The following is a 144,179-nucleotide window of genomic DNA, read 5'->3' on the forward strand; positions in this document are numbered from 1 at the left end:
TCTTGCTTCTTTCATTCTCTTTGTCTTTGGACAGTTTGACTGTGGGTTGGTTGCCTAGATATAAATCTCTTTAGATGTATCCTACTTAAAGTTCATTCAGTTTTTCCTTGGTTTTGCCTGCCATGTAGAACCCTGTCCTGACTCTCCCTCACTCACTAATACTGCCTAGAGGCAGATTTCCCTCTTATGACTTTAGCAATGCTTTGCTTCTGAGAAATGCATTCTTTGGCAATTTTACTGTTGTATGATCATAGATTGTATTCCAAACCTAGATGGTGTAGCCTACCACACACTTGGGATATATGGTATAGCCTACTATTTCTAGGCTAGAGATCTATATAGCCTGTTACTGTATTGAATACTATATTAGTCCATTTTCATGCTGCTGATAAAGACATGCCTGAGACTGGGTAATTTAGAAAGGAAACAGGTTTAATTGACTCACAATTCCACGTGGCTGGGGAGGCCTCACAATCATGGCAGAAGGCAAGGAGGAGCAAAGTAATGTCTTTCATGGATGGTGGAAGGCAAAGAGAGAGTTTGTGTAGAGAAACTCTCCCTTATAAAACCATCAGATCTCATAAGACTTATTCACTATCATGAGAACAGCACGGGAAAGACCTGCCCCCATGATTGAATTAACTCCCACCCCGTCCCTCCCACAGCATGTGGGAATTCAAGATGAGAATTGGGTGGGGACACAGCCAAACCATATCAAATACTGTAGGCAATTTCAACACATATTTAAGTATCTAAATATAGAAAAGATACAGTAAAAATGTGGTATAAAAGATTAAAAAATGATAAAGCTATATAGAGCAATTACCATGAATGGAGCCTGCAGGATGGAAGTTGCCTGGGTGAGTCAATGAGTGAGTGATGAAGGGCTAGGACATTACTGTGCACTACTGTAGACTTTATAAACATTGTGCACTTAGGCTACACTAATTTATAGAAAAACCTTTCTTCAATAATAAATTAATCTTAGCTTATTGTAATGTTTTACTTTATAATTTTTTAAAATTTCTATTGCTTTTTTTTGAAAGAAAGAAGTAAAACTGTTTTTATTTTATTTGTATTATACTTTAAGTTCTGGGATACATGTGCAGAACATTCAGGTTTGTTACATAGGTATACATCTGCCATGGTAGATTGCTGCACCCATCAACCTGTCATCTGCATTAGGTATTTCTCCTAATGCTGTCCCTCCCCTCACCCCCCATCCCCTGACAGGCCTCAGTGTGTGATGTTCCCCTCACTGTGCCCATATGTTCTCATTGGTCAACTCCCACTTAGGATGAGAACATGTGGTGTTTGGTTTTCTGTTCTTGTGTTAGTTTGCTGAGAATGATGGTTTCCAGCTTCATCCATGTCCCTGCAAAGGACATGAACTCATTCTTTTTTATGGCTGCATAGTATTCCATGGTGTATATGTACCACATTTTCTTTATCCAGTCTAACATTGTTGGGCATTTGAGATGGTTCCAAGTCTTTGCTATTGTGAATAGTGCTGCAGTAAACATACGTGTGCATGTGTCTTTATAGTAGAATGATTTATAATCCTTTGGGTATATACCCAGTAATGGGATTGCTGGGTCAAACAGTATTTACAGTTCTAGATCCTTGAGAAATCACTACACTGTCTTCCACAATGGTTGAACTAATTTATATTTTCACCAACAGTGAAAAAGCGTTCCTATTTCTCCACATCTTTTCCAGCATCTGTTGTTTCTTGACTTTTTAATGATCACCATTCTAACTGGTGTGAGATGGTATCTCATTGTGGTTTTGATTTGCATTTGTCTAATGACCAACTATGATGAGCTTTTTTTCATATGTTTGTTGGCTGCATAAATGTCTTCTTTTGAAAAGTGTCTGTTTATATCCCTCACCCACTTTTTGATGAGGTTGTTTGCTTTTTTCTTGTAAATTTATTTAAGTTCCTTGTAGATTCTGTATATTAGCCCTTTGTCAGATGGATGGATTGCAAAAATGTTCTCCCATTCTGTAGGTTGGCTGTTCACTCTGATGACAGTTTCTTTCACTGTGCAGAAGCTCTTTAGTTTAATTAGATTCATTTGTCCGTTTTGAATTTTGTTGCAATTGCTTTTGGTGTTTTAGTCATGAAGTCTTTGCCCATGCCTATGTCCTGAATGGTATTGGCTGGGTTTTCTTCTAGGGTTTTTTATGGTTTTAGGTCTTATGTTTAAGTCTTTAATCCATCTTGAGTTAATTTTTGTATAATGTAGAAGGAAGGTGTCCAGTTTCAGTTTTCTGGATACGGCTAGCCAGTTTTCCCAACACCATTTATTAACTAGGGAATCCTTTCCCCATTGCTTGTTTTTGTCAGGTTTGTCAAAGGTTGGATGGTTGAAGATGTGTGGTATTATTTCTGAGGCCTCTGTTCTGTTCCATTGGCCTATATGTCTGTTTTGGTACTAGTACCATGCTGTTTTGGTTACGGTAGCCTTGTAGTATAGTTTGAAGTCAAGTAGCATGATGCCTCCAGCTTTGTTCTTTTTGCTTAGGAATGTCTTGGCCATATGGGCTCTTTTTTGGTTCCAAATGAAATTTAAAGTAGTTTTATCTAATTCAGTGAAGAAAGCCAATGGTAACTTGATGGGAATAGCATTGAATCTATAAATTACTTTGGGCAGTATGGTCATTTTCACGATACTGATTATTCCTATCCAAGAGCATGTAATGTTTTTCCATTTGTTTGTGTCCTCTCTTATTTCCTTGAGCAGTGGTTTGTAGTTCTTGAAGAGGTCCTTCACATCCCTTGTAAGTTGTATTCCTGGGTGTTTTATTCTCTTTGTAGCAATTGTGAATGGGAGTTTGCTCATGATTTGTCTCTCTGTTTTCCTATTATTGGTGTATAGGAATCCTTGTGATTTTTGTACATTGATTTTGTATCCGAGACTTTGCTGAATTTGCTTATCAGCTTAAGGAGTTTTTGGGCTGAGACAATGGGGTTTTCTAAATATACAATCATGACATCTGCAAACAGAGACAATTTGACTTCTTCTCTCCCTATCTGAATATCTTTATTTCTTTCTCTTGCCTGATTGCCCTGGCCAGAACTTCCAATTCTGTGTTGAATAGGAGTGGTGAGAGAGGGCATCCTTGTTTTGTGCCAGTTTTCAAAGGGAATGCTTCCAGATTTTGCCCATTCAATATGATATTGGCTATGGGTTTGTCATAAATAGCTCTTATTGTTTTGAGATACGTTCCATCGATACCTAGTTTATTGAGTGTTTTTAGCATGAAGGGGTATTGAATTTTATTGGAGGTTTTTTCTGCATCTATTGAGATAATCATGTGGTTTTTGTCATTGGTTCTGTTTATGTGATGGATTACATTTATTGATTTGCATATGTTGAACCAGCCTTGCATCCCAGGAATGAAGCCAACTTGATTGTGGTGAATAAGCTTTTTAATGTGCTGCTGGATTTGGTATGCCAGTATTTTATTGAGGATTTTCACATCGACGTTCATCAGGGATATTAGCCTGAAATTTTCTTGTTTTGTTGTGTCTCTGACAGGTTTTGGTGTTAGGATGATGCTGGCCTCATAAAATGAGTTAGGGAGGAGTCCCTCATTTTGGATTGTTTGTAATAGTTTCAGACGGAATGGTACCAGCTCCTCTTTGTACCTCTGGTAGAATTCGGCTGTGAATCCATCTGGTCCTAGGCGTTTTTTGGTTGGTAAGATGTTAATTACTGTGTCAATTTCAGAACTTGTTATTGGTCTGTTCAGGGATTTGACTTCTTCCTGGTTTAGTCTTGGGAGGGTTTATGGGTTGAGGAATTTATCCATTGCTTCTAGAATTTCTAGTTTATTTGCATAGAGGTGTTTATAGTATTTTCTGATGGTAGTTTGTATTTCTGTGGGATCAGAGGTGATCTCCCCTTTATCATTTTTTATTGTATCTATTTGATTCTTCTCTCTTTTCTTCTTTATTAATCTGGCTAGTGGTCTATCTATTTTGTTAATCGTTTCAAAAAACCAGCTCCTGGATTCATTGATTTTTTTTGAAGGATTTTTCGTGTCTCTGTCTCCTTCAGTTCTGCTCTAATCTTAGTTATTTCTCATCTTCTGCTAGCTTTTGAATGTGTTTGTTCTTGCTTCTCTAGTTTTAATTGTGATGTTAGGGTGTTGATTTTAGATCTTTCCCGCTTTCTTCTGTGGGCATTTAGTGCTATTAATTCCCCTCTAAACACTGCTTTAGCTTTGTCCCAGAGATTCTGGCACATTGTGTCTTGCTTCTTATTGGTTTCAAAGAACTTATTTATTTCCATCTTAATATTGTAATTGACCCAGTAGTCATTCAGGAACAGGTTGTTCAGTTTCCATGTAGTTATATGGTTTTGAGTGAGTTTCTTAATCCCGAGTTCTAATTTGATTGCACTGTGGTTTGAGAGACTGTTTATTATGATTTCTGTTCTTTCTCATTGGCTGAAGAATGTTTTACTTCCAATTATGTGGTTGATTTTATGTGGTGCCGAGAAGAATGTATATTTTGTTTATTTGGAGTGGAGAGTTTTGTAGATGTCTATTAGGTCCACTTGGTCCAGAGCTGAATTGAAATCCTGAATATCCGTGTTAATTTTCTGTCTCATTGATCTGTCTAATATTGATAGTGGGGTGTTAAAGTCTCCCACTATTATTGTGTGGGAGTCTAAGTCTCTTTATAGGTCTCTAAGAACTTGCTTTATGAATCTGGGTGCTCCTGTATTAGGTGCATATATATTTAACATAGTTAGCTCATTTTGTTGTATTGATCCCTTTACCATTATGCAATGCCCTTCTTTGTCTTTTTTGATCTTTGTTGGTTTAAAGTCTGTTTTATCAGAGACTAGAATTGCAACCCCTGCTTTTTTTTTGCTTTCTGTTTGCTTGGTAAATCTTCCTCCATCCCTTTATTTTGAGCCTATGTGTGTCTTTGCATGTGAGATGGGTCTCCTGAATACAGCACACCAGTGGGTCTTGACTCTATCCAATTTGCCAGTCTGTGCCTTTTAATTGGGGCATTTAGCCCATTTACATTTAAGGTTAATATTGTTATATGTGAATTTGAATTTGATCCTGTCATTATGATGCTAGCTGGTTATTTTGCCCATTAGTTAATGCAGTTTCTTCATAGTGTTGATGGTCTTTACATTTTGGTTTGCTTTTGCAGTGGCTGGTACCGGTTTTTCCTTTCCACATTTAGTGCTTCCTTTAGGAGCTCTTGTAAGGCAGGCCTGATGGTGACAAAATCCCTCAGCATTTGTTTGTCTGGAAAAGATTTTATTTCTCCTTCACTTATGAAGCTTAGTTTGGCTGGATATGAAATTCTGGGTTGATAATTCTTTTCTTTAAGAATGTTGAATATTGGCCCCCACTCTATTCTGGCTTGTAGGGTTTCTTCAGAGAGATCTATTGTTAGTCTGATGGGCTTCCCTTTGTGGGTAACCCGACCTTTCTCTCTGGCTGCCTTTAACATTTTTTCCTTCATTTCAGCCTTGGTGAATCTGATGATTATGTGTCTTGGGGTTGCTCTTCTCAAGGAGTATCTTTGTGGTGTTCTCTGTATTTCCTGAATTTGAATGTTGGCCTGTCTTGCTATGTTAGGAAAATTCTCCTTGATAATAACCTGAAGAGTGTTTTCCAACTTGGTTCCATTCTCCCTGTCACTTTCAGGTACACCAATCAAATGTAGGTTTGGTCTTTTCACATAGTCCCATATTTCTTGGAGTCTTTGCTTGTTCCTTTTCTTTGTTTTTTCTCTAATCTTGCGTTCACACTTTAATTCATTAATTTGATCTTCAATCTCTGATATCCTTTCTTCCACTTGATTGATTCAGGTATTGATACTTGTGTATGCTTCATGAAGTTCTTGTGCTGTTTTTCAGCTCCATCGGGTCATTTATGTTCTTCTCTAAACTGGCTATTCTAGTTAGCAATTCCTCTAACCTTTTATGAAGGTTCTTACTTTCCTTGCATTGGGTTAGAACATGCTCTTTTAGCTCGGAGGGATTTGTTATTACCCACCTTCTGAAGCCTACTTCTGTCAATTGGTCAAACTCCTTCTCCATCCAATTTTGTTCCCTTGCTGGTGAGGAGTTGTGATCCTTTGGAGGAGAAGAGGCATTCTGCTTTTTGGAATTTTCAGCCTTTTTGCACTGGTTTTTCCTTATCTTCGTGGATTTATCTATCTTTGGTCTTTGCTGTTGGTGACTTTTGGATGGAGGTTTTGTGTGGTCATCCTTTTTGTTGATGTTGATGCTATTGCTTTCTGTTTGTTGGTTTTCCTTCTAACAGTCAGGCCCCTCTTCTTCAGGTCTGCTGGAGTTTGCTGGGGCTCCACTCTAGACCCTGTTTGCCTGGGTATCACCAGTGGAGCCTGCAGAACAGCAAAGATTGCTGCCTGCTCCTTCCTCTGGAAGATTTGTCCCAGAGGGGCACTCACCAGATGCCAGCCAGAGCTCTCCTGTATGAGGTGTCCATTGACCCCTGCTGGGAGGTGTCTCCCTGTCAGGAGGCATGGGGGTCAGGGACCCACGACAGGAGTCAGTCTGCCCCTTAGCAGAGCTCAAGCACTGTGCTGGGAGATCCGCTACTCTCTTCCTAATTTCTATTGGTTTTGGGGCAATGGGTGGTGTTTGGTTGCATGAGTAAGTTCTTTACTGTTGATTTGTGAGATTTTGGTACACCCATCACACAAGCAGTATACACTGAACTCAGTTTATAGGCTTTTACCCATCACCCTCCCCCACCCTTCCCCCAAATCCGTAAAGTTCATTATATGATTCTTATGCATTTGCATCCTCATAGCTTAGCTCCCACTTACGAGTGAGAATGTATGATGTTTGGTTTTCCATTCCTGAGTTACTTCACTTAGAATAATGGTCTCCAATTCCATCCAGGTTGCTGTGAATGCCATTGTTTCATTCTTTTATGGCTGAATAGTATTCCATGGTATATATATACATATATATATATATGTATATATATACCACAATTTCTTTATCCACTCATTGACTCATGGGCATTTGGGCTATTTATTTATTTTTTTTACTTTTTGACTCTTTTGTAATAACACTTAGCTTAAAACAAAAACACATGGTACAGCTGTGCAAAATATTTCTTTTTATCCTTGTTCTACATATTTTTCTATTAAAAATTTATTTACTTAAATTTTTTTTTTTTTGTTAAAGACTGGGACACAAACACACACGTTGGCCAAGGTCTACTCAGAGTCAGGGTCACCAGTATCACTGTTTTCTACCTCCACATCTTGTCCCACTGGGTCTTCAGCAGCAATAACATGCATGGAGCTGCCTTCTCTAAAATAAAGATTAAAATATAATATAGTAAATATGTAGACCAGTATTATCAAGTATTATGTACTGTACATAATTGTATGTGCTATGCTTTTACACAACTGGCAGTGCAGTAGTTTATTTATACCAGCATCACCACGGTCACATGGGTAAGGTGTTGCACCACGACACTATAATGACTACAGTGTTTTTCAGCTTCGTTATAATCTTATGAGAACGTGTAATGTGGTCAATTTTTGATGGAAACCTCTAAGGGTAAAGAGGCAGAATACAACTGTGTTTCAGGTATGCTTCTTGATAAAGTATCATTTGATATAGAATGGTTTATGACTCATACACCTGATATAAAAATTATAATTTTTATCAGTATAAAATTACCCTATTATTCTTATTCTGTGACTTTTCTCCTTTAAGACTGACATTTCCACTCTGACTCTCTTTTTCTTAGCCTTTTCTTGGGAATATCTCAGCTTTCCTTTAATTTCCAGTGTACCCAAGCTATTTTGCTTTGTGTGTGTGTCTTTGGTGGAGAGAATATAATGGGATTTTATTTTTATTACAACATGAATATTATGCCTTTCATTAGGAAATTCAATCCACTTTCAAGTGTTGAATTTATTTGTGTGTTTGCCACTGTAAGAGTGGTTGTCTCATTGGAGACACTCAACAAATAAATATTAAATGAATGAACAATTTCTGATACTTTGATTTCCCTACTTTCTCTCTCTTCTATTAGTATAAATACATTTTAAATTTGCTCTTGTCTTATGGAGACATCTTGTTTATAATTTTACTAGTAGTTAATTGCAGGTTTTAAAAATATATTTTATTTATGTGTATGTTCCTGAGGTTTATAAGTGCCTAGTCTTTAACCACAATTCTGAAATGTTTGACTGATTTTCAAGCCCACAACAGCCTATGAAGAATAACTAGAGGTCTTTATATCAGAGGCAGAAGGTAAGAATCTGCTGAATACAGCAGCAAAAGCCAGGATAGGTCATCTGTAAGGGTCTTATCTTTTAGCAATACAACTGGAGTTTATAAAACTAGCTTATCAAGAATAATCCATACAGGTTGGGCATGGTGGCTCACACCTGTAATCCCAGCACTTTGGGAGTCTGAAGTGGGTGAATCATTTGAGCCCAGGAGTTCAAGACCAGCCCAGTCAACATGGTGAAACCCCATCTCCACTAAAAATACAAAAATTAGCCAGGTGTGGTGGTGTGTGCCTGTAGTCCCAGCTACTTGGGAGGCTAAGGGAAGAGGATGACCTAAGCCTGGGAGGCGGAGGCTGCATCGAGCTGAGATTGTGCCACTGCACTCCAGCCTGGGCAACAGAGCCAGTCCCTGCCTCAAAAAAACAAAACAAACAAAACAAAAACAAAAAGAATAATCCATATAGTATGTTAGCAATGAAGGAATAATTGCATTGAGAATTTGCTTCCAAAATAAAATTTGAATGAAATATTTGGGAAGTTAAATGTGTCAGATACAATGATCTCAGTCATTCATTATATAGAGTCCCTAATGTCTTTTTATACTATTTAAGTTACCTGTTTAGGTATCATTATTAGCTCCATGTGGACAGAAACTTGTTTTATACTAAGACATAAGTGACCTGATTCAGGCTGTATTATAATACATATTTCTAAACTACATCTTTTGCACCTACAAAAAATAGGGAGAATGTGAATACCTAGCAGAGTACTAATGTGGATTTTGATCAAAATTAAATGAAATAATCCATGTAAAAGCATTTGGCACAGGGCTTGGCATTCATCACCTCCACCACTTACTAGGTATGTAACCTCAAGACAGTTTCTTAACCTCTCAATGCCTCAGATTTATCATCCCTAGTATATGAATTATCATAGTACTTACCTCAGAGATTTAATATAAAGACCTTAGAGCAAAGCATGGTATAACTTAAGTTCCCAGTAAATGTGAGCTACTATTAGTATTTCAATGCAGGAAGGACCACATTTATACTCTGGCAGAAACCATCAGAAAAGAGTGTTCTTTTTGGACACAAATCAAGAAAACAATAGTTATAATGTGGCCCAAAGCAGGGAGATGGGATAGGGGCAGAAGACTGGTGTCCAGTCTGGGCCTACTCCTTGCCTGCGGAAACTTGGGTAGTCTTCAGTTTCTCATTTTGTATCACAGGGAAAAACACCTAACGCAGATTTGATATGCAAAACATAAGAGTTACTGTGTATGAAAATGTTCTATAATGCGTTATATCAATGCTATTTAGTAGGAACTATTTTTGATCATTTTGATCATTTGACTGTTTTTATCATATTAGCACCTCCCATCCCATTAGCTTTCCTAACCCCATCAGCATTCAGAAATGGATTCTGTATCTTTATCAGCATAACCTTGATTTCCTTACTTTGCTATTCCTTGGATATATGTCATTAACCAGTCTGGGTACAATTAGTGCAAGGAGTAGAAATGAGACTATATTCTGTGAATTTCTAACTCTCCATTTTGGCAGAACAACTCTGGACCAGCCACTATAGCTGTCAGGGTGATTTATGATTGTTCTTCACCAAGCTGACAGCCGGTGGAGAAAAAACTTCATGCAAGAAAAATTCCTTATATTTATTCTACCTAGTTTAATACCTGATGAACCACGTTATAAGAACAATTCTTAAAATAGCCTTGAGGAGAGCACCTCCACATTGCCCAGACATACAATTTATTATAGAAATACTGGTGGAGAATGGAGGGGAGATGGTGGTCATGCTGTGAACTTGACTGGCTTACGGACAAGACATTGGTTGGAAACCTGGCAATAAAAAAAGCAGCCCAATGTACTTTAAATGCTAACTGGCACTCTTCTAGTTGCTCTCAATTTTTTTCTTACAGTAAGCCTTCCTCTTAGGTAATACTATTATCACATCAACATGATTGTAAATAAGAATGGAGAATCAATCCAAGAAAGACACAGCATGACTCCCTCCAAAGCCACTTAATTTGGAGATAGAAATGAAGAGGTGTACAGTTCATCCTCAGTAAGGTTGCCTATGCTTTGTGCCTTCCTGAAACTTTTAATCACTGGAGGCTGTCATAATCTTCCACATCCACACAGTCCATAAAGCATTTGTTACATATTGACTTATTTTGTATTGCTCTTTAAGGATATGCTATTTGTTCATCTTTTCTTCTCAACTAGATATGGTCTTTAACCTCTCCTATCTCTTCCTCTCAGCCTATAAATATACAAAAGTCTCTTCAAAGAACAAACTGACCAACCAAACAAAACCATTCCCTTCACTTCCTGTCTGCTGTATTTACTTCCTTATCTGGTTGAGCCCTCCATTTCCTGAAAGAGCAGGTTACAGTCATTGTCTCCGCTTGGCACTCTCTGTTCTCCTGGCTTTGAGGGCACCACTCTCTCTTGCTTCTATTCTACGCTGTCTCCTTTTGTTTTCGACATTTCTGACAATACCTTTTCAGCTTCCTTCTTTGGCTTTTCTCTCATCTCTCTTCCTTTTCCTAGGGCTCACCTATTAACATTCCCTGAGATTCTTAATTTACTCCAATATCTTAAATATGCTAACAGGTCTCGAATGCATATTTATATTTTATTTTTTGAGACAGAATCTTGCTCTGTCACCTAGGCTGAAATGCCGTGGCATGATCATGGCTCACTGCAGCCTTGGTCTCCCAGGCTCAAGCAATCTTCCCGCCTCAGGCTCCCAAGTAGCTGGGAGTACAGGCAGGCACCACCATACCTGGCTGATGTTTTTGAATTTTCAGTAGATACAGGGTCTCACTATGTTTCCCAGGCTGGTCTCGAATTCCTAAGCTCAAGCAGTACTCCCACCTCAGCCTCCTAAAGTGCTGAGAGCAACCGCACCCAACTCAAATACATATTTCTAATGAGACGTGTTACTAAAGCTCAGAATTATGTCTCCAACTGCCTACTGAACACTTCAAATACAACATATCAACAACAGAACTTACTTTCCCCCCAAACACTCTTTTTTATTCAGCTTCTTGATTGGGAGACCTCTGGAAATTATACTTAATTCTTTCTTTTCTTTCATTTGCTTCTGTGGCCCAGTTGATTCTACTTCTATTTCTTGAACACACTGAATTATTTCCATTCCACTTTCCATGTCCTCATTATTGTTCTCATTGCCTTTCCCTTGAATTACCAGAACTCTCCTCATAATGTCTGTAGCCTTCATATTCGCCCACCTTCAATGTAATCCTCACCTAGCCCATTTGTCATTAAGGTGGACTCTGAAAGCAAAATGACACAACAGTTAACAAAGGGGAAAATCCCTTAATTATGTCATTTTGCAGTTAAAAATCCTCAAATGGCACTCCATTGATTTCAAAGCAAAGTGTCAATTATTTGGGCAAAGTCAGGCACTTTTTTGCCTTGACTCTTGTTTGCCCTTCCAGTGGAATCTGCATGATTCCTCCAATGCATTCTTTGATCCACATTTATGCCCTTTATTGTCACCAAACTTTACATGCACATGTAATTTCCTCTTCCTAGAGTGGCTTCCCCTTATTGTTTGGCCTGGAAATCTCCAGGCATATTCTCCCTCAAAACTGCATTTAAGCATTATTCCTTCTAGGAAGACCTCCCAAACCCAGTGTAGTATGAGACAAAACCACAGTACGTGAAATCTTAGGAAACCCTAACTAGATGCCAAAATGATCAGTTTAGCCTAAATTTATTTGCAAACATTAGCTACTAGTAGATAATGAAATAAATCAAGTTATTCTTTATCTATGAAGATATCATTTTTTGAATAAGTCCCCCAAATATGGAGTTAGATGACTCATCAGAGCAGGGTGTGAGTGTTCAGGAAAGCCTGTGCATACTTAGGTCATCTATATGAGTTAGGAATGCAGATGCGTAATAAATTGGTTGGGATTTATTAATACATGCACCTGCATTTCTGCTTAAGAACCTATTGTTTGATCTAACGATGACCTATAGAACAAGCCCGAAACAAACCAAAGATATTTTCAAGGCTCAAGTATATCAGGCATATGGGAAGCATGTAAATGTTCAAAGAGGATGTCCAGTAATGAGGAATCCAACATTTATCCCAATAGCAACATGTTAAATGCTCCCACTCCCTTCTGACCATTGCTGCCCAAGTGTTTCCTTCTGAGGTAATTCCTTGAAAGTGTGTGTACATGACCAGTCTCCATGGCTAACACATGCGCATGCATGGAACCTAGAAGCATTAAGGAACAACTCTGAGGTCATTAGAAGCTAAAAATACTGAACCTTCACACTTGCCCTTGAGCAAGTATTCTTTAGCAGAAAAGCCAAAGGGATTATAATAAAATGAACAAACAACAAGCCCACTCATAAAGCATGTTATGCTTTATGGATAGCGCCCCCCCCATAAAAAAAAACGAAAACAACAAAAAAGCCCAGGATGATTGCCTTTTACTATTGGAAGGGAGGGGGAATTTTGCAAAAAGCTGCTATTTGTATAAACCTGTGGACCCACCACCCTCAATAATATACAATATAGAAAGAACTATTTGTTTCAAGATGGTCTTGTTTTTTATTTGTTTAATAATAGCTTTATTGAGGTAAAATTCCTATACTATAAAATTTACCATTTAAAGTATATAATTAAATGATTTTTAGATATTTACTATGTTGTGCAAGTATTACCACTATGTAATTTTTAAAAATCTTTAGCACCCCCCAAAAGAAACCCTGTTATGCAAATAATCATACAGAGTTATTTGCAAATATGCACATGCTGAATATTTGCATCTCCCCAAATTTCATATTTTGAAGCCCTAATCCACAATGTGATATTATTTGAAGCTAGCACTTTTAGGAGGTAATAAGATTAAATCAGGTCATAAGAGTGGAGTCCTAATCCCATAAGACTGGAAGCCCTATAAGAAGAGAAAGAGAGTCAGATCTTTCTCTCTCTTTCCATGCACACGCACCACTGAGGAAAGGCTATGTGAGCATGCAATGAGAAGGCGGCCATCTGCAAGCTAGGAAGAGAGCCCTCACCAGGAATCAAATCAGTTGGCAACTTGATTTTGGACTTCCTAGCCTTCAGCACTGTGAGAAATAAATTTTCGTTTTTTAAGTCATTCAGTTTTTGGTATTTTGTTACAGCAGCTTGAATTACCAATATAAACCCATACCCATTAGCAATCACTCCCCATGCTCCCCTTCCTCAGTTCCTAAAAGCCACCACTCTACCTTCTATGGATTTGCCCATCTGGGCACTTCGTATAAATGGAATCATCTAATATGTGGCCTTTTGTGACAGGCTTCTTTCACTTAGCATATTTCCAAGTTCCATTCATGATGTAGCATTTATTGGTACTTCACTACTTTTTATTGCTAAATAATATTACATTGTAAGGGTACAACACATTTTGTTTATACATTCATCAATTCATGAACATTTGGGTTGTTTTCACTCTGGGACTATTATGAATAATGCCGCCGTGAACATTCATGTGCAGGTTTTTGTGTGAACATATGTCATCGGTTCTATTGTTTATGTACCTAGAACTGGAATTGCTACGCCATGTAACTCTATGTTTTAACATTTCCAGGTACTGCAAGCTTACTTTCCAACGTGGCTGCATCGTTTCACATTCCCACCAGCAGTATGAGGTTTCCAATTTCTCTGCATCCTCATCAACACTTGTTATTATCTGTCTTTTTGATTTTAGACGTTCTAGAAGGTGTGGAGTGGTATCTCATTGTGGTATTGATTTGCATTTCCTTAATGACTAATGCTTTTGAACATTTTTTCATGTGCTTATTGGCCATTTGTATATCTTCTCTGGAGAAATGTTTATTCAAATCCTTTGTCCATTTTTTAATTGGATTGTCTTTTTATTGTTGCATGGTATGAGTTCTCTATATATTCTGGACACAAGTCTCTTATTAGTTATACCATTTGCAAATATTTTCTCCCATTCTGTGCGTTGTCTTTTAACCTAACGTGTCCATTGAAACACAAAAGTTTTTAATTTTCACAAAGTTCAATTTATCTACTTTTTTCTTTTGTCACTTATTTGTATCATATCTGAGAAACCATTACCTAATCCAAGGTCAGGAAGGATTACTCCTATGTTCTCTTTTAAGAGTTTTATTGTTTTTACTCCTATATTTAAGTTGAATATCCATTTTGGGTTAGTTAATTTTTGTATATAGTATGATATAGGATCGAGAGGATCTTGTTAATCACTTTTTCCTGATATACATCAGCTTCAAATGTGAAGCTATAAATCTGTAGGTTTCCTGAAAGCCCTCATTATATAAAGCAACTTCTGTGACAAATTTGACTTGATTAATCAATTAATTAGAGACACAGTCTTGCTCTGTCCCCCAGACTGGAATGCAGTGGTGCCATCTTGGATCACAGCAACCTTCAACTCTCAGGTTCAAGCAATGCCAGTGCCTCAGCTTCCCAAGTAGCTAGGATTACAGGTGTGCGCCAGCATGCCTGGCTAATTTTTGTATTTTTAGTAGAGGCAGGTTTTTGCCATGTTAGCCAGACTGGTCTCTAACTCCTGGCCTCAAGTCTTCCCCTGCCTTGGCCAACCAAAGTGCTGGGATTACTGGTGTGAACCACTGTGCCTAGTCATGATAATTTATTGAGTGGAGTTCTGTTCAAGATGATGGAGGGCTAAGAGCAGCAAAAGCCAGGCTCGGTGGCTCATGCCTGTAATCCTAGCACTTTGGGAGGCCTAGATGGGTAGGTAGATCACCTGAGGTCAGGAGTTCGAGACCAGCCTAGCCAACATGGCGAAACCCTGTCTCTACTAAAAACACAAAAATTAGCCGGGCATAGTGGTGGATGCTAATAATCCCAGCTACTCTGGAGGCTGAGACAGGAGAATTGCTTGAACCTGGGGGCGGAGGCTGCAGTGAGCTGAGATTGCACCACTTCGCTTCAGCCTGAGTGACAGAGTGAAATTCCATCTTAAAAGAAAAAAAAAAAAGGAAAGAAAGCAGCAAAGAGAATTTTTTGGCAAGATTATGAGCCAATTTTGAGAGCTTTTATTACATTTCAAATGTAATTTTAAATTCTCAAAGTTGGACAGATAGCAGGGAAAGAATGGTCACAGACTTTTCCCTAATATTTTAAGTTGCTTCAAACCAGTTATTAAATCTTATATGTATTTTTTAAAGACTTATTCCGCAGGGGTTTGACTAATTTACACAGACTTCTTCCAAAACTGTATCTAAACCACATTGTTGATATCTAAGAAACTCTATGAGCTTCTTCAAAAGCCCTCTTAAAAATACAACAAAATCATGTTAGCAACTCCGGATTCCAAGTTGAAATCCTCCCGCTTTAGTATAAGAACCATCAGTTTTGAATGAGTCTGGATACGAAAACCTATTTTCCCATTTTGAGGAGAAAATCCCTTTTTAGAGACTCTTTCTTGAATGGATATTTGTTATAACATATTTGGGCTTAGGGCTAAAACCTTTGGTTTGTAAGCTGAGGTTTTCATTTGCACTTACCATCAACAGCGTATAAGTTGAAAAGAATCTCAGGTCGGGTTGCTATCCTGAGCTACTGCAAAGAAGAAACCACTGAGAATAAGAGCATTTCAGTTATTGTACATCACATTTGCTATTTGCTGCCATTATTCTTCTATTACAGGAGGATAATCAACTGATATGATATTGTAGATCTCAGTGCCTAGTGCGTTGCAGGTCCTCAATATATGTTGATTCTTCTTTTCTTTACATATTTTTGAGGTACAGAAAGAAGTTCTTAAAATGGTTTTTAACTGTAATCATTTTGGAAAATTAGCTATGAAGATGGAAATTTGTGAACAAAGGAGAACTTGCAAATGCCATTTTACTGAGCATGTTACTGAATGGTTATATAAGGAGTAAATATTCTCTCAGCATTAATAAGTAAATATGAACCAATAAGAACACAGGTGAGGACTCTTTTCCTAACCAGAATAGATGGCTAAGGTTTATAGGGCAATAAATTAGACTATTTGTATCCAAAGCAATATTGTTGTCACCACCAATTGTAATAAGCATTTTTATAATTTATGCCTTTAATGTGTTTATTATGAAAAAGCTTCTAAGTATATTGCACAAGTGGTAATCTGCTCCAGAACTGGAAATTTGGGAGACTTGGTTTTTGGACTCAGCCTATTCACTATTATTTGGTTGATAGGTTTATTATTATTATTATTATTTTTTAAAGGCCTGAGACAGTAGAGACTTTCTAATAAAATATGCTGCAGTGATGAAAATTATGCCATGTCTTTTGTCTTAATATCTGTAAGAACACTGAAAATTGGCCTGACAATGAATTATAGGATAATTTGTAAAAATGCATAGTGGTTTTACTATAAATATAGTTTACTTCAAAACCACAGAGATTGCTCACAATCATTGCTCTATGTAACTAGGCAGAGCAATTTTGCAGCAAATAGATGACTAGAGTCATGAAAAATATTTTTTGGACTTGTTAAGTGAGAGCAAAGAACAAGCAGGGGGGATTTAAGTGAGTTAAGAAATGGTTTTCCAGTTCTTACGTTAATTTATTCAGGATATGAAAGTGAAAAAGCATTCAAAACCTTTGCATCTAAATCTTAATCTGGTGAAATTTCTTCTTTCAATTACAGTTCAAAGGCAGTTATTAACTACTCATTGTGTGAGGGACACAGGAAAAAGAGTATACAATCTTTAATGGGAAGAAGCTTCCATTTTACTTTGGAGGCAAAAATATTTAGAAACACTTTAAGTACAAGTCTCCTAAGGATAAAAATGAATACAATATTTCCTAACATGAAGTTGTCAGGAAACAACTGATTCCAAGTATTACCTACCCGTCCCAGGTGTCATGTGAGGTCACACTTCCTTTGATGCCCAGATCACATAAGACTGAACTTCCACTATACCTCACCAAAGGATGCACAGGACTCCTCCTCCACATGTTTCTAAGGATCCCCGGGGAGTGCTTTCGGGATTCTGTTTTTTGCTGGATTTTGCTGTTTTTAAATTAATTCATTTGTTTATTTTGATCGGGTGCATTTCCCTTTAGCACAATCCACTGGAACAGCATAATATATGACATCAATACGTAACCCTAAATCTAGGTTATTCAGGATTCCAAAACACTGCAGAAGGACTTTAGCAGAACAGCAAGGGTTGCTTCCAGGCATCCCAGCAAGGACAGTGCCTCCACCATAATATAAATTGGTAAATATATGCTTCCATGTCACAACTACAGCCTTCCAGTAACTATCAGACAGGGAGTGTTTAGAAAAGAACAAATATACATCTCCCAAGAAAAAAACTAATATTTAGAAAACATCTTTCCAGAAAGGAATGATCCATAGAGATGTAATTCTACCCACCAAAGCAAACAAAACAAAACAAAAACAAAAAACCTATCTTTTACACAATATGTGTAAAGAGTAAGACCTTTCAGTTTTACTTTTGATGGACAAAAATGCCTATCAAATGATTTCCCACAAACCAAATAGCAGTTACCCCAAAGGTTAATTCAGATCTCTCCTTCTGGAGAAACTGAAACGAGCCTTAAAATGTGAATCTTCCTTTTTGATCTTGCAGTAATCAAGGTTTAAAAAGTAGTAGGGTTCAGATTCATCCAGAATATGCCATTCCCCAAGAAAACAAAGGGGTAGACACTCTAGAGGAAGATGGAAAGGACTGTATCAGATGAGCAGGGTTAATCCCTTCCCAAGCCATTAACAATCTCTGTTGGTCTGTGAATATCGCTCCACCGACCCCCAATTTCCCCACCTGTACTTTAATAATAATAAATCTTATTTTACAGGGTTTTATAAAAATTAAATGAGAAGAATGCATGTGAAAAATGCCTAACATGGTGTTTGGCACTGTATCAGTCTGTTTTCACGCTGTTGATAAAGGCATACCCAAGACTGAGCAATTTACAAAAGAAGAAAGTTTAACTGGACTCACAGTTCCACGTGGCTGGGGAGGCCTCACAATCATGGCAGAAGGCGATGGAGGAGCAAGTCACATCTCAAGTGGATGGCAGCAGGCAGAGAGAGCTCATGCAGAGAAACTCCTGTTTTCAAAAACCATCAGATCTTGTGAGACCCATTTACTATCAGAAGAACAGCACAGGAAAGACCAGCCCCCATGATTCAATCATCTCCCACCGGGTCCCTCCCACAAAACCTGGGAATTATGGGCGCTACAAGATGAGATTTGGGTGGGGACATAGAGCCAAACCATATCAGGCACATAGCTGATACACTCCTTCTTTAAGAGGGTAGAATATGGTATATGTTGCATTATTCAGTACTAAAAGAGCTCAGAATGACATTGTTTAACCCGTGGTATTTGCCACCTCAAATCCAAGGAGCCATATTCCAGAGTTACAAGAGAAAGAGAAAACATTTCAAGTTGATGCATGCGTTTCTAGGTAGAATCACATGATGACTTCCTTCCCGTTATTATAGCCCTGGCTCCCTGTTAGTCAGGGAAGATGAACCTAGAGGAAGTAGAAGGAAGAAGAGTGACATGCAGGAAGCTTCCCTAGAAACATTCTCATTAGCCTTCCTTGGGTCTGTGCCTCGATACACCAGCCCATCATCATCATGATCATCAACACCATTATCATCATCATTGTGCTCTGTAGCAGCCACAGACCTGGCAGTTCTCAATGGCCATTTACAGAATGCCCACATGTGCTGGGCTCTGTGAGAGACTATACAGACACCGGACAATCAAGTGAAGAGTCATTCTGCTTGCAAATGGACAGTGAAGAGAGTGCTTCCCATCCCTTCATATTTGCCTTTGATGACTAAGAATGAGGCACATTGTTGCCTGTGGAGTTAGGAAAACAACTTTCCAATGACCCACTTTCCCATATCTCTTAGTTATTGCAGCTCATACAATCTCAGGGCTGGAAAAGATCCTAGAAATGATCAGACTCACTTTGCAAAAGGACATGAAAGTCCAGAGAAGCTGTGACTCACCTGAAGTCAGGGAACTCATCAATGAGAACAGGAACAGGAGCCTGGGTTACCTACTTTCAAGCTCAGCAGACTTTCCAGCATACCACCATGCCTCTCTTCTTGAATAATTTCCCAAAGTTCTAAGAAACATGAGTAGAATATACCTGATACTAAAACAATATGAGTATTTCTGGTAGAAGTAGTAAATTGCCTGTTTCTATATTAGAACAATGATTTTATAAAGATTATTATTCCTAAGAAGACAAAGAGAATATTTCTGAAATGTTGACAGTTGGTATACTTTTCTGGAATTCCAATTTGCTTTCCTGGTTAAATTTTGGAGTCTCAAATTTTATTATTAAATTATCATATCTTTAACTATTAAATGGTATCTAATTTCATGATTGAAGACAGTAAAGGTGCTAGGTATAAAAAGACAGCATAATCTTTCTAACAGTGCCGTGGAAGGGCCCTTTTGAAGCCAAAGTCTTCAAATGTAATTCAGCCAGAATATACTATGGTATTATGTGTGCCTTTTCTTGATTTTTTTTCCCATTAAAGAATGTTGAATTTGAATGTTTTGTTTTAGACACTCCCAATTTTGGTGTGGGAGCATAGGACTTGAACAGACTGGCTCTAATTCTTTATAAGAAAAAGTAATGTATAACCTAGTAGAGAGCATAGGCTTTAGAGTCCAAAGATTTGAGTTCAAATTCCAAATTATTCAGTCTCTCTAAACTTTAGTGTGCCGTATGATAAATGGTGATGAGAATTCTTTCTGTGGATACTATCTGGGATTAGTACATGTAAAGTGTCTGGGACACATGGGCTGTCATTAAATGGCAGCGAATTTTAAAGCTGCTAAAGGAACATTTTATGTAGACCAAATGCTTCTGATATATTGTCTCACTTCACCTCACAGTTCCACTGCAAGGAAACTCAGGCTGAGAGAATTTGGGCCATTGGCCCAGAGCATCCCTCGGGAGCAGGTCATAAAGTGGCAGGGACTAAATTAAGATGGGCCTGACTCTCAAATCTTGGGTATTTGTACTATTTTTGGAAACACTGAAATGGCTAAGGGGATGGGAAGAGGAGGTATGGTAGTGAATGTCTGTAGGCCTTTAGCTTTGCAAAGACACAATCCCCTACCTCCCCCATTCTTTTGTAATTCCAAGATAGAATACTTTGGAAATCTTTGTTCATCCAATGTGCATCCGCTTTTCCATATGACTCTGTATTTCTGAGCAGACTGTAAGTAACTCATTCCAAGCTCAAACCACACACCCTGAGAACAGCACTAAGAAGAATTCAATTGATTGTTGGGGACAGGGGTAGTCTTCCTGCTAACAGCCCCTCTCCCCTACCTTCCTGCCTGCTTGCTGGCTGTTAGCATGTTTGTCTTTTGCACAAGGCATCCAAGTTGACAGGTTGGTGAGGTAATCAATAGGAGAGAGAGCAGATGATTATCACGGGCACAGAAGGCAAAGGTTATCACTACATGTTTTAACTTCTGTTAAAATTTTATGGGACCTGTAGGGGGAATGGTGAGTACAAAATAATTTGCTGGAAAATCCAGAACTAATTAATCTATTACCATATTCCATTATAATACATTTAAACAAGGCACCTACTTCCGTTTCTAAAAGTCACGCATCCAATTCTAACAAGCTGTTTTCCCCTTTGCAATGTGAAAAAATTTTCTTTCTACTATGCTGAAAATTAAATTGGCCATGTGTACAAAAAAACAGACAATAAAGGCCTATGGCACTAAAATCTCATTAAGATTTTTTTTGGTGACAGTGCACAAAATATTATAAAATAATGTGAAATCCAAGTATTCTTAAATAATCTAAAACTGAATGAGATGGAATAGACTCTTTCAGTACCAGAATTATATTTCCTTCAGAAATCCTCTGTTATGGTTAAATTTAGGACCAGGTTTGCTGCACATGGTGATCTAGGTTATATAGTATAGTTTGTGGAGCGTTCATTCAGTCATAAGAAATACAAAGCTATGTCAGCTTTCAGATAATACTAGTAACATTCAGAATATTGTCTCAAACAGTTAAATATCACTACAGAGTCTTCCAAAAAGACTTTTTTCCCTTGATTTATGCGACTCAAATGTTAAGAGCCCTAATGAGCCTTAGCCACATTTATTTGGCTACTTAAAATACTCAGCTTGGTGAATGATTTGGGAGTGTTAACAAGATAAGAAACCAGAATTTTGTTTCACATTAACATTCAAAGGTTTGCCTTAAGGTCATCAATCTGATTTATTAAATTTCTTCATGAGAAAACCCAAGGCAATTCCACCTGCCATGCAGAATTGGTCTTACTCTTAGGCAGAGTCAATTTTTGCTGTGAAATGATTTTTAAGTTAAGATGTTAGTTTTGCTAACATGGCAGGTGCTCCTCAGGCCTGTGGGCTTATGGGTTTATAGCTAAGATATCATCTTGATGAGCATCAGTTGTTTTGGGGACACGTTGAGGCTTAAGTTTGGAATGCAGAGAAGAAGAAAGGTTTCTTTGGAGACTAAAGTAGAGATCTGTTCTGCTCATCCAGAATCAATCCTTGGCCCTCTGGTAACAGCTCCGCTGTCCCCCTTTTGGGCATTTCACTCCCCCATTGCAAATACTCCTGGTGAAACTGTAAATTGAGATGTTCTGCCCTCATCAAGCCGGGAATGGGCAAATAACATTAGCCAACATATAAGCCTCTTTCTGGAATTTGAACATTAAGCCGCATGACAATAATTTTTTTAAATTATTGCTATTGATTCATCCAAGTGGTGGCATACTGAAAAGACTGTCCCTTAGTTCCTGCCACTTAGATCTCTAGAGCTATTCATCATTCCAAGGTCTATTTTCTCCATATTTTATTTTATTTTATTTTATTTTAGGGACTACCCCATACCTTATCCATCAATTAAATTTCTCTCATTTAGAAGTAGTCACAGTTATTTTCTGTCGCTAACAACAAAGAATTGTAACCAGCACAGATATTCCTAAGGAGATGTACACAGTATGGGTCATTGAGAGCCTGGGAAGAAGCTCTACCCAGACAAGGGCAAGAGGTGCACAGTGAGGTGGCTGAAGACAGCAATATACAGCCTTCAACCCTGCACAGGCTGGTCTACCTTTGATGAAGGTAAAGCCACTCTAATAACATAGACTTCTGCTTTTTCACAATGTCCAGTGCCTTCTATAAACTTATCTTTTCTCATTTTTTTTTAGAAAAGCCATAGACCATTTTTAAAGTCTACAGTGGAAATATTTCCTTTCTCAGAGACCTTGAAAGCCCAAATAAAATGAGTTTGAGTGTTCTGAATCTTCCCAACTATGAGGGTCTAGAGGCAGGAAAAAGAGAAAAGACTTCATCTTCCCCATAACCTTAATCTTCCCTATTCCTAGGTAAATTTGTATCTATGGTAAATCTCAGGAGCTCTCTTAGATGTCCTGTCACCAGGAAAGTGATCCAGCTAAAACCTTGGGATAATGTGTGTATTAGTCCTTCTCACGCTGCTATTAAAAAATACCCAAGACTGGGTAATTTATAAAGGAAAGAGGTTTAATTGATTCACAGTTCCACAGGGCTAGGGAGGCCTCAAGAAACTTACAATCATGGCAGAAGGGGAAGCAAACACATGGGGCAGCAGGAGAGAAAAGTGCTGAACAAAAGGAGGAAAAGTCCCTCATAAAACCATCTGATCTCATCAGAACTCACTATCATGAGAACAGCCACATGGGGTAACTGTCCCCATGATTCAATTACCTCCCACCAGGCCCCTCCCATGACACATGAGGATTATGGGAACTAAAATTCAAGATGAGATTTGGGTGGGGACACAGCCCAATCATATTCCACCCTGGCCCCTCCCAAATCTCATGTCGTCATATTTGAAAACACAATCATACCTTCCTAACAGTCCCTCAAAGTCTTAACTCATTCCAGCATTAACCCAAAAGTCCAAGTCCAAAGTCTCATCTAAGACAAGGCAAATTCCTTCTGCCTCTAAGCCTGTAAAATTGAAAGTAAGTTAGTTACTTCCTAGATACAATGGGGATACAGGCATTAGGTAAATACACCCATTCCAAAGGGGAGACCTTGGTCAAAACAAAGGGGCTACAGGCACCATCCAAGTCCAAAATCCAGTGGGGCAGTCATTAAACCTTAAAGTTACAGAATGATCTCTTTGACTCCATGTCTCACATCCATGGTACCCTGATGCAAGAGGTGGGGTCCCATGGCCTTGGGAAGCTCTGGTCCTTTGCCTTTGCAGAGTACAGCCCCACTCCCAGCTTCTTTTATGGGCTGGTGTTGAGTGCCTGTGGCTTTTCTAGGCTCATGGTGCAAGCTGTCAGTGGATCTACCATTCTGGAGCCTGGAGGGTGGTGGCTCTATTCTCACAGCTCCACTTGGCAGTACCCCAGTGGGAACTCTCTGTAGGGGCTCCAACCCCACATTTCTCTTCTGCACTGCCCTACCAGAGGTTCTCCATGAAGCCTCTGCCCCTGTGGCAAACTTCTGCCTGGACATCCAGGCATTTCCATACATCCTCTGAAAGCTAGGCAGAAGTTTGCAAACCTCAATTCCTGCAGGACCAACACCACATGGAAGCTGCCAAGGCTTGGGACTTGCAACCTCTGAAGCAATGGCTCAAGCTGTATGTTGGCCCATTTTAGCCATCGCTGGATCTGAAGCAGCAGGGACAAGGGGCACCATGTCCTGAGGCTGCACAGAGCAGAGGGGCCCTAGGCCCAGTACACAAAAGCATTTTTTCCTCCTAGGTCTCCAGGCCTGTGGTGGAAGGGGCTGCTATGAAGGTGTCTGACATGCCCTGGAGACATTTTCCCCATTGTCTTGGTGATTAACATTTAGCCCCTTATTACTGGCACAAACTTCTGCAGCTGGCTTGAATTTTTCTCTGGAAAATGGGCTTTTCTTTGCTATCACACGTCAGGCTGTAAATTTTCTGAACTTTTATTCTCTGCTTCCTCTTTAACACTTTGCCACTTAGAAATTTCTTCTTCCAGATACCCTAAATCATCTCCCTCAAGTTCAAAGCTCCACAGATCTCTAGGGCAGGGGCAAAATGCCACCAGTCCCTTTGTACAGCAAGAGTGACCTGTACTCCACTTCCCAACAAGTGTCTCATATTATTATTATTGTCCATTTTAGTCCAAGCTATTCAACAAGTCTCTAGGAAGTTCCAAACTTTCCCTCATCTTCCTGTCTTCTGAGCCCTCCAAGTCTCCAGGAATTCCAAACTTTCCCACATTTTTCTGTCTTCTTCTGAGCCCTCTAAACTGTTCCAACCTCTGCCTGTTACCCAGTTCCAAAGTCGCTTCCACATTTTTGTGGAATATATCTTAAGAGCAGGGCCCCACTCTCTATGGTACCAATTTACTGTATTAGCCTGTTCTCACACTGCTAATAAAGACATACCTGAGAGTGGGCAATTTACAAAGGAAAGAGATTTAATAGACTCACAGTTCCATAGGGCTGTGAAGGCATCAGGAAACTTACAATCATGGCAGAAGGGGAAGCAAACATGTCTTTTTCACATGGAGGTAGGAGAGAAAAGTGCTGAGCAAAAGTGGGGAAGGCCCCTTATAAAACCATCAGATCTTTTGAGAATGAATTCACTATCAGGAGAACAGCAGCATGGGGGTGCCCCCATGTTTCAATTACCTCCCACCAGGTTCCTCCTACGACACGTAAGGATTATGGGAACTACAATTCAAGATGAGATTTGGGTGGAGACACAACCAAACTATACCAGTGTGGCTCAGTGTTTCCCAGACATTAGACTTCACATGCCAGTAAAGCTTAAAAAAAATTAGACTGACTTGCAATTGCTATTTTTTTGTTATACCATATAAGAATATTAAACTAGAAGAAATCACCAAATACCATCACCACTGATACTTAAAGATAAATTTAAAAATAAAAAGCAAGCAGTATGTACATTTACACACACACACACACACACATACACGCACGCACACACCACACAAAATCAACTAAATGAGCTCCAGGAAAATCCTAATTTATATTGTCCTTATTTCCCTAAGCTCACTGTAGAAAAACAAGCCCTGGTTCAAGAAATGGCCAATAGTTGCGTGCCTCTGAGCAGCACCCTGGAGGCAGAAGTCTCTCACTTTGAGATTAACCAGATGATACACAAAGGTTTAGCTTTCTTCTTTTCAGACACTCCTTTTCTGGAGACTGACGACAACTACCATCACTGATCCAAGGGCTGAGAAAGATTTTGTTTATGTAAACACGTTATCATGCTGGACTGATTAGGGACTGAAGTGGCTTGGTGTTCTTAACAGAAACTTCCACACCCAAAGGCAAAACCATGAGCATATTACACAATGCCCTGGGGTCAAGGCTGGAGAGTCCCTGGGAAACTCTCTTGGCCCCCTTTTCCAGCTCCTTCTGGCCTCTGGTCTCTAGTTTCTCCTTCATACCTGACCTTCACCCCTCTGCTCAGTGTGTTTAAATAGGTGCTTGGTTTTATCCCTAGATAGAGCCCCAAGCCATGGTTCTATCTGCTGTAGATCTTTAGCCAACTCAGCAATACCCTTAACCCTATCCTAAGTTCCAGGAACCTCTGCCCATTTCTGTTATACCCAGGCCTACATTTTCAGAAGGGATTTTGGACAATCAACTTGATCCCTTCTGGCCATGACAGATTGTGAGCTCAATTTGATTGTCTTAGTCCATTTGGGTTGCTATAACAAAATACCATAGACTGAGTAATTTATAAAGAACAAAAATTTATTGCTAACAGTTCTGGAGCCTGGGAAGTCCAAGGCACTGGCAGATTCAGTATCTGGTAAGAGCTTTGCAGATGGTGACTTGTTGTTGTGGTCTCACATGGGGGAAGGGAAAGGCAGCTCCTGGAATCTCTTTTATAAGGGATTAGTGCTTTCCCCTCATAACCTAGTCACCTCCCAAAGCCTTACATCTTGATGACTTCACCTTGGTGTTTAAGATTTCAACATATGAATTTAGGGGGAACACACACATTCAGACATAGCAATGACCATACTATCACCATGCTCTATTCGTGTATTCTAGTGTAAGTCAGCAAATCCTTCATATTAGGTCTCTGAATCCTTTCCTTATGGGAGTCAGGAGGGAAAAAGACTGCTAAGCAAGTACTGGAAGCATGCATAGGTGGTCACACAGGTAGGAGAAAAGGTATACACCACTAGCTTTAAATTCAAGAGTAATGGCAGATGAACGCTAGTTGCAAACTTCTGTAGGTCAATTCAAGGAAGCATGTACAAATGGAAGAGAAGAGTCAAGAGGAGCAGAAACTAAAGACCAACCCTTTTATCATTACTTGTTCAAAATACTGGGTTGCCAGTGCCTATGTTAAAGTAGTCAGAATTAAAAAGTCCACATTATCTTAAACATGAGTTATGATTTATATTAGCCATCTTAAATTATTCTGCAGTAATAAATTATCCCCTAATCTTTGTGGCTGACAACACTAACAGTTTAGTTCTTCTCCTGTTACATCGTCATTACAGGTTGGCTGCTGCTCTGCTTTACATGTCTTCATTCCAGGACCAGACTGATACAGCAGCCCCTATCTGGTATATTATTGGTCTCATGGCAGAAGGAACATGGAAGAATCACACAGCGGCTTTTAAAGCTCATGCTGGGAATTGGCATGTGACACTTCCACTCACATTTCATTGGCCAACCACATCACATGGCCAAGCCTAATGTCAATGAGGTAGGGTCAAAGCATGTTTTGAATAATACAATAGACCCCATGAGTACTCTGTTTTATCTTTCTCATTAAATATCTCCTAACAAGTACAAGTGCCAACAGTCTGTACAAATCCTATTACTCTGAAATTATCAGTAGCACGATATCCAGACCACAGTCTTCATAACTCCTTAAGTCTCCAAATCTCTTCCAAGTATACTGCCAATCCTTCAGTACTCCTCTGTTCTTCAGGGGAGCCTGCTTACAAAATGGCAGACATGCTCACATGTCTGTCAGTGTTTAGAGTTGATAATGCAAGCACAGCATTTCACCACAGCCCTGGTGGCTGAGTTGCAAAATTATTTATGGCTTTCTCATTTATGGCATGCTGCTCAGTTTCCCATGAGTTGCTAGGAAAAATTCCTGATAGCTACTATGAGCCATTGAAACCTATGAGACTTCATTTATTATGGCATAATATACACATTACCTCACTTGTGTTAGACCATATGGAGAGCTCTCTGTTGAATTTGGCATAGTTACTGGGGTGAAACGGGAACGGATTCTGTTCCTAGTCCTCTTCAATTATGCTGTATGTTGGATCAGGCAGCCAACTTCAACAGATCATCTGGGCATAGCAATCAGTCCTCAGGACAACATCACTGGCTTCACCTATGCCAATGAAGAATAATAAATGTGACATTGAAGAGTGTCTGAGTGGCAGAGAATAGCAAGATCCCAAGAGTGGATCAATAGGGTGCCCTGCTGAAAGTGAGTTTGTGTGTGGGAGTTGAAGGAGAAGCAGGGCATCCCTTTGTCACTCATTCTGGAACAGGATTTGGAAGGAGAGGCAAGAAGCGCAAGAGAACCTGAAAAGCATAGCTAGTTCTAAGCCCAAATGAGCAACTAGCCACAACACTTTAAATGGAGAAAGGTCCACCCATGGGTAAAGCCGCAGTACACAATCTGCCATGCCAATTTTCCTCTTGCTTAAATAAAGGAACAAATGAACACTTGGTCTCTGTAGGCATTGAGGGAGGGAATGTTAATCCCCATAATGTAGATTTAAGGAGAAAAGTGGCCAATATGTGGGTATTTTCACGTATTTTTGGTAAATCTGGGGCTGGTTTATACGATCCAAAGTAGGCTTTGTTTGTTTTGTTGTACACATGATTGGAATTCCTTTGGGAGGCCTTTTCTACTTGGATGGTACGGGGAACACTAACCGTTTTAGTAATTGATCAGACATTTTACTAATTATTACAATGATTTATCTAATGTAAAAGCAACCACATAAAAACTGGTCTGGAAATTAATATGATAACCTGAGAAAACAATCGTAATAATTTTCTCCTTTTACAATTAAAATTTTAAAAATTGTTCTGCACTTTTCCTGTTTACATTGCCACTCCATCTGTCTATGTCTGTGAATCTCACTGTCTTTTGCTCTCTCTTTCTCCCTCAAACACACACATTGACCTAAAAGGCAAAGCAAAACTCTTCAATAAGTAAGAAGAGTTAGCAAGTACTCTAAGAGACTTAGTGTGTAACCACAATCCTTCCCCATCTTTCTTTTTCCGCATGGCATCTCCTATGCTTCTCATCTTTATTGAAATGGAACATTAATACTTGAAGAGTTCCCATTGCAAGATATTATCACTAATAATGAGCTGTGGGTGAAACAGACCCCTCGCTTCCAAAGACAGTTCTAACTTTGCTGATGGTTGGGTATTTGAAATAAAACCAAAAGATTGGTGCCCATCCCCCAAAAAAAGTCTAATTAGTGTTCATCTATTGGAGAGGAAGCTGAGCATGCTGCTCCACCACTGCCAAATGAAATTAAGGCCCAATTATTGATAAATGAAGAGTGGTTTGTGCTGGAGCCTGGCCTGGAGTTGCGGAAATACATCTGTCATTTGGCCTGCGCAGGAGTCATTCATGTGTGACATAGCATCCTGTGCATTTATCATGCATCTGTAGATTTTTGTTTTAATTCAGTTAGCTGTCTAACTAGATTCAGTGCTGGATGCCTCGAATGGAGTCAGGATTTGGACTGACAGATGCAATTCTAGTCTGAAATGGTGTGTGACAGGACTAGCTATCCTGCATATTAATTATTATTGAAACCATTATAGGCAGAGCTTTTGCACAAATGGTCGATTCGGTTATCTGTTTTGTGGCTTCTATAGTTAACAATTGCCCAGTGGCTCCAGGGCAGGTAGGAGACATGCTGGATCAATGAACCATTGTTGTTAAGTGCACTTACTATTACCATGAAAATTAGAATGGAGGTGCTTGAAAGGCAGGAATGAAAATGCCCCTGCCTTACCATTATGCAAATTACAAATTCTATAAATGAGATAAGTGGGGAGAGAAACACTTTTCATAAATCTTAACTAGGTAAAAGAGTTTATTAAGTCCATTGTCAAAAACAAATTGAAAACAAACATTTGTTAAATTGATTAAAAAAAAGAAAAAAAGGAAAGCAAGAAAAGAAATGTGTGCCGGGCTGTTCCCAACCTAACCCCTCTACACAATGCTTAGTTTGGTAGCATGCTGAAGTTTAATTTAAAGTTCTTGTCATTTTATCATTCAGTTGCATAAAATGTTGAAAATAACCATTATCTTCAAAAAGAAGCCAGTAATGCAATTCTTATCCAAAGTTCTGAGAAAATATTTTCTGAGGAGGACTTTAATGAGACCAGTTCCAAGGAAGGACAACTATCCTGTCTCAACCTCCGTGGTTCTCCTTTGTTTCTTACATATTTTACATATATCCTAGTTATTCCCCCAACTCTTTCTTATTTCAATCATCCAGTGAACTTTGGTGAGCCCTGCAAAAAACATTCCCATCACAGAGGATTGATTGAGGTAAATGTTGCTGAAACATACAGTGTTCCTTGCCATTTGCTTATCAACCTCATGTATATGAATTATGTGATCGCAAACTGTGAGTTCTGTTTCTGGCACAGCACAAATTACACACTTTCACTCCTTAAAGAATTTATAAAGTTGCTGAGGATTTTGATACAGCAAAATACAAAATGGTAACACAATGAAATGTACTACTTTGCATTAAAGAGAAAATTCATGGCGGAGTTAAACTAAGAATGATGAATTTGCATCTTTTAAAAAAAATCATATTTGTTAAGGGACATTTCATTTTGGTATTTCAGGTCCAAAGAAGCTTCTACTCTCTTAAATAATTAAAAATTTGCATCTTAGAATAAATGCTTTTTCATCTGATGTTTAAAAATGAGGTGCTTAAAAAGAACCCGGCTTCAATTTAAAAGTTCAATGGCTTGATTATGATATTGGGTTACAAGATTTTCGCTGTTAAAGATCATCTTGAATAAAAGAGCAAATTAGAAAGCAATGATATATCTTGGTATTAATAGATCTTAAAATATTAATAGTCACAATATTCAGGAAATATAAGTAAATTTTGACTACAGTTTGGAAGCTATTATCATTTTTGCGTGATTAGCTACTGCAACTTATAATGTTTGCTTCACTGCTTTATTTCTTTCAATAGCTTTTTTTTTTTTTAATGAGACTCCAAAAACTTAATTATGGCTTATGCAAATATCATTTGAGGGAAAAGAGGGTAATATTAAATCTTTAAAAGCATTGTTAGGTTAAATGCTAGGAAATTCGTTGTAGGTATTAAATGGCATTCAGAGGAAAAATTGAATGGAAGTGAGGGGGGCTTCTGGAGAGCTTCCTCATCCTTCCTTAAAATCACCTATGTGGATCAGTTCTTTCCAACTTTTTTTTTTTTTTTTTTTGAGACGGAGTCTCGCTCTGTCGCCTAGGCTGGAGTGCAGTGGCGCGGTATCAGCTTACTGCAAGGTCCGCCTCGAGGGTTCACGCCATTCTCCTGCCTCAGCCTCCCGAGTAGCTGGGACTATAGGTGCCAGCCACCGAGCTCGGCTGATTTTTTTTTTTTGTATTTTTAGTAGAGACGGGGTTTCACCGTGGTCTCGATCTCTTGACCTCGTGATCCGCCTGCCTCTGCCTCCCAAAGTGCTGAGATTACAGGCGTGAGCCACCGCGCCCGGTCAGTTCTTTCCAACTTTTTAATCAAAGATGAGTATTTTCCAAACCTGGAGGGAAAAAAAGAGTTAAAAGAGAGTTTTTGCCTGTGACTTATGTACAGATCAGAAGTCAAATTAAGCCCATTCTTTGCCAAAACTGCTGTAAATGAACACTTGAAGTATGTGGCTACTTAATAGGCATAATGCAAAACTTCTTTCTATTTTTTTATTGAATCATCTACTTTTTTTCTATATTGACTGGATCTCCAATAGTGTGTAAAACCTACAGAAAAATAAACAGGTGAATTAGAGTAACCATCAGGTTTAACTAAAATGCTAAAATTAAAATGTTTTTCTGGGAAGGTATGAAGTTAAAAATACGCTACATATTTTTAAAGTACCCATAGCCTACTGAGCACTGCACTTGAAGAATGCTTAATATCATGAAGTTGCCAAATGATACAAACAAAAATAATGTTTGAGAAGGATGGGAATAAAATGGCAGGAAGAAGGGGAGGACAGGGTCAGAAAAGAAGCAGACAGAAAAGGACAGATTGGATTATATGCCTCTAGAGCAGTGATTCCCAGCTGTCTGACTTTGGACCACTACTAGCCTATGAACATTCACTGGCCTGCTGCTAAAAGAAATAAAAGTTTGGAGAAGGAAAACCTTTTTCTCTACTTTCTTAAGTTCAGTACCTGGAGGCCTGTGAATTAAACTTACAAAAGACAAGTTAATAGGAGAAAAAGAACACAATTTGTATTAATATTTACACGCATGAGAGTTCACATACAAAAAGATAAAATGCAAACAAGTGATTAGACTTGGGGGCTTATACACCATTTTAACAAAGGAAAGGAGCGTGAGCATCAAGTGACATTAAGTTGTGGAGAAGTGACTAGGAAACATGGGGAGGAACTAATGGAAGATAAGATTTTAGTAAGATCTGTTTATGTAAACTCACCTTAATGTTAACTCTGGTCTTTCATGTTAAGAGCTGCTATTCTTTCTCTTGGGTAAGAGAGAACCTTCTTCAAAGGGAAATTTATGTACAGCTTTTTAGGCAGAAAAGGAGAGGACAGTAAACTCTTCCTGCATTTCTTGATTCTTAATTGGCTTCAGCTCACAATAATCCTTATGCCAAAGTGGCATATTTGAGGGTGAGATATTCTGATCTCCTTCAAAATATAATACTCTGTTTTAAAAAATGATGATAAATACTTTCAGTTAAGTTAGCTGTCTTTTAGTCTCAGAGTTTGTTTTCTACATTTTCAGCTTTTAAAAAAACTTTCTGTCATGGAAACGTGTTTGCAATCAGTGGTATTCTTTTTCTCTAATGTCTCTACTAGGCAAGGTAAAACCCTGGTGACTTTAATACATTCCTTTGATTGATTTTATTTTATTTTATTTTTTGTTTCAATAGTCCATGATTTCTCAAACAGTTGGTGCAATAGTTTAAATGTTTGTCCTCTCCCTAACACATGTTAAAATTTAATTGCCATTGTCACAGTATTAAGAGGAAGGACCTTTAAGAAGTGATTAGGCCATGGTGGTTCTTCCCTCATGAATAGATCAATGCTATTATCGTGGAAGTGGGCTTGTTATTGCAGGTTCCTTACAAAAGGATGAGTTCAGCCCCCTTTTGCCTCTTTCTCTCCCTCATTCTCTTTTTGCCCTTCTTTCATGGGATGATGCAGCAAGAAGGCCCTTGCCAGATGCCAGCAACTTGATATTGAACTTCTCATCCTCCAGAATGGTGAGCCAATAAATTCCTGTTCATTATGAATTACTCAGCCTGTGGTATTCTGTTATAACAGCACAAAATGGATGAAGACACCTGGAAACAGTGTTCTAAGGCAGTGTCTCCAGAGGAAATATTAATAATAGCCATCTTTTTTAAGTCCTTGCTATGCTTCAGACAATAATGCAGAGAGTTCCGTGTATTCTCTTTAACATTAATACTGATCCTAACAGATAGACAGTGTTGTCCTGATTTAATAAATGAAGAAAGCAACTTAACAGAAGTTAAGTTGCTTGCCCATGGTGACATAACCATAGGATGACCTTATCATCTACCATTTAAACTGTATACATTTTAAAGTGAAAGAGGGCAATATTAACAATTACACCAGGATAACAGATACAGCAAGGTCTTTCCAGGACAACGTAGAACATAGAGTCATCCTACAGAACTACTGTATAAGCCAGAATTTAAATCAGATTGCATGTAAAGCCCATAATGCTCTTCCCATGTTTTAAGCTGCCTCTGGAAGTTTCTGTATTTAAATAAAAAAATAAAGAGACCTATTTTGAAGAAACTGAATTCATAGAACTTTGTGATACCAAGATACACAAAATAAGAATTCAGTCAACAATCCAAGATGATTTGTACCACAGGACGTCTACCACCAATGGTGGTTTTATGAGTGGTGTAAGGATGAAAAGGAGATAATGTGTGTGGGACACGGGCTTGTATCAGAACTATGTGTTAATGCCTGCTCTTAAGAGAGGAATTCATTTTCCATATGCAGAAGTTAAATGAGTGTAATGGTTTTGTGAGATTCTGACTTCATCTAATGGTGCAGCCAGGACAAAGATAGGGAGAGATTCCCTGGTGGTGAGTTACAGCAGCCAGCAACACAACCCCAGAAATGGGTCTGAGACTAAAAGAGTCTAGCACTATCAAAAAGGAATAGAGAGTCTGGCAATTATTTGCCTTGAATAGGAGCCCTAATATATGCTGTAGTTAATACTGTGTTCTTAACTTTCCCTCTGTTATCTGTGAAAAATGCAGGCAAAAACTGTGTGTCCCAAATAGATCAAGATGATTGTTGGGAACAGAGCTTAATTCCACTAAATCAAAACGATGCCTCATCACTTCCATCTCCCCAGTGTTGTAGTGAATGAGTGCCATTAAACTTTGAGGTCTACTCCCAATTCTCCCACCTGCACTGTGACCTATAACTTTTTAATTTTGAGAGAAAGGCTCTTCCCTTGCCAGAAAGTGCTTTCTGTTTGTGAAAGAGTATGTAAAACAGCACCAGGTGAAGAACGACTTTTTCACCCAGTCTTGAAACCATCACAAAGAGACAAATTTTGCTGCTTTTGCTTCGTGTGTGAATTTTTTTTTTCCACACAGCTCTATTCATTGCCTAAAACAATGGGGCCAGTGTTGGCCAGCAAAGAATAGTGCTATTCATGCGCCCTGTACCCTGCACAGTGCCTACACTTGTTAGTCTTGGCTGCCCTGTGCGGCTGGCTGCTGGCAAGAAAGTCGGGTCTATGTTGTTGGATGGCGTAGCAGATCAGAGAACGAACACTGGCAGCCAGATTCCCAGATAACCTCAGCTCCTCTAGAAAACTCTTGTTGACATAAGCCTGTGCTTTGAGGGGTGTCTTGGAATTCCAAGAACTTGGGCCAGGTGTGAGGCCAGGTGGTTGTGGTCCCATTCCAGCCATTCCCATCCTCCTGCTACAACCAAAGCAATTTCATTAGGGGTCAAATGCCTGGTTTAGGAATCAGACACCTGACTTGAATTGTGGCTCCAGGGCTGACTGGCAATAGGACCATAAGCAAGTCTCTTAACTTCTCTGAATCTCTATTCCATCATCTATAGAGAGGGCATATCAATGCCACCTACCTCATGGGGTATCGTGAAATTCAATGACATAGTATTATGCTATGATTTACATGGAATAAATGTTAGCTATTATTGTCATTAATAAGAGACTGATGTCGTGATTACTGTCACTAATGAAAGATTGGTTTAGGGCATCCTCTCTCGGTAGAAAATTAACCACTGTGAAATCATGGGCAACATCATTGACGTGATGAGTGAATGGAGGGAGGGGAGAAAGAAGACAAGCCTCAGAACCAGGCTGTGCTTGTAGTGCCAAAGTAAAATGTTTTACACAGGGAAGAAAGTGTACACTGGCAGAGGCCACTCTGTTTGTCTCAAGGATTGAACAGAAGACTAATTTGCTTTCATGTGGCTTATTCCGAAGGACAGTTCCATAAATGTATGCTAGAGATGATCTCATCAGCCTCTTCTGTAGCTCTCCAACCTAGAGTGAGTGCAGCAGAAAACCTGGACCCTATCCTTAATGTGTGTGTGTGTGTGTGTGTGTGTGTGTGTGTGTGTGTGTGTGTGTTTTAAGTGAGAAAGTCTCATAGCTCCTGTTTGATTTCTGTGGGGAAGCAAACTGCCAAATTCAGGCAACCTATGGAAAACTTGCAGAGGCTCTGGTAGATTCTGGGATCGTCAAGGGCAGGATGGCTGCCTACCCTTCTCTAGAATCACCCCAATGCAGAGCCTGGCAGACTGCTGGAATTGAAATGTGTTATCAAGATTAGTGCTGCAAAGGAACTGCAATTCCAAATCAAATAAAGTCTAAGAGGGATGTAGGGCTGGAAAGAGACCATCTTTCAAGTTCTTTCCAACCCAAGATGTTGTGATTTTTGAAGCTTTCCTTGCAATAGATGTTGTTTAACTACCTTGTGTCTTCTGTGAAGTTGCCACCATGAAAGCTGGACATGTTTGGCACCCATTTCCCTTGGCACAGTTTATATACTTGTACACTTGTTATAGTATCAGCGCTCTAGATTCTGTTAATGCATGATAGGAAGCATAAAGAGTACTAATCACAAGGGCAATTTTCCAGGTTGTATGTACTATAGAGAAAAGATCATATATACTTGGTAATTATCTTTTCTCCATAGCACATATAACCTGGAAAATATATACTTGGTAATTTAAAATATATACTTGGTAATTTTAGACATTTTAACCATTACTTCTATGAACAGCAGACTTCACTTGTTATAATCACATAATTAGAAGACATTATTGCAGTTCATAAATGAAATTAATTATAATTTTAATTAAATTTTCAAAGGACAATCTAATAAAAGTAGGATTGATTAGAAAATTATCAATGAATTTACAGATTCATTTAAGACATTTATCTCTGTCACTTTTAAATTTCATTGAAATCTGTTAAAAGTGATGGTAGGTATGCCCACAGTAAGATTTCAATAGTCACCATATTGTTTCAAGAGGTAAACAATACCTAAGATGTGTCTTGGTATCTTTCACTGAGTAGTGAATTTTATCAGTCAACTCCTTTGAACATTGTCTTGAAATAAATTGACAGAAAAATATGACCTGTCCAGCGTTCATTTTGAAATCAAAGTCTTGTCTATTTGGCCAGTTACATTTTTCTTGAAGATGGATTTGGATTTCAGATCAAATGTGTGGCTGAGATAAATTTATTGATGGCCTTTTTGAGGGTCATTCATGAAAGTGATATAGAGCAATTCTAAATCCTAGCAGAAGCTGAAGAATGTGTGCAACATTTGTGTCTAAAATAAAAGCTTTGGGGCAGGAAGAAGACCTAGTACACATGCCGGATCTGTTGCTTACAAAATGTGGTTAATATTATTTACATCAGACCCACTTTAGTGGTAGCAGCAAAACCTGTGTAGTTTTCATAGTGTTTGATAATTTTCATTTCACAAATGGAAATGACATCATCAAGAAGGAGGGCCTGTAAATCATGCATGCATTCATTCATTCATTCATTTATTCCACGAATACAAAGCTAGACCCTCTATGCAGGATTTGGTTATAAAAGCTATGAAATAGAGTGATACAGTCAGCAGATCCATTCAACTCTACCCTCAAAGTAAATCCAGGATGCAACCCCTTCTTCTCACCACCTCTGCACTTGCTATTCCAGTCTACAGTGTTTTATCTGCCTAAACAATTGCATTAGCTTGTTAGTTTGCCACTCTGCTTCCACTCTTGTTACAACACAGCAACCGGAGATAGTCTTTTTTTTTTCCTTTTGAGACAGAGGCTTGCTCTGTCGTGCAGGCTGGAGTGCAGTGGCAGAGATAGTCTTTTGAAATGTAAGCAAGATCATTTAAACCTTTCAGTGGCATCAAACCTCACTCATGATAATATCCCAGAGTCTTTCCAGAGGCTGGAAAGTCCTTGTGTCATGCTGCCTGGCCCCGTCTCTGAGCCAACTGCCCACTCTGCTCTCATTCCCTCCTTCCCAAACCCAGTGCATACTTCACTGAAGGTGTCTGTGTCCTTCTCCAAAGATACAACCAAGGCTTGCTCACTTATCCCACTCAGGTTTCCAGTCAAGTCATCAGAACTGAGAGGCCTTCCTGGCCCACCTTTTCTCATTTAGGCCCTCTTCCTTACATAGTTCTCCTTCCTCTCACCACTTTGTTTTTTTCCAGAGCATTTATTATCACTTATATGTATTATTCACACTGTATATTTGTTTATTTTCTGTCTTCCCTGTCTAGAATGTAAGCTTTGGGAGAGCAATGGCTTTGTGTATTTTATGTATTGCTGTATCCTTAGGGCTCAATAAATATTTGTTAATAAATGAAGGAATCATCCTGCTCTGATCCTTTTAATTTTACCTGGAAAGAAAGATAGGCAACAAATAATTCCAATAAAGCGTGGTAAGAGTTATCATAGGAGAAGCAAAGAGTCATGGGAACAGTAAGAAGAACTAATTGGTTTTCTGGAGGAGGTACTGTTTCAGTTGAGACCTGAAGGGTGAAGTAAGCCCAGGAAGAGAGTTCCAGGAAGGAGCAACAACACCTTCCTCTTTCCCTCCCTTCCCCACCTCCTTCCCTCCCTTCCTCCCTCCTCCATCCCTCTTTTTCTCACTTCCTTCCTTTTTTTTTTGTTCCTCTTTCTTTCTCTCTATTTATTTTATTTAGTTGTAGTCATATCTTCTTGTTCTTGTCATTTTAATTCTTGAGGATGTGATGTGTGCTTCTGGGAATAATTTGGATTGGATAATTTGAACAAGTTCACCTAGGCAAGGTAGGAAAAGTATTTATAAACATATTAAATATACAGCTGAGTCCTTAATGAAATAAGGAGAGTAAGAGAATCCTCAACCCAAATTAGAAGTACTAAACAAGTGTGACATTGCTGTTATCCTGGGGTGGGGAGGAGCTGAAAATGAGTGCCCAACCCAGGATTATGCAACACAGGAAGACATAATCCATGATGAATGACAGTTATCAGATACAAAAAATAAACAAAAGGATTAGAACCCAAAGAGTTTCAAGTAATAGATTATTAGAGGGATATTATAAAATAATATGTTAAAAATGATTAAAGAAAAAAATTAACAAGTCAGAAAAGCATAAGACATATGAGTAAGAAATAGGAAGCGTTGAAAATAACAATTAAATTTCTAAAATTGAAAAATATAAACATGGAAGGGAAAAGCACAATGGATAGTTTAACCAGATATTCAACATTCAAACAGTTGAATAAAGATTTTCCTAAAGGGTAGCAGAGAGCAATTAAATATTTAAAAGTGGTTAATACACATTGAGGGGAGAAAGAGTGTTTTAATGAGAGTGCCTGAAGGGAAGAATAGAAGAGGAGGAAATATGTGAAGAGATAAGACCTAGAATTCTCCAGATTTTTTTGTTTGATGGGGTGGGGGTCAGGGGCGGGGTGGACAGTGTCTTACTCTGTTGCCCAGGCTGGAGTGCAGTGTTGCAATCTTGGCTCTCTGTAACCTGTGCCTTCCAGGCTCAAGGGATTCTCCTGCCTCATCCCCTGGAGTAGCTGCGATTACCATCACCCACCACCATGCCTGGCTATTTTTTGTATTTTTAGTAGAAACAGGGTTTCACCATGTTGGCCAAGCTGGTCTCAAACTCCTGACCTCAAGTGATCCACCCGCCTCAGCCTCCCGAAGTGCTGGGATTATGTGAGCCCCTGCACCTGGCCAAATCCTCCAGATGTGATGAAAGACATGAAACGTCAGGTTTTGGAGGCCCAAGTGAGATAAGACAACACGCAGATACATCTTATGGAAATACCAGAGACCAACATAAAATCTTAAGAGGAACAAGAAAGAAAGAAAAGACAACCTGTAACAGAACAACCACACTAACTGTAACCTTCTCAGTAAGACAGAAAAAACCAGAAGACAACAGAATAATATCTTCAAAGGGGTAGGGGAAATAACTGTAAACCTATATTTTTATACCCAACCACACTATCATTCATAAATAAGAGTGAAATAAAGAGATTTAGCAGATAAAGGCTGAGTGCTTACCACTATCAGAGCCATGTTGGGAGCACAAAATAAGGTATATCCATGTGCAATTATAATATGTCTTATGCTTTTCTGACATGTTAATTTTTTTCTTTGGTCATTTTAAACATTATTTTATAGTATCCCTCTAATAATCAATAACTTGAAGCTCTTTGGATTCTAATCCTTTATTTTTTACATCTGATAACTGTCACTCATCATGCATGATGTCTTCCTATGTTTTATAATCTTGGGTTGAGCACCATTTTCAGCTAATCCCCACCCCAGCATAACAGCAATGTCAAGAAGCAGGAATTTAAACTCCAAATGAAAGAATGGGAAGCAAGACGTAGGGATTTAAACTTCAAAGGAAACAATGGGATGCAAACTCATGAGCAAAGAAACCAGTAAATTGTGGGTTTATATAAACAATCAATGATTATATAAAACAACAATAATAATAATTCAAATGAATAATTTGATAAGATATAAAACTAAGATGACACTAAAATGTTGGACCAAATAGCATGTAAGAGGGAGGGGATGGTCAGAGTTAAAGTGCTCTAAGGTACTTGCCATATTAGAGCAGAATAAAAAGATCAGTTAAACTTAGACCTTGTTAGGTCAGGAGACATGTTAAAAAATTAGAAATAATAACTAAAATAATGGAAATAGAATGTATCTCTTCAAAACCAGCAGAGGAAAACATGATAATAAAGAAAACTTTATCACTTATCACTTCGAAATAAGTTAGAAAAGAAAAAAGGAATAATATAATATGATAAGAATGCAAAAAATAAAGTAGAAAAATATGAAATACATGTGCAATTATAGTAAATCTAAACTGAGCAGTGGCAGAAAAATATACTTAATCTGAAAAATTAGGGGATAGCTAGATTAGATAGTCAGCTAACACAGTAGATTAGAAGGCCCCTGACAAGCGTAAAATTTATAATTATATTTTTTATGTGTCTATATGAACATTTATATTAATATCTAATATTTGTTTATATATTTTATGCAAATTAAGCAGGCACTAGATGTTACCATTTCTCAGTGTGGGAAATCAATGTGTCCTAAGGATATGGGTCTGCAGAAAGATTAGCCCAGCAGTAAGTTGGCTCAGCCACCTGAAGAGGGTGCTTCAATGTAGAAATCAATGTAAAAAGAGTTTGAGATGTTGACTAGGAGTACAACTTATTAGAACTGCACATTTTAAGAAACAGAAGAATAGGGAGATGAATCGAGGTCAAAGCAGTAAAACAAATAAACAAACAGACAAATAAATTAAGAAGTGCCTATAAAAGAGAGAGGAGTTTCACCTTCAGAAGAGCTCTGGGTAGAAAAAAGCATCAACAGTACCCTATAACTCTTTTTCCAATCCAGAGACATTTTGGAAATACTTTGAAATCTGTTTCCCCAGGTTTGTTTTTCCTCTCTGTCATACCTCAAGAGGAACACAAAGAGTGATGGCCTGTCACTCTGATGCCTCTCTCTACTCAAATGGCAGAAACCAACCAGGTGAGTTGTCATAACTTAGATGAGGCTGGGATAAAAATACACCTTGGAGAGCTAGCTTACTGATGACAGACTGAGAGTTGCTCTTTTTGATTTGAGTGAATTGGAGCTTAAATTCTGTGCCAGCCCATACGAGTGTCTCAAGATGCTTGGGTTAGAAAAGAGATTATATCAGGATTATAAGGTCTTTTGCCTGTCTTCCCTCAGAATTGTCTTTGATTGATAGATAAGTGACCCTCTCCAGCATACTGATTTAAAACTGTAAGTGAAAAAAACAAAACAAAACAAACAAACAAAAAAACAGTTGAATCTTTCATTCAGTATTCACTTTGGATTTACCTTTAAAGGCAGCTCAACCATTGCACAGTTAAACATCCTAATTAATTACATCGTCTGAGAATGCAGCTATTTCATGCATCAATGTAATCTTTTTGTTTTTCATTAAAAGTCAAAAACCCTTCCTTGGTTTCAAAACATAACAATTTTAAAATCCTTAATCCTAAACCTCAAATCTTGATCTTCAATTGGAGTAACTTATACAAACTACTTTGTAGGGTGAGTCTCTCAGCCTAGCCTCTCCTAACCTGCTCAAAGAGGCCCTCCAGCAGGCAATTGGGGTATACTATAGAACCAACCAACAGAAACACAAAGCTATCTCCACCGCGGCTACAAATGATATCACAATGAGGCGTGCATCTGCTTTGCTGAGGATACCTGTGATTGTTAATAAAGTAAGTGGTAGGAGTGGGGCAGGTTTTCTCTACCTTTTATGATATCTTTCAGTAATAATGACATTGACCTCCTCACAGGTCATGTCTGTTCACGGCTGACATTTGTTGTTCTGTTCTGATTGGATGATACCCTTGTCTCGGTTTATAAAAGTTTTGAAAATCATCCTAGTCTGAGAAATATTGATGCAATACTATTGTTTTGTTTGTTTTTGATTTCTAGCAAAGCAACTATTTGAGTTTTATTTATAGCTTTATTTATTTATAGCTTCCCCTCACCCCAAGACCAAGGAGTGAGTCCATGGGATTGATTATAAAGTAGATTTGAGTGATTTAAAATCATTTCCTCCTGAAGTCATGAAACCTTTTACTTTCTTTTAATGGTGTTCAATGCATTGTTCTGATCTCATTCTTACCTTAGAATGAACAATTTCCCTGGATACTTTATATTTCCCACAAGGGTGACTTTACTCAACGTTTTGCCACATATACATAGCCATGTCTGTATCTCAGCTTTGGCTCAAGCAAAGACTTTGAAACATTAATGAAAGATATTAATAAGTGCCTATTGTATGCTGAGCACTTGCTGTTTCATGTAATTCTTACATGACATCTTTTACAAGAGAATATCACACAGTGCTCAGATTCAAACTCAAGTCGAAGGCATCCAAAAGCCCAAGCACTGTCTTCACACTTTGTAGACAGATTCTCTCCTTCTTCTTGGATGAGGCTGTCAAAGAACTGGGGAGTAGGGGGATATTCAGACCACATCTTCATGTTCAGTAGAATATCTTCACGTTTTGGAGTGTTAAGTTGGATAGCATCACTTCTAGCCATGGAACTCTTCCAGAAACTTGAGAACCTGTGAGATTCTTGAGCGACTTGGGACACTCAGAAGGGCCAGGATGAGGTTCAGGGTTGAGCCACTGAGAGCTGGCTGTTCTGAGCTTGATTTTAAGGGAAAGAAGGGGTTGAATTCAAGCTTGCCAAGACCTGGTTTCTTCTATATTCTATCTGCTTTCATCTTGTCCATCTTTATTTATGTAGTGACTAGAGTTATCCTTTTTAGAAACAAACATAATCATACTATTTTCACACTTAATGACTTCTTTTTGAACTCCTTACTCTGATCTTCAATGTTCAGCTGAACTGGCTCCTTTAGGTTTAGTCCCAGTCATTCTTCTTCCCCTCCAACCTCCAACATGCCTTCAGAACTCTGAACATATCTAGAACTTCCATGCCTTGGGGTCACTGCATGTGACATGTCTTCTGCACACCATTTTCCCCCACTCTTCTGTCTCACCATATCATCCTGGACATTTTTTTACACCATGTTTCTACAATGTATAATTGCTTGCTTATTTATTTTCCATCTCCTCCATCAACTGCAAGCTACATAGGACAGAGACCATTACTCCTTAAATCATCATGCTTACCCAGAGGCTGCACTGTGCTCGGCACATAGTGAACACTCAGTAAAAACTTGTTGATTGTGTAAGTTAATGAGCTATGCTTAAGAACACTGGTGTCCACAGTTGGACCAAGGTGCAAGGGTCAAACAGAATTGAGCTTTCCAAGTTTTCACAAACATGCCAATATTAATAAGTAAACTGATTTCCATTCTGAGTTTTATCTAATTTTTCATAAACCACTGCTCCCTGTTAATGCCTATCTATTCTGGAATTTATTGCCAGATGATATGTTATTTAATATGAAGTTGATATTTTTTTATCATAGGTATAATAAATGAATAAATATTAAAAACAATCTCATAGTGCTCCATAAAGACATGGCAACTTCTTTCTGTCCCTCCACCTGAAGAATTTTGAGAACTGCTGGCCTGTGTCACTCATCTGTTACTCCATCACTTCACATTTTACAGTAGCTTAAGTGTTCATTCTTATTTTGTTTAAATTTTGTCTCATGGCCTTGAGCACACAACTTGATTGTAAGCATCTTGAAGTGAAAAGTCACAGCTAGCTTTTTTCTGTCCTCTGAATCCCCCACAGTACCATCCCAGTATCTTGTCACGGAAGATGCTTCACGAATGGGCATTGATTGATTACTTCTCCTTTTCATAATCAGAACATTGTGGCTTGGCCGGGAAGCACAGTGGAACACGGCCCTCTGTCATTTTTTTTTTTTTTTTTGGTGAGGCAAAATTTATATGACATAAAATTAAAGATTTTAAAGATAGCAATGCAATGACTTTCAGCACATTCACAGTGTTGTGTGATTATTACCTCCTTTCCCTTCCAAAACATTTCCATTATCCCAAAAGGAAACGCCTTGCCAATTACACAGTCACTCCCCTCAATTCTTGTCAACCACTAGTCTGCTTTCTGTCTCTGTGGATTTCCGTATTCTGGATACTTCAGGTAAATGGGGTCATACAGTATGTGACCTTCTGAGTCTGACTGCCTTCACTTAGCATAATGTCTTCAAGGTTTGTCCGCATTGTAGCAGGTGCCAATACTTCATTCATTGCTATGGCTGAATAATATTTCATTGTATGAATATACCGCATTTTGTTTATCCATTCATCTTGATGAACATTGGAGTTGCAGCCAGCTTTTGTATATTTTGCACTTTCTGTCTTCATCCATTCTACTCTTTTCCATTTGTACTGGAGTTACCTCAGGGAGTAAAACCCTGCAGAAGTCTGGGAGCTATGAATGCTGTCTGCGAACAGACTTCAAATGCTTCCTGAAATTGTAGTGCTTTTTAATTATCAAAAATATAGTGCTTATAAATTTTAGTACTTATTCAGGCTGATACCTTTCTGGAAAAGCCAGCCTAAGAAATGAGTTCATTAATGACTTCCACATATACTTTACTTTCATCTGTTTCTACGCTACCCCTAAAATAGTCCTAAGAGATGAAGTGGGTGTTACTATTGCATAGGTAACAACTCCCTGGAGTAAGGCCAGGCCTAAGGACAGTTAGTTAAACTTGGCCTCATGGGGACAGGCTGCACTGTCACATAAATAGACTTATATTCTGGAAATGTTCAAACATGCATACAAATATAAAGGCTAGTTCAATAGACTCCCACACATTTGTCACCTAGTTTCAATAATCTGCATCTGCTGTTCTTATTTTACTGATGCCCTACCATCACATTTAAAAAAAATTGTATTTGTTGTTCTTATTTATTATTTATTTATTTATTTGTTGCTGGGGTATTTTAAAGCTAATTCAAGACATAATATCATTTCACTCATATGTATTTCAGTCTAAATATCATATGTATTTCAGTCTAAATATCTAGTTTTATTTTTTGAACATAATCACAAAATCATTATCAAGGCCTTCAAACCTCAACAATTCCCCAATATCATCAATTTGTGTTCATTTTTCATGATTGTCCCAATCGTATCTTTTTTAATTGTTGGTTTGTGCAGTTCAGAATCCAGACAGGATTCTAGGAATATTGCCTATGATTAACACGTTCTTATATTTCTTTTAACTCACAACTGTTTCCTCTCTTTGGTGCATTTGTTGAAGAAATTGAGAAATGGGCCTATTGTCTTGTAGAATGATTGGATTTGCCTGATTATATCTTTTTAGTGTCATTTAATATGTTTCTCTATCCCTACAAAAATCAGTAGTTAGAACTAGAGGCCTGATTAGATTAAAGTTGATTTGGTGGTGTGGGGTAGAGGGATTTCATAGGTGGTATTGCCTCATATTCTAGTCATCTCATATAAAGGCATATCAAGGATCATGTATTTATCCCATTTTCCTTAATATTAAGATTACTCCATGATTTAGTGTTGTGGTAGGTTGAAAAATGGTCCCCCAAACCAAAAGATATCCACATTTTAATCCCCAAAACCTATAAACATTAACTTATATGGAGAAAAGGAGGTTGAGTCTTTGTAGTTGTGACTAAATTAAGGGTTTTGAGATGCAGAGATTATCCTGCATCATCTGGATACCAGATCTGGGACTCAGAGGCCATCACCTGTGTCCTTTGTGAAAGGAAAATATCTTGGGCCCCTTCAAGCTGGGAACCACGCAGGGCAAATCTGCCTCCCATTCTACTCAAAGTCATCCCTCTGCCCACAGAGATAGATGCATATTCTGATTGCCTCTTTTGGAAAGACTTATAAGAAACTTAAAAGAATGCAACCATCTGTCTCTCACCTACCTGTGACCTGAAAGTCCCCAGTGGGGGGGCCTTGCTTTGAGTTGTCTCCACCTTTCTGGATGGAACTACTGTACTTCTTACATATATTGATTGATGTCTCATGTCTCCCTAAAATCTATAAAAACAAGCTGTGCCCTGACCACCTTGGGCACCTGTCGTCGGACTTCCTGAGGCTGCATCATGGGCGTGTCCTCAACCTTGGCAAAATAAACTTTCTAAATTAACTGAGACCTGTCTCAGATTTTCTGGTTTTACAACTTATAAGTGGGAGGCAGAGGGAGATTACAAAGACACATACAGAAGAGAAGACAGTGTGACCACTGAGGCAGAGATTACAGTTATGCAGCCACAAACGGAGGGAAGCCTGCAGCCAGCAGCAAATGAAAGAGTGGAGGGAACAACCAGAGGGAGTGCAGCCCTGTCAGCACCTTGATGAAGCTGAGTGAAACTGATCTTGAATGTCTGGCCTCCAGAACTGTGAGAAAATGAACTCTTGTTGTTCAAAGCCACCATGTCTGTGGTAATTTGTTATAGATGCTGTAGGAAACTAGAGTTGACCCTTGAACAATGCAGGAGTTAGGGGTGCTAACCCCCCTGCACTTGAAAATCCAAGTCTACAACTTTTAACTCTGTAAATACTTAATTACTAAGAGCCGACGGTTGAAATTATTAAGAACTCATATTAAGAACTCAAATATGTAAATAGCCCATTAACACATATTTTGTATGTTACATGTATTATATACTCTATTCTTATAGTAAAGACAATTTTATTATGAAAATGATAAGAAAGTGAAAATGTATTTACTGTTCATTAAGTGGAAATGGATCATCATGAAGGTCTTCATCCTTGTCGTCTTCATGTGGAGTAGGCGAGGAGGAGGACAGGGAAGAGGAGGAATTGGTCTTGCTGTCTCAGGGTTGGCAGAGGCAGAAGAAAATCTTAGTATAAGTGAACCTGCACAGTTCAAATCTGTGTTATTCAAGAGTCACCTTAATACAAGTATGAGCTAACTGCCTGATTCATCCATTAAAATGTCCCCATCAAGTTTTTCAATACAACAGTACTCCCCAACCCCCCCGCCCCCGCAACTTATTCTCTGGGGATATGTTCCAAGACCCACAGTGGGTGCCTGAAGCCATGGATAGTACCGAACCCTATATATACTATGTCTTTTCCTGTGAATACATACCTTTGATAAAGTTTAATTAGTAAATTAGACACAGTAAGAGATTAACAACAATAGGACAATTATAATAATATACTTGTAAGTAAAGTTATGTGAATGTGAGGGGGGCACAGTGGCTCACGCCTGTAATCCCAGCACTTTGGGATGCCAAGACGGTCAGATTGCTTGAGCCCAGGAGTTTGAGACCAGCCTGGGCAATATGGCGAAACCCTGTCTCTACAAAAAAATACAAAAGTTAGCCAGGTGTGATGGCACGCACCTGCAGTCCCAGCTACTCGGGAGATTAAGGTAGGAGGATCAACTGAGGCTGGGAAGTCAAGGCTGCAGTGAGCTATGATTGGGCCACTGCACTCCAGCCAGAGCAACAGAGTAAGACCCTGTTTCCAAAAAAAAAAAAAGTTATGTGAATGTGGTCACTCTCTCAAAATATCTTATTGTACTGTGTGCATGGATAACTGAAATTCACAAAGCAAAACTGCAGGTAAGGGGGGACTACTGTAATAATTTTAGCTGCCATTGATTACTGTTGTCTAGGTTCATTATTTCATTAGCGAGTGGAAAATAGTGATTTTCTAATTCTTTAATTTTTTCTGCATTTATTTTGCATGATTCTTCTATATAAAGAACGACTGTATTCCTCATCAACTAGCTGATTAGCCTGAGTTCTAGTCCAAGTAGGGAAAGACAAGAGGAATGCTTGAGATTTTTCCCTTAATTGATACACTTTCAGAATAATGAGTTGGTTCCCTAGCAACCTCCAAGGTGATCAATGAGAGTTTTTGTTTGTTTATTTTTGAAGTATCATTATGAACTCATCAGTTTTCATATATTTGATAAGTTTCAATTCATTATAGTCATTATCATTTTTGATGCTTAAACTGTCCTATCTGTAATCTCAGGGGAGACCCTCCAGGCTTGATCTGCTTTAGAAAAGTCGAATAATGGCCGGGCGCGGTGGCTCATGCCTGTAATCCCAGCACTTTGGGAGGCCAAGGCGGGCTGATCAAGAGGTCAGGAGATCGAGACCATCCTGGCTAACACGGTGAAACCCCGTCTGTACTAAAAAAAAAAAAAAATCCAAAAAATTAGCCGGGCATGGTGGCGGGCGCCTGTAGTCCCAGCTACTCGGGAGGCTGAGGCAAGAGAAAGGCATGAATCCGGGAGGCGGAGCTTGCAGTGAGCTGAGATCGCGCCACGGCACTCCAGCCTGGGCAACGGAGTGAGACTCCATCTCAAGAAAAAAAAAAAAGAAAAGTCAAATAACCCTGGCAACTGAGTAAAGATGGCGCACTGTGGATTTGAAGGGTAACAATCGATGATGGAATGCTGATCTTCTTCCTGGTCTCCTTTGTGTGAGTCTCATACACACTCTAAAAAAAAATCAACTATGAAGATACTTAGTAAATCTAACATCTTTCCATTTCTTAATATGGTGACTCTCAACCCTAACTTCACAGTAGAATCCTCTGGGGAACTTCTAAAAAATGCTTCTGTCGGGAATCCACCCCATGAGGTTGAGATTCACTCCTTTAGGTTAGGGCATTGATATGCTTCAAAAACTGCCCAGGTGATTCTAGTGTGTAGCCAGGACTGAAAACCACTGTCTAATGCATCTATCATACCTCTGAGATGTTTACTTTTTTAAAAAAACAAGCCCTGGTCTTTTGCCTTCTGCAGGTAAGAGCCTAACATTGATCGCACATGGAGCAAGATTAAAAGGATGCCTCATCATATGTTTTCTTGCCTCCAGATTCAACGAGGATTCTGCCATTAACCACATTACCAGAACTGAATTAAAAAGCAAAACTGGCCAAGTGTGGTGGTTCGTGCCTGTAACCCCAGCACTTTGGGAGGGTGAGGTGGGTGGATCACTTGAGGTCAGAAGTTCGAGACCAGCCTGGCCAACATGGTAAAACCCTATCTATGCTAAAAATAGAAAAATTAGCCAGACATGGGGGCATGGTAGCACATGTCTGTAATTCCAGCTACTTGGGAAGATGAGGCAGGAGAACAGGAGAATCACTTGAACCCAGGAGGCAGAGGTTGCAGTTAGCCAAGATCACTAGAGACACTGTCTCAACAACAACAAAAAAGCAAAGCTACCATCCTAACCTAACTCTAATGCCTTTGTTTGTTATCTGTAGTCCACATCCAGCCTTACCTTCCTGGCCTTGCTTCCTTCTCCAGACTTTGTTTACCACTTTATAACATTTGTCTACAGGAAAATCTCCCTCAATAGATTGTATGGGGGGTTGCGTCTTATTCACCCTTGTAGTCTTACATTCTCATCATGAAATGGAATAGAGATTTAAATACAGTTAACATTTAGTAAAGTTTTCTTTGGTGCAAGAAAATTACCAGGATAATTCTGTTTTATTTTCTACTCTTCCCCTTCATCCCTTCAGCCTGTTGAAGTCTACTGGATAAGTAAATAATTTATAAATTTCCATGCTTTTTATCTGCATATGATTTATATAAATATTCATTTTGCTTCAGTTTGTTCAGTAAAGGCCTCTGGGTAAAGAATTCCAAATTGTATAAAGACATATAAGATTTAACATGCATCTCAACTTTTAAAAGTTTCTCTTTTTGAATATATCTAGTGATGATAAAGGTAAACAGGTGTTTGAAAACATACTGTTGTGAAGTACCAACCTGGCAGAAAACCTGTAGCATTTATAACGAGAACATAATCCAATTGAATTTGTAATTAGCACTTTTGAAATGTGCTCATTATTATTGTTATTATTAGCTACAAAATGATGCAGCTTTGGCTCACACCCATTGGAATTTTAGGGTGTGATTCTAGCCAAAAAGCAGTCAGTATAGAACCCAATAAAAGAACTATGTTGCAGATTTTATAGAAGTCTTTTCATGTTAAATATCCAATGGGGGCTATCAATTAGATGTAAATTATTTACTGTGTCAAAGAAAATTTTCACTTTTGGAGATGCAGATTTTTATGAGACATAACCTAATGATTTGAGAAAAGTTAATACACCCATGCATGGAATCTACTTGGGAAGTAATCCTGGAAAAAATGAATAGTCATGGTTGAAGAGACATATCACAATGGAGTGGAGAGAATTTTAGAATTCAGAGACTTGTTTCTATTGAACTTCTAAAGGAAGCTACTCCCAGCACTTCTCAGGCCATAGAAGGGTCTGACTGACTTTATCCCTGGTAACTCCCACAAGAAAAGATTTGATTCCCAACCAGCTTGTAGTTCCCTTCATTAACAAACATTTATTGAATCACAGTGCACTGCATTCAGGGCTGCTGAAGAAATAGGAATGATTTAGTAAATTGGATATATAAAAATAGGAGGGGATCTTGGAGACAATTACAAAGCAACATGTTAAGAGAAAAAGCAATAATTGTGAGCTCAGTGCTAATTATTAAGGGAAGGACCCAGAAAAGGTAATAAGGTATGGGCCAGCTAGTGAGGAAGAGATTTATGGAGAAGGTTCATTTTGATTCAGATTCAAAATAACACTTTTACGTTATTGGTAGGATGGTTAGGAGATGCTCTTTCAATAAGAGAACTGACACAAGTAAGGCATGGACTTGTTACCATTTGAGCCTTGGGTAGGGATGTCCAACCTGTTGATTTGATTAGAAAAGAAGAACTTGCTAGGCACTGTGCTTGGCACATGGTCAATAAGTGTTTGTAGGTGCCCAATAATAGTAGATACTCAAAAAGTATTTGAAGGTGCTCAATAAATATTAGAGAGTCAATGACTTTGACTTTCCTGTCACTCATATGCCAGGAGGGTGTATAAATAACACACTAAGAAAATCTGACTTCAAGCTTCACAATGACTTAGTCCAACTCCAGACAAGATGTACCCGTTTAGTTGCAGTCCTCCATGGACCTTACTCCAGCCCATCTCTGCTCACTTATATTACCTAGTTGACTCTGTATGTCTTTGATTGTATGATTCTGGTCTGGATAGAGTAGACAGAATGTATGATCTAAGCTTACCCATATGATCATAAGCCTAGATGTTGGGAAGACAATGACAGTTTCAAAAGAAAAGAAAATAAGCAGTTATGGAGGCCGCCTTGCCTTTCAGATAACTCTTGAAACCAACCCAATAGTCCCACAGGCAGTTTTTTTCTTTTCCTATAGTAACATAGAAATGGACTCTTCCGGTCTTAAAGCTTGAAATTCACATTGGTTTTATCTGAGTTTCTTTGTAAGGAAAGGGCCCTCAGGCCTTTCAAAAAGTGTCAAAGAACAGAAACTCATCATATAACCACATCCAGCCAATGGGATGTCAGACCCCTCATTCATCATGATTGCTTCATGACCCCTCCCTAATTCCTGTTTTCCCATGCATAGTCACATTTCTTCCCTGCTGTAGAAACCTCTATTTTTAGTTGTTCAGGGAGATGGATTTGAAACTGATCTTCCATTTCCTTGGCTGCAGCACTCGATGAAAGCCTTCTTCTTTGGCAATACTCATTGTGTCAGTCATTGGCTTTCTGTGTCAGGGAACAGCAGGACCTAGATCGAACCCCTGGCATTTCAGGCACACTCTTGCCTCAGTCTCAGAGGTGGTCTCCTGCATGCCATATCGCTGCAGAGTGATTTTTGTCTCTCATCTGACCCACCATAGTTCTTTTCTTTCTTCAACAGTTATTGAACTCCTATTTACCAAGTGCATTCCTAGAAAATAAACAAGACAATGGAAGCTTCAGGGATCTCAGAGTTTTAAGAGGTGAGCCAGTGGAGGGATCATGTCTGTGAAGAGCTTGCTTGTACACAGATCTCTCCCCAGAGATTCTGATTTAATTGGCCTGATGTGGGGCAGGCTGCTTACATTTGTTCCCCATAGCAGGTAATTATAATTTGCAGCCACAGTAGAGAATCATTGTGGTTCTCAAGAGTGGTCTTCAGACCAGCAGCAACAGCATCTCCTGATAACTTGTTAGAAATGGAGATTCTCAGGCCCCACCCCAGCCCTACTGAATCAGAAGCTCTGGTGCTGCAGAGGAAATAAAAAACAGTGCTATGTATTTCAAGAGGCCTTGCAGGTGATTCTGTTGAACACTGAAGTTTCAGGATTACTGAGCTAGGGAAATTGGCTCTGTATTGAGATACTAAAGAAAACTTCCAGGTATCCTCTCTTATACCATTTTCTCCATGAAATCCTAATCTTATTCCTTACTATTTTAATGATCTCTTTAGAACATAATATATTTCCTATTTTTTTCCCTCTTATTTATTTCCATACTATACATATATTAAGGGCCTGTAGGATGCCAACTTAATTCAATCCCAACTTACCAAGTATTCATGTATGAACCCAATCGTGTCATAGGCACATTATGGGACTGTGGTTACTGAAGGCTGAGAAGGGTAGGAGAGAGGGAAGGATAGAATGAGGCTGGTTAAAAAACACACAATTACAGCTAGATAGGGAGAAAAAGCTTTAGTGTTCTATAGCACTGTAAGGTGACTATGGTTAACAATAATTTATTGTATATTTTCACATAGCTAGAAGAGAGGATTTAGAATGTTCCCAGTGCAAAACAATGATAAATATTTGAGGTGATAGAAAGGCTAATTATCCTGATTTGACTGTTACACATTGTGTGTATCAAAATACTACTCTGTAGCCCATAAATATTTGCAATTATTATATGTCAAATAAAAATATTTTTAAAAGAAAGCTCAAAAAAGTGAAAGTACAACACAGAGTTCCTGGAGCCTTTGAGGAGCTAGGAAATGGAAACCAGGGCACTGTCATAGGCAATGTGCTGGTAGGCACTGCAGGAGCTCGAGGGAAGAATGGAAACTATGGGAAATATGGGAAAAGCAATCCTGGACAGCTTCAAGGAGCAAGGCAAACTTGAGCTCAGCCTTCAAGCATGGGTAGAATTTGGACTCAAGGAAGGACACAGGGAATATTAAAAGCAAAGAAGCTCTTTATGACTACCAATGAAGACATTAACCTGACCAGAGAGGAGGATACAGAGCTGAGAGATGGATCGGCCTTCCCCGTGGAGCACTCTGAGACATGTCATAGCTCACTGACATCTCGCAATACAGGTCAAAAAGGTAGATTTTTATTTCACTTACTGTAAATGTGAGTTAGAGCAAATAGGCTCCTGATGGTTAGCTGGGCTGGCTACTTTAGCCTTGCAGGAGGCAGTGTATTACAATGGCAGTAGATGTTTGGGAGTCAGATGTGTAATTTTGGCTTCACTACCTACTGGGTGTGAGGCTTAACCTCTCTGAGTTTTAGTTTCCTCTTCTGTACAGTAGGGTTAATACATTTTCCCTAGGTCATTTCTAACTTTTATATAAGCTCACAAATGTAAAACAAAAAACTGTATGGTAGGATATTTCTAGGCAAATCAATGTATGTTATGGTCCCTCTTGCTTTTCTTTGACTTAAATGGAATCAATCATTGCACTGGATAAGAAGGGAAGCAGTACTGGTTAAGAGTGAACACTGTGAATTTGGAGGACATGTGCTGGACCTCAGCCATACCTGTAACACATTGGGTAACCTTGGACACACAACGTGACCTCACAGAACTCCAGTTCCCTCTGTCATAATCTGGAATGATGATATCAATCAAGTGAAGCAGCTATCACAGGGTCTGGAACATAGTAAGTCCTCAATAAGTTCTAGCAATTATTAAAAAAGGAAAGGCTGTCTGCTCATAAGATACAGTGCAAACAGGTGATCTCAGAAGGGGGTTTGTGCCTCTCTAGGAAGGAAGTCTTATTGTGGACATCTGGGAGCAGGTCAAGTTCTTCACCTCTGCTTCTTTTGAAGCACCCCGCCCGCATACTTCCCATTAGAAACTTTGCAATCTGTTTTTCAGAAGAGTGGTCAATTATTGACTCAATATTAGAAATGCTGCTCAGAGTACATAATGGCTGACCTGGGAATATCTCTTTAGTTAAATTAACACCTACAAAAGGCTCCAGGCTTGCCACCAAACCAATGCTTTAATTTTCTTTCTAACACCCAGGTCTGTGAAAAAGGAAAATGGTCAGAAGTCAAAAGATAAATCTCATCTCCAAAGTTTCCCCTCTTTCCACCCACCCCCAAATCCCTCCTATAGCCCCAATCCTCATTTCGATTATATCCAAAACCTTAAATGGAAGAATCCAATTAGCTGTCACATTTTACAGCTAATTTACAAATCTCTTAAAAGTTCCGAGTTTAGCTTTCACATTGTTCCGTGGACACCATAAAAATAAAGGCACTGAGAAGTCTTTGGATCCTTGCTCTGCTGAAGCACTTCCTTTCCATATTTTTTGCTTCTCATTTTACTCATTACCTTACACGAAGCTGCAGCTCTCAGGATGACTGCACACCCACTGTAAACCTCTATTATTGATCATGTACTTACATGGTTGGTGGCGTTTTATGTAAGAGGAATAAATGATATAGTTGTTTCTATCCATTAAACTATACTGTTATCAAGGGATTGAGAAACTGCCCTGAACATGGCAATTATTTTCGGAGGTTCCGTAATGTTTAAATATAATTGCCTAGTAATCTTATATTTACTGTGTGGTGGCAAAGTACAGCTAGCTTCATGTTTGCACCTTATAAAACGTAAGGACGTTTAGCGTGCTTAATTCTCCGTTGTCTTCCTTCTCCTGGCCTTTCTCTTTCCCAATGCTATATCCCCAGACATTGGACTATGAGACTTCTAGATAATTCCCAAGTACTGTAATTTTCTTTTCCATACTACCTCATCCTTGGAGATCAGTAATTTCCTACTTAGTATGATGTGGGGCTTCCTAGGCTCTGGCCGTGGGGAAAGGAGAGCTGGGGTCTCTGAGGCACAAAAGACTTTGCATGATTAGTAGAGCTCTGAGAATCAAGGAAATACGCCTGGCAAGCAAACACCCCAGCCCAGAAGAAGCTTAATTATAGTCAAGGGAAACTAGTCCTTCCTTAGTGGCAGTCGCCTCTGCCCACGTGCTTGCACATGCGTGTGCACACGCAAGCACGAGCAAACTCTCATGCATCGTCCATATGTGAATTCTTTTTGGAAGCTCATTTGCTTCTTCTCACTTCCTCCCCTTACTGGGTCCTAACACGGGCACATTTAAACCCTATCCTTTCTATCTTCAGCTCCCCAGACGAGCCTAATCTGACCTTGCTTTAATTTTTTAAGCCATTGGTGGAGAAAGCCTTGAAACTTTTCAAGACCAAATGATACAAATAAAATAACTGGGAGCTTGCTAAAATGAGGCCAGGAGCCTTTTAAACTTTTTACTGAAGTAGAATAGAGCCCAGGATTTTTAGACGTTGTCTGTTTCTCTTTGAAGTTGCCAGGAGTTTGCCAGTGAGGTTTTAAATGCGCTTCTACTACTGACTTGCAGGAAGAGATTTCTAGGCTTCTCATGCTACCTCTGATGATTGCAATATAGAATCCAAATGTTTGATTCTTTCTTTCTATAGGATTTGACTTTTCCAACCTGTGAAGGAGGAAAAAAACGGGAATAATATCTTGTTCTATTCCCATAAACAAGATACACAAGGGGAGCCCAGAAGACATGGTTTGGCTTAGGAGAAAGTCGGTTTAGGCTTCAGTGCATTTTAGAGCATCCTAAGGGTGCAGTCTTGTGCCTGCTTTTCCTCATTTGAGATTCAAGGTGTTCTGCCTGGCTGGCTTTCCAGCCCCTGGGAGGCCGTCTGCTGCTGTTGGCCCACAGTCAGAGCACACGTACCTTCATTAGCCAAATCTTTGTTCCCCTTTGTGCTTCTCTTCCTCCAACTTAGTAGAAAGCAGCTTTGGAATTTGCTTCTGTTTTTCGCATGCTGACTTACAGGAGCAAGGCAGGGTCCTGGGTAAGCAAATGGACTCTGGAGTCAGCTGCTTGGGTTCCCGACCCCAGCTCCTTTTTTTTTTTTTTTTTTTGAGACGGAGTATAACTTCACTCTGTCGCCCAGTCTGGAGTGCAGTGGTGTGATCTTGGCTCACTGGAATCTCTGCCTCCTGGGTTCAAGCAATTCACTTGCCTCGGTCTCCCAAGTAGCTGGGATTACAGGTGTGCACCACCATGCCTGGTTAATTTTTGTATTTTTAGTAGAGACAGGGTTTTGCCATGTTGGCCAGGCTGGTCTCAAACTCCTGACCTCAGGCTCCTTTCTTTACTGAACATTTTATTGTAGAAAAGCCCCTTATCTTCTCTGTGTCTTAGCTTTCCCATTTGAATGTTGAGGGTCCTGAAAACAGTGACTTCTAAGGGCTATTTCTTGTGTGAGTTGATTGAATCAATGTGTGGGAAAGGCTCAGAACACCACTTGCTCTGATTCCTGAAGGTCTTTAGACTGTCCTTGGCTCACCACGTCTAGATGGATTCTATCTCCACTTATCCATTCTTTTGATCTTGGTGACTGCCTCTCTTCATAAGCCTTATCTTCTCTGTGCTAAAACAATTGATTGATTGAATCATAATAATGACAAGCATAAAAGCAGTGACGCCTTCTCCCTTAGCAATGGGGAGGTGGAGGGGCCAAGCCAAGTGGTCACTTGCTTGCATTTTTCACATTATTAGTGATCTTACATGGATTTGGGTTGGTTTTTCAGGGTTGCCTTTCCTACATACTACTCAGTTCTCTTTTTTTTCCGTATGCAACCGTACCCCATAAGGAGCTTCTTACCATGAAGCTCCATTACAGTAGGGCAGACCTGGAAACACATGCTTTTGTTCCACACTCCCCCACTTTTATTTTTGCTTTCAGAGAGTCTGTGAACATTTTCCAGGCGAATCCACCCACCCTGGTAGAGACCCTCAAGGGACCAGGAACACAGGATCCAAGGATAGGGCAGGAAAATTCCACCTCAATCCCTCTCCCAAAGTTCCCTATTTCTCCTCCCCTATATTCTAACTGTAGGCCTGCTGAGGCCCCAGGGGTGGGATAGTGCACTTAAAGCCTTTAAACCCATCAAGATTAAGGTGTTTTTTTTTTGCTGGTCAGCTGAATTTTTCTTATTCTGTTTATTGGGTGGGGGGTGGGGGGAAAGAGGCTGTTTTCTAAAGGGATGAAGGAATAAAAGAACAAGAGTGGGTATGGGAGAGTAAGGATAATTTCACTGTTGTCTCAGAGAGTTGAGTCTCAGGGCTGGTAAATTCTCAAATTCGACACTGTATTATGACATAGATCAGCTGTTATTTTTTCAGTCTCAGAGGAAACCTTGAGGAATCTCATTCCTGCAATTGTATTAAATTATCTGCCAATATTGTCTTTTCCACTCAAAGTACTTTCATTGAAACATTTGGCATGGACTGCAGAAACAGCAAAATCTCTTTAAAAGCTATTGTTTCTCTGAATGTTTGGTTTACCTTTTGGTTCCACAATAAAATAACTTAATAAATGAAGGGTGAGTGGAATTGTTACTATAGCAATCCCCATAGTAACATCAAAATGCCACACACACTCGTGCTGCAAGCCCTGGGCTTTCTCCTAGTCCTCCCACACTTCAGGTTCAGCTTCCCAGGTTAAGCTCTGATGGCTTAAGATGTAAGGATATTATATTAAATCCATTTTATTTCCATCCCCAAGAGTTAATAGACTCACAAAATACCAAGAATTTTTATCCACTTCTATCCTTTGCAGAAAAGTCAGAAGTGAATTTTCTATGAGCTTGACAGTATGTACAAACTGCTTGCATTTGAGTTGCTCTTCCAATTTTAGGTCTGTCCTTAAAAACAATAACAACAATAAACCCAGTCAAGGCATGAATTGCTCTTTGTTGATTTCCATAGTCTTACGTAACTTACATGGGGCAGGACTAGGAGAGGAAACATCTTCAGAATGCAGCACTGTGGGAACACACATGTTTTTAATCTCCTATTTTCCAGAAGACAGCCAGAAGGGATCCCCAAGAGGTCACTTGGAAAAGCCTTTTGCCACCTGGTAGAGTTATAAATCGATACTCTGATTAAGATTGCTGTTATTAGGTTGAATGAATGACTGAGAGGCTACGGAAAAATTTAATGGGAGGCAAAAGCTGATTTTGAACATCATGTCGTATCTTTATATAATAGGTGGTCATGCATACATGTAAATATGTATATCACTGTTTGTGCATATTTAGCACAAATTTATAAACCAGATGCTGAATATCAAATAGTAGATCTGTGTATCCTGTTTCTTAGCTCGTTGTATCTTGAATATTAATACTCTTACCCTAAAGGCAGAAACTACAATTGGAAAGTGATTGTGTTAAATTCAGAACCGGTGGGGCTATAAAGTTTTGCAGCCTGGAAAACTCAGTGAGCTTATTTCCCAAGAAGAAAGCTTCACTAGATAGAGAGGAAGAAAATAAAAAATAAAGCACAAGCCATAAAGAACAGACAATTCATAAAAGAAGAAATATGATCATTAGTAAACATGTGAAAAACATCCAATGTTACTACTAAGCAAAGAAATAGAAATAAAAACAAGCATGGTAGTATGTGGAGAGGGGCTTCTACTGCTGCTCTGGAGTCAGCACTAGGCCCACAGCCAAAAACAACAGGTGCTAAGTGCTCAACGTGTAAAAGAACAGCCAGACCCCAACCCCGCATCATCATTATATAAGCAGAGGACTGGAAAGGAGGCATGAGGGACAGGATCAACCCTGGGAGTGGTCAGGCAGTGTGGAACTGTTACTCACCCGAGGTCACTCCCTTTTCTCCCAGTGGGCAAGGGAGAGGCTGCCCACTCTCCCCCAGCAGAGGAGCTTCACAGATAGTCACCCATTGAGGTTGAAGTTGCAGACTGGTATTCACTTTCCTGGCTAGAACTCTGCTTCTGGATGAATAGGCTTTCTGATCTGCTGCTGTGCCTATCTAATTAGGGATGAGAAATGCAAGAAAGTTACAAGATGGGGTGGTCGAGGAGCAGCCTGCACTTCCACCAATGGGTATCCCCAAGGTTGCACACATTTCTAGCGAGTCATGAGGACACCAGAAACTGTAGCTAGTATTCACATGCTCAAAAAGCCTGCCCAATGGGTGAGATGATTCCAGTGATGGAGACTGAGAGGAGATACAGAGATTGAGATTAAGCCTGATTTCCCAGAGCAGGGAAGTGTGTCAATGGGAGCTCTAAAAGGCCAAAAAGACTACATCAGTCCTTGGAAGAACCAGAACCTCAATGCCTGCCATGCAGAGATATCAATGTCTGCTTAGTCTAAATAAGAAAAGTAGTAACACCCCACAGGAAAAATATTGCTTTTGTGTCCATATAAGTAGAATGTACTGGCCGTATTCCCTCACACTCCCTTTCTCTGATACAATTGCTTCATGGATATACCTACGTTGAATTGAGATTGCTCAACTAACCTGTCATATAATGATGAGGTATTGTTTGCCTACTGAGCTGTCGTTAACTCTTTAAATACCTAGATTCGTGAGGATGTAGTGAAGGAAGACACACCTGCTGGTTCAAGTGTACCTTGGTTCATCTGTTCTGGAGGGAATTTTGTCAATTACATGTTTAAAAACTCTTAAAATTTGGCATGCTATTTGATGTAGTGACTCCTCTTCTATGAATATTCACTAAAAATCTAATCAGAAGCACAAATATATTTAAACAAAAAATATTCATTGCATCCTTATTTATAAGAATAAAAAGAGGAAACCTGAATTTCAAGTTGGAAATGACTACATAAGTTGTGATGTATCCAAATAGTAAAATACATGCTACCATTAAAATTGTACTTCAAAGACCATTTTTAATATTTTTGTGCAATGCTCATAGAGTGTTTAGTAAAAATCAAATAGGATAAAATCTGTCATACATAAGAAACAGAAAGGAAGAGTAAAAACATATCTAGTAGCAGAAGACATGTATATATCTGGAAATCCCAAAAAACTCAATGGAAAAAGTACCACAAGTGATAGAAGAATTTAGTAAAGTAGTAGATAGAAAAAAAAATTATCATAAACAACCTTCATATATACAAACTAAAAGTAGTTAGAGGATATACAGAAGATTTATTTAAGATAGTAGTAATGATAAACCTAGGCATAAAAAGAAACAAAAATTGTACAAAATCTATGTGAAGAAAACTAAAAACACTCCTGAAAAATGTAAATGTTGACTTGAAGAAATGGAAAGTCATACCACTTTTGTGGATAGACAACAGTCAGTTCTCCTTTAGTTAATTTATAAATGTAACATCATTCAAAAATACCATTTAGAAGAAAAAATAAGCTAGAGTAGTCAGGAATTCTTGCAAAAGAAGAGCAATGAGTTTGGGAAGGGTTGGCTATATCAGATATTTAAGTACATTATAAAGCCTTTATAATTAATACAGAAGGATATACACACACGAATAGATAGATCAATGAATAGAAATTCCAGAAATAGACCCAATTGCATATGGAAATTTAATACACAATAAAGGTGACATTTCAAATTGGTGGTGAAAAGATGGACTTTTAAATAAGTGGTGTTGGGATAAGTGAATAGCCATATGGAAAAAGATAAAATTGGATCCATTTCTCACATTGTAAGCCAGGATAAATTCCAAAAGACTCGGAGATCTAAATGTGAAATAAATGAAACTATACATGTCTGAAGAGAAGACATGGATATTTTCCTCCAATAGCTAGGATGAGGAGAACTGTCTCAACTACTTATCAAAATCCAGAGGCATTAAGGAAAAAGTAAAACTTGATGGCATTAAAAAAATACGTTTGCAAGGAGAAAATACTCTAAGCAATGTAAAGAAAAATGACGAATGGGAAAAACTGCAACTTTTATCACAAAGGTTGAACATGTCTAATATATAAAGAGCTTCTAAAAATAGAGAAGAAAAAGACTGCAACTTGGTAGATAAATGGGCTAGGGAAATGAACAGACTGTTTCTTAAAAAAGAAAAGCAAATGGCTCCTAATTATAATATGCTCAGCCTTGCTCCTAATAAGAGAAAAGCAAAATATAATATCCTGTCCATTTCTCACATACCAGATTGGCAAAAATCCAGAAGTTTGGAAAATATACTCAGTTGGCAAAGTTGTGGGAGAGCAGGCACTCTCTTACACTGCTAGTGGGAAGCAAAATGATACCACATCTGTGGAAGGGAATTTGGCAATATCTAACCAACTTACATTTACTCACTTCTAAGACTCCATCATAAGGACACACTGGCAGACGTGAAAAGAGAAATGCCACCCAGATGCATTCTATATTCACTGCAGCCCAACTGTAATAGTAAAATATCAGAAATAAACCAAATATTCACCCAGAGGGATCTGTTTAAGTAAACAACTGGTGAATCCACATGATAAAATACTATGCAGTTGTAAAGAGGATTTAAAAATCTCTACAAAACTGCATTGGAACAATCCCAAGGAAAAAGCAAGGAGGAGAAAGTGTTTATGTTATAAAACCATTTATCAAAAAAAGAGGAAATGCTAATATAGACACATATTTGAATAATTGTATTTAAGAAAATTATGAGATAATAAACTTTAAAAGGTATTTATCTATAAGGAAAGTAAGCGAACAAGGTAGAGGTGGCTGGACATGAGCTTGGCTTATCTGATTATATCTTATTTTGTTAAGGGGGACTTTTGGAAACTTAAAATATTTTTACACAATTATAGAGAAGTGTTTTTAAAAAGTGATCATTAAAAATCTGAAGCAAAAGAAATTGTTTTTGAGTTGGTAGCCTAAATATACCAAAAGGAATTATTTCAAATGATGTTAAAACTCAAGAATGTATTTTGTCATCCTTAGGGTGATACTGTTCGAGAACAAGAAGAACAGCAGAAGAATGTTAAATTGTTTTATGTAATTATGTTAGTGATGATAACATTGATACTATTTTTCTGCGACTGTATTTTGTGTGCTTACAGGATGAAGTAGGCTATTGACCAAATTATTGTTGCTGCATCTTCTCTTAAAAATATTTTCCAGGTCTGTACGATAAAAATTACTAGAAGTAATGTCAACACAATAGCAATTGGTACCCTTAACACACAGATTGTGGTTTCTAAATATCATACTGAAATAAACAGAACACGATTTCATGTCTAGGGTAGAAAATAAACAGTATGGATCTGGAATATTTTGTCATTCTGGAGAGCAATGATGCTATCAAGGATAATGGTCATGTTAAAAGGACTCAGGAGACAACTTCAAGAGATTCCTCTGGCCAAACATGGGGCAGTTTAGTATCACTAAGAATAATAGGTGCAACCCATTGAAAACACACAAAACTGTATTTACATCTATAAGTTCACAATGATATTAAACACAAAACAGAAGAAAACAAAAATTCATTGGAATCCCCCTTTGGAGGATTCTATGGAGTCAGCTCAATATGTTGAAAACTGAAAAATGAAAGGAAAGAATCAAGCATTTATCTTGCCTTCCTAAATGAAATTCATCTCAAAGTCATTAGATAGTTGATTAGAATGTTTTCTTTTAAAGAAGCATTTAAACTATATATATAAAAGAAATTATAAAATTAGAATATCACCATTTTGTAACCATTAATGGATTGGGCAATGATCATCAATGGTCACTAATATTACAAAAACAAATAAAGAGAAACAAGACATTATAGCCTCTCAATAAGAGTGCTGCACAATTCTTCCTATAAAGTGTTTTAGACAAAAATCAGAACTCACATAGGATCAAGACTCAGGGATTCTTCACTCTTTTGTGCTCCAAAGGGCTTGGGCAGGCTAGTGAGTCCAATTGAACCCCTTTTGATAATAATATTTTAAAGACATAAAATAAAACACAAAAGTTGGTAAGTGTATTAGTCCATTTCACACTGCTAAAAGGAATATTCAAAACTGGGTAATGTACAAAAGGAAGAGGTTTAATTGATTCACAGTTCCGTCTGAGTGGGGAGGCCTCAGGAAACTTACGATCATGACAGAAGGTGAGGAAGAAGCAAGTACCTTCTTCACAAGGTAGCAGGAAAGAGAGAGAGAGAGAAGGAGGAACTACCAAACACTATAAAACCATCAGATCTCATGAGAACTCACTCAGTATCATGAGAACAGGATGGGGGAATCTGCCCCCATGATCCAATCACCTCCCACCAGGTCCCACCCTCGACACCTGGGGATTATGGGGATTACAATTTGAGATGAGATTTGGGTGGGAACACAGAGCCAGACCCTGTCAGTAACTAAACTCAATTATGTTAAATACAGTTACTCAAATAATAGAAAAAAATATGTATGTGTATGTGTACACACCTATATAAATGATACACACACACACAATATGTTGGGGCTTCTTCATCAACACATTCAATAATCAGATCTAAACGCAGGTCCAATAGCTGCAATAATTTTGAAGTCATGGTAAGATGAAACAATATTTAGGTATATCTTGCAACAGTTGGAATATGATAGGAAAATATGATTTCTATTGATGGCAAAGTCACATACACTATTAAAATTACTGTTGTTTTTTGGCTAATTTTTTAATTGAAGAGCATACTAAATTTTAGTTGGAAGTTAGTAAAAATAAATATGTCATTTTTTCCCCAAGTGTGTCCCTGAATTATATTCACGAATTGTTTGGGGTCTGCAGACCACAGATAATTAGGTCTAACTGCAAATTTACTGGAAATACGGGGGATAGCAGAACATGTTAAATGATACCCTGATTATTTAATTTATCAAAATCCAAGCTGTGGGAAACTATGACAGGCAAATAATCTGGTTTCTTCAACAAATACATCGTAAGGGAAAACTACTAATGGATACAAAAGCTTAGAGATTAAAAGAGACTTAGTGAAATACAACCAGTTGTAATCTAAGAACATTATTAGGATCTTGATACAAGCAAACACACTGTAAAAGATTACAAAACAACTGATAATATTTAAACACTAACTAGATATGAATAATACAATTACAATTTTGTTAATTTTTTTTTTGAACTGGAGTCTTGCTCTCTTGCCCAGGCTGGAGTGCAGTGGTGTGATCTTGGCTCACTGCAACGTCTGCCTCCTGGGTTCAAGCAATCCTCCTGCCTCAGACTCCTGAGTAGCTGGGACTACAGGTGCACCACCACATCTGGCTAATTTTTGTATTTTTAGTAGAGACGGGGTTCTGCCATGTTGGCCAGGCTGGTCTCGAACTCCTGACCTCAGGTAATCTGCCCGCCTTGGCCTTCCAAAGTGCTTGGATTACAGGTGTGAGCCACCATGCCCGGCCTTAATTTTGTTAGTTTTTAAAAATTGTGATAGTGGTATTTTAAAAGTGTTATTACATTCTAGAGATACATACTGAAATATGTAAAGATGAAATTACATAATGTTGGAGAACAGGGATAGGGTTCTAACTTTTTTATGTTGTTCTTTTTTTGTGTGTGTTTTGCAAATTTCCCATACTGATTGAGTAGTCTTTTATGATCATAAAATGATTATATATATTAAAGCCTGTATGTATATGTGTGTGTGTATATATATGTATATGATATATATGTATATGATATATATATATATATGACCTTAGTTCATGCCTTTGAGATGTATGTGTATGTGTATGTATGTGTATATATATACACATACATACACATACACATACATCTCAAAGGCATGAACTAAGGTCATATATATATATAATTTAAACTTTTGGTAACCTCCAGACATGCAACTAAATGTAGCAGGGAGAAGTGAGGGAACTCTTGAGAGAGAACTTAACCTAGTGGAAGATGGAATCAGAAAAAAAGCCTGGCTCTTGGAGAGATAAGGTTTCCATGTGGAGACAGCATGAATGTTGTGACTCAGATTTGTATTTGTCTGTGGTCCAACTCAGTATGGATCCATGTCTGAGTCCTGTGGGATGGAAGGTGATTAAGGAGAGTGGAAGTAAGATGAGGTGTAGTTAGGTGGACTGAAAATTCCAGAGAACATGGCACCTGCCATTTTGGACCCTCACAGATGCCAGTGCTTCTACAGCATTGGAATCTGTAAGGAAACTTGAGGGAGATAGCTGCAGGCTGTGAACTCTGGAGGATGCACTGTGAAAATTGTGAGAGATGGGCAATGAGAAATCAAGAGGAAGCCCCCATGTAGTAGCCAAGAAAACTTGTCTATGAGCATATGCAAGATCTTGTCTGGGTGAGAACTTTGCAACAATGAGAGGTTTTGTAATTGAAGGTGAGTGTGATGAGAGGTCTATAGATAAGATCTCATGGCAGATGAGAGGACTTGTGTGTGCTTTAATGCTCTTATGACATATAGATTGTAACTTTCAATGCTGTAATTAATCTGCAAACTTATTGAATTACATAGAAAGTAGAAAATCCCTTTGTTTAAATCAGCTGGGTCTGCCATAACAAAATTCCACAGACTGAGTAACTTAACAGAAATTTATTTCTCATGGCTCTGGAGGTGGAGAATCCAAGTGTTGGCCAACTTGGTTTCGGGTGAGGGCTCTCTTCCTAGCTTGTAGACAGCTGCCTTCTTGCTGCGTCTTCACATTTCAGTAAGAGAGAGCTCTGATGTTCATTCCTCTTCTTACAAGGAACCAGCCCTGTGGGATTGGGGTTCTACCATTATGACCTCATTTAACTTCAGTTACCTCCTAAAGGATTATCTCCAAATACAGTTACATTAGGGGTTAGGGCTTTAACATGGGAAGAGATACAATTCAGTCCAAGTACCCTTCAAGAGCTCAGCATACAGCAAGTGAATAATAAGCGCAAATGGTAAATTTTTACTTATTCATGGCAAAGTCATATCACCCACATAACAAGGGAGTTTGCCCCAAAGAAATATGACAAGGGCCCAATGCAGTGGCTCATGCCTATGATCTCATCACTTTGGGAGGCCAAAGTAGGTGGATTGTTTGAACCCAGGAGTTCGAGACCAGCCTGGACAATATAGTGAGACCCTATCTCTACAAAAAAAAAAAATTAGCTGGGCTTGATGGTACATGCCTGTGGTCCCAGTTACTTGGGAAGCTGAGGTGTGAGGACCACTTGAGCCCAAGAGGCCAAGGTTGCAGTGAGCCATTATTGTGCTACTGTACACAAGCCTGGGTGACTGGGTGACAGAGCAAGACTATGTCTCAAAAAAAAGAAAAAAGTATGACAAGAAACAGAGGCTTAGAGAAACTCAGTTATAAGGAGGAATCCTTGAAATAGGGGATGGAGAAAAACTGCATAGAACAACATGAGTTCTAATCCCAAATAGCCTGCCTAATGCCTCCTAAAAACTCTGGAGAGAAATTTGGGTTCTGGGTGGGTTATGATACATAAAAGGGAAAAATTTCTAAATTTAAAAATATCATTAGCAGCCACAAAATCAACAACTCCATCACCTCGAAGGCATCCTTGCTAAAACAAGCTAAGATCCTTATGTAAAATACTACCAATTGCCTGTAAGTAAATAATCAGTCCTCTACATGGCAGAGGTGTGATTTCTCTGAAATAATAGACTCTCCTCTGGAAGTGGTCAGGAGCAGGATCACTGGGAATAGAGGCCCACGTCATAGAACTAGATGGGTACTTGGTGACTTTCTGCCCAGCAATGGAGCTTCTTCTGTTGGTTTCTTCTGGGGTTGAAATCACTGGCTGCTTAGAGGGCAAAGTAGAGACTGGGATAGATTGAGCTGGGGAGGGGAGTAACAAAGGTATGAGAAGCAGGACAGAGATACATGATGCTCTATATCCAGAAACACTAGCACTCATATCACAACATATTAAAGTGTTAAATGGACCTAGTTTAACAAGTATTTATGGAGTGCTTCCCTTATGCCAAGCCCTGTTCTGGGCTCCAGGGATGTAGTGATGAGCAATACAGACAAAAATTCTCATCCTTCTGGTGCTTACCTTCTAGACTACTTCTTTACTGTTTAGTTATAATTTTGCTACCAAGTCTTGGAAATATGCTAGAACTCAACCCAATTACCCATGAGGCTCACCTGAGGACTGCAATTGCTTCTTTGGTGACATAATCACAAAACTGTGACAAAATACTAAATTAGGATTAAAATGCTCCAGAACTTAAAGTTGGCCCCATAGCAAATGGCTGACTTTTTTGGCTCCAACCTTGTAAGTCAAGCATCAGTCATCATTAGCCACATTCACTTTGTAAACTTGTCAGTTTCCAGTTTATACATGTGCAAAACCAACATTCTCATAGGCATAGGTTGTGTGCATTTTGTTTGTTTGTTAACCTTGCGTACATTGGGAAGGGGTCAAGCTGATCATTTTCCAACCTGTTTACATACACTCCTGTGCTGGGATGCAACATGCCAAGTCCCATCCAGTATCAGATGCTCACAAAGCCCCCTGGGAATCCAGAGTCCTGTGTTTATAACAGGAAGCATCGACCGCAAATACACTGAAGTCACACTACAAACATCCTCAGAGCTGTCCTCAGGGTTCTTGTTAGAGCTTTTGTATAAAGGAGAATGCCTTATAATCATCTCCTTTACTTCTAGAAATAATCATGAGGCCCAAAACACTTCCTGAATGAAAGAGAACCTGCACTGAATTTTGTTCTGTGGTGAATGGTATGGTTGCAGTATATTAGGATCTGGCAGAAATTGCAGAATTTATTGCCTATTTTTGTTTTGCTGCTTAATGGGATGTTTTGCACATAATAGGTTGAGTCAAAGAATACATAAATATAGTAGATTCTTATTATTCATGATAGTTATAAAGTCCAAGTCATTGGTCTTTGCTCTTAGGGGAAATACAGGGTCATTCTCTTAGGGGAAATACAGGGTTAGATTCCTGCAAGCTACAGTTTACAACATTTTTGTCCACCAGTCAATACATAACCTTGTTTCATGTGTGTTTCTGTTTAAAGACACCTTATTTAATATATGTTGTTGATTCATTAATATTGAACACATGGCCAAAATCACTATAACTCATTCCTAAATGATGCTTATCTAACACATATTTTCTTCATTAGGTACATCCCAGCCTTCTTGCACATAGAAACACTACACAGCACTTCAGCTGTATGTTTGGGGGCCATTTTAAACAGCAAAATCATCAACAGGAAGCAGAAAATTGTAAAAATTGTGGCACTAAATAGACCATGTAAAGGACACATGTTTGCAATAAGAAAGCTGAAACAAGAAGGGGGAGTGTCACCTTATTTGATCCAGCTAGAAACGTGAGTGTGAGAATTCAGATTTTTCACTGTTCTGACCATGTTCATGAGTAATTGCAAAAGTACCTCCAGTATTGATTTTGGGATTAGAAATAAATTTTAGCGAGTAGGCAAATCCCCAAATAGGAAATCCCTGATTCATGAGGATCAGCTGCCTGTAAATGTAGGTGACTTATACCTCACAACACTTAAGGGCAAGGAATGGCACACGTGGAGTTTCTAGTCCTTATTAAATTAAATTTGCTCTGACCACCCACGTATCTGACTAGCGAAACTAGTTTCATTAACCCTTTAAAAAGATATTGATTTTCTGTGTGTGCTGGGAGAAAAATTGAGGGACATTTCCTTCCTTAGAGTCACCATTATTTCTGTTGTCCCTTTAGTCAGGTGCTGGTATTCCAGCAAACACTCAGGCGGCTGCTCCAGGAGGCTGCAGAGGGGTCCTTTTCAGCCGTCAACAAAACTGGCTATGGTCATGCCCATTGGGAAACTCATTGCTGCCTTCAAGGTCAGTGCTGTGCATGTGTCCAGTGTCTCCCTCCCAGCACTCCATAGCAGTTCCTCACTGGAGCGTGGCCCACAATGTGGCCCATTGCTGGAAAGTCTATGGCTTCTCTGTGCTGGAGGAATTCTAAGGAATCTCTGTCTTTCTGGTGGATCCAGTTGTTCCTACGTCTTCACCCCCACATCGCCAAAGTTCTGCCTCTCCTTACCCAAATTAATGACACTCAAGGTCCGAAGGAGAGTGGGATGAGGAGGATAAAGTCATGAAAGGAAGTTTCCATTTCCCCTACAGACATGGGAGTAAGGACAACTTGAACATTTAGAGATACAGTGCTAACTTCTTCTACCCAGAATGGGAGTAGGGAAAGAAAATGCTTATGCCAATTACTTTTTTTCTTGATAACATCCTGGTGTAATTAATGAATGTTAGAAATTGCTTATTTTTAACTTGGTAAATTGTTTCCATGTTTGAGCTCTTAGGTGGAAGTTAAAGTCATCACAGTTCTTTCATGAAAGGAGAAAACTTCTACATAGAAGATGAGAAGCTTCTTTGGGGCAGAGACTATAGTTAGTATTTCTTTAGCACTGTTCATAATGTTAGGATAGGAATAAGCAGAGGTGGTGTGCAATAGATGCATTTATCAACACCCAAATACTCTCTAAAGTATCTTCTCATTTATGTGATGCATCCCAGAAAAATGACATGACCATAACATTTTTGAGAATTGTATCATATAAGATGGGGAATTGGCTATTCAGATGAAGAATGAATGATTTAATCAGTAATCTTTCATTATTTCTATCTTTTATTAGTTTAAATTTCATTATATGTCCTCTACTTTTAATATAAACTATTAAAATGATGAACAAGTCAGGGAATATTTTTAGATCTGAGAGAAAACTAGTAACAATTACTCTGATCATTGAATTATTCACATGGTCTAATTTTATGTTTTTGGAACACGTCGCTCAAACTATGATCTTCAGTTTTGTCTTCTGAGAGATGAGAATAATAATACCTACTTCAAAGGGCAGTTGTGATGATAGATCAGCTATTATACATGAAATTTCATGATAAATTACAAAATAGTATCTAAATATAAAGAGTTGCTGTGAATGTTATTCTTCCCTCCTTTAATTCTTTCTTTCAGTTTTATTTTATACTAGACAAATTTCCTGCATGGTTTGTCTCCTCTGTCATTGTCTACAGGACTCAGAAGCTGTAGGAATATTCAGGCACAGACACCAGGCCCAGCTTCATCTCTAACTTGTGGCAAAGGACAGTACATCCTGGGATGGGACCCTATGCTCCCCTATGCCATTTAGACAGAGCCTGGGGAGAGTGACTTCCCAGGGTATCCATGTTGGCATCTCTATGTAAGTCATTCTCCGAGGCCCATATAAAGTCAACGTCATCCTGGAAGCTTTGGGTTTTATTTCTTTAATGTGCTTTGTGTATACATTAATACTTAAAATTGAAATCTGGACAAAAGAAACTGTGTCTCTCGTAATGTGGTGATTCACATATAATAGGTTCTTGGTACTTACTGAATGACGAATGATTGAATCAATTGGCAGATGGATGGATGGATGGACGGATGGATAGATATGTTGTCATCATTCTGTTCATCCAGCTGTCTCAGCATGGCTAAAATTTACCTGCATGTCAGGAGCCTGATATTTCCCTTTTCTTCACTATCCAAATGAAATGGCTCAAGCCTCTACCCATGTCCTCCACACTCTTCCTGAAACCTTTGAGGATTCCCAAGGGAAGGCTGTTGTTCTCCAGGGTCAGTCATTGGGCAGCCTGCCCTAAATTATGTGTCTCAGCTCCCATAACGAACATCCTCTTTCTACACTACTTTGACCCAGACTTAAGCACTGCTCCACTCTCTCCCAACACCCAACACATCTCTGGGCAGATCTTAACTAAAGCTTTAAAGATAGAAATGAATGGTTTCAGCACAGCTCAGAATAGGAAACATTGACAACTGAATATTAATCACCACTACTCTTAAAAGCCCCTCAGCTATCCACTCCACCTGGATGTCTGCATGGCTGTCTTTTCTTTCTAGGCTTCTTGCCAGCCTCTTGCCAAGTTGCTCAGCCCTCTCCAACCACCAGTGAGGCATCAGTGACCAGTTCCCAAATTCCAGTTAATTTTTTATGTAGTGCAGCTTAGCTCTCTCTCTCTCTCTCTTTTTTCATCCTATCTTTTAAGATAGCAGGGGCATCGTTTACAAAAAAAAAAAAAAAAAAGCACATCAGAATATTTTCGTAAACAAAAAGCTATCTCCTCTGAGATCAATATTTTCACTTCTCTGCCAGGCAAAAGTAATGGAAAGTCAGTGTTTTGTTTGAAATAGTAAATATTTCCTGAATTTGTCATTTTTAAAGTTTTTTTCACTTGAGATTTCCAGAATCATGGAAGTTAAATTTATCTCCTCAGTAGCCTTCTCTCTGGTAATCGAATACCCTCAGGACTATTCATTCCGTCTACTTCCAGAAGCCATCACCAAAAATTAACTTCTCACCTTCTCGGAATGCCACATTTTAATGAACATTAACAATGGCATAACGTTTGTTCCGTCTTAAACATATTCAGTAACTTATTAATGCATACCAGACACTTGAGTGCAGACTTTTTTTCACATCATAAACGCTGATTATAAGAAAAGCTTGAATTATCACCAAACTTTGAGCTTACCAGTTAGTCTCCATCTGTTATTGTTATTTAGGCTTTAGGACAAGAAGTTCAGCAATGTATATGTTGGGTCTACCAAGTCTTCAATCTTAAACTGCTTATTTTTTCCTCATTTTCTGCTTTCTATATGATCCAGCTCCTCCATTGTCTTTCATATGAAGTTTTGTCTTGTAGCTAATCCCACAGCCCTTTTTCCTTGAAATTGAATGCCCTATCTGCCTATATGCAGTTACTACCATTCTACTCCAGATTTTACAATGCCTCTGCTATGTGATATCCTGGCTCCACAAACAAATTATACAATTTTTATTGGTGGGAGGCAAGTCTCACATTTATTTATGAATCCATCCTGGTGCCTACCCCTGTGCTAAGCACCATAGAAAATACTCAGCAAACACTGTTTAACATCTAAATAAAATAAAGAATTGCTAAAAGTCTTTTTACCATGTAAGAGTTCAATATAGAAGCTTAAAGCAGGAAGAAACTTAGACCTCCCTCTTATGCCAAGTAGAGAATTTGATTAACTTGGTCATTAGTCAATGAATATTGAGCTCTATTGGCAAACAGCTGTCTGTTAAGCACTATGGGAGACACATATGGTAGATAAAGCAAGTTCTTGCTCTCATGAAAGTTAGGATTTCTATTAAACATTTTCCTTTTGCTTCATTGAAAAGACATTTAATTTGTCATACATTTATAAGATATGGGTCAGGAAACACCAACACATTTAAACTCAGGTAACTATATGGTAAACAAAGGTGGAAAAAAGAGGTAGCTTCCACTGAAACATCTAATAATTACTAGTTCTTTCAAGGCTAAAAACAGTTTGTCTCCATGAAGTCACTTTAATCTAGTCCAATTGTTAGACAAAAACATTTTACAATGTAGACATTTTTGGAAGGCAATTGACCATGTATAGAAAAATCTGTATTTTTCAAGCAAGATAGTGGAGTGTTAAATTTTCTGTTGAGGTCAGCTCTCCAGCAGTGTATTTGATGATTTCATTGACATCCTGCTGCAGTTTCTTTTTTTTTTTTTTTTTGAGACGGAGTCTCGCTCTGTCACCCAGGCTGGAGTGCAGTGGCGCGATCTCAGCTCACTGCAAGCTCCGCCTCCCGGGTTCACGCCATTCTCCTGCCTCAGCCTCCCGCGTAGCTGGGACTACAGGCGCCCACCACCACGCCCGGCTAATTTTTTTTTTTTTTTTGTATTTTTTAGTAGAGACGGGGTTTCACTGTGTTAGCCAGGATGGTCTCGATCTCCTGACCTCGTGATCCGCCCGCCTCGGCCTCCCAAAGTGCTGGGATTACAGGCGTGAGCCACTGCGCCCGGCCTGCAGTTTCTTTTAAAGACTGGTAATTTGAAGTTTTTGGTTTCTCTTTTTAAATTTTCATCACTTCTGTTAGAGACAAAAATATGGGTTCCCCTTACAAGTGATTGTTTAAAAATGTGAAAGTCAAACAAACCATTAGTGTCCTACCAGATTGTCAATACTAATGGTTATGAGAATTGGAATGGTGACCCCAGGACAAGCAGTCTTTTTGGAAACATTTGCAGTGATGGCCTGGAAAATGTGAGGTTAAGAGAATATGAGAGGTAATCTTCTATGGCAGGAGAGCCTGCTTGGAATCTTCCTAAAAAAATAAGCAAAATCAAAGGCCAATCCTATAAAATTTCCAAAACCCTTCACTGGAGTGGAATATTGCAATCATAAAGAAAGTCCCAATAGAGAAAAAAAAAAACATAAAGCATGAAATCTTATCCAACTTTTTGACAGCTAATCACAGCCATGTTAAATGTTACTGGGACTATGAGCTTGAATGGTGTCATTAATGTTTTGGCCTATGAAATGTTGGCAGATAATTTATGTATTTCATGTGTAATGAAGCAAACCATCATACCACCCTACCTAAGGATGTTCTTCTATGAAATCACCTAAGAATTAGATGCAGACGACGCCAAGGCTTTCTGGATACTGGCAGAATCAAGTTTTTTTCTGTGCAATGTCTGTCCTCCCAGTCTTGCCCCACGGTAAACACTTCAGCCTCACTTAGGTATAAGCCAGTCAGGGTTAATCCAACTATCCCAAAGAGGGCACAGTAAAAAAATGCCTCATTTGCCAACTTCTGCCCTCATTTGGTTTATTTTGAGCACTTCATTAAAAATAAAATGTATTATCACCTCTTCATTTATCTTCCCTATCCAGAAGGTTTGGCTGAAAGATTGATCTGATTCCAGATACTAAGGAAGTATCACTTTGCAGCCAATCACTCTGGGTTTTCTGGTATCCTAACCCAATGCTTTTAATAGAGATGTGTTTTCCAATGCAGGCTCTCCAAATGCTATTTCCTACCAGTGTGCAGAGAGAGGCAATGCTGACAATATTTCTACTCATCTTTTAAGTTACTGGAAGGTGATTTTATAGCATATGGCTGTTAAGTTTAACAAAAGTAGGGGGAGGAGGAGAAAGGCCTGGCCATGAACATTCAGGAAGCTGGACCAGCGCCACCTGAAGGAGCCAGGAGGCCAGGAGGCCGGATGTGCACAGATCCCTGGGAGGAAAAAGAAGCCAGAACAGCTTAAATGGTCAAAGAATCAAATGTAAAGTGAGCTGCAAGGGTCAGATCTGGATGGAAGCCCAAATTCTGAGTCTCCGCATCCGTCCGGGGATAAACTTGGCTCCCAATCAGGGCTGACAATTAGGCCGTACAGTTAATATTTTTACAGCTGTTTTATTAATAACACATACAGTGCATCCAGCCAGGATTTGTTGGAGACACCTCAGGAAAACGAATGATGTAAATAACAGATGGATGTAGAATATCCCTACAAACAGGCATAAAGATATTCCCTTCTTGTTCAAAAAGAATTTAAATAGACAGATTGTAGATAAACAGGCAGACAGAAAGGGGGAGAGAGAGGATTTATGATATTTGAGGTGGTGGTTGCATGCGTTCACATGGCGAAAGACATGGATGTAAACATATACACTCTCTATATGGGAGGAGATGCTCAAAGCTTTGGCTTCTGGAAAAAAAAAAGTTTCATAGTGCAAGGGCTGAGCACCACAGCCTGGGGGCCCATAGAAGCAGGTATGCTGATGTGGCTCCTCAAATAGCTCCTCTGATACGTGGTTCAAGTCCAGAGACAACTTGCATGGCTTGTCCAGGCATGCCTGAGCCCAGCCTTGACCCCCAGGCTGTCCTGGGGCATCCTTTCCTCTTTCTCCTTGTCAATCTGCCATTTGAAGACCCAGTGCACTCTTTTCAATTTTGCATCAGAACTAGGAGCAGTGATATTTCAATCTGAAAAGAGAAATTAAAAATTCAGGATCTTCATGTCTTTTGTTTTCACTCCTACTATTTTTTTTTTTTTTTTGTACTGCTTTTTCATGTGCCTGCTGCACTGTGCTCCTACCATACTTTGCAACCAGATGGCTCAGGAACAAAGAACAAAGGCCACTAAAAAGTGGGCGGGGAGAAAAGGAGAAAGAAGCAGAGGACTGAAAGTCAAGGCGAAATCAGAGATGGGAGCAAAGCTCAATTGCTTTAATCACTGATACATTTTGGTTGAATTATGAACCTAGAACAGACACTCTTCCCAGTGATCCTGTATGTGTTCTGTGTGTGTATTGTGGTGTGTGTGCCTGTACCACACGCAGCCACATCTCCAGTCTTTTATTTCACTGGTAGGCATTAAAGCCAGAATGTATTCTTTGATGTATCTCTGTGTTCCCTGACATGTGTCAAAAGTGGCATGAGATGTCTTTTTCCAGAGAGAGAATGGTTGAGCTCAGATCTGGGCACTGAGAATGAGCCCATCTGCCTGGGAAGAAAGTGTGGTTGATTCAGAAGGGCTCAGGAGTTGTATGACCTGCCATTTCACAGTGGGTGACCTCGGTCAAGTCACATCCCTTCTCTCCTTAGTTTCCTCCTCCAGAAATATCTACCCCAAGGGATGCTGGGATTGTTAAATAGAATAACATGTTATAAACTGGGAAGCACTGTATGAAAAGATTGTGATTATTCTGGAGTATTGCAACTTCTTGCAAAATTTTACAAGTGGCTAAGAGTTGTCTTCGATGCTTTTCTGTGACCCTCCCCACTGTGTTTCACGCTTTACTTAGACCCCCAACCAAGCCTGTCTCTCCAGATCATGCTGTACACTGTGAATCTTACCCATGGCTCCCAATTGAACTTACTGTTTGTGTATCATTGGAATTTTATTCAATTATAGAATGACCTAATTGTCATTTAGGCGATTAATTATTTTGCTCGTGAACCATAGAAAGGTTTAATTTTTAATCAGGAATTTCTGCAGACCCAAAGCCTTCAAGCAAAAGGAATGACTATCTAATGGTGAAATTTCACATAGATCAATGGGCCTCAATAACTTTAGAAAGAAAATATTTGTTTTACTTCTAGTCAAGAATACACACAGAAGCCTATTCTGACTCCTGGTAAAGTTAAGCCAGCATCTATGCATTAAAGGGGGTATGACCTAAGAAAGAAGAAAGACTTCATGTGGGGTTCATGAGCGCTTCTGCTGAAACCTTACTTGTACCTTTACATCCTCCAATTGAGCTGAAATTTTCTTCTCACTGCAGTGTGCATAGCTACACTCTTCTTTTCAGCCTCAGACAGTATGGGGATACTTGTGAAAATGACACTGCTTGATATTTTCATTTTAAATGGAGCCACGTGTACGGATTATGCCTTCTCTGATACTCGTGAGGACTCTGGAAGACACTGAGGGAAATTTGATTTACAGATGAGTAAAATGAAATGCAAAGAGATAAAGTGACCCCCTTATCTCCCCGGGCTAGGCAGTCTTTTGAAATGCACAATGCACCTTCCCCTAGTCAAGAGGAAGAGAAATGATTGGTCATCCTCCTTCACATGGAAATTCAGGCAAAAGACCTGCGCCCATCTGTACCAGAGGCCCAGTTACTGACTGATGCTCAGAATCTCACATGTTTGGCAGCAAATCATAAGAAAAATTAAAGACTTGGGAGTCAGCCTGTAAGTTTCAAATCTTGGCTCTCCTGCTAACTCTATGTTCTGAACCTCTCCAAGATTGCTTAATTTCCTCAGTCTTTGTAAAACAGCATCATGATTACCTAACACATAGGGTTGTTGGGAGTGTTCAATGAGATGATGCATGGAAAGCAATTGACACGGTGCCTGGAAACGTAGTAAGTGCTAAAAAATGTTACATGAGAGTATTATCATTACGGCTCAGTGAGCAGGTCCCTTCTATCTTTGGGAATCATAGAATATTAGAGCTGGACAGAAACTTAAGAGGGGTGTTTTTTAAACCTCTTGACCAAAATCTTTATTAAGAAAAACACTTTATTGTATAACCTAGTACAGAAAAATATATTACTTGCCAGTAAAATGGAAAGTTAATGTTTTTCAGAAATTGTTAAAAACTGGGGCTTGTTTGTGATTGCTTCTGGCATTTACCTCTTTATATTTTTTTCATTTTTAAAAGTTAATAAGCATGTTATAGAGGAACAAAACAATTTCAATACACACACGTATTGAAACAGAAATTTCCTAAAACAAGGCCTATTTTCGCTACTTGTAATACACTCTGATATTCTCTCTTTGGTTGGATTCTGTTTTGTTTTCTTCTAAAATATTGGTATGGCCCACTAAATTGTCTTTAAAACCTCTTAATGAGTCACTGCTAATGGTTTGACAAAGCATTTCTTTTCATAGATAAAGGGCTAAGGCTCAGTGTGGTTTGTCCAATATCTCTTATATGATTAGGCGCAGAAGTTGGTCTTGGACCAAGGTCTCTGGGCTTCCAATCTTGAGAGACCTAGAGTCACTAAAGGGCACCAAGATGCAAGGACTTGTTTTGATGCTTTTGTATCCTGAAAGTCTGGAGCAAGAGCTTCTCCGTGAATTCACTGCCACTCAGAACATCCCAACAGCTGTGTGCCGGTCACTCTGACACACTTGAAAATTTCCCGAACCTTAAGAAAGATCTGTTTTCCTCACTGCATTGGCAACACAGTTGGAAAGTTACTTGAATGTTTTTCAAAAATTGTTTATAGATTTGAAAACTGTTTTGGATTTGTGATTGCTTCTGTTGTTTGCCTCTTTGTATCATCTCGTTTTTGAAAATTTAATAAACACTTTGCAGAGGAGCAAAATAATTGGTCACACACTTGTGGGTTCCCAGATTTGTTTTACATGTGTATGCAATACAGAGTAACTCAAAACATGTTCAAACCCAATGCGTCAAATCATTTCTGATGCTGTGGTCAAGACCAAAGCAGAATGTGAGTGAGCACCCATGGCCCTAGACCACATCACTCACTGGGCCTCTGACCGCAGTGCTTAGGGGACAGATCCTAGCCCCAGTGACGCATGTGGCACCATTACAGCCCACGGCTGAAAGCTGCTGTGAAAGGCTCCTTCTGAAAGCTGGAGCACAGTCTGGGGTGCCTTAGTGTTGGAGGATTTGCCCAATCTGTGACATCGAAGGAAGCAGCAGCCACTCTAGGAAGCTCCGCAAGGTGGGAACATCTCCACTCGACTCCATTCACTCAGCTTAGCCTCATCCACAAGGGGCTGCTAAGCAGGGGTTGTCTGTTTGTAAAGCAGGTGGAGGTTGATGGATCACCTTTGCTTCTTTGTCTGGCATCTCCAGGAGCTTCTTCCTGTATCTTGCAAACCCCATGAGCCCCATTGTTCATAGGAAGAGGGTTGAAAGCCCTGTGGGTTTACCGTTCCTTCCAAGTCCTTTGTAGAGCATTCTCTGTAGAGATCATTGATCTGCTCTTGTTATCTTGGATTACTCAGGTCTTGAATGCTGACATTTGTAAGATGATTTCAGAACAACCTTCTACTTCCATCCCACCTCACTTTCCTTGCAACAATTTGTACCTAATAAGACCTAGTTAACTTGAAGGCATTTTCATTGCTTTTGCTTTCCCATGAAGAAGAAATCAGTTGAGAAGGTTTTGTGAAAATTCTAACAGACCTTTAAGTGGTGACAATCTGGTTCTCAGAGAAGCCAAGAGATATGTAAGCAGCCTGAATGTAGGATCAATGTAGGCAAAGCATTTGAGTCATTCAAGCTCCAAATCTGGATTTACCTGAAATCTGTAACAAAAATGGATCAGATATTCATTTTCTAAATTATTCATTCATCTATACATTTATGTCAGATATTTTACTTAACAACACAGTTTAAGTTTTCACTGTACTTCACACTAGACTCAGATTCAGGTTTACACTGATAAAGTGGATTAGCCTGAGATATTTCCAGTTCACATGGGGATATCTGTATGGCTTTGCCACAGAGCAAATGTTCAGAAATCCAAGTCCTGTTGCTCACGGTGTCTATCAGTTGTCCATGGGGAATCATGGCAGCAGATATTTTCTTCATCTTATACTAGGCTGGAAGATTTTGTACACACGGCTAGCTAAAAGCTTGATGTGCAACATCTCCGAAACAGTGTCAAATGAAGAAAAAAAGTTTATCAGTTTGGTACAAATAAACTTTTAAACCAATTTGGCTACATTGGTTTGGTTAATGGTTTGATTATCTTAGTCCGTGGCTATAGTTATGCACATATAGGCACTGTGTGAATGGTTTGGCCACACATGCTCCTTACATGTAACTGCCAACTCCTTCACCCCTCACTCGTTGTGCAGTGATTTAGTTACTGTCTCTCATTCCAAACCTGGCCTTCTATGATCTGTTCTGTGATACTGCAACCAGGACTCTGAAAACTATTTTTCCTTTATTTCCAGTTAGGTTCTGTCAATAGAAGATACTAAAGAAAGAAAGCCAGGAGAAGAAAAGAGACTTCTTTCTTCAAGGTCTAAGCTGTTCTAATAGCATTATTCTGGGAATGGCATCTTCCACTCCTCCTAGTACAAAGAACCTGCTTCCTCATACCCCGTCAAGGAACTGCAGCATCCAGGTACTTTCTCTGCCTCAAAGGTCTGCATCCCATTCTCCATTTGGCCCCTCCTTTGAACTACCAGATCTCCGGCTGGATTGCCTTTTTGTTCTGGAATTTTCTAAATTTCTTTATTAAATTTCCCAGTTGAAACTCCCAATGTGGTTTTTATTTTTCTCATGGACCCTGAATGTACAGTACTTATATCAGGAGTAGTCCCAGAAGACAGGTCCTCCAAATGGAGTTATGGGATTGGTTTAAATCCCTGGGCTTGAGTGCAATGCTGCACCCTGCTAATGGAAATGAAATAGTAGCATTTTATGGCATGCAGTGGCATCTTGACTAATTGTGACTAATTGTGATAAAGTGCCAATTGAACCAGTGTCTTAGGGGACCAAATAGCTGCTGAACTTGGCCTTCAAGGTAGTAGTAAAGGCAGTGATGATGATTTCAAGAACTATGAGGTATGAGGGCTGCTTTGAATGAACTGGGGGACTTATTGGAGGACAATGACAAGTTCAAGGCTTTAAACTCTCTGCTCAAATTATAGTAAGAGAACTAGAAAGCTTTTGCTATGGCGATTCCTAAAGATTCTCTTCCTATAACCATAGAGCTGACCTAATTGAGAATCAAACTCAGATTCTTATGTGAATTACAAAGTCACTCAGACTCATCAACCTTCTTATGTGAAATTTAGGGTATTGACTGGGGAGAAGTGGGACCTTGACTCTTTGGATGTGGCATCTGGATCAATTGAGTCAAAGCTGAGAATCTTGAATCCCCAAATGGCTATGAGCCTCCCTTCCCAGTAGAAGCAGCTCATTCCCCTCAGTTCGAGAAGACTAGTTTCCCTTTGCTTGAAGACCCTGTAATAACCTCACCTGGGGCAGCTGCCTTGCAAGAGAATGCCTATTCTCCTTAAAACTTACCCCAACTACCACTTAGTATCTCTAACACCTATAACCAGGATCGTTTCTTAGCAAGTGCCGGGGGTACAAAATCTGATCTGGGAAGAGCTAGCTTCCACTAAACAAAAACAAGTAAAATTTTGTTAATTTATAATGATAGAAGCCTAGCATGTGTGTGGGAATGACTTCTAAGGGTTAGATGATGGAATGTAACATTGGATTGAATTGAATTTCTTGATATGAATGCACTTAACAGAGAGTCCGGATTTGCAAATGTTCAGTCGTCTTTCGGTGCCGTTTATACTGTCTTACTTCACTTCCCTCTTACTCTCACTTCCCTCTTACTTGATATAGATTCACCACCAGCACTACTCTATGTTTCTTCTTGAGAAAGAGAAGGAGAGGTCTCTTTAAGTCAGCTCTATGGTTATAGGAAGAGAATCTTTAGGAGCCACCATAGCAAAAGCTTTCTAGTTCTCTTACTATAATTTGAGCAGAGAGTTTAAAGCCCTGAACTTGTCATTGTCTTCCAATAAATCCCCCAGTTCATTCAAAGCAGCCCTCATACCTCATAGTTCTTGAAATCATCATCACTGCCATCACTACTACCATGAAGGCCAAGTTCAGCAGCTATTTGGTCCCCTAAGGCACTGGTTCATGTGCATCCTCAATTTCTCCAACTACCACCTCCATCTTGTCTTGTTCCTCAACTCACCACAGACTCTTCTACTTGACCATGTTTTTACCCATTTCTCTTTCTCTTCCTCTTCCTTGCTTTCCCTCTCCTTCTCTTTCTCAAGAAGAAAAATACTTAGAGTAGTGATGGTGGTGAATCTATATCAAGAGAAAGGGGATTTATACACTTTAAAGGGAAATTAAACAAAATAAAAGCCCACATCATCAAATTCCAAGTGCATTCATGTACCCTAAACTCCCCCTTCAGATTTCCCACCACAATTTCCATTTACTTCCTTATTCTCATCTAATTTGGATCTTAGGGACAGCTAGGATCTTTCACAAATAAGATAACTGAGGACTAGAAATGTTCAGTCATCTTCGTGGTGTCATTTATACTATCTTCTATGGTACTTTTCTTCTTTAGCATTACAAATATATAATATTTTATTTCCATGAAGGTTTGATTTTTATTTATATGTTTGTTTTTTGTTAATAACCTGGAATAGATGTATTGTTTTGGTAGCACAATTTTGGGATAAAATAAATTCAAAGTGGCAAATCAACAATTTCAAAGGGAATTTTAAAATGGAACCTATTTTTAAGCTGAATATTGCCTGTATAATCCTTCAGATAAGAAATGAGGAAGGAAACCAGTAATTAGACTAAATAGTTAAGATCATAGACTTTGGGATCTGACTGCCTGGGTTCAGATCTCAGCTCTGCCACTTACTAGCTGTGAGACTTTAAGCAAATTATAAGAAACCTCTCTAAGTCTGGGATTCTTCATTTGTAAAATAGGATCAAGCACATAGTGTTGTTGCAAGAATTAAATGAGCTAATAGGTGTAAAAAGTAGAACAGTACTTGGCACATAGTAAGCTATATATGTGTGAGCTTTGTTCTTAATAGCCTGCTGAGGCCTTTTTTAATCCTGATTTTATAGATAGGACACTTAAAGGTATCAACTAACATGCTCCAACAGCATGGCTGGTAAATGAAAGAGCTGAGATTTGAAACCCCTCCATTGGCTTCTAAAGCCCATGCCCTATCTCTTACACCATGTGGGTTTGCTTTTAATAGTCAAACATACAGGAATGCATGCACCACATCATAGAACCCACAGACTAAATAACTTCCAATGTATGAGAGTTTCATTCACAAAAGTAGCTTTTTTTTTTTTAATTTGGAAGGCATTTTTCTAATCACTAATGGTGTAAATAAGATTAAATAGTTTTGGACAAAAAAAGATTGAGCTATTGACTGTATATAAGAAAAGAAGAAGAAAAGTGACAAAGTCGGCCTTTCTTCTAGGATGATCCTCCCAAATAAGCCACAAAACTTCCTGATGTAATCTCATCCTTTTTCACTTTTAGTCTCAGAAGTGGTCCCTTGCTGATGTTCTAATCTCTGCCATTTCATCTCATGTTTTGGGGAAAGAGGAAAAAACTCCATTCTTCCATCTAATTTATAACTTATACAAAAAAGAAAGCTTTAAATGTTATGAATTTTTAATTTTTTTTCATTTAGTTCATTCTCTTGCTGAGAAAAGTGACTGCCAAAGAACTGTGCCTAGTATGAGCAATAAACATCAACACTATCTGCTGCATTAATAATTTAAGCATAAATAATCAAACAAAATAATCTGGCAGGTCCCACAGGTGAATCATACAGAGTTTAAAAAATGTTGGTATGTTTAAACCAGGCAACTTTTAAACGAAAATTTACTCCAGTGTGGACAGAGGTGTGTTAGAGGGGCCACTGATAACATCCATTGATCTTATGGTTTTTACCAGAATACATTCATACCTAACACCTCAATAGATGACATGTTATCCATGGAATCGAGTTCAAAGCCCTCTGTAACGTGGCTATATCCCATCTACTCTGAGCTGATGTTCAGCAGGTACTTTTGATCGGTTGGGCATTCATTCTGACTGGTCAGTAGCCATACCTTATTTTTTTTATTAATTGTTTTAAATACCATTATATTTGTTTTCTGTTGCTGCAGTAAGACATTGTCAAAAGCTTAGTGGCTCCAAGCAACACACAGTGAGTATCTTACAGTTCTATAGGTATGAAGTCGAACACAGATCTCCTTGGACTAAAATCATGGTTTGGGCAGAGAGGTGTTCCATACAGAGGCTACAGGGAAGGAAGAATCCATTTCCTGCCCTGTTTCTATTTTAGAAGCTGCTCACATTTCTCATTTTGTGGTGCCATTCCACCATCCTCAAAGCCAGAGCTGCGAAGCAAAGCTTCAAAGCATGTCGCTGCAAGCTTCTCTTTTGCCTCCTCTTCTACTTATAGAACCCTTGTGACACATTGGGCCCAACAGCATAAACTAGGATAATCCCTCTATTTTAAGGTCATTTGGTTAGCAATCTTAATTCCATCTGCAACCTTAATTCCTCTTTGTCTTGTATCCTAACATACTCATAGATCCTGGAGATTAGGACACACACTCCTTTACGGGCCATTATTCTGTCTACTACAGCTATTCATGCAATTCTCCCTGCATGCTTTCTACCGATCTCCCAAACATGTCCTTTTCTGACATCAAGCTGAGCTCCTTTTTGATCCTCAAGGTGAATGTTTTTTTCCATCTCTATGCCTTTCCTAATTCACTTCTTCTTTCCAAGTCCTTTTCCTTTTCTTCAAAGCCTGTCCACACGTTTAGGTCCAGCTCAAGTTTCACCTCCTACATAGAGCTTTTCCCATTGCAGAGTGCTCATCTTGTTTTTGTTTCTGTTTTTCCCTTCTTTTCTTATGTTCCATTAGAATTCCATTACACTAACCCACATGAAATTGCTAATAGTTTTTTTAACTTATGAAAAGAGAAATTGCATATGATTTAACCTAATACTTAATTGTCCACTACTTATCATTTAGTTGTTCCTGAATTAATTTATTTCTATCCATATTTGTTTTTTCTATTTGAATTGCAATCTCTTTTAAACCAGAACTATGTCTCATGCTTTTTTGAATTACCTTCTACCTTCCAATTCTCACTTGCTCAGAAGATAGTTAGTTGTTCATTCAGTGTTGATGTAGCTGAGCAATGTTTTATCTGCTATGGTTACTTTGTTGAAAGCCACAGAATAACAATCTGGCCCAATTTAAGGGAAAGGATTAACTTGTTCGAAAGATAGTGAACTTAAAACTTCCACAATTAAAGTAATAGTCAAGCAACAGAACATAGAGAGCTAAAATCGCTTCTGAGATATGTATAATATTGACTATGAGTGAGTTAGTATCAGTAGATTTGGTCCTGTGACAAAATTCTAGAATAGAGATTATCCTGGCTTAGGGCATGTCATGTCCCTACTTTGTGAATGGAAGACGTAGCTAGCAGGACACTGTGATTGACAAGTCCATTAGGAGGACCACATAAAACGTAGGGATAGTAATTTCTCAAAAGACAGCTAGAATGCTCATACCAAAGAAAAGATGTAGAAATACTGGGTAGACAAAATGATAAATGCACATGAATGAAATCTAAAATGAAATTTCTATGCTAAGTGGTATTGTCAATACAAATCCAATAAAGGCAATAGAAAAAAGGGTAAAACAAAACATGAGTAAGGATAGCTTTTAATTTGCTATAGGCTACATCAAAACACTGAATTGTTAAAAAATCATCCTTGGCCGGGCGCGGTGGCTCACGCCTGTAATCCCAGCACTTTGGGAGGCCGAGGCGGGCGGATCACGAGGTCAGGAGATCGAGACCATCCTGGCTAACATGGTGAAACCCCGTCTCTACTAAAAATACAAAAAATTAGCCAGGCGTGGTGGCGGGCGCCTGTAGTCCCAGCTACTTGGGAGGCTGAGGCAGGAGAATGGCGTGAACCCAGGAGGCGGAGCTTGTAGTGAGCTGAGATTGCGCCACTGCACTCCAGCCTGGGCGACAGAGCTAGACTCCGTCTCAAAAAAAAAAAATCATCCTTATGTAGTAGCAACACCAACAGCTAATATTTATGGAGCATATATTATAACTCAGGCACTGTGCTAAAATGGTGCATGCATTTTCTCATTGAATCCTTGTTGTAACAAGTCCCTGGGTTGAGTTCTGTTCTGTTACTCTTCTCATTTAATGATAATGGAAGTGAAGAATAGAGAAATTATGCAAGTTACCCACCTTTTATATCTACTAACTGCAAAGGAGAAGCAGTAATGAGGTGAGGCAGAAGAGGTACAAAGGGAGAGATACACCTATATTATTTGGACATCAGTGACACTTGAGACAACCAGGGTTAAGGGAGAGGTTTCAATTGATGATGCATGTAACTAGGCACTGTGTCAGCCTGTGCTGGAGGCCAGAAAGGAGCAGAGGAAAGAATGTCTACTGTCCGGTTGAGAAGACTGACACTTGGACAAATAATTCCAATTCAATGTAAGAAGCCCTACACTAGAATTCCCTGTAATGGTTCAGAAAGAACTCAGAGCGACCCATGACTCAGGGGACAATAGAAAGGAGAAGACTGGGAGAGTTTCTCCGAGAGGAGGTAGATCTTGAAGAATACACGTAAAAAGGTCATGTTCAAGAAAGCAATCCTCAGGAAATGCATCAAGATGAATGACAATCCAGAATATTTAGGGAGCTACCAGCAGTGAAGGATGATTTAAGTTATGCAAGTCATGATGAGAATTTGGGAATGAGAGTGATGGGAGACGAGACTGAAAACATAGGGTAGAGCCAGTTTTTAAAGAGCTTTGAGTGCCATACAAGACATCTGCTTTTTAAACCACAAGCAATGGAGAAGCCCTGGACGTGTTTAAAGCCTGTGTGTTAATGATAAGATCAGATTTGCTTGGGAGAGGAGAGGCAGTTGAAAGCTGAATTGGAGTTGGGGAGGACTTGTGGGTTTCTGATTTCGGTAACTGGGCAAATAAAGTGCCATTGAATTCAGGACAGGATTCTTGAAGGAGGAAAAAATTTGAGGGAAAATAAAATGGGTTTGCTTTGGGAACTTCCTCATGGCAGTGTTCAGCAAACATGTGAAAATGTAAGACAGAACCCAGCAGGCATCAACATTTGTAGAACAGGAGCTCATAATAATTAGAAGATTAGAGAGAGAATAGTGGATGAGATAAGCCAAAGAGAGTACGTAAAATAAGAAGAGGGATAAGAACAGGAATTCTGGAGGCACCAACATTTAAAGGGAGGAGGAGGAGGAAGATAAACCAGGCAAGAAGACTCAGAAAGAATCAAAGCGTTAGGAGAAATACAAAGGAACAGTTGTAATAAATCAGGAGAGAAGAAAGTATCAAGAATGCAAGTTGTGACACAGCCTTCATGTAAGAGGAGAACTCAATATTTCCCTTAGGATTTGGCTATTGAAAGGTTATTCATGATCTCACTGGTTAAACTGGGTATGGCATGGTGCAGCCAAAGTCAGATTGCAGAGAGTTGAGTGTAAAAGGCAGTGGAAACCTAGGGGCATGAGGGTGTTTTAATGTGAATAAAGAAGAGACATAGGTGGTATTGGGTTGATGAGGAGTCAGATTTTTAGTGTGCAAGAGGGAAAGAAAGAAGTGGAGAAAAGAGGTTGGAATATGAATGAAGGGAGAAGTTGCTGTCCCAGTGGGAAGGTACAGATAAAGGCCCAGGTGGAATTCTGTAAGAGGTGTCATAGCTCTTTCCTTGAGTCAGAAAATTCATTTAGCTTCCCCATCATCCTTTCTTGTTCTCTCTTTTTCTTAACTTCTGTAGCCTTTTAAAATTCAATCCTAATATGGGGATTGGAACTGAAATTGGTATACAAAGCACCTGGCACTGTACTGGTTATATAATAGAAGCTTAAAAAATGTTATATCCCTCTCTCCTTTATTTTCCCCTCTTTGGGTTGGACAGTTCCCCTTTCCATTCTCCCTTTGGTCATGAAGGGGATGAATCTTCCCAGAACTCAGCTGCTGAGACTGACATATCAAATAGCTGTGGCACACTGATTGAAAGAAAGACTTAAGAAATCTTTGGCTACAGCTCCTAAATTTCACCTGTGACAATGAACTCCTATGGAAAACATCTTCATCATGGGGTACACAGAGTTAGCCTGACCACCAGATATTTTCCTTCTCTCTTCTGCAGTCCCATTTTTTCAGGTCAGAAGTGAACAGACAGTGGGTGAGACATGAAGCTCTAGCCAGAAAGGGCTAATGTAAGTACAGGCCAACCTCTGATGAAATAAACGAGGACTGTAATTCTGAGTTGGTCTGTTCCATTTGCCTTTCTCCAATCCCAGGTGATGGCCACAGTGGCAGAACATAGGAAGCCAAGAAGAAACCAGAGAGTGGAGACACATGGCAGCAATGGCAAGTCATCAGACCCAGGATTTCCCAAAGAACACTGGTCCAGGAAGATGCTCTGTGAAAAAGTGTTCCCTGGTCAGAGAAATTTGTGAAACACTTTGCATAATACTTAAAAGAATGTATGGCACATCAAAGGTAATATGCAATAAAAGAATTCATTTTTTTAAAACCAAGCATGTGCACAACTTATTTAACTATGGATTCAATTTTTAGATTCATATTTTTCGACCCACATTTGTGGAGCCACATCCACAGAACAGATTTGACCATGCTTATGGTTATCATTAAAAAATTTTTTTAAATTCAGATTGATTTTGGAATTGGTTTCCCATCATAGTTCAAGTAGATATTGTCCCAAACAATCTGAAATCAAGAAATTAGCAAATGGGCTTGTTGTTTGTGGATTTGAATGGATTGAATTCCTACAGCATTGAAGAAAGATATATTTTAAAGCCTATTTTTGGAAAAATACTCTTAGTTGGGTATTTCATTTGATTTGGTACACAGTAGTCATAAATTGCCATCTTTTTCTGCTGTACTTTATCCTAAATATATTCCATGGTATGTTTTCATAATTAACATGCAAATAGATGTATAGTTTATAATTAATTTCAACTGGGCACAGTGAAAATCTTGAAAACCTCAGCATGGAGGCATCTTTGTTGGTAGAAATTCAGTGAAATCCCCAAACATCTTTGGTTTTGCAATCCATAATTTGCAGATTATTAATACAATAAATCCTTGTTGTCTGTGAGAGTTGGCATCGTACCCATGAACTCCTGTGTAGAAAGCCTACAAGCTAAAAATCCAAATGGAAAGAAAAAACCACGTGGTTTCTGTGTATGCTCATTACCTGCTTCTGAAACCATAATATCTCGGCCTTTTATAGATCTTATAACAGTCTCCGCAGGAAGCAGCTGCAGTCATTAGCCATAGGACAGACTAAACACACAATCTGCATGGAAGGAGGCCTGGATCAGCTTGGTCTTTCAGATCTCTAATCTCAGGCACAGGAAAGCGCCATCAACAGCACCCTTTGTATATATACATAAAGGTAACATATTTTATCATTTAAAGGGATTTGAGAAATTGAAGAGGCCCAACTCTTTTTCTGCCTTCTTTGGTTTGAGGCTTAGATTGCTTAAGGGGCTTGCCCAAGATCACATATCTAGTAAGAGACAGAGCAAGGATTCAAAGCCAGTTCTGGCTTCTGTGTCTCCATTCTTTCCATTCTCCTCCAGTGGCTCTTTTGGGAAGCTGAGGGAGGAACAGCAGCAGAATTGGGTGGCATCTGCCCATGCCCATCATGCACTGAGCATCTTCAGGTCTGGCCATGGACCCCTTAATTCCTAATCCAGAATTCCTCCCATCACTCTTTGCTGAGAAAAGCACTAAAATGGAGATATTTGTTCCAAAATCCCAAATTTTAATTCCATAGAGCAAAGTGTCTTCATTTTTAAATCATCCAACTCATCATAAATTCAGCTGGATTCATAGTTAAAGAATTGACAACACCAAACATTTTGTAACAGAAGTTACTGCTGCTTAAGGAGTTAGGGTTCACCTTTTCCAGAGCTCTTCAGTGCCAACCCAGCACCAATATCCCAGCGTCGCTGGAGGGAATGATGGCGCCCTGCATTTCAGAGAAGATTTAAAACCGAGATCCTAACTGCTCATCATCATTAAAAATCTCCAGGCAGTTTTCATAAGAGCAAGGGGGTGGTTGCCTGAGGTTTTGGCTGACAGTCAACCCAACTAATTACATTCTGTCTACTGTGTCCTCCCGCAGTTTCAATTGGATATGTTATTTTTTTTTATTTCCTGTCCTAATCTGAATGTAGGGTTGCTATGTGTTCTTAAGCAGATGCTGCTGTTCTTGCTGGTAGAAGAGGCTTTTCAGATTTGTTTTTTTCCTCACAGAAAGTTTTTGAGACTTTAAATAAAATAATTCTTCTAAATGTTCCTAAGATCCTGGCACCAAATACATTCTAAATGCAATGTGTGCAGGTAAGAATCTATTTATATTGTTATTTTCCCTCATCAAGTATTGACATGAGCAGACATGCTTAACCCTGAGGTGATAATGTCCTACTTATGGACAGTCAGGTCACAGCAGTGCCCCTTAGCATTCTCATCTCCTCTTCTTACTGATTACATGTTCTCCTGTTGCTCCTATTACTGGTGGATTTCATGAACAACTCACACATTCTGTGGCATAGTTGCAACGAGAAAGTCTGAAGTTAGTATTCTATCTATCTATCTATCTATCTATCTATCTATCTATCTATCTATCTATCTGTCTGTCTGTCTATCTATCTATCATCTATCTATATCTATATCTCTATCTATCTATGGTGCTGGAAGTCTAATAAAGAAGAAGGAGAAAAATTGTTAATATATTTTCTGGTCAAATTCCTCTGTGAATTTCATCAGATGTGGCCATCAATAGCGCAAGATAGAGTTCTTTGGTGGAAAGTCAGGAATCTAGAGGCATGAATTTTATTTCTGCCCTCCCACCCACCTTGACTTCACCTCTGTGACCTTCAACATGGGCTCCCACCTTCCTGAGACACACAGTGAGGAGAAAAAAGAGGATCTCTAAAACTCTTGGAACCTGTAATTTTATATACCTTCGCCCATGTTTGAGAGAGAGACGATATGAGCTTGCACATAAAACATTCAAAACAAAGTTTAATGATGGGCTTTCTTTTTGCTAAAATAATTATCAAAAGTTGTCAGATTTTTTTAGTTGATCAGATTAGAAAACAGTGATAATGTTTTGAAAGGCTTGTGCTATATACCAGGCATGGATCTGGGCCTTTTATTTCTGTTAACACATCTGATCCTCTCTATAACCCTTGTTTGTATTCTCATTAGTCTCACATTAAAGATGAAGGAACAGAGACATAAAAACGGTGATTACCCCAACGTAAGAAGTGAGAGAGCCAGGATTCACAACCCAGCAGTCCAATTCAAGAGTCCACACTCTTCACAGTTCTGCAGCACTGCCTCTGTTGGGGACAGGCACTTTATAAATTTCACCTTGCTTCACACATTCATTCATTGTCACAGAAGTAAAAAATGTGGTTCCTTCCCACCTTCATCCTCAAACAAAGATTTAAAAGAGAGAAAAATAGAATGTCTTCTGAAAGTTAAATTCTAAATCTACACTTCAAGAAACAAAGCAAAGATATTCAGAGTAATTAAAAAAAAATAGGAGATGTCCAAATTTGCTCTTTTCAGTCCAGCATGGACCTGATATTTTTAATCACTCTCCCACTTTTCAGCAGGACATTGGTCAAGACTTGAGTCTCCTTTGCCTTAGGGTTCACTCACATTCTCTCTGCTTCCTGGGTGGGATGCCAGGAGAGAATTAACTATCTAAAGGCTAACTTATCTTAAGAAAAAAAAAATGCATCATTCAGAAGAGGTTTTGTTGACTTTCAGAAACATTGAAGGTGTGTCCTTGAGTCAAATGTCACCAGAATCCAAGCCAAAGGGGAGGATCGTTAAGGGGCAGAATTCCACTTGGTTGTTATGGGTGGCGTGTGTGTCCCCGTCAAGGGAATGCATGTCTTGGGCTTTTTGGCTGGAAAGCAGTCAATCTTTAGACCATATATCTATTTCCCTTCACACTTTCTTCAAGTCTATTAAATTCCCTTCTGATGACTACCTAGCCTGTTACAGCAATGCCGATGGGGGATAAGATGCTGCCCTGCCGACTGCTCCGCTTCTCCTTGCAAACAAGTTATAGGCATAGCCTCGGGAGCTGCAGACACATGAGTCTGTCTCTGACACCACTCCCCATGAGTGTGATTGCAAAGCTCAAATCCTGAGCCCCAATACTGAGGGCCACACCTGACCCCATAGTAGGTCCATTATGCAAATGCCCCCTCTCAAAAGTTTCTTTGGTTTCTCTTGATGCTACACCTCTGTCTGTTGGAAATTCACACATTTGCCTTTAAACCCACTCATCAATGTTATGAAATTTTCTAGGACTCCAGTAGAAAGTTACCACAGGTGTGTTTCTCAATCACAGCTTTACACCCTCAGTACAATGAGCTGCAGTTTTCAGTAGGGAAGAGCATAGCCATGCACATTTATTCCCATGGGTGCATCTTGGTGTTCAGATTCACGTGCGTGCCCCTATTTGCAAGATAAAAACAAGTATAAAATATGAAATTGCAGCAAAATTCAGAGTGCGGAATTTCTATTTATCAGAATGTGATAAATGTCAGGATAATAAGCCTCTCGAGGGAACAAACAGTTTCCTTGAGCACTGCTGCGAGGGCTATTATGAACAGACACTGCCAGGCCATGTGTGAGGCACAGAGCAAAATCCCCCCCGCCTCTCCTTAGGCTGAGCATCACTAGTGATTTAAAATTCAGAACATCATGACACCAGTGACAAAGGGATCGCTAGAAAGAAGTCCTCAGTGCATTTGAGATGTTTCCAGTTCATTGTAAAGAAGAAAATGAATAGATGGCAATTAAAACCAAACTTTATATATCCCAGCTATTGTGTGAAGTATGTACGGAATTGTGATCAGAGAAAAGACAAAAATAACCCCAGCTTGAATTATGTTATGTATTTTAAGAAAAGGATGTGTTTTGAAGTAATTGACATTTCACAGCTTAGCAGGAATAATTAGTCTTGATGTCACCTTTATTTAAATCAATTTTAGTACAAATCAGAAATTAAAATATTAACCAACTAGCTTGACTGTCTGTTTTGAGTTAAGCAATAAGTATTTAAGTGAAGTCTGAGGATCGAGCACTGTGCCGGTGGGTGAGTGGGTGGTGTATGAAGGTGGTCCCTGCCTGCGAATTCTTAGAGTCTAGTAAAATAGATAAAGTTTACACACAAGAAAGTGCTAGAATAAGCAACTTTCATATCCAATATCAGGTTACATCAGTGATTCTCAGTCAGGGGCCATCATGCCTTCAAGGGGACATTTGGCAAAATCTGGAGACATTTTTGGGTGTTTCAGCTGAGGGTGTGCTGTTGGCATCTAGTGGGTAGAGGCCAGGCTTGCTGCTAAACATCCTACAATGCACACGACAGAATTATCCACATCCACTTAACTGGCATCAAATGGCAGTTGGGCTGGGGCCACATGCACGTACCCTACACTAATCCAGCATTGATTTGTACTAGAGAAACAGAGCAAAACATATGTCAGCTGTGGTTCGTTGGTAAAGTCCCCAAAGAGTTGGGGCTTGAAGCTGGGAAGACCAAAACTGTCCATGCTTGCGGGGCCAGAAAGTCCGCTTGTTTGACCACCAGAATTCCCAGCTGCTGCCGGACTCATGGCACTCTGCCTTCGGCTGAGCCTCCTCCTCCTGTTTTGTACTGCTGGGTACATATCAAGGCTTTATTAACATTTAATTAAGCATTTATTATGTGCCAGGCCTGTGTAACCACTTTACAGGTTTTAAATCATTTAGTACTTCTAACAATTTTTAAAGCAGATTCTATTACTATCCCCATTTTAAAGATGAGACAACTGTGGCCCAGGAGACTAAGCAGGTTTTTCTTGTATCATACAACTGGTAGATGCAGAGGTGTCTAAATGCAGGTAGTTTAACCTCAACAACTATGCTATACCGCTTCTCTGTCATATGACTTTTTACCTCTACTAGCAGTAGTGATCCAATTTCTTTCAGATACCTTTCATAATAAAGTGTGCACCCACAGAAACTCATACTCAGAAGTATGCAGACAAGCAGCACATGCACCCGGAAAATCCTGAGAGTAGATGTGTGCACCCTCCTGTCTTCTGGCTCCAGGAATCTCCCTTGTAATCTCAAGGAAAACTGTTGGCTGGAGGGAAGGCTCTTCTCTCTTCATACCTGAGCTAAATTCTTGATAGGAAGAACTGGACTATTATATTTGAAATCATAGAGCTTGAAATATAGTTGATAGAGCAAATTTCAGATTGTTAAAATAAATTACATACTACTCTACAGTGGAGTTATTTTTAAGCAGTTATATGTGGAATGTGTCCACATCACATTGTTCATTAAAAACCAAAACCATTGTACACCAGTGCACATAATATAATCTTGTTTTTATTATGGTAAAATTATGCTATTATATGTATAAAAATAAGTCAAGAAGAATCCATGCCAATCTGTCAACAGCAATGGTAGAATTGCAACCTTAGGAGGTCAATTAAAAGAAATTAAAGAACATAAAAAGCAAAAAACTTCTTTCCCGAGTCCCAGAGGAAAGTTGACTGAGATACCATAATCTAAGGGTAGAGATCATTTCCTTGGAGAGCATGCTCAAAGCCAGTCCAGGGCAGAACTGGGGAGTGCAGAAAAATGTGTCTCCATGGAGCTCAGCTTTCACTTCACTGCCTGTTTCGTTACTGACAATACTTCCTCCACCCAGCACCAAACCCTTCCCATCACACTGCAGCAATAAGAAAGAGGGTATAGCAATTCCATCCTCTCTTACGTCTATCTCAAAGAAACTAGTATCATTATTTTTTACCTTGTGGTATATTTGAATTAATGAAGGTTCCTTTTCCAAGAATGTTTTCAGGTTTAAACTCTATCTCTCATTGTAGCATGAAGGAATTGCAAAGATAGCAAGTAGATAAAAGAGGTACTTCACAGGAGCATCCAGCCTCCTATAGGTAACGATTTTCCTATATTATCCTTTTTATTCAATTAAAATCACACACATTTATTTTCTTTATATAGCTAACACCAAACAGTATTCAGGATACCAAAGGGAATATAGAGATATGAAATTCTAGGTTCTGCCATTAAGCAGTTTTTTGTTTGTTTGTTTGTTTTTGAGATGGAGTCTCACTCTGTCACCCAGGCTGGAATGCAGTGGTGCAATCTCAGCTCACTGCAACCTCTACCTCCCAGGTTCCAGTGAATCTCCTGCCTCAGACTCCCAAGTAGCTGGGATTACAGGCACATGTCACAACGCCCTGCTAATTTTTGTATTTTTAGTAGAGATGGGGTTTCACCATGTTGGCCAGGCTGGTCTCGAACTCCTGACCTCAGGTGATCTGCCTGCCTTGACCTCCCAAAGTGCTGGGATTACAAGCATGAGCCACTGTGCCTGGCCTCATTAAGCAGTTTTTAAAAGTTAGTTGGAGAATAAGCAGATGCGTAAATGAGCTACTCTAGGTGCTATAGTCAAGGGGAGGAGGAGAAGGAGAGAGGTCAGAGGAAGGAGGGTTTATACCTCCTTCAGAGAGTCAATGTTGGCTTCATGATGAAAGAGGTATTGGAGGTGGACTTTGATGGAGGGTAGAATTTTAACAGGTGGGGAGTAGCAGGTGAGGCCAACTTAAACAGTGGCAGCAAGCAGGAAGCCTCTGAAGCAGGACATCATGGGGCATATTCTAGAAAAACCCAGAGAGCAGGACGGCTGTGGCACATGGTATTGTACAAGAAGAGTAGGAGATCAGTTTGAGAAGGGTCAGTAGCATGGTTGTTTACCAGGGTGTCTGAGAAATGCCTGCCTAAAACTGAGTACACATATATAATATTTGCTTCAAGCAACAGAGGAGGGAATATTGCCTGAATAACCTGCCTCTATAACAGACATTTATTTTAAGCCATAACTAACTGATAGGAAGGAAGGAAGGAAGGAAGGAAGGAAGGAAAATATGAGGAAGGAAACAAAGAAGGAAGGAGGAGGGGAGGAGGGAAGGGGGAGAGAAAGGAAGTAATGGAAACTGTAGATACTGAAATGAAGAAGGAATTAAAAACTAGAGTATTTGAGGGGAGTAACTGGTGGAGGTATTGAATTTAGTAACCTTAAAGTTTGAAACCCTCAAGAAATTAACATAAAATTCAGACACAGCCTGGTAAAACTGCTTGGGCACCAAGAAGAAGTAAATTCAAAAACTCTCCAAAAGGACACACCATCTAACCAGGTACAGAAAAATCCCTGCTGAAGAAGAGCTTACAACTCAAAATTGTAAAAATGAGCAAACAATCCTATATGAGGGTGAGTAAAAAGACACAGGAAACAGTAGGATTAGAACCCCAAGAACATCAGATAACAAGTATTTGATAGACAGTATAAAATAAGTATGTTTAAATGATTAAAGACCAAAAAAGAAAGGAAAAGAAAACTATACAAAAAAGATACTATGGAAGAAAAAAGAAAATGTTGATAAAGAACCAAATGGAAGTTCTAGAATTAAAAAATTTTAATCCTTGACATTAAAAATCAAATAAATTAAACAACGGGATTAGATACTGCTAAAGAGAAAATTAATGAACTAGAAGGTAGAACAGAATCTATTTTCTGGACTACCACAACAGAGAGATAAAGAAGTGGAAAATATGATAGAGAGGTTATGAGACTTGGAGGAAAGCATACATCTATGATGGGTCCTAGAAGGGGACAATAGGGTTATTGGAAGAATAGTAATATTTGAAGAAATAATGGCTGTGAATTCTCTTGTGTAAATGGGAAAGACAAATCATCAAATTCAAATGCACATAGATGATATGTCCTAGATGCCTCTCTTCCGACTCTAGCATGAACCAGAATGAAAGATGAGGGTTTATTCTGCAAGTTTGACCACAGTATAAGAAAATGATTCAAATAGGAAGTGATGGTATCTGCAGATGAACTGGCCTCTGCCCTTGAGGATTTCCACTTTGTCAGCTTTGATCCAGCCTCTTCCCTTCTCCACTCCCTGTGCTTGAGCTTTGGTGTTTTGTTTGTTTGTTTGTTTTTCCACCATACCTGGCTTTTGGAGATACGTGGATTCAAGCCTTCTTTTCATTATGATTAAATACTCATGTCTTTAATTTCAACTGAGACTATATAAGAATTGACAAATGGAAAAAAAATTTTAAACACACCAATACTCCCCATATTACCAAATCACACAATGCCAAAACAATTTTTTTAATTCAAATTTAGGTGAAGGACAGTTTCAATGGACTTGTCTGGCGCAGCTTTTGAGTACTCCATCTTCAAATTATTTTATTCTTTCCTCCACTTCTAAAGCATGTTCTAAATATCCATGTATGACAAATTGTGGAAACAATCCTGGTTTGAAGGTCACAAAAGTTCAGGGCTTAGCTCTGTCACTGTTCTGACCTTGGGAAATCTCCTGACCTAATAACAAGTGTGTTATGGTTTAATTATGCCACCCAAAAAGCATGTGTTGAAACTTAATCCCCAATGCAACCAGTGTTGAAAGGTTGGACCTTTAAGAGGTGACTAGGTCATGAGGGGTCTTCCCTCATGAATGGATCAATGCTGTTATCGATAGAGTGTTTTTGTGATAAAAGGGTGAGTTTGACCCCCTTTCCTTTTCTTGCTCTCTTGCTCTCTCACACTCACTTGCCCTTTTATTTTCCTCCATGAGATGATGCAGCATGAAAGCCCTTGCCAGATGCTGGTGCCATGCTCTTGAACTTCCCAGACTCCAGATCTGTGAGCCAAATAAACATCCATTAATTATAAATTACCCAGGCCATGGTATTCTGCTACAGATGCACTAAGCAGACTAAAATGAATGGCAACCTGCTCTGAATGCATGCTGTGAATCAGGCACCATGCCAGATGCCTCATATGCATGTTCTCACTTAATCCTTACAAGAGCACCATGAGGTAGGTTCTCTTAGTAACTCCATTTATAGCTGAAGCCATTGAGGTCACCTGCCTATAGCCAAGTGATTAGAAAAAGGAGAGGCCCTCTGACTGCAGAGCCCAGGTCCTTTAACTGCAAACTCTTTTGGAAATCTCAACCACTTTGACCTCCAGCCTCATTGGCCACTGGTCTTTTGTTTTCTCCTATCTCAAATGAGGCCACCATTACATTAACATTCTATAATGAGTTTGTGTGTGTGTGCCTGTGAGTGTGTGTGAAATTTAAGTTCCAGTGAAGACAATAAGGAATTTGCATCTGCTTCTAGGGAAAATAAACAAAGATACTATTCTACCATACTTGGAGATAATGGCTGATCATTTATACATAAACATGGTTTTCAAAATTAAAAAATAAAAGCTGTTATTGTGCAGATTTTATTATTTCTACAAATTACCAAAATATTAGTATCTATTAAAAAAGTCAGTCAGCTTAGTAAATAAGCCTTACCAATCCAATCAGTTTGAAATTCTACATTAGAAAATTAAGATGTTAGCCCACAAAGAGCTGCCAACTCAGGGATATTGGGCCTCCCTGCAAAGAAAGAATGTTAAAAACATGTACATAGCAGTTTGCAATCTGAATCTTCTACATAGCAAGGTTTTTAAATCACTTGCCAACTCCCCCCAAAACACCCCATAGCCTTCTCATTTACTTCTTTTTGTTTACTTCTTTCTCTTTCTTATTCTTGATGCCTGCCTAAACCCTACTTGTTTGATTTTTGGGATGTAAGATATAGTTCTTATTCTCCTTCTCCTAAGTCTCTCCCTCAGTTGACCAACCCAGTCTGTGGGATATGTAACCTTCCTCTTCCAAAGTCTTTGGAGTCTATGCAGTGGTTTCCTTTCACTGAGCACTCATTCTTCACTGCCTGTTTTGTTAATTGAGAGTCATATGAATGTAGGAATCAACTCTTTGTATTTGCCACTGTTTTAAACTTATTTTCTTGCATATAGCATCAATCATCTATGAATATGAGTGATATCTACATGTGCATAAATATAGGGCAAATATAGTTGCATGCTTCATATAATTATGTGTACATTTTCTTAGTATTTGTTTGGGTTCAAGAAACAGAAATCTACTCTACTTAATTTAAGACCAGAGGGATTTGTTATAACGATACAGGTTTATCACATAGAACCTCAGTGCAGGAAGTACAGCCAGTCCTCTGAAGACTGAACTGGGGCTGGGAAAATCATCAGGAGCTAACCAGCTACGTTCTCAGTCTCTTTTTTCTCTCTGGGGCCACATGATCTACCATCTGCTCCATTCTCTTGCTTTTCTCAGCAGACAGTCTCTCTCTGCACCAAGTTTTCATGGGCCAGGGAGCACCATGACCTCTAGTCTCTTGTCTCATAGTTCATATTCTTAAGAGAAAGAATCTGAATGGCCCAGGTCATGGGTCAGGTTTGCAGCCCTGGTCCCCCATCAGCTGTGGCCAAAGAGGAGTAAAATCTCATGACAAGACAAGGCAGGAGAGGCCCAGACCTTCAGCAGTGGCAAGGAGTTGGTAGGGGTGCTGTTCGAAAGACAGGAATATGTATACATATTGCTTTCTTTTAAAAACAATGTTGATCATATACAGTGTGTGTGTGTGTGTGTGTGTGTGTGTGTGTAAAATGAACAAGTGAGCTAGTTAATACTTAAAAATTTTGCCTGTAAGTTTTATGCTAAAGAAAAATGAGAAACGAGTTTTTTTTTCTAATGGGAAAATAAAAGAGATTAAGTTGTTAGAGGCTTGTAAGGACAGAGAGATGAAAATAGGATATAAAATTCAATAGAAAAGCACTCTTTTTGAAAATGTTATTTAAGAAAGAAAATTCTGACATCTACATGCAGGGTAGGAAGGCTCTGGAAACAACAGTGGGCAGGCAGCCCATTTGGAGTTTAAATTTTATAATCTTCTGTTCATAATATAGAACCAGACCACAAAGGTTTAAAGAGTGTGGGCTAAGTGTCCCTCACTCAGCAGACAGCAACTCGTTGTAGATATTTAAAGATTAAAAGCAGAGGCAGTTAGTCAACTGTGTAATATTTACTGATTTGAGCAGCTCTACCATACAGACATCTTACACATAAATTTAACTCTTATTATTGTGTTGCCCTTTTCCAAGAAAGGGTAAAGTGGATTTGTAGGAGCACTTAACACATGTAAATTCCCCACTCTTTAAACCAAAGCGCCTTGTATTAAAGAGCTACATAAATTTTACAAGTATTCTGTCCTTTTGAGATCATAGATCTATTCTTTCCTGTACCACAATTAAAGCGATGCCTCTTTGTAAGCCAGTTCCACGAAACTTGTTGGAAGATATCTCACAAAATACACCGCTTTTGCTAAGTGCATAATTGCACCGAGGATATAAGGATGTGCAGAGGTTCCAGGCTGAGGCATTCTCAAGGCTCTGTCAGCAAAGAGCTCACTGTTTCATTGGCCACTGCAGCCTTCTTTGAACTTTATTTACTCATTTAATGTGCTCCTCCACTTTTCTTAAGACTAGCTTTAAAAAATGATTTAAAGCATGACTTCCTTCACACAGCTAATAGTCCATGAAACAGCTTAGTACTTATAAAAGAATGCTCAAATTGATAGCAAAAGAATCTGAAATGCTATATTTTTCCACTGATAAGATACAACCTAGCCAGAGATCATGTGATTTTTATCTATCTCATCAACAGTATGTTTTCCCAAACTTTGTTCCAAAGGAAGCAAAAGTTGTATTTTAAATTGAAAGTGGTCAGTGCGAAATGATTTGATGGATCAGCTGGAATGATTAAAAATGTATTTTGTGAAAGAGATTAATAACAATTATTTTGACCAAATTCTTGGAAAATCATATAGTGACTGCATACATTTCTACCAGAAAAATAGCAAGTAAGAGATTTAACAGTTTTATCTAATCAGGCTTAGATAGTATTTATGAGAAAAGTTGGTTTCGGTTTGGCAAAGTCAGGTTTGAAATTCAACTGTTTCTAGACTCAGTGATTTCAACTTGTGCTATGTGATATCTCCCAAGAGACTAGATATAAAATCATGAGCTTTGAAATATGTTTCCTAAATAATATTCCATAACAGAATTTTTGTTGAGTACACAGTGTTTCATCATATGGTTCTTTGTCTTAATTTATTATTATTATTTATTTAGCTCATCCCTGATTGTTAGACATTTTTATATTTGCTAATCTTTCCCTTATTATAAATAATTCTGTAGTGGACATCCTTGTAGATAAGTGATGTCCTTTAAACTTGTGCCTCTGGCTCCACTCTCCCTTGGCTCCAGTCAATCTATTCCACGCCCCTGACTTATTAATCATGAAGATCATTCTTCTGGAAACAACATTTTGTTGAAAACAGGATGGTCAGATATTCTGGCTGTGCCCAGAGCCTCCACAATGTAGTTTTAACCTCCTGTTTCTTCATGATTGCCTGGTGATTTCCCAAGGTTCTGCTCCTTGAAGTTTGGCTACAACTACCAGCTAATTTTTACACTACAATCCAAACCACTTTTTCTCAGAGGGAGAGGGATTGGTTGGGAGAAGGGAGTCCACCAGAGTCCTTCCTGGAGATCTTTGGAAGAGAAGACCATGAAAGAAAAACTGTTCTCTCTCCAGAGAGATAACAGTGAGGATGTAATATGTAAACTTTGACAACTTAAGCAGCCATGTTTTCTGCCAGGTGAACACTGGAAGAGGAGAAAGTTTGCCTGCAGAGGGAGAAGAACGAGCACAGGTAGAGAGGAGTGTGTGTGTGTGTAGGGGGAGATACAGAGACAGAGACATTCTGATAAACATTCTAACAGAGATGAAAAGAAAGAGAAAGATGAATTGAAGTGGCCCTTCCCTGGATGAACACAAGGAGAGAGGAGCAGCAGGGATGTGGGAGGGGAAATTCAACTCCTGGGAAGTAGTTGAATGAGAAAATTAGATCTGCTCACCTCTTTACTGCTGCCCTGCACACCAAGATCAGAGTTGGACTGAGGAGTGGACCACTCAAACGGGTACACGGTACACTAATGCACAAATGCATTTAAGTGCTCTTAGGAATATCTTACTGACACTAGAAAATCCCCAGGGGTATTCCAATGACACCAGAAATGTCGCAAGATGGAGCAAACTGCATTTCTAATACTCCTCTCAGGGAGACTCTGACATGCGGAGGGAAGGGATTCTTTGGTGAGCTGCTTGGAAGGCAGATGCGTTCCCCTATGAGACATGCTTGAGGTCAACAGATGGTCTTTAAATAACCTTCAAACGAGACTGGGTCATCTTAAAATCAGGGTTCTCATGGAGCTTGGGGCTAAAGCTGAATTTATTTGGGAAGGAAGATCTTTGAGTGCTGCCACCCACTGCCTTTTCTCTGCCCTTCCCTTCATATAACATCCTACTCTTGTTCTTTTCTGAACATATTTAGAGACCATCAATTTGAAGCCATGCAGAATTAAAAGCCTGCCTAGAGCCCCCCTCTTTTATCCTCTGGAGGACACCCACATGTCTGGCCTTGAGTGATTGTTTCCTCTTCTGTATTTTTTCTTAGGCTCTTCTCTTATCTCTGCATGATGCTTTTTTCAAGGACTAGTTTACATTCTATATATGTTAGCCCAGTGGTTCCATCTAAGCCACCACGGACGCCAACCTTGAACCCTCTGCAGAAGAGCTAATGAGAACTAGAGAGGCAACAAATCTGTACTCTAGATGTGATTCCTGCAAAGGCTAGTTGGCACAAGGGCATCCATGCTATTAGCTGGCAGTGAAAAGCAGGTGTATCTCCTGTGGAGTAAGATGTCACATGAACAGACAACATCTATGGCCACAGGACACTTTACTTCCTCTGGAAGACCCAGACCAGAAAGTGCGCACAAGACGTCTACGTTGTCACAATTAGGTGCCATTCTTATTATTTAAATCAACTTCTAAATGGCCACTTGAGTTTTGACAAAAATCTGTTCTAGAATTTAGCAAATGCAGAGAATGAAAAGAAATTCTGTCGCAGAGCCCAGTCTCTAAAGGCAGCAGGTGGGAGCCAGTTGAATGGTAGACATCCCCTAATTCTGGGCTGTGCCCATGCTGCCAACTCCTCAATATTATCATGAAGAGGGCGAAAAGAAGAAAATACATTTGGCAGTTTAAATCAGATAATTATTTTTTAAAAAGGTATGCTGAATATAACTCCCAGGTTTGATCCATCTGTTTAAACTTAAGTAAAAGAGCGTCACTCCTCAACTGACCGTGCTACGTGATGAATATGCTTTTGAAATGAATGCTTTCAGATGGTTTCCTTTTATGAAACGTGCACAAAGATGTGTACTGTGGTGGTGGAGTTGGCCTTGTAAGACATCTGGCTACAACATGTGCCTCATTAAGTTACACCTGTAAGTGTGGGGTCATTTTTTATGCCAGTAATATTAATAATAAAGGGTTCATTGAATAGGATTATTAATGGTGCCAGGTGGAGGATGTCGTATTACTTACAGCCTGGTAGGGGATTGGCTAACGTCTCCTCCCACCAACGTTTCTGGTTTCATGTTTATAGACAGAGCCCTCCAGATGATGGCTGGCAATGTAGCCATTGAGAAAATGAATTCTCCGTTTCCCATCAGCAAGAGCATGTACAACAGTTGGTAGAGAATTTGAATGAATCTATTTTCTAATTTTGAATGTATAATCTTGTGGAAGAGCAAGTAAGATATTTACCAATTAATTCAAGAAATTAAAAAGTCACTTTCAAAGTTTCACTTTCCCCTAACTTAAATGGAAACTTTTCAGCCCTAGCCATCTCCTATCATTTCTTATTTCAAGAGACATTCATCTCTGCATTTTCCCTTTGTGGTCACAAACTGCAAATCAAAAGGAAAAAAACTGAGAAGAAATCTAAAACCTTTCCTTCCTTCTGTGGAATGTTTGCCTTTGCTGTTTTACAATGCAAGACTTGTAACAGAAGGAAATGGAGGCTCAAGGTAGGGCACTTTTTAATGTGCATTATTACAGGTGTTAGCATGTCTGGTAAATTCAAAGTATTGTTTGATTTGGCAACCAGATCCCAAGACTTAGAATACCAACTCATGTTTTAGCTTCAGATTACATGCAACTAGAATAAATTTTTAAATTTAACAAGGCAGTTGTTGAATGTTAATTAAATTGCTTTGAGTAATAAAATCCAATTGATTGCTAAGAGTATGCTAAGGCATAATAGAAAAATTGTCTTTTACATATCTTTAGCCATTCATAAATACACACTCACATATCTATTTGTGCAGAAACAATAAACTAATGAAAACAGTTAAAAATCTATTTGTATCGCACTTTACAGTTTAGAACTGATCTTTTTTACATACATTATATTAACAGCTCTGTGAGGTAGGTGGTGGTGTTATCTTCATTTTGCAGAGAAGAAAACTGAAGTTCAGAGACTGATATTCTCAAGATACACACTTAGCAAGTGGCCTCTGCAAAACTGAAACCCTCCCTCATTGAATCTAAACTTTTATGTTGTTCCACTCCACCATCTGTTTCCCCTTTCCCAGCCAATTAACTCCCCTCAAGAAAAATCCTAAAATCCAGGAACGACTTCCACTGCCACCTCATTTTAGTATAAAGACATTTACATAATCTGGATGAATCTCATCGAGTTAATGATGAGTGGAGAAAGACAGCCACAAAGAATACATACGGTACAGTTTCATTTCTGGGAAGTTGAAGTCAGTCAAAACTAACCCAAGGTGACAGAAGTCAGAACAGTGGTTACCTCTAGGGAGAGGGTATTGACTAAGAGCACGAGGGTGCCTTCCGGGGTGTGAGAATATTCTGTATCTTGATATGAGTGGTGATGACTCACATGTATGCATGTAAAAGCTTAGCAGAACACGAGATTTGTAAAGTTTGTTGTAACTCTATCATATATCAATAAAAAATTAATTTTAAAAAGAGCTTATTGCATCAAATATGTACTAAATGTCCCTGAAATGTGTCCCCTTATATTTTTTATTTTGGGAAAAAGAATCATACCCTATTCTAGATTCCCTAGGCTTTCTCATGCCTCTACTATCTATTCTCATTGTGCCTAGCTATTTCTTCTATCATTAATCATAGTATTTTATAATTGTCTGAATACATGGCTGTCTGTTTCTCAATGGGCAGAGAGCACTTGTTCCTTGTGTCCATGTTCCCAGCATCTAGCACAGTATCCGGCATGAAATACTTACTCAATAAATGCTTCTCGAGAAGTGAAAAAATGGATGAATGGATGGGCCAAATGACTTTTCATTTTGTTGTTTTATAACTCAGACCTAGGATATGGGTTATATTAGGATGTACTGTAAGTCAGGAAATAAGACATCAGATGGGGCTTTCCAAAAAGTCTTGGGTCATTGCCTTTCAAAGCTGGCTATAGTGAAACCACCATCACCACACCACCAATCCAGAGATATAAGCTCTAATGAGACCATTTCCACTGCTGGGATCTGATTGCCTCCTTTCTAGACCTTTCTATTACATGGCTTCCCCTGCTTATGCCAAAGAGGAGCCCTCAACTCTATTCTTTTCTGTATTTATTCCTGCCTAGCTCCCAGCCCTTTGTCCAATTCTCTTCTAAATTTCTTTGTAGGGGAAAGTTTGTTCACACCCCACCCAAAACAAAGAGGAAACCAGACTCCTGCATCCAGCACTCCAGCTTCATTTTTATCAGTAGCTTTCATCAGCCTTTTTTATTTATCTGAGTTCCAAGTTTAGAATAAGCAAATGTCACCATTATCCTAATTTTGAATAGTAGCCTCTCCTGTTGAAGGTTTCCAATTTCTGCTCTGCTTTGTGTTTGCTTCTTAGGTTTGTGGTTTTCCTTCTATCGAGACTGGCCTTTAACATAACTGTGAAGAAAGCAGCTTGTCCTGGGTACCTCCTTTCTTTTCCTTTTCTCCAACTGTTTTATTCTGTGAGTTGCAGATTATGTCAAAAGCACGCCAAATGAGCCTGCCCAATTCCAGGAGAATACTTGGGTTAGGTGGTGCTCTAGTAAGAGAATAGCTGGACTGTGCATTTTATCTTCTTGGCTCAAGCCTACTCAGTTGACTTGTTTACCATTGTCATCTCTACAACCTGCTCTTCACTTGGAGTGAAAATTCTCTAGATTATGTTTCTCTTGAGGGTCTGGTATGAAGCCTCTGTTGCTGTTTTGGAGCAAATAAACAGCCATCAACAAGTACTAGCATTCACCTGTCTGGTAAATGCTTCTGAAGATGGTGATTCTCCAAGGCCATGCCTCCTAAAACACTGTGCTTTTGTTCTGCTCTGATAGTCTCCATGAAGTTGCTCAGGTTGTGTATATATTCAGCACTTTATGGGGTTTGTACTCTTTGTGCTCTGGGCAGAAATACCAGGCAGTCAAATGCAGAAATCATAAAAATGCCCTGGAGGGTCATAGAAGTGATGGGATTTGGGGACTGAGGATAAACCTATCTGCTCTTCTTTTTCCATTTATACTCTTTAATGACTTATCTGGGCACTACAATGGGGGTAAAGAAGGACAGAAAAAAGCAAGTAGGAGGTAAATTAGCACAGAAAAGAGAAGGAAGATATACTTCAAATATAAATGTCACAATTTTGTGTGGTGCTCTTTCCAGAGTCCGGTTAGCCCAGAGAGCATGTTGGGTTTGCTCCCTCCACTCCATTTAAGCAAAACCCTCAATATTTGTCCCACACATCTGAGCTAGGGCATCCTGTGAAGACTGAAGACTATAGTGTCAAATAATCAAGTGCAGGATTGAGAGTCAGAGGGGATTGTATTCAAGTTCTGACAACTTCTTCCTGAAAAGATTGAGTCTCCTCTCTAAGCCCCAACTTCCTCATCGTAAAATTAGAATAATAATATAAAAGTCACCACAAACCTGTTTTTAAGTGTCAGTTGAGATGTTATTTAAGAAAAAGTACTATAAATGGAAAAACATCTTCAAATATTAATTGTGATTATCCTGCCTCTTGCTGGCTGCTTACAGTAATTCGGAAAATTACTGAGAATTTTCCTTTCACTGGTCAGGCCTATGCGAGAATGATTCCAAGCTAGGAAATTATTCTGCCTAGTTAAATGTGGTTGAATGTGTAGGCTGGTGGGGTAGTCAGAGATGGGGGCTTGGGGGTTACAGACAGTGGTATTAAATGAGGTAGTCTAGTATTTTCTCTACTCTGGGGCTAAGGGGTTTCCTTGCCAGTCATTAGGCATAGATCCATTTTCTAGACACCGGGATATTTAGTCATTCTGTGATTCTTCAAAATTGATGGCGGCTAATTCTTAAAATAACACTTTAATGGGTTAACAGCCAATGAAGGAGAGCTATGTTGATTAAACCTCCCTTACAAACATGTTTGATGATTATGAGAGTAAGGCACTGGGTAGATTGCCTTTAGGGTATTGTTAAATCTAAAATGTGTGAAACGTTGTCTGAAAGAGGAACCCAGTGCATTCTCCCTGCTCTGTGCTCCTCCAGCCCTGACTTGAAATGAGACATGGCTTGATTGTTACGGTGGCTGCGCAGTCTTTCAGCACATCTTCTACCCTAAAGATGGAGGCGGCAGGAACCCCAGAATGTCAAACCAGGAAACCAAATCCAGCTTGAAGCCATTCTGTTATCAAAGGGATGCTTCCTTGCTCACAAGAATGCCTCCAGGCCAGCAACACAGATCTTAAGCAGAGGTGAAACCACATCCTCCCAACTTCTGCTCGTCCGGTGGGATCAGTGCACAGCTGAATAGGGTGAGTATGAGAGGATAAAGATCCACAAAGAAAAGAGAGTAGGGTCTGGTAGGTGCTCCAGGATAAGCACCAGAGGAGACTCCATGACTGGAGGGGGCCTGAAGAGCCTGCCTCAACTTGCTTCTTCCCTTTGAAAAGTACAGCAAAGAGGAAAAGGGAAGAGAAAGGTTAAAAAATCCATTTGTGGATGGATTTTTAAAAAATATTGGGGAGTGAGTCAAAGATGATCTTAGGAACAGAGATTACTTCCTTCTTTTAGCTACATTTTCTAAAAGTCAGGGGGCGGAAGAAAAGGGAAGGAACATTTATTATGTGCCAACTTGGTGCCAGACATTCTGCTTGCACTTTTAACTTTACCTCATTTAAACTTCCTAGGAATCATAGTAGGTTTTTTAATCCCCCTGTTTCCATATGAAGAAAGCAAGGTCCGTGGAGTTTCAGTTACCTAAAGTCACATGTGCTGCAGCCAGGTCCTACCAGATGTGCCTGCCTGCAAGGCACTCTACCATATTGCCCCTCCGTGCTTATGACTTCCCTGGTATTTCCAAAGGTCTAGAAATAGGGCTAGGAACATATGCTTTGGTATGTTGTTCCTTAGGATTTTCAGGGACTAAAAAAGGGCAAACCAAACATTCATAAATGCAAATTATTTATGTAGATAAACCAAATGCATTTTTGTGAAAATCAATTAAAATTCTACAAGGCAATACTTTTCTGAACAGTAGTGTGTAACTAACAACTGCTAAAAAAACTGATCGTATAAATTAAAACCTAGCCTTCAAATTGAAGCTGTTAGAAACAGCTTCAAGGTGTCCCCAGGATTTACAAATTGAGTGACCAGGTTTCAGAGACCTCTTCAGGTTCAAATAAGATTTACACCCAGACTTAACACATAACTTATGCCTGGAGATAGAATCTCATTTGGGGTGGGGGATGGGAAATGTGTGTGCACAAAAATTATATTTCATTCTGGGTTTACCCTAGAGGCAATTTTTGGAGTTAGACTACCTTAATATAGTTAGAAGAAATTTAACTCTACTCCTGTACAAGTCCCAGCTTTGCTGAATACCATCTTCAAGCGTAACCTCAGTTGTGGGAAACTAAATACGTAAGTGACCAATGGCTAGACCATATATAAAATTAGAACTTTGATCCACAATCTGGAGCAAGCTCTCCAGGAAACCAACTTTTTATCTACTATAAACAACCTAGAAAGCCAGCCTGCTAGAAGTCAGACTTGCAGGAAGCCAGACTGCTGTCTCTAGTGACAATCTAGGAAGCTATACAATAACTTCCGTAGCAATCAGCTCCAAGTGGCCAGAATTTGTTTAATAACTGGCAGCTTTCCTATTTTTTGTCCGTGTTTCCAACTTAGGACCAATAAGAGGAAGCCAAATATGCACCTCTAATTAATCACATAGCACACCCCACTTCTAGTTAGGCTGCTTCCAACTTTTCCATTTCAACAGGCTCTAATCAGGGCATACCTGAAGCTTTCCCTGTTTTCCACTCTAAAGCTTTCCCATTCCTGCCTGCCTTTGAGTCTCTGCCAAAATTCAGGTGCTTGTGGATGACCCCCTTGCTGTAGCACGCTCTCAATAAAGAGCCTTTGCTTTTCTCTTCGTGTTGCTTTTCTCTTTTTGTTACAACTTGCACAGTTGCATCATCCCATCTTCACGTGGAGCAGCTCCTTTGATATAGGAAAGACTGAAGACATACATTGCACATTGCAGATGAGGAAACTGAGGTCCAAGGAGGTCAGTGATTCTCTTTGAGTAGAACATGGTATAGTCAGGAGCCCACCCCAGAATCACAGGTGTCCTGACTCCTGCCCATTATTTCCCCACTACTCTCTGCTGCCTCCCAGCTGAGCTTTTAAGGAGGTGGGAGGAGGAGTCGATGAGAAATTGGAGTATGAATAGTGATTCTGCGGAAGATAACGCTGTGGTTCCATTCACCACATTTCTAAAATGGGGTGAAAAGACCTCTTTGTTGGGGAGAACAGAACCCAAAAAGTAATCCCCCCTCCCCTTCCCCTGGCAGAGAAAATGTAGAAGTGTCTCTTGGGGTTTATACGTCTTCTAGGCCTGCAAGCCAAAGCTGGTCCTCCACCCTGCAACCAGTTTTCAAGAGCAAAATATTTCTTTCCTGTTTGCTTGTTTGTTTATTTGCCTCTTAAAAAGACAAACAAGCAAACAGGAATGAAAAAGAAATCCTAAATTCCTGCTTTTAGGTTAGCCCTGAAATGCATTAATCTCTTTCACTTGATGTAGCTCACTTTCATTCTTCCATTTTAATATCTTAGGGAGAAAAAACCCAAATAACCAATAACAGTTTACAGCTTTGACGCAGAGCACTAAAGTTGTTTTTCTATGAATATAGATTATTACATTTTTTTGCAAAGCAAGTAAACAGATGCATAAAAATGCATTATTTCAGGAGCATAAGAAAACCTGCAATAAGTATAGTGCTTTTAATTTGTTTTTATGATTACTTGTAATTAATTAGCATCAAAAGTAAATTATCGACATTTGAAATTGTACTATGAGATGTGAGCAGGGTACTCCATGAATGATTGACTGGTTCATCTTTACATCAAGGCAGGGAAAAGAATGATCTTTTCTTTGAATTTTTTTTTAAACTATGCTTAAATGAAAGTGCCAAAAGCCAGTAGCAGCACAGAGGAAGAAATTTTAAAACAACTGATAAGGAAGGCCCAGTTTGTCAAATGAAAAATGATGTCAAGGGTTAAAAATGATACACATTACCAGCCTCATAACAGGATTAGGGTTGTCTAAGAATGAAAATTTCTCTTTTAGAAAATATGAATAAAAATGGAATAGCTCTGCTAATTGAAGGAAGTTCACATACTTTCTCCAAACCATCACTTTCAGCCATAAAAAGGAAGACATTTTACAGATGTTGGTGTTTTTTTTTTTTAACCAGCTCTGGTTGTTTGTCACCATCCCTTTTCCTTTTAAGATTAATGATGAAATTACTTGCTGTAGCTTTGGTCAACTTAAAACTAACCAATAGGTTCCAAGGAGTGATACACTTGACCTCTTTCTGCATCCTCTGACATTTGCTGCCCCAGCGCACTCTGCCCTGAGCTGGTTCTTCCTGAGAGAGTGCCAACAAGAAAGAAAAATGGATATTTAGTAAGCAGACTGTTTTTTTCATCTGAGAAGAATATGTGCAGGGATTTAGAGGACTCACCCACGTCTCTTTTATTAACAAGAACGTACTTGAACTGAGAATTCAATCTCTGCAATACAAATAGAATTCACCAACAGAAGGGAAGGGAGGGGAAAAAAATAAGATTAAAAACCCACAGTCTTCCTTCTTGCTTAGCAGCCCTCCTAAGAGTTGGGGACTTTCACAATGGGATTATGGAGCTTCGAACAAAATTAAATAAAATAAATAGATTCACTTCTAACAAGTTTCATTCCATGGCAGACCCTCAAAAGACACACATTTTTTAAATTATTATTTTGGGGAAGTTATCTGAAATGAAACTCTGGCTGTATTTTTCTAAATAATCCACTGGGAAGAATAAAAAGCGTTCCACGTTCATAGGGAGCTGGGGATAGATTTACACTTATGGTTACTTCAATATTGATAAGAGAATATAAAGTAAACTGCTTCCCAATGAAGACATAGTCAAAGACTCAGGGACATTCTTGATTATCTTGTCCTCTTCCTCTAGGGATTCTAGTCCAGGTAACTATTCTGTTACTGGTGACCTATGGGGGTTACTAAGGAACAACATCAGAGTTAACAATCCCCAAAGGCAAAGTGTTAAATCAAACCAAGGATATCTGCATTGCAGTTACTGTACTAGAAAAATTCTCTACTAAATCCCACTAAAATAACAAATATTAGTCAAAGTTCAAGCTATATCAACAGCATTCTTGCTTAATTGTTGAAATTAATAGTTTATCACAAGCATTGAATTGCTCTAGTCTCTCTCATCCACCACTGCTGGAAGTGGGAATTGGAGAAAACTGAAGAATCCATAAAATTCCTAGCCAGATGATTTTTATGCTGAGATTTTCCATTCTGTGTTACCAACAGTGAACACACATTCCCTTTCCCCCAAGATTGCTACCTGCCAAATCTGTCTTTGGGAGGTCACAGCACCCTTTCTCAAATACAGCGTTCAGGGGCACATACTGAGAAGATACTGGTTATTATTTTCAGTGATTGGAGGAAAGTGGAAAGGTTATTCAAGGAAAAAACAAGGAGAAAAAACAACGCCATGACTTGTTGAGGAAGTGTGTCCACGTGCCAGGCAGCATTCACTGAAGTCACCAAAAAGGGGGAAAGCCCCTGTTTTACTTCCTATCATTATTTCTATTTTGGAATGTGGGTTCCCGGTAAGAGCATATCTAGGCATTACATTATAAAGCTCTTCTCCTACAGATCCAGTGGGGCCATTTAGCTCATTGGTCACTGGATGCACATCTCTTTTTAGCTATTGGTCCTTGACTATTACTTCTTATACAAATATGTGTGTGGGAGTGGGAGGTGATGGTGGAGTGAATAACTCAAGTCTTGACCTCCTAGATCCACCTGAATATCAGACCCCAATCATGGGTCAAATTTCCTAGCTACAAGGCAGTGTCCAAGCATTCAGTCTACTTCAAGGCCTTTATGATACTTCAGTAGTAGGGTATGTTTGCATGAGGACTAAGACAGACCAAATTATCCTTGATTTATAGTGACTAAGATTAGAATAAGGTTCCAGAAAGCCTAGCAGGGACATCCCTGGAGAATATTATTAAAAAGGCAAACTGTATTTATCACTCCATACTCTTCTACTGGGCCCTCCCCTGCAAATGCTCTGTGCCCTAAGGAAGCCGCATCTGAGGTCCAGGATTCTGGCTTTTTCCTCTCTGAGCAATTCACTCAAGTCTGTAACTCTTGAAATATTCTTCCTCTGTAAAATGGCTCTATCCTTTTACTATACCCTCTGGATTCTGCACAAAAATTTCCTGGTTTACCTAAGATTTTAACTAGATCAACTTAATGCAATAATAGATCATTTTTGTATTGTTGTGTTGCCTGCATGGGTAGCTGATACGCACTCTAGCAGGAGCTGTCTAAATATATTTTAATTTAAAAAAGTGGTCCTCACAGGTGCTAATTCTAATTCAGAAAGGGAGTTATTTGGGGTAGATGAGCTCTTTTAGTGCCCCCTCAACTACACTGGGATAAGTCAGTGATTACATACTCTGAATCTACAAAGTCTTGCCCTACAGGTTGATGCTCTATTAATGTAAGATGCATGATTTCTCAGATAATTGCTTTTATCCACCACTTGATATTTGCCATAGAGGCATGGTCTCAAGAATTGCTTCGAGCAACTGTCTTGTTTAAAACCAACATTGCTTTAAATCTACATATTTTAAAAAGCATAAAAGCATACGAGTCATATTTTACCCATTTCCGATTTATGAAGTGCCTGGAGGCACTTTTTACCATAAAGATTTTTGCAATACAGATATACAAGCTTCCTTCTCCTACTTTAGAATAAATGACTGGTGGCTAAGACTTTCTTCCAAATACTTTTACATAAGCATTTTATAATCCTTTTAAATGTTCCTTTTTACAAAATTTCTTTCTAAGTTACACTTCTCCTTCTTAATCGTATATGAACCTCAATATGAACATTTGAATACTCTTTTCCTTGCTCTTCAATTTTCATACTTCAACTGGTAATTTCCTATACCTTTCTGCTTTCTCCTCTCTTTTCTCCTTTTCTTCCTTTGATGACTTCTGAAAGACACTGATGATAATCTTTCTCATTTCTCCAAACAGTGTTCTTTCCTTGGTGTTAAATTGTAGATAGTTGAGGTATCACAACTTGCTTGACATTGCATCCTTTGCTCTAAGGAATACTAGAGACAGAGAGAATGGTGATAGAGCTTAGGGCTCCATTGGGGAGAAAAATGAAGAACATTTTAGAAAGAGTGTGTGATCTGTTAAAATATGTAGCACTGAAACACATATTTTGAGGGTTAGGAAGATTAATGTCTTTCAATACTAGATACGCAAACTGTCAAAGAACACTTACGGTTCTTCCAGCCCTGATCCTTATGGTTTTGATTGATTGGGGTCATAGATGGCTTCCTTGACAAAATCCTAAAATCATGTCTATCAAACAAAACAACAATCTGGCAAGGGAATATCACAAGGTGTAAATGGATTCGAAGGGCTTCAGCTTCAAAATGCAACTTGATGTGATGGTAAAAGAACTTCCAAGAATTTTAAGTGTGGTTTCCTTGGAGTAGTATTAACCAGTTGCTAGAGGCAAGCTGACTGGGTCTGCTTTGCACCAGAAGTCATAAAATTTGTTCAGAGCTCAGCGTGCTATCTGCTGAAGGGTAAGAACCTTTTTCTTCCATTATCCTAAAGAGAAATCTCTGGCATTAAAATTCAGACAGTCATTTACTCATGGTACAATTTTTTTACTTATTCTGATTTAGATAAAGACCTTAATGATATACTTCCATGTTTTTACTGGTATGTTCTTAATTTTGTTTTCCTTTGTTCTAAAGACTAAACCTTCAGTTTCTTTTGTTTTAGTCATTTCAACATTAATGAATATCATCTGGATTAATGACACTATTTAATTGTCTAAGATAGGAATCCTGGAGTCATTCTTGCTTAAAACTAATTCATTAAATCTTATAACCTTTTTTTCCACCAGCTAAACTTCTTATTTGTTCTACATTAAGCAATACCTGAATAGGAGTAATCCATTGGATGCTGTATGTCATCTACAAATTCTGCCCATTGACACCTTTGAGCGTTCTGTCTTCTGGGGCTACAGTGTGATGACATCAAAATCCCTCTTCTGTTGATTTAGGCACATCCAATTCCATGCTCATCAATTGTAGAAGTCAATCCTCATTAGTCAGTTGATTATCAGCTCTTGCCCTTGCAAGGAAATTGGTGAGCCATCATCATCTAGGCTAGTCCTATCAAATGGTGTTGGGTAATTGGTAACCATAGAACCATTCAATTCTAAATTTCAAACATAGATAACTGCATTTTGCTTTCATTCTGAGGATTCAATGGAACATAATAGATACCATAGCAATCAAAAGCTGTCTTTTAGACAGGATCAAGAACTAAAGGCAAATATTCTAATTTGGTAATCATCCTTATGAACTTTAACAATATTTATTCACAAAAGATTTGTTTTTGGAGACTAATTTATTGTCATTTTGCATTTTAAGGTTTTTTGTGGTGGTGGTGGTATTATTTAGCAACTGGACAATTTAACTTTGGTAACTGTAAGAGCAAGCTGGTGAAAGTGATTTTAGTTAATGTCAGTAGGGCATTATAAATTAAGGGTTTATTACTCTTAGTCCTAACCTGATTCCTTTAAATGAGCAACTTGGATGGTTGATACGAACAAAGAGGAAAGAACACAGGTTTTGTGTCTGTGATATATGTAGATTCAAATTAAGATTCTGCCCCTAACTCCCTGAATTAGTCTCACCTATAAAAGTGAATATTCAAACCTGTATCTCAGAGTTAAACAGTCACAGGTGCATGATAGGAGATCAAGGATAGCTTTCATTATCATTATTGTGATTTCTCCTTCTGTATAATTTCACCAATAAGAAGCCTAGGACTTCATCAGCAGACTAATCTGTACTTGAAATCTCTTGAACCCAGGAGCCAAAAGACTCATACTGTCAAGGTGACATAGGGGTTTGCTGATTCATAATCATCATAAGACCTAAAAGGGATAGTTTAATTTTGATAGGCTATTTTTCTAGGGGTGGCTATTGGCTCACATTATTAGATAATCATAGTTCAATACTGTTCAATTGCTACCTATCAGAGTCATTCTTTCATATACATATGTTGTATTTCTTACTACGTGCCAGACACTGTTTTAGCCATTGAGAAACATTAAGAAGCAGTTTACTTTCATTTTAAATGAACACTTTTCTATAGAAGTTACTGTTTATTCTTGTTTGGTTTTTATCCCTTCTTTATTTACCATTTTCAGGAATAAAGATGTGAGGGTTACAAGTAAAAATATTCCATGAAATTTGCATTTTCTTCAAGTTTAACTGTTTTAAAAACTGTGATGGAAAAACTCGGAGTTCAGGAGGATTGAACCAGAGGCAAGAGCTCTCTGAACACATAATGACCTCCATGATTCAAACATACAAGTCTATCTGTCACCCAAGAGAAATGTTTAGACAGATTAGATACAAATGTGCCATGAATGAACCTTGTGTAGGCAAATGGTAAGACTGATTTTCCCTTTTTTCTTGATTGGTAAAGCCTAGAGAAGTTATCAATAGAACTTCCTCTCAAAGGAAGTAATACTTTTACACAGACATACATTGCAGCAAATCCTGAACCTTGCTACTGAGGCACACAACAGTTGCAGATTTGGACACCTCTCTTGTTCAATGTTTGGCTCTGAGTGAGCAACTTCTCTGATGTTATAGGCCCATAGTTTTAAAGAAAATTAGAAACATATAATAAGTCACAGGAAGAGGGAGAAAATTTAACCCAGTGTTCTCTAAGTCCTCCTCTAAGAACTATACCCTAATCTTGCATAAAGATTTACTTCTAATTAACTTGCCAGTTAAGAGACATTCTCCCTTTTTGGCAAAAATCTGACCAATCAGCTGGATATCCTGTCTAGACTTGACTCCAGCTTCTACCCTCAAAAAGGTCTGTCCAGATGCTCCTGACCTAACATGTGCCTGATGAACAAAAAGACTTTAGCACAATTGTAGTTCTGTTGACCATTGTCGGTAATGGAGCTAATCAAGAGAACCAAGGGACTCATTAAAACTTTCTGCTGTATATTCATAGGCTGATTCATTTAAGAGAACTTTTTGGAGGAGTAATAGGTAGATGAAAGGCTTTAGAAACATGCAGATGACTCAAGTCTCATAACCCTGGGAGTCAGACACGCACGCACAAATTCATAATGTGAAATAGCATGTCTAATGGAACAACATTCATTAGCTAAGTTCAAAGGAAAGACTCAGATTTCACTTGGAAGAATGAGGGAAGACTTTGTATTTGCTGCTTTTCATTGTGAGCTGAAGAGTTGCCCCAGGAACCTGAGACTTTGAGCCCTTACCCAGGGATGTGAAGTCTGCATGGTACACACAGGTACCTGGGCCTGGTAGAGGGGAAGGGGGGCACGTGGGGGTTTTCTGAGATTCATTCCATGCTCCACTCCATTAACCATGTGCCCTGGCAGGAAGGGCTGTCCACCTGAAGAAAAGGCCATGGAACCATGCAGCCCTAGGGTTTCTAAGTTGGCTCTCCCTTCTGGGCAACTTTTTAAAAATTAAGTTTTGGGGTACATGTGCAGGATGTGCAGGTTTTTTACATAAGTAAACATGTGCCATGGTGGTCTGCTACACCTATCAACCTGTCACTTAGGTATTAAGCCCAACATGCATCAGCTCTTTTCCCTAATGCTCTCCCACCCCTGCTCTCCCCCAATAGGCCCCAGTGTGTGTTGTTCCCCTCCTTGTGTCCATGTGTTCTCATTGTTCAGCTCCCACTTATAAGTGAGAACATGTGGTGTTTGGTTTTCTGTTCCTGCATTAGTTTGCTGAGGATAATGGCTTCTAGTTAAAGAAAATGTACATGTATACCATGGGATACTATGCAGCCATAAAAAGTAATGAGATCATGTCCTTTGCAGGGACATGGATGAAGCTGGGCAACTTTTTCTAATTCACACAAAGGTACACCGATGCCCTCCTGGAGTTGTAGTATCTGTTACAAAGAGGGATGATCTGAAAGGCTACTTTTGCTTTGGGGAGAAGCCAGATCGAAAGCCAACAGGCTGCTCACAGGAATTTTCCATCTAGAAGTCCCAGAGAAAGAATCCAGATACCAGGCCCCGAAACTGAAGCCAGATAGGAGCATACAGGTTTAAAGCTGTGGATAGAAGGTAGAAGGGGTGAATTATCTGAACTGATTGCTGAGCTGTGACTATAATGGGTGTAGGTGGCCTAGTTTGTGGGTGGGATGGGAGGTATCAGAGAGCCAGCTCAGTGGGGTCAGGTATAAAAGAGGGGCTAAATTTGGACTGTGTGATGGAGGAAGAAAATGAGGAGAGAGAATTTCACGCAGAGGGTTCACCTCTACAAAAACTCCATGGGATGGAAGGCTATGGCTTGATGAGTGCACACCAAGACTTCTGCAATAGCTGGGACATAGGGCACATGGATGAGGAGGGTCAGGAGCTCAGGAGTGAAGATGAAGAGGGAGAGGAAGGTCAGCTCCTGAAGACAATGCCCATCCTGGTGTTCAAATCTCTCAAATGATTATCAGGATTATTATTTTCTCTTAGAGTGAGATATTTGTTTCCTGTGTGCTTCCTTTTATTAAATAACTGAATCTGTGCAACAAACCAGTTTCCCTTTTTGCTTTGGTTGTTATGATGCTCTGGGCTCTGTGGTAGACAGACCACAATGTAGCTTGCCATGTTTCATTACTATTAGGTTGGTGCAAAAGTCATTGCGGTTTTTGCCATTACTTTCAATGGATCTTGTATTATTGCCCTTGACCTAATGCGATTCCAAGGCATCCATTGTCCTGTGTGTTAAATCACCACTAATCCCTTTTAAAAAGTTGTCAAAATATGAGTGATACATAGAAATAATATATAATAATATCTTCTAGTTGACAACCAAACAGCAAATGGTTCTTGAACGCCTCTGATAACTGACTCTATTACTTCGAGAAGTCAGAAGCACAAGATTTAGTTTCAACATTCAATTACCAGCTTGTGACCTACCTGAGAATATGCCATGTGCAGATAACATGTTAAGTAGTAGTACAAGGCATTATATGCAGGGTTAATATTTAATTTATTTCTACTGCTACAAGGTTACTTGCAATTAAAACATTTTAGTTCGTCTCCTTTGGGTGGTATATAACTTGTGCCTGAAGCCAGCTGAGTACCCAGCTTGCCACTCACATCCCTTCCAACTCTCCCTGAAACACCCACCTCCATTCCCTACAATCTAGCAACTGAGGGGTTAATGCAGGGCACAGCAGGAACCTCTATTCCCAGGACCAGGACCACCATTTGCTCTGGTGAGATGAAGCCTACTATGCTCAGACTTCTATTAAACATTTTGAACATCACTCTTGAGTAAATGTTAGGTGCTAAGTGATCTGTCTCCTTGTTATCATTGCAATAAATAATAAGGGCTACTATTAGCTAATCACTTTCTATGTTCCAGTTTAACATTTATAATTAGCCACTAAGATAATCTTTACTAATCTCATTTTACAATTGAAGCAACAGGCTCACGGAGTAGAAATCACTCCATCAAGAGAGGGCACCTAGTAAACAGAGAGTCCAAGTTCCCAACCCTGCTCAGAAGGACACACTCCATGTTTGGGAGAAGGCTTTGTTATCCTGCCTGGGACAGCAGAGAGGCAGCATGGAAAAGAGGGAGGAGATGGCTTAAAGGGTTTGGCCGAGCGGTGTGGCTGGAAGGACAGGGGACCTAAGGCACGTTAGGTGGGTAGTTGAATCTGGCTTTCACCCTCTTAACATGTGTTTCTGGGTTCTTCCTTTTTCAGTTGCCCTTAGTCTATCATAAATAAGAATTCGGGAAGTTGCATCCACTTTTTTTTTTTGGGTCACTAATATACTTTATAGTAAGTTCAGCTGCAGCAGAATAAATTGGGGCTTCTTGGTCCCAATAGGCACCATCTGGTTTATGAAACAACAGTGTATGCCCTCTGGATCATTTTCCCTTAGGAAATTCCTCCTTATCTGCTGCCTGGCTGCTAACTTAAGGATAATTTTCATACTTTCTATTCTAATAATTTTGTGCTGTGGATTTTCAGTTTATTTTGTTTATATTAAGAAGGGGGAAAATAACCTCTTGTAAAACACACACGGGTTTAGTCTGGCAACAGAAAAACATTCTCAGGGCAAGAGAAAGTGAGTATTTCACAGCTAAGGGAAGAATTGAGCAACTCAGATTACAATTGAAAGCTGATTAATGGGAGACTCATGTTGGAAGCAAAGAGGTTTGAAACAGAAGGAACAATCAAAGAGAAAATAGATGCTTTCGTTACCTATGCTTGTTTTTAGTTCTCACCTCTCCTAAAAGAAGTGATGAGCAGGCTGTAATCTGTAGGCATAACATTAAAGCTGAGAAAGCTTTAGGGAAGGGTAGGAATGGTGGGTTAAGAGATCTGTAAGACTTTAGATTGAAGGGTTGAAATGACAAAGATACTTACCAGTGTTATTCGATGCTGTGGTTTCATAAGGGTCTCTGGTAATTCTGAAAATACCCTCCCTACCCCAACACCCAGGTAAAAGGTCAGTCTATGGCCTTATGAAAATGTTATCATTCACTGCCTCTGGTGGCCACAGTTTGTTCTCTTTCTCACTCATATGTGAAAAATCCCGACGCCCTCCCATCCTCCACCTCTTGTTGCCACCCACCAGCCCTTATGTCAGTCCAGAGGCACAAACAACATCATTAAAGGGGAGGAAAACAAAAATCCAGTACAGATTGGATGGCTCCCTGGCCTGGGCTGGTTTAGGCAGCTCTTGGCTTAGACACCCTGCCTTCCAAACACAATCTGTTTTCAAGATTCCTGGGGAATTTCAGGTCCAAGAGAAGGTTTGGTGTTAACTTCCCCAAACTCAGTCTCCTTCCTCTCTTTCCACTCCACTAAGGCATAGGGGAGACCCACTTGCCCAGACTCAGTTTTCAGCTTGTTGGACAAAGCTGTGTTCTTGGCTCTAGAAGAAGCTTCTGTTCTCTCCAAGCTCTGTGTTGTTTCCTTTCTTTCATAACTTTGCTCCGCCAATGGGCCAAGCATGGCTCCATTCTGCTCTACCCCCAGAGGCTTTTGGAAATGGAAAAATACAAAAGATGCTGAGAGGTCACATTTAAAGAAGACAGCCACTCTTAATAGGATATACAATCAGAAGTTCCAGAATGCAGGCAGAAGCTATTCCTTTTTAGGCCCCACGATAGCACCAAGTTCTTTCTAGAGTGGATCCTGCAATTGGCAAAGTGCCAGAAAGTGCAAAAAAATAAAAAATAAAATGATAGATGCAATGTAGTTTTTGAAGCACTCTGAAAAGTATTTATCTAAATGAGAAGCATTGCTCCCTTTTTTGTGTATGGCACCATCCTATATGAAGAAGCATCTTACAGCTTTCTGTCTAGTTGGGTGGAAATCTTGTTTAAAAGTAATACATTAGTTTCCTCTGAGACAGGAGAATTGCTTGGACTCGGGGTGGGGAGGTTGCAGTTAGCCGAGATCGTGCCATTGCACTCCAGCCTGGGCAACAAGAGTGAAACTCTGTCTCAAAAAAAAAAAGTTTCTTGTTCTGTGGTTTCCATTACCCATAGTCAACTGCAGTCCAAGAATATTATCAATATAAGTAAGTAAATCAATAAGATATTTGTAAGAGACCACATTCGTATAACTTTATATTGCAGTATAATGTTATTTTATTAGTAGTAGTGGTTTTCAATATCTTATTGTGCCTGATTCATAAATTAGACTTTATCATAGGTATGTATATACAGGAAAAACATAGTATATTTAGAGTTCAGTACTGTTCATAGTTTCAGGCATCCACTGAAGATGTATACCCCACAGAAATATATCCCCCACAGAGAAGGGATGACTACTGTGTATACCTCTTTTTTTGACAGTCTCGCTCTGTTGCTCAAGCTGGAGAGCAGTGGCACAATCTTGGCTCACTGCAAACTCCGCCTCCCAGGTTCAAGCAATTCTTCTGCCTCAGCTTCCCAAGCAGTTGGAACTACAGGCGTGCACCATCATACCTGGCTAATTTTTGTATTTTTAGTAGAAATGGGGTTTCACCATGCTGGCCAGTCTGGTCTCAAACTCCTGACCTCATGATCTGCCTGCCTCAGCCTCCCAAAGTGCTGGGATTACAGTCAAGAGCCACCACGCCCAGCCTATACCTCTTTTTTTAGGTCAGTGTTTTTGAATATGATTCTAATATCTTACTGGGCAGCCCTAGAAACATCATTTTCTGGGTTCTTCTGTAATAGAGGGATGCCCTCAAAGGATACAACAGACCCATTGGTCCCCACCCTAAATTACCCGAGGATGCTGGTCTTTTTCAATAGTCTTGTGGCTTCTCTCATTGCCAGATTCCTTTAATACATTGTTCTGCTTCTTAAACACAGTTCTCAAGGTAAGAGTAGTACCATTTTTTTTACCTTAATAAACTTGGTTTCTTTACAAGTCAAGATCTTGTAAAACAGTTCTCTTCAATTTTAAGAATGATGGCTGTATTCAGAATGGTTGAGATTTCCAGAAGTTGGATCTTGAGACAAGCAGTGATTTTCAGTATTACCATTCTGGCTTCCAAAAATGATGCCACAGCCACATTCTAAAGTAATATAGTAATAATATTAATATTACTATATAAATATAAATATATATTTATATAAAATATAAAATATAAATTATATTTATATTTGTAAATATAAATCATTAAAAATAAAATATAGATTATATTTATATTTATATTTATATAAAATATAAATACATATTTACATAAGATATAAATACATATTTATATAAGATATAAATACATATTTATATAAGATATAAATACATATTTATATAAGATATAAATACATATTTATATAAGATATAAATATAATTTGTGAATACTAACTCCTTGTTGGTTATTGTGCCAGTTATTTTTTATTATTATTAATTTCTTCTAATGATTATCCAATACTTAAATTAGTTCATTTGGTCTTCACCACAGTCCTCTGAGATATGCATCCTTTCATCTCCATTTAACAGATGAGGTAGTTAGAGCTTACAAGGGTCGAGATCATTATTAAGTCATGCAGCTGGTAAGTGACGGAGATTTCATTCAAACTCAAACTCAGGTCAGCTGGAACTCAATGGTCCTGGTCCTAACTACTTGCATAGAATAGAAGGCTGGACCAAAAATATGGCTAGTTCTAAAAACAAACAAACGAACAAAACAGCTAAAGATTAATTATCAGAGAAAAAGTCATCAGCTTTTTATCAGATCCTCAGTAATGACTTAGAAATCCATTAGGAACAATTGACCTAAGTGGATTTATCAGGAACTCTAGTCCGGAAAAGTAAATTGGTTTCAATTTCCTTATGGGGCAACCCTGACCATAGAGTAGGGGTCATCTGTAGTGCGGTGTTGAGAAAGATTCTGAAGTAATTGCTAGATCAGTAGGAAAAAGTCATGCATTAGAAATATCTGCTGTGACCTCATTTGGTTGATGGTTTGAACAATCTATTTTATAAAATCATGAGACGTCAGGGATTTGAACATTGAATATTAGATGATATTAAAGAATTGTTAATTTTTTAAATGTGATCGTGATATTGTGATTACATTTTGTGAAAGATAAAAAATCAACACCCTAACATCACAATGAAAAGAACTAGAGAAGCAAGAGCAAACAAATTCGAAAGCTAGCAGAAGAAAAGAAATAACTAACAGAGCAAAACTGAAGGAGAAAGAGACACGAAACACCCTTAAAAAAATCCATGAATCCAAGAGCTGGTGTTTTGAAAAGATTAACAAAATATACCACTAGCCAGACTAATAAGAAAAGAGAGAAGAATCAAATAGGTACAATAAGAAATGATAAACGGGAGATCACCACTGATCCCACAGAAATGCAAACTACCATCAGAGAATACTATAAACACCTCTACTCAAATACACTGGAAAATCTTGAAGAAATGGATAAATTCCTGGACACATACACCCTCCCAAGACTAAACCAGGAAGAGATCGAATCCCTAAATAGACCAATACCAAGTTCTGAAATTGAGGCAGTAATTAATAGCCTACCAACCAAAAAAGCCCAAGACCAGATGGATTCACAGCCAAATTCTACCAGAGGTCCAAAGAGGAGCTGGTACTATTCCTTCTGAAACTGTTCCAAACAATAGAAAAAGAGAGACTCCTCCCTAACTCATTTTATGAGGCCATTATCCTGATACCAAAATCTAGCAGAGACACAACAAAAAAGAGAAAATTTCAGGCCAATGTCCCTGATGAACATCGATGTGAAAATCCTCAATAAAATACTGGCAAACTGAATCCAGCAGCTCATTAAAAAGCTTATCCACCATGATCAAGTCGCCTTCATCTCTGGGATGCAAGGCTGGTTCAACATACACAAATCCATAAATGTAATCCATCGCATAAACAAAACCAATGACAAAAACCACATGATTATCTCAATAGATGCAGAAAAAACCTTCAATAAAATTCAACACCCATTCGTGCTAAAAACACTCAATAAATTAGGTATTGGTGGAGCATATCTCAAAATAATAAGAGCTATTTATGACAGACCCACAGCCAATATCATACTGAATGGGCAAAAGCTGGAAGCATTCCCTTTGAAAACTGGCACAAGGCAAGAATGTCCTCTCTCACCACTCCTATTCACATAGTATTGGAAGTTCTGGCCAGGGCAATCAGGCAAGAGAAAGAAATAAAGGTATTCAAATAGGAAGAGAGGAAGTCAAATTGTCTCTGTTTGCAGATGACATGATTGTATATTTAGAAAACCCCATCATCTCAGCCCAAAAATTCCTTAAGCTGATAAGCAACTTCAGCAAAGTCTCAGGATATAAAATCAATGTGCAAAAATCACAAGGATTCCTATACACCAATAATAGACCAATAATAGACAAACAGAGAACCAAATCATGAGTGAACTCCCATTCACAATTACTACAAAGAGAATAAAATACCTAGGAATACAACTTACAAGGGATGTGAAGGACCTCTTCAAGGAGAACTACAAACCACTGCTTAAGGAAATAAGAGAGGACACAAACAAATGGAAAAACATTCCATGCTCATGGATAGGAAGAATCAATATCATGAAAATGGCCACACTGCCCAAAGTAATTTATAGATTCAATGCTATTCCCATCAAGCTACCATTGACTTTCTTCACAGAATTAGAAAAAAACTACTTTAAATTTCATATGGAATCAAAAAAGAGCTTGTATAGCCAAGACAATCTTAAGCAAAAAGAACAAAGCTGGAGGCTTTGTGTTACCTGACTTCACACTATACTACAAGGCTACAGTAAATAGCATGGTACTGGTACCAAAACCCATATGTACACCAATGGAACAGAACAGAGGCCTCAGAAATAACATCACACATCCACAACCATCTGATCTTTGACAAACCTGACAAAAACAAGCAATTGGGAAAGGATTCCCTATTCAATAAATGGTGTTGGGAAAACTGGCTAGCCATATGCAGAAAACTGAAACTGGACTCCTTCCTTATACCTTATACAAAAATTAACTCAAGATGGATTAAAGACTTAAATGTAAGACCTGAAACCATAAAAACCCTAGAAGAAAATCTAGGCAATACCATTCAGGACATAGGCATGGGCAAAGACTTCATGACTAAAACACCAAAAGCAATTGCAACAAAAGCCAAAATTGACAAATGAGATCTAATTATACTAAAGAGCTTCTGCACAGCAAAAGAAACTACCATCAGAGCGAACAGGCAACCTACAGAATGGGAGAAAATTTTTGCAATCTATCCATCTGACCAAGGGCTAATATCCAGGATCTACAAAGAACTTAAACAAATGTACAAGAAAAAAACAAACAACCCTATCAAAAAGTGGGTGAAGGATATGAACAGATACTTTTCAAAAGACACATTTATGTGGCCAACAAACATATGAAAAAGAGCTCATCATCACTGATCATTAGAGAAATGCAAATCAGAACCACAATGAGATGCCATCTCATGCCAGTTAGAATGATGATCATTAAAAAGTCAGGAAACAACAGATGCTGGAGAGGATGTGGAAAAATAGGAATACTTTTACACTGTTGGTGGAAGTGTAAATTACTTCAACCATTGTGGAAGACAGTGTGGCGATTCCTCAAGGATCTACAACCAGAAATACCATTTGACACAGCAATCCCATTATTGGGTATATACCCAAAAGATTATAAATCATTCTACTATAAAGACACATGCACATATATATTTATTGCAGCACTATTCAGAATAGCAAATACTTGGAATCAACCCAAATGTCCAGCAATGGTGGACTGGATAAAGAAAATATGGCATATATACACCATGGAATACCATGCAGCCATAAAAAAGAATGAGCTTATGTCCTTTGCGGGGACATGGACGAAGCTGGAAACCATCATTCTCAGCAAACTAACACAGGAACAGAAAACCAAACATTGCATGTTCTCACTCATAAGTGGGAGTTGAACAATGAGAACGTATGGGCACAGGGACAGGAACATCACACACCAGGGCCTGTCAGGGGGTCGGGGCTAAGGGGTGGGATAGCATTAGGAGAAATACCTAATGTGGATGACAGGTTGATGGGTGCAGCAAACTGCCATGGCACATGTATACCTATGTAACAAACCTGTGCATTTGGCACATGTATCCCAGAACTTAAAGTATAATTTAAAAAATGGGGAAATCAAAAATGTGTTTAAAGGAAAATTAAAAACTGTATATATCTACTATGGTTGTAGGGTAAGAGGTAAATTTGGAAGGGCAGCGAAGATGGAGAGGTGATGTCTTACTGCATGCTAAGAGCTAGCTCTATTATAACCTCATCATAGAGCTTACAAATCAAGTCAAGACTCAAAGCAGAAGGTGGCTTGCTCAAAATCACATGGCTAGAAAATAGAAGTGTTTAGTTAGTGTCTGGGTCTTTAAGCCTAACAGATCTTCCACAACACCCACTGACACATTCACAGTTGTAATGGCTCACAGTGAGAGCATAAAGCATATTGAAACACCCTTTATGCTCCTCTGGGTCCAAGGTGTCCTCAAGAATTATGTAAACAATTTAATACTAGCTAATCACAAGGGTCTTTTTAAAAACAGTTTAATTGTATTTTAACTACAGTTTTGTGTATTGTAGTTTAATTTTGAGGTAACTGTAGATGCACATATAGTTCTAAGAAACATTGCAGAGAGAACCTGTGTACCTTTTACTCCCTTTCCCATGATGGTATCACCTTGCATAACTATAGTAGAATATCACAACCAGGAAATTAGCTTTGATACAGTCCACTGATCTTATATGGATTTCACGAGTTTTACATGGCACTAATATGCATGTGTGTGTATGTCTTTAGTTCTATGCCATTTTATCATGCATGTATATTCCTACAATCACCTCCATAGTCAAGATACAAAATAGTTCACCACAAGAGTCCTCACTAAGGGGTGCCTTAACACATTATTTCACTGAACATGAACTACATCATCAGAGAAATTATTGCTGACCTCTGAATACTTTATTTCCTACCTGGATATGGATTTGAGTAACGAAGAGAATCAGGCTAACCAAAACCAGAATCTGAATCAAAGAAGATGAAAGTAATTTGGTCTAGGTGTATCAATGGCAAAGGAACCTATTTTAAAAAGTCAAGAATACTTTTAAGATGGTATTTTATAAAGATGCATATAATAATAAACTTAAACTTTCACATCTTCAAATAATCAGGTTTGACTTTATTTTTTCCTTGAAGAGGTAATTTAACTTCTCTGAGATGGAGTTTTTCATCTGTAAAATATGGATAATCATACCTACTTATGGGGCAACTTTTGAAGATGAAATAAAGTAATATGTTTAAAAGGCACTTTAAAAATGGTAAATACTACTACTACTAAAAGGGTTGTAATGATTTCCATGAAGAGGAAAACAAGTAATAAATAATTAAGCCGACATCAAGAAATGATTTTTGAAGAGAACCTTCCAGGATATACTGTATGGTCAATATTACCTTATCCAATCTACTATACATTCTACTCCTCAGGCCTACAAAATGGCCATGGATGCTGTTCATGATAATTCAGCAAAGCTGAAAAATTCCTAAACATCTTGTATCTCATCCAAGGAAGAGTCCCCTGAAAGTTTTTAAAACTTGGAGATTGGTCAATTTATGAACGAATATGCTGACACCCAGAGCTATAAAGTGACTTTTGAGCCTAGTATTGGTATTTTTCTCTATTTAAAATCTCTGACATAAGGTCCCAAATATACAGTAATTGTGAGATTTAGCTTTAATATTTAATTGACCAAGATACAAGAAAATTGGTGCCCCACAGAATTAGGAACGTGGTAAAGTGTGGAAGCACTGGAATCATGAACCAAAGTTATGAGTCTCAGAACTGGCCTAGCTCTTTCATAAAGCCAATTCACTTAGCACTAGTCTCATGAGGGGCAAATAGGGTTAGCTCTTCCAATTCCTTGGCTGTATACATTTCTATATTACTACTACTTTTAATGGCAAAAACCACAATTACTTTTGCGCCAACCTAATACTAAGTATTTAAACTCTCCTTAGTTGATCTTACACATCATCAACTCCCAGGAAAGTGGAACACTGAATCAAATACACTTCTTGTTCATAAAGGTGTATTTGATTTCTACCATGTAATGGAGTTTCATCTTTTAAAACAACTATTATGAATCACTCTCTTCTCAAAAATCTTCCCTCGCCTCCAAACAGAAACCACTCTGAAAGAAGCAGATCTTAGTGAATTTTTGGAAGCAGTGGCCTTGTCTGATAGACTCTGTTTAAACACCACTTTTACATTAAATGCCAAATCCTCAGCTCTATGCACTGCCTCATTAGTTATTAATGAGGCAACATATTTGTTCAAAATTTATGGTTGTTGATTTGCTCCCATCACTGTATGAAATATTAACATAGCATTTGTACTTGCAACCATTTGCAGACATTAGATTGTGTATTTGCATATTCATGAACACTCATAAATGTTTAAGGAGACAGCACAGAAAGCATGGGCGCTGTCAGACAGACAGTAAAAAGGCATATTTACAGCGTTAATAAGTATTTGAGTTTATAGGCCAAAATGATGAGAAACAAATTAAGTGAAATTCTGGTTTGCCTATTGCAGAGACCTAGGGATTTTGCTATTTTTTAAAGCTTTGTAAACTCGAAATTGATTTCATAGATGCTGAATAAACTCTTATTGTTTAGTCACAAAATATATGGACTCTGTGCAAAGAACTTCCTAAGAGTATCAGGCTCTTGGAGATTTCATCTCATTCTTTCTGAGATGCAGTTTTGGTCTGCCTTGGGTTTCCCTTCTATCAAAGTAATGTGGGAAGGCAAATGTGTCATATACTTAACCAGAATTATTTTCTGTTTTGGTTCCACAGAGGAACTTGGACAAATGATATGTTTGGTGTAACAACACCAGCCAATGTACTTGACTCAGTCTGTCAATTTATACAAACTAAGGCCTGGAAATGAAAAGGTTAAAGCATGGAGCACTAATGGACAATATGAGGGAGAGGCATAAACCATCCAACTAACAAACACTTGATTTACAAATAATCCATGCATACGAATGGCTGCCAACATCCCACCAAACCCATTCCACTAAAAGAAATCTCACCCCTTGCCACATTACTAAGAGTCATGGTGAAAAATCTAGACCCTTTTGGAAGTTTTATGGGTAAATGATGGAGAAAGTATTACATTAAATCTCTACCTCACACTATATACAAAAATTAATTCCAAATATTTTAAGAGAACAGATGATGAAAGGAAAAGCTATAAAACTTGTATTATGTAAAACAAACATAGGAAAATAATCTTCCTGACCTCAGGGCAATGGGAAAAAAAGAATTAAACCATCCTGTGGGCAGTATCACTACCTGTGCCATGCCATTGTTAAATGTCTCAAATATCATCTCTGGGTGAATGAATGTGTGAGATAGCTCACCATATCCTTGTACCAGCAGGAGAGGGAGGTCATAGATTGGAACATGGGTTGTAGTTGGCTTCTGTTGCCATGGCCTAATTGTTCTGCTGGTCACTTCTCGCCCCCTTGGCATTACTGCTGAAATCTGCAACTAGTAGATCCATGGTCTTTTCTTTCTTGGCACAGCAAGGATATTCTGTTCCTCTCTGGTGACATACTGTGCTGCAACTTTTGCTCATTCTATTCATCTATGAGGTCTGAAAGTTCTTTTCATTTATTCTTTAGCCTAGGCAACCTCCTCAACAGGCCATGGCAACAAGGCCACTTCACCATCCCTGCAGTGATTCCTCAGTAATTCACCACCAGAAGCACCATCACCTTCCTTCTGTGTCCCTCCACAAAGCCAGTTGGGACTTCTAGATATTTTTGAAGGCATATTGAACTAGATGGTGTTCTAGGGTACTAATTTCAAGCTGTCGTTCTCCTAACCATGCCACCATAGCAGCAATTTTATTCTGATGCATAGATTTGTATAGAGAGGGTAAGAAATTATTCCACGAAGTGATCCCTTCTCAGAATTTTAAATAAGAAATGGAAAAACTTTCTGTACTCTCAGAGTTTTCATAATTTCCCCTGGGGTAGGAGGGCAGGTGCAGAAGGTGAGTCCAACATGTTTGTATCTGATCTCGTCTCTTTCTGACTCCCTTCCCTTCCATACAATCATATTGTACCAAGAGGGATGTGCTTTTCCTTCCTCTTTTCTGTGCAGCAATATCCTCTCTTACATCCTATTCTCTTTCCAGAAATACATTGACTCTGCTCCTTTCACTAGGGCTATGGTGGCAGAAAGGATACAGGGAAAAACACACTGACTTTTTGAGAAGAGAATAAAATCTAACCTCCTATGCACACAGCCTTTGATGAGTCAGAAACAACACACATTACACACAGACATACACACACAGATACACACACACGTTAACTTCTACTAATGGGAAGAAATTTATTTATTAATTCAACACACATTTGTTGTGACTCCATGTAAGCACAGTGACTCTCATGCAAACACAGTGGTGCACAAACAGGAAGCTATTTTTAAAAATAAAGCTGTATTCTACACTTCAAGGAAAGAAATAAGTAATAAACAAAATAAATAATACTGAATATATCAAGTTATTATAAAATGCTAAAAAGAAATAAGGCCAGGTAAGACCATAGAGAATGATAGATTAATGGAAAAATGCTTTATTGGATGTGGTGACTAGGGAAGGCCTTTATCATAAGATAACATTTAAACAGGGAACTGAACAAAGATAAAGAAACAGCCACGTGGACGTGTGGTGGAAGATCGTTTGAAGGAGGAGAAGAGCAAGTCAAAGGCCCTGAGGCAAGAGCACACTGGGCATGTTCAAGGTTGGTCATGAAGGCCACTACAGTGGGAGTGCAGGGATGAGTGGGAAGGGAGTGGGAGGTAAGATCAGAGGGACGGTGAGAGGATGGATCATAAGCTTAGATCACAAATTTGGATCTGCATGATTTGGGAAGCCACTGAAGAATTTCTAGCAGAAAGATTATACGATTTCATTTACATTTTCAAGGAAGCCATCTGGCTACTATGTTGGGAACAAATTTAGGTGGCACAAGTGTGGAAGCTGAGAGACCAGCTAGGAGGTGACTACAATATTCCAGGTGGGACAGGCTCAGACTGAGGAATTAGCTGGGAAGGAGAGAGAAATAGTAACATTCCAGGGGGAATGTGAGATTTGCATATGGGGTGTAAGAAAAAGAGTCACAGTTACTCGATGGTCTGGGACCTGAGCAACCAGAATTATATTGATATGAAGCCAACAGTAGGAGGAGCAATTTGGGGGTGGGGATCAGAGCTCAGTTTTGGGCAGGTTCAGGAGGCAGATCTCAACTGAAGGGAGGCCAAACAAGCAGCTGCATTCTAGAGTTCAAGGAGTAGGTCCAGGCCAGATCAGCAACTAAGACAGTAACTAGCATACAGATGACATTTAAGGCCATATACTAGGTGGGATCTCCCAGGGTGGGATTTTAGACAGAAGAGAAAACAGGGTGGATCTTGATCTCTGGAGTACTCTGATGTTTGGAGGTCATGGGTCTGAGGAGAAACTAGCAAAAGAGACAGAGCAGTTACTGGGGCAGAAGGAAAAGAGAAGAATGTTGAAATAAAGAAGTGTCCAAGGAGGAGAGACTGTGTTGAGTACAGCCCGTCAGTGGGGTGGGAGGAGGAAGAAGAACTGGCTGTTGGCCCTGGAATGTGGGAGCCATTGGTGCCTGGGGAGGTCAGTGTCCACTGGGCCTTACCATGGTGGTTCATAGGAGAAAGAAAAGGAGAAAAAAGTTTTGAGAGTAAGTGAATTTTGATAGAGATAACTTTGAGCTTTACTCTTTGGCTCAGTAAGATGGGTTCCTTGGGAGGACAGAACAAAATGGAGAAACCATCTTCTCTTCCTCCCTGAAAAGGGCCTGCCCTGAACAATTGTGTACAGGGAGTACAAGTCCCTCAGGCCTCTGCAGCAGCAGGAAATGGGCTCTGTCCAAGCCACTGGACTCCACTGATGTGCTGAACAAGTGGAACTCGTCTTTTTGAAATGAATGCCTCGGGTACGTCCTGTTCCCAGCTCCTTCTCCAGCACCCGCAGCCCCTCGGCTGACATTTCAGAAACACAGCCCATGTTGTTGGGCAGCCTGCCCATGGAAGAGATGGGGCAGAGGGAGACTGTGGCCTGTTCACACAGTTTGGTGGAAAGTGAAGACTGAAGGGGCTTGTAAGTAGCACAACTAATAAAGCTCCTATTTATCTAAACCCACATTCCACAGAGCTTCACAGATCTTAGAGACATGAGCTCATTCCTTCTTCTTGCTCTGAGGTAGTGAGTCAGGTTCCTTGAGCTCTATCTTACTTATGAATAAAATAATGTGACAAACCGAGAATCCTAGCAACCTCAGGGCCATGGATTTTTCAGCATTTTCAGAGCACTCTCTGTGGCTGAGAAGCTCACCAGGGCAAAGGAACCCCATTAGTGTATGTTTGAATAGGGGAGACAAGACAAGAATGTTTAACCAAGCAATCTAAGTCCAAATATGGAAATGGGAGACCAGACTGAGCTTTGCATAATGGGTCAGTCCTGGGTTCTGTGAGGATTTAGCCCCTTGGCCTCTCATTCTGACTCCACATGGGGCAATTTAATTTCTCTCTGCTTCAGCTTCTTTCCCTGGACAATGGAGATCAAAATAGAACCACCTGAGGATACAGTGACATAGTACACATAGGAGACTTAGAGTAGAGCTTGGCACAGGGATGGGCATGGTGGCTCATGCCTATAATCCCAGCACTTTGGGAGGCTGAGGTGGGTGGATTGCTTGAGACTAGCCTGGCCAACATGGTGAAATCCTTTATCTACTAAAAATACAAAAATTAGCCAGGTGTGGTGGTGCACACCTGTAGTCCCAGCTACTTGGGAGGCTGAGGCAGGAGAATCGCTTGAACCCAGGAGGTGGAGGTTGCAGTGAGCAGAGATCATGCCACTGCACTCCAGCCTGGGTGACAGAGTGAGACCCTCATTAAAGATATTTGTTAAAATATTTTTATTATTATCATTATAACTATTGTTATTATTATTTAAAGAGGATAAGAGAATATCAATAAAAGAATGAAAACCTTCCTGGCTCATTCAAGCTAGGGAAGAAAAGAATTTTATCTAGAAATTTGGTAACACCAAACAGAAAGCTGTTGCTTTAGTTATGGTAACTCCAGCTATTTTAAGAAGTAAAGCCCAAAATTTCCGTGGCTTAACACACTAGAAGATGATTTTTTGATCACATAGTAGCACTGGGCAGGTGAGCTGATTGACAGCCCTCTTCCACATAGTGGTTCAGGGACCCAGCCTGGTGCCATTTTCAATATGAAGCTTTCAAGGCAACTCTGGATGTCATTTCTGTTCCAGAAGGGGGAAAATGCATGGAGGAGGATGAGTCGAGGCATGTGTGAGGAAGAAAGCTAATATACATCAAGCCTAGAAATGAAACATTATTTTCTCTTTCATTCCATTGAGTAGAATTCTCTCAATGCGTATCTCTCAGAATTCTGAGAATTCTCTCAGAATGTGTATCTCAACAAAGGGGGATAGATATCAAATAAGCTGTTGGATATAAGAGTCTAGAATCCAGAGAATAGGTACAGACTAGAGCTGCAAATGAGAGAGCAAAACCCTGCCAATGGAAGGTGGAATGCTAGAAAATATAAACCCTGGGTCAGAAGCCACTTCCCAGCCACATGTCTATGCTGTGGAAGCTGAAGTGCAAGTGTTAAGATCCCACACATTCTGGGTGTACCTAAGCACGTAGATCAGAGGAAGATAGCTTTCTTGGCAAGAAAATTCTATATTGTCACCACTTCTCAGCCTTTTGGCTAAGATCAAGTGGAGAAAATTCCTTTTCGGGGTTCCAGGATACAAAAATTAGGGCTTCAACCTAATATGGATTGGGACTTAAATCAAAGTTAATTTGCAAAACAAAGTAATAAGGAAGTAGCTTCTTGCACTGGCCAACTGAAGCAAAAAGGAGCTGGGGGCCTGGGAGTGGGGAGAGATGGAGAGATAGCAGGTGAGACTGAAGCGGGGCAGCTATGGTGGCCTACTGAAAATAATGGCCTTCGGAGCTTGCGAATGGAAGGGACAGTCTAGGGACTGCACACTGCTGACTTGTAGTGGCTGTGCTCTGCTGATACAGCAGTCTTTCTCTCTCCTCCCCAAGGGTAGATCTAGGCCCTGGGTGACCTGACACTTGTACAATTTGGGAGGCCCTCTGTAAGAGTACAAAATTACAAATACTAAATTTAGTCACAAAAGTGAATATTTATTTAGAACAAGAAAAAGAATCACAACAAATTACACATTTTAAAGGTGACAAATTCCACAGACATCATGAAATCCAGACAAATGACACAATATTTGTATTAAGTAATGGACTGAATCACTTCTATAATACATTTTTTTCTACATCGTTTGGCTCATCCACCTCAATTTCCATTTCTAGGGTTTTATAATACAATTTTTATAGAGAGAAAGGATAATTTAATCATTCCTCTAGGATAATTGATTAAAATGCATTTTTATTGTTGGTAATTTTAAAATGTTTTTGTCAGATTCACAACTAGCTATTGAAAATATGATGTATATTTTTAGGATCATTTTCAAATTTAGAAAAATTTTTATCAAGTTTCTTGTATGAGCTGTTATAGACGTAATTCCTATCTATAGAACTACTACATGCTTATTCCCTACAAGCACAAGGATTGTAATATAGTCTATTCTGCACAATTCCCATTGAGAAAAGAAGAAAAGATTACAGTGCATTTATAATTTTAGGTGCTGAAAAATTTAGTACAGTTCTGAAAGATCACTTCTGTTTTGATCAGTCATCAATGAGAACTGAATCCTCCACTTCCAATTACACACAGCTGGTCATTTGAAGATATCACACAAACTAGCTTCTGGCTTCATACTCTATTGTTTTTCTTTTGTCGACCATATCTTTGCAGCATCGGGTGCTATGGGATACCTGCATTTCACTGTACAACCTTGGACTCTCCCTCCCTCCATGAGCAATAGGAGAACTCCTAGGAACAAATCTAACACTAGGACTTCCAGCAATCTTGAAACTAAAGCCAGAGGTCACTGTGAACTACATAAACTAAATTCCTCCAAATACAAACCAAGCTTCCCACCCCAACTCCCCTTAGCTGAAAGGGTGCTCACAGGTACTCCAACACCTCCTGAAGTGTGTTGGAAGTGTGCCCAAGTGGAAAGCGTCAATATACTTCATCAATTGCTAAGAAGATATCATATTGTAATGTTATTAATAATTCAATTATTAAAATGTATTAGTGTTACTTCATTTAAAAATATGACTATGGGTGGGGCGCAGTGGCTCATGCCTGTAATCCCAGCACTTTGGGAGGCCGAGGCGGGTGGATCACGAGGTCGGGAGGTCAAGACCATCCTGGCTAATATGGTGAAACCCTGTCTCTACTAAAAATACAAAAAATTAGCTGGGCATGGTGGCGGGCACCTGTAGTCCCAGCTACTCGGGAGGCTGAGGCAGGAGAATGGCATGAACCTGGGAGGCAGAGGTTGCAGTGAGCCGAGATCGTACCACTGCACTCCAGCCTGGGCAACACAGCAAGGCTCCATCTCAAAAAAAAAAATATGACTATGGGTGTACCTTGCCTTGACAGAGCTAAGTAGGTGAGGGATTCCCAGAGCACAAGTGTCATTGGCTTCCTGGTAAAACACTTCTGGTTAACTCCACACTCTCAAATGAAGGGGCATTCAGCACACAGCCTTAGTTAGCACTTTCTTGTTTTGTTGGTTCCCCAGGGCTGCTGTAATAAGTTGTCATAAACTGGGGGGCTTAAAATGACAGAAATCAATTATCCTATTGTTTTGGAAGCTAGAAGTCCAAAACCAAGATATCCTCGGGGTCCTGCTCCTTTTGATGACTCTAGGGAAGAATCCTGGCTTGACTCTTCCAGCTTCTGGTGGCTCCTGGCAATCACTGGCATTCCTGGGTTTGCAGCTGCCTCACTGCAATCTCTCCCTCTGCCTTCATATGGCCTCCTTATCTGTGTTTCTATGTGTCATTTGCTGTCTTATTTAAGGAAACCCAGAGTGAATTTAGGCTCACCCTAATCCAGTATGATCTCATCTCAATCCTTACCTTAATTACATTTGTAGAGATGCTATTTCCAAATAGCATCAAATTCTGAGGTTTTGGGTGCAACACAATTTTTTTTTTGGGGGGGAGCATTATTCAACCTCTTCTAGTTGGGAAGTGAGATGGGAGAAGTGACCTCTGTGGCAGGCTGGGGAGAGTTAAAGCTGTACACACAGAAGGGAACACTCCCAGATATCAAAACTGAAGATTGAGGCTCAGAAGTGACCCTAGAGCATTAAGTGTACCTTGCAAGTCTTGGGCATGGTGCTGAACTTCCCAGTCACTGGCAGGGGTATTGACATTGAAGCCTGGAGGACTTGATAGCCTGTGGGTGGCTGGCACCCTGGGCTACCATTCAGTTGCATGGGTGTGTATATTATGAGTCCTATCTGAAATCTGGCTCTGTCCACACTTATCACATCTTTTCTGTTGAACCAGTTCAACCTGCCATCTCCGGAATTTACAGACATGATACAAGACCTTTTGTACATCTGAACAAGCTGCACAAAAGACCATTGTCTTTGCTTAGGTCTGTCTGCCCTTGGATCCATTCTTCTCCTGTCTTCTAGGGAGGCGTGGGAAGGCTGATCTTTGAAGACTTGGTGATATGTTTAGGCTTTGTGTCCCCACCCAAATCTCATCTTAAATTGTAATCCCCATAATCCCTACATGTCAAGGGAGAGACCAAGTGGAGGTAATTGAACAATGGGGGCAGTTTCTCCCATGCTGTATTTGTGATAGTGAGTGAGTTCTCCCAAGATCTGATGGTCTTATAAGGGGCTCTCCCCTTTCGCCCAGCATTTCTCCTTCCTGCCACCTTGAGAACAAGGTGCCTTGCTTCCTCTTCACCTTCTTCCATGATTGTAAGTTTCCTGAGGCCTCCCCAGCCATGCTGAACTGTGAGCCAATTAAACCTCTTTCCTTTATAAATTACTTAGTCTTGGGCAGTTCTTTATACCAGTATGAAAATGGACTCTTTATCCAGTCTCCATGTGAGAGAGCTCCCAGCTTCCAGGGGGAAGCACTGGTGGGGAATTATAAGGTGGGAGGGCGAAAGGGAGAAGTCAGAAGTCAGAGTATATCCCTACCACTCCCCAACTTCATGCAGTGACTCTGATCACAGATGTGTCTCCATCTTGACCCCAGATCCACAGACAGGCCTATCTGGTCAAGCTCCACTGATAGGTCCAGCCCCTGGGCTCTTCTTTTCTCCTCTAGCCATGGGGTGGTAGGGGCTTCCTGCTGTTGTTAATCCCTCATTCCCCACCAGCACTCCTCAGCTCTTCTGTCACTCCAGTAACCAATTCTCGCATTAAAATCCCTCAATTTTTTTTTTTTTCAAGATGGAGTCTCGCTCTGTCACCCAGGCTGGAGTGCAGTGGCGTGATCTCGGCTCACTGCAAGCTCTGCCTCCCAAGTTCACGCCATTCTCCTGCCTCAGCCTGCCGAGTAGCTGGGACTACAGGCACCCACCACCATGCCTGTCTATTTTTTTTGTATTTTTAGTAGAGGCAGGGTTTCACCGTGTTAGCCAGGATAGTCTCGATCTCCTGACCTCGTGATCTGCCCGCTTCAGCCTCCCAAAGTGCTGGGTAAAATCCCTCAGTTTTATGCACTGAGATTGGATCCTGTTTCCCTGGCTGAAGCCTAACTAATAGAACTACAAATGTTAAAAGAGGGAATGAAATTTTAATTAATATAAATCATTTTATCAGTTACGTTAATAAACAGTTTAAGTCAGTATATTAGTTCATGTTGACAAATATATACTAACACATATATACATACATGTATGTATGTACGTATATATGCATGCATGCCTGCATGTATCTATGTATGCATGCATGTATGTATGTCTTTGAAGAAAAAAAGGAGGAAGCGGGTTAACTTCCGATGAGAAATAATTGCCGATTTCACTTTTGAGAACTCAATAACTTGTCATATTGATTTCATAAAGGTTAACAATTATGATTTATGAAGAAAACACTTGATTGTTAATCAATTATCCACCATAAAGGATGGTGGCTGATTGGGACCGTGCAGATCAATCCAGCACCAAGAGCATCCTTTCTGTGACAAGTGACCATGGGTCTGGCTGCTAAAGGTGTAGTTTGTCAGAGTTACTCCAAGGTAAAAACTCAGGGCTTTTAAGTACCAAATTCTTCTTTTCATGTATCATCAAAATATACAATTGATGAAATTTTCCTCTCATTGACTCTTGTGTGTCACATCTTGGTCTGGTTGTCACTCCTCAGTAAACTGCTATCCCCAGTACGTATGGTTTGCAGGGTTTACCCTAACAAAACTATGTGGAAGTCCCAGCTCCTCATCAATGTCCTGGCCTGTCTCCTGCTATCTCCCTGGGGCTTTTCCAGAGCCCTCCTTTCTTTCCTCCTTTTCTAGGCTTCAGTCTGCTGCCTTGGCCTTGATCTTCCATCTGTAGGGGAAGATCTCATCAATAATGTTAATATGACTTAATGCCTCCTTTCCCAGAACTATTGACATGCTTTTTGTTCTTCCAGACAAACAACAACAAAGCAAACAAGCAAGCAAAAAAACTCTAAAGGAAAGGAGATCCAAAAGGAAAATTCCAAATGCCTTGGCATCTGGGTAGGGCAATATTTTGCAGCAAGAAGTCTCTATCATCCCTGAGTCACCATTCATAGGAAACAGCTCAGCCCCTTCGGTAAAAGAACCTAGCCCTTCCCAAACTGAAATGCTAATAACTTCAGCATTTAGAAAACACAATGTGGTATAGACACTGATATCTCACACCAGTTAAGGATTCATCATTCCTGACACCAGATGGTATTTGAGACATGGGATCCCCCCATCTTGCTCCTTTAGTACTATTCTTTCGTGCAAACAAAAAGCTTTTTAAATGGTGAGTAATTTGTAAAGCATAAATTGGATTTTAAATGGATATTTATTTTTACGTAAATCTTGGCAAACTGAGGCAGCTACTTTACAGAGGTGATTAAAATTTAAAAGGCAGCATTGCAAGAAGAAGATAATAAAGGGTCGTTATTTACAATGACCACATTTACAATAAAATGCTAAATTTATTTTAATAAATACTAATTTTATATTTATGAACAGTCATTCATAGACAAGACAATAAAAACTTTCATTCCTGCTTACTGGATTTTTCTGTACAGCATATAAATCAAATTCTTCATTCAACACTGCATTCATACTTTGAGCTTGCTATGTTTTATCATAGTAGTCAAGTCTGTTGTTTCTTAAATCTGTTTTCTTTATAATAAATGACTTTATTGATTTGGTTAGCACTCAGCTCCAAATAGAGCAGAATAATGCTAATACTCCAAGAAAGAGAGGAAAATGAGAGAGTATTTTATCAGCATGTTTCAGAATCACAGGTAAAAACCATGGTGGTTAGCAATTTCTTTGTACTGTAACCACTTACAAAGACCTTGAATAAGCGGCTGTTAATAGGAGAATCTAAGTCACCACATTTTCTTCAAGTTCTGACTTTGGGTGACTTCTTTTTTATTTTAGCAAGTTTTTTTACTTGATTAATTTTTTAATAACCTTAACTGATGACAAAGGGAAAGTTTTCCTTTAGGAAAAATTGTTGTGTGGTTGGAAATGTTCCAAAGTTCTGTCCCATTCTTTCTTAAAATAAGGCCTATCCTAATTTTAATCCCAGAGACAATCTTGTCAACGTAGGTTTAAAGAGTTTTGTAAAAACTCAGTAGTTTGAACCAATGAGAAAAGTCAATATACGCTGAGATATTATGCCTAGTGTTTTATGTATTCAGTCAAGAATTATTTGTTGAGCACTCATTATGCACCAGCATAACTATATAACAACATAGCTCTGCCCTAGTTTCTACAGTTAGAACAAGTTGTCAGGAAGGTGGCCTGTCCCTAGGAAATAGCGGAGGACAAAGCCAAGTCAGATAGCATTTACTGAAGTGCTTAATAGACAATGCAAAAGAATATTTATATCTGTAGACTTAAAGAATGGGTAGGAATAATCAAGACACCAAAAAGCAAACTCTTTCTGATGGGAAGTGGGTAAAGGCAATGGAACTTTGAGGCACTTGACCAGACCTCCTGTTTTAACAACTTCTGATTATCGGAACACAGTTGGACGTTAAAGTTAACTCTGTAAACTGAATGAGAATCATGTGGTCCTTAGGGATGAACCTAGGATGCCTGACTCCTGTCTTGTGCTTTCTCTAGCACCAAAAAAACACAGTTTATGAACTGTCACAACCAAATATGAGATAGTACCAATAAACCATGAACTCCTTACCTCAACTTAACTGTTTTCATGGCTAAACAATGACTAAACCTTAGATCTATCCACACTTCAAGAAGACACTATGAATATATCCTTGAAATTAAGCTCAAGCAGGGTTTGTTTCTGAAAAGGCACCATGAATCCAAAATGTATTAGGCTGTGGCTCCCAATGACTCACATCTCCCAGTAGTCAAGCCCTGTGTGGTCCCCTCCCACATTGACTCTGACTTTGGCCAATGGGGTATTAGCAAACACAATGTCTACAGAAGATGGGTAAGTGTTTGCTCATCACCACTTGCCCTCTTGGAATGCTCATTCTTGGAATCCAGCTGCCAAATAAGGAGGCCAAAACTAGCCATGCTCATGTGGAGAGAGGGAGGGGGAAGAGAGAGACAGAAAGGGAGAATGAGTATGAAAGAAAGGTTCCAACATTCTAGTCATCTTCTCCAAGGCCACAGATGTATGAGCAGAGTTATCTGGGATATCCCAGCTCCAGAAGCCTTCTGACTACAACCATATAAGGGACACTATGTTAGGACCAGCAGAAGAATCACCTTGTTGAGCTTCAGCCAGCTCACAAGGTCATGAGAAAAGGGTATTATTTTAAATCATCAAAAATTTTATTTTAATCACCAAGATTTGGGGTAGTTGTCACATAGTAACAAATACCTGAAACATCAAGGGACCTTGAATAAATGTGAAGAAGGAGAAGAGGAAGAAGAAGGAAGAGGAGAAGAAAAAGGAGGAAGAGAAGCAGGAGGAAAGGGGAATAGGAGAAGGAAAAAACAAAACTTAGTTCCATACATCTAAAGGTTTATACCAAACAAGTAAACACGGCTTGCTGAGAGTTTTTCAGATATTAACAATTTCCTTGGTTTATATTTAACTTTTTAAATTAATTATATTGTTACTGTCCAGTATATGTCTTTACAGATAGGAAATTCCAGAATCAGCCTCCCAGTGGAAAATTCACCCATGCAGATGATCAACTGTGAAATCTGTGTGCAACTTTGTGAAAGAACATCAAATTTAGAATCAACGGCAGGGCTTTTGGACGTAACTATTCCATCTCAAGGCCCATATTAACTGAAAATTGCTCTGGTGGAGTTATAAGCTGACATCTGCAAAGAATTTTCAGCAACGACTGTTATCTAACACCTGCCTCTCCAATTAAGGATACTGACCTTTTTGAAGTTTTAAGGAAGGGTGGTTTTTAAAATTTGTTTCTCTTTGGTTATTTTAAAATTGATCTTTATATCATCCTTGGACATCCAACCCTAAATCACAGAGTACACTCTCTCAATTTAATCACATTGAGATGAGTCAAGTAGTCAAGGAAAGGTTGTCAGAAATAGCTTACAAAGAAAGGCCTGGGGTAATGAAGTGTAGGCGAACTAAGAAGCTATCTGAAAGTTGTGCTCCCCTTGGCTTGGTAGCAAATCCTCTACAGTTTCTCTTCTTAATAGAGAACTAACGATGCCTCATGCCTGTATTTCTCAGGGGATTCTGGGAGTTGGAAGAGGCCAACTTTTCCTACCTGCAGTTTGAAGATTAAGGACTTAGAGATTTGTTGAGAGGCTGCTTCCGAGAGGTTACTGATACACTGAGGACAGGAACTACTGACTACTCTGAATGAGGAAAAAAACGTCCAGTTTGGGGTGATCCTGTTTTGCAGTGGCAGCTGTCAGCCATAACATGGTGGGAAATAACGGTAAATAAACCTCCTGTGATTGGCAAGAATATAAAAAAAATCGTGAATTGTGAATTCTTAGGTCTACTTGAGAGAAGACATATTTAGAAAAACATCAAATCATTAAACAACCTGCTTTTGAATAAAATCTAAATGAACCAAACTCTTTAGCAAATGTCCATTTTGAAAATTTAGCTTTTTGATTAATTGTATATTTATAAGTTATATTAGCTTCCTATTCTGCTGTCACAAATCACCACAAAGTGAGTGCCTTAAAAGAACATGAATTTACTATCTTATAGTCTGAAGGTCAGAAGTCCAGAATGGATCTTACAGGGCTAAAATCAAGGTGCTAGCAGGACTGGTTTCTTCAGGAAACTCTAGAAGATAATCTGTTTCTTGCTTTGTCCCACTTCCAAAGGCTACTGGCCTTGGTTTGTGGCCCCATCACTCCCACTTCTGCCTCTTGTCATTATATTACCTTGTCTTCTGACTCTGACACCTCCTGTATCCCTTTTATAAGGACCCTTGTGATTACATCAGGCCCAACTGACTAATCCAGAATGATCTCCCCACTCAAAATCCTTAACACATTTGCAAAGTCCCATTTGTCATGTAAAATAACACTTATGATTCTAGGGTTTAGGATGTGGGACATCTTTGGGGAGCTCTTATTCAGCCTATGAAACAAGTCAACTCTTCCTTTTTTAGCCATGTGGTTCTAAATCTTTCTGATTAAATAATTCAACTTTCCTGACTCATGAATTAAGTACTATGTTGCAAAATATGGAGTCTTTTTTGTCATCCAAGGTTTTCCATTGCTCAGAGTGATTAATTTGAACAGTGAGTTTTCACTGTGGAGTATTAAAGATGCAAATGGTGCAAAGCTGTGCTGTAACCAGGAAGGAAAAGCCTCCAATGGCACGGACAACCTCAGAAGAGAGTGGCCTATGGCAGAGAGCTGCCTAGTGCTGTCTTCCAGTGGGAAGGAAGACTTGGGGCCCAGAAAGCAGGGCTGGGCTTGTCTGGGAGGGGTGTCATCATGGGGAGATTCACTCTTGTAAAATTTCCTCTCAGTTCCACCAAAGCACTTCCTAAGACAGACTGCATCCAGAGTAATCACAAGATGTTAGGTGAGGCTTTAAAAATCATGATGTCTAGGCCTCTCACTTTGCTGATGAGGAAACTCAGTTCTGCAGAAGTGAGGAGACTTTCTCAGGGTTTCTAAGCAGGACTGGCAGAGCCAGGACTGGAACCCAGCTCTCCCACCTTGCCACACCATGTTCTTTGCATTCCACGATGGTACCGTCTACATAAAAGAGGAACATATCATTCAGCCAAGACCCAGGGACTCAAGATTCTTATATTCTGATCTTTGATTATGAAAGATTAAAGATTCAAATTTCCTATACCATTTCCTTTAAGTACATGCTGCAGTTTACCTAAAACTGTTCTGCTCACAGCCTGAAAGCAAGGGTCAGTCGTATGGCCAGTGTCTCTTCACTTCAGACTTAATTAGGGTGGGAGGATGGACACCTTCACTGTCCCATTTTTGTTTTTTCTCTTGTAGTTATTGCAGCTCAAGGGACCAATGGAATGCTGACTATTTGACTTGGAGGTTTCAGGAGTCAAATGTGCTTTGATCAGTGTGATACATTATCTCCAGACATGCAGTTTCACACAATCATCAAATTAATTATCAGGGATTCCAGCTTTTCCTATTGAATCTTCACCAAATTTTAGTGGCTCAATCCCTGCAGGTTGCAATGTCCAGCTCTTCAGCAGTGAGTAAAGACCATCCAGTGGAGAAAGAAGGAAAAATGTAGTTAGTGTTCTAATTGATAGAGCATTTACTTCCTCTAGCCTGGTTCACCTAAACAAACTTGTAGTCAGAAACTCATCACTCCCCTAACTAATCCACATATCTATTTGCCAGGCACCTTTTGTACAGCACTCTTAAATCCCAAGAGCTTTTGTGATGGGGACGCTTTTTAAGGAATCCGTCAAGAATTGGAAAGGGGTCTTAATGCTTCCAAAGTCAGCAGCCCATTGTTGAAGACGATTGAAGAGTCCCATCCCACCCTCCTGACTTCCATATGCATTCTGACAGTGACATTATTCATGCCAAGGTGAGGTCAGTGGCCGCACACCCCCAGCCATGACAGTAGAGAGTGGCATTAACTTTGAACTTCACCCTCCCAGCTCAGAGCCAGGGCTACCCTGAAAGCTGTATCTCAGAAGGCTGCACAAAGCGGCAGGTGTTTAAAGAAGCAAAGAGGCAAAGCATGTTGTTAGGAAAAATTGTCCCCAAGCCCTGAATTGGCCTTTTATCACCATCACTCTGGCTTAAAAACCCCTGTAATGTGTGGCTTTCAAAAAGGGGGAGATAAGTTTAGTGGCTGATGCCCTGCCAAGAGCTTTATAATGCATAGAATAAAAAAAGATGAAACGTTTCTCCAGCTACATTGCTTTCCCTCCCCTCCCTGATTCCCTTCCCTGGGGGGAGAATCATAAACACAGACAGCAGAATGACGCCCCTTTATTATTCTTCTGAGCTCTTTCTCTGCAGATGACCTATAGAAGTGATTTAACATAGAACTGTTGGAGTTCCCACACTTCCGCGTGTTCCTCCGGCCGAGGCTGGTTGATTTCTTTGGGGTGTTATAACTATGACCTGCTCCATTAAGTAGCAAACAAAGTCCAGCTGGATATATCAAGCTCAGCTGGACTCTTTGCTTTCACACAACCTGCTTGATTAGGAGAATCGCTGTGCCCTTGTCACACGGCGCCTCGTGCAGTCTGCAAAGATTGGGCTGCCATTGATTTCTGCATAATATGGATTCACACTGCCTTTCCACAACAGCGTGGCTTTCACACCCCACAATAACCTGGCAAGGATTGTTTTTTCTTTCCAATCTTCTGCTGCTTCAGACTTACACTGGGGTTTAGTTCTAAAAATTTGTCACTCCTAGAGGTAATGTGTGGCTTATTACCCAGCACTTTACGACGCATTAATTGCGGCTTGATTTAGACATTTCCCATTTGGTGACTTAGTTACAATTGTACAAACATGTCATGCTCTAAGTCAATAACGTGGGAGCAGAAAAAGAGCGAAACAACTGTGAATGCCTTGTTCTTCTCATGGGAAGGACCAGGGCAATTGTTACAGTAACATGATGCTATTTGTTTACTGGGAAGGGGTGTTTATCTAGCTCCTTTCCTTAGAGTTGTTATTCACCCTGGACCAGTTGTCTTCAGTAGCCTTACCTTTCATTTCTATGCCTATTTCCTTGTTAGAGAAAAACCCACGAAGCTTAAAAATTAGTTCAGCAAGGTAGAGAAGTTTTATTAAACACGCCAAGATATTTCACATAATATGTCAATCAAGGGGACAAAATATGGCGTTTGGTTAGCCAACTCTTACCCTG

At 39.2% G+C, this 144,179-nt stretch overlaps 1 protein-coding gene, 3 long non-coding RNA genes and 1 other non-coding gene across 8 annotated transcripts; 1 reads left to right on the plus strand and 4 right to left on the minus strand.

The window, feature by feature from the left end:
* Positions 1-19,331: 19,331 nt before the first annotated feature.
* Positions 19,332-50,841, minus strand: LOC129528286 (uncharacterized). The gene is made up of 4 exons (XM_055368193.2): positions 50,249-50,841; positions 47,006-47,123; positions 46,365-46,514; positions 19,332-19,432 (listed from the first exon to the last, which is right to left on the minus strand). Exons 1-4 carry the CDS (start codon positions 50,507-50,509, stop codon positions 19,332-19,334), a joined length of 630 nt encoding a protein of 209 aa, XP_055224168.1. The 5' UTR covers positions 50,510-50,841.
* Positions 50,842-69,504: 18,663 nt separating this feature from the next.
* LOC115931470 (small nucleolar RNA SNORA73 family) lies at positions 69,505-69,705 on the minus strand. Its single transcript, XR_004067955.1, has one exon. It is a non-coding gene; the product is annotated as a small nucleolar RNA SNORA73 family (small nucleolar RNA).
* Positions 69,706-73,757: 4,052 nt separating this feature from the next.
* On the minus strand, positions 73,758-89,898 carry LOC109023961 (uncharacterized). Of its 2 annotated transcripts, none has more exons than XR_008673523.2 (3): positions 89,780-89,898; positions 75,605-75,789; positions 73,758-74,346 (listed from the first exon to the last, which is right to left on the minus strand). It is a non-coding gene; the product is annotated as an uncharacterized lncRNA (long non-coding RNA). The 2 variants fall into 2 exon arrangements; XR_002003428.3 differs by lacking the exon at positions 89,780-89,898 and adding an exon at positions 78,038-78,160.
* A 5,822-nt stretch (positions 89,899-95,720) lies between these two features.
* Positions 95,721-128,285, minus strand: LOC109023960 (uncharacterized). 3 transcript variants are annotated; one of them, XR_008673522.2, is made up of 4 exons: positions 128,072-128,285; positions 112,986-113,181; positions 111,971-112,139; positions 95,721-96,284 (listed from the first exon to the last, which is right to left on the minus strand). It is a non-coding gene; the product is annotated as an uncharacterized lncRNA (long non-coding RNA). The 3 variants fall into 3 exon arrangements; XR_002003426.4 differs by having other exon boundaries at positions 95,925-96,284; positions 112,986-113,222; XR_002003427.3 differs by lacking the exon at positions 112,986-113,181 and having other exon boundaries at positions 95,927-96,284.
* A 119-nt stretch (positions 128,286-128,404) lies between these two features.
* On the plus strand, positions 128,405-130,706 carry LOC129528287 (uncharacterized). The gene is made up of 3 exons (XR_008673524.2): positions 128,405-128,591; positions 129,350-129,463; positions 130,538-130,706. It is a non-coding gene; the product is annotated as an uncharacterized lncRNA (long non-coding RNA).
* Positions 130,707-144,179: the final 13,473 nt, after the last annotated feature.

The sequence above is a fragment of the Gorilla gorilla genome, chromosome 17 (assembly GCF_029281585.2).
Source record: "Gorilla gorilla gorilla isolate KB3781 chromosome 17, NHGRI_mGorGor1-v2.1_pri, whole genome shotgun sequence".
NCBI classification, from domain to species: Eukaryota; Metazoa; Chordata; class Mammalia; order Primates; family Hominidae; genus Gorilla; species Gorilla gorilla.

What these genes read in the sequence shown, in the direction of transcription:
- LOC129528286 (XM_055368193.2), bottom strand. Translation starts at nt 50,509, where the DNA reads ATGAGTGACAGGAAAGTCAAAGTCATTGACTCTCTAATATTTATTGAG. An exon ending in CCGAGTAGCTGGGACTGCAG is followed by an intron (nt 46,515 to 47,005) that starts GTGCGTGCCATC and finishes TGAACTGTGCAG; the next exon opens with GTTCACTTATACTAAGATTT. An exon ending in CCATTTCCACTTAATGAACA is followed by an intron (nt 19,433 to 46,364) that starts GTAAATACATTT and finishes CATGTTTCTTAG; the next exon opens with AACTTTGGGAAATTATTCAA.